Source organism: Chionomys nivalis, chromosome X, assembly GCF_950005125.1.
Source record: "Chionomys nivalis chromosome X, mChiNiv1.1, whole genome shotgun sequence".
NCBI lineage: Eukaryota > Metazoa > Chordata > Mammalia > Rodentia > Cricetidae > Chionomys > Chionomys nivalis.
In genome coordinates, this window is record NC_080112.1 from 70,206,313 (window position 1) to 70,320,296 (window position 113,984).

The 113,984-nt window shown below is 41.7% G+C and overlaps 1 protein-coding gene across 3 annotated transcripts; it reads left to right on the top strand.

The window, feature by feature from the left end:
• The first annotated feature begins 1,732 nt into the window (after nt 1-1,732).
• Nucleotides 1,733-70,528, top strand: Taf1 (TATA-box binding protein associated factor 1). Of its 3 annotated transcripts, XM_057759129.1 has the most exons (39): nt 1,733-1,937; nt 2,546-2,660; nt 2,803-2,919; nt 7,072-7,194; nt 8,945-9,186; nt 10,118-10,336; nt 11,038-11,256; nt 11,957-12,164; nt 15,437-15,613; nt 16,681-16,808; nt 16,902-17,009; nt 17,105-17,278; nt 18,100-18,273; nt 19,045-19,149; nt 25,647-25,847; nt 25,985-26,126; nt 26,478-26,608; nt 28,065-28,145; nt 29,620-29,769; nt 29,927-30,046; nt 30,291-30,466; nt 32,001-32,179; nt 33,932-34,145; nt 34,670-34,835; nt 37,606-37,817; nt 40,399-40,507; nt 41,406-41,504; nt 42,483-42,660; nt 46,226-46,293; nt 48,737-48,859; nt 50,809-50,901; nt 50,986-51,070; nt 58,141-58,208; nt 58,482-58,598; nt 62,776-62,901; nt 63,956-64,112; nt 65,290-65,467; nt 68,709-68,773; nt 69,922-70,528. In XM_057759129.1, the coding sequence occupies exons 1-39, from the start codon at nt 1,761-1,763 to the stop codon at nt 69,936-69,938; spliced, it is 5,541 nt and encodes a 1,846-aa protein (XP_057615112.1). In that variant the 5' UTR covers nt 1,733-1,760; the 3' UTR covers nt 69,939-70,528. The 3 variants fall into 3 exon arrangements, with proteins under 3 accessions (XP_057615112.1, XP_057615110.1, XP_057615111.1); XM_057759127.1 differs by having other exon boundaries at nt 68,709-70,528; XM_057759128.1 differs by having other exon boundaries at nt 7,075-7,194; nt 68,709-70,528.
• Nucleotides 70,529-113,984: the final 43,456 nt, after the last annotated feature.

The following is a 113,984-nucleotide window of genomic DNA, read 5'->3' on the forward strand; positions in this document are numbered from 1 at the left end:
AGAGGATCTCAATGCAGTTCCCAGTACTCCCATCAGGCAGCTCACAATGGCCTGTAACTCCAACTACAGGGGCGGTCAACACCTCTGGCCTCCATGGACAACTGCACTCCAGGACATGCACCCATACATAGACACATACACATCATTTAAAAGTAAAAATCTCCAAAGGTACACAAAGAAACCCTGAATACATACTAGGTTTGGAAAATGCAAGGTAGGGACCCTGAATGCATCCTAGGTTCAGAAACAGAGATGCTTCAAGTCCAACAACTCTAGAAGTTGAAATGTTAACTGGCTGTTAAATAACTTAATTTTTAAAGTCGGGAGAATGGTATAATTAACACAAACACACACAGAACAGAGTTATTTTTGGAGGCTAAGGTTACAGATATTTGTCGCCATGGTGAGTTGAAACAAAAAAATGTCTACTCTGTGTGTCCCGCAGGTGCTGTAGTAATGGTGGGTCCTGGGGACAGAGGACGGAACTAGGTTGGGTCAGTGCAGGTGTCTTTTACCACTGAGGCATCTCGCTGGGTAAAGATGTCTATTTTTGGAAATAAAGAACAAATATATAAAGTGCTTAATTTTTAAATTATTTTTATTTTATTTGCATTGGTGCTTTGCCTACATGTAGGCATGTATGTCTACATGTATGCTTGTGTTAAGGTGTCAGATCTTGGAGTTACAGACAGTTGTGAGCTGCCATGTGGATGCTGGGAATTGAACCTGGGTCCTCTGGAAGAGCAGTCAGTGCTCTTAACTGCTGAGCCATCTCTCCAGTCCTCCTCATTTATTTTTCTTAGACAGGGACTGGTAGCCTGAAACTTATTATGTATACCAGGCTGGTCTTGACTTCAGAGACACGCCTACTTGAGCTACCTACACCCTGAAAAATTGTTTGTTTTTTAAGTACTGGAAATTGAACCTAGGTCCTAGAACTCGGCCCACGCTGGCAAGTACTCGGCCTTGAGCTGTATCCCCAGTCCTGTATACTTACTTTCTCTCCCTCTTTGTTTCTCTTTTTTCTCGCAGCTTTTATCAAATACTTATTTTGGTGCTGGATATCAAACCTAGGGTTTTGCCCACAAGTGCTCTAAAAAAACATAATGGGGTCAGCGGTTAAGAACATTGACTGCTCTTCCAGAGGACCCAGGTTCAGTTCCCAGCACACAAATGGCAGCTTACACCTGTCTGTTTCGGTTGCTTGTTTTACTAAGGTTCACTTTTTTGTTTTTCTTTTTCCTTTTTTTTTTTAAATTTTGCTGCGCTCCGTAGACCAGGCTGGCCTTGAACTCACATAGTTCAGCCTCTGCCTCCCGAGCATTGGGATTAATGGCGAGCGCCAACACCTTATTTTGTTTTTCGGGACGGGATTTCCCCGTGTAACAACGTTCCTTTGAGGGAACTGCACAAACCGGAAGAAGCCCGTGACCCGCAGTTCCCTGGCGGCATAGGTCGCGCCGCCTCAGAACTTCTCTCTTATTGGAGGAAAATCTGCCTCTCTTACCCTAGCAACAAGAACGCGCGCTGACAATGGGCGGGACCGAACGTTCCCTTTGACCAATCGCTTTCCACTTTCCCAGCCTCTGTTCTTGGGTGGACCAATCAAAAACAGCTAGTGCAGTAGTCTTCCTGAACCTCGTTTCTCGAGCGACTGTCCGGCCCTTCCGGTTTTTTCTGCGCAACATCCGCTAGAATCTGGTAGGGTCAGAGAGCCGGCCTAGTCACTACCGTGCGACTGACGTACTTGTTTCCGGCCCATGGGGCCAGGCTGGGCTTCGCTGCTGCCCACAGCCGGTGCCGGCCAGCCTGCTGCCATGTCAGACACAGACAGCGATGAAGATTCCTCCGGAGGCGGCCCATTTTCTTTAACCGGGTTCCTTTTCGGCAACATCAATGGAGCCGGGCAGCTGGAGGGCGAAAGCGTCTTGGACGATGTGAGGCGTGGGCGTGAGGCGGAGGGGGGTGCGGCTGGGGAGAATCGGAGGCGTGGCGGGCGACTGTTTAGGAATCGGTGAGAGGGTGTTTTAGCCCGTTCTCGGGGCGCAGAGCATCCCCTTCTCTTGGGTTTGAGGAGTAGCGGAGAGAGAGGCGAGAGCGAAAGCGCTCCCGAGAGCGCGCGCTCAACTCCGAGGAGAGAGGAGGAGAAAAGGGGAAAACGGCTAAGTGCCTGTCACGGACGCCGAGGTGTTTGGTTTGAAGGTAGCGTTCTACTTGCCTGGTGGGGTATATAATAGTTGAACCTAGTACAGCTATCTGAACCGTTCCCGTGTGAGATATTGAAGAAATCTTGGAACTCTGTTCCTCCGTTGATCGGGAGTGGCTTCAGAGCCAAGGCTATGGATGGAACCTAGGGAGTTTGGATCGGATGTCCGTGCAGTTTAGGTTTTCTGGACAGTTCTTGCGTGTGATGTCCCTTTGAGCACATTGTGAAGTCATGTTTCAGATGGATTTGTGACTCTGTCATGAGCAAGGCAAATTCACCTTTGTGCCGGACCTTCAGGTTTAGTTGTGTCTTTCGACTCGCATGCTCTCCCTTTTTCAGGAGTGTAAGAAACACCTTGCCGGCCTGGGGGCTTTGGGTCTGGGCAGCCTCATCACTGAACTCACGGCAAATGAAGAACTGACAGCAGCTGAGGGTACCCTGGTAACCGATGAAGGTGAAGTGTGGGCCGTGGGGAGGGCCATGCGGGGCAGGGGAGGAGGCTAGCTTTTGTCCACGTACATCTATGTGGGAATTATTTTATCTACGGAAGTGAGAATTCCTTGCTTTTTCTTGAGCTGTCTCTTTTCTGTCCTTAGGCTGGATTCAGAGTAGAGAAGATGCTGTGGACTACTCGGACATCAATGAGGTGGCAGAAGATGAAAGCCGCAGATATCAGCAGACGATGGGGAGCTTGCAACCTCTTTGTCACTCGGGTTAGTCTCTTTTTTTTTAGTGACAGGGTCTCTCTGCATAGCCCTGCCTGCTTTGGAACTCGCTAGGTATACCAGGATGGTCTAGAACTCATAGAGATCCACCTGCTTCTGCTTCCTTTGTGCTGGAATTAAGGGTGTTCCCCCACTATGCCCAGCGTTCTTTAATGTTGTAGAATTAGTAGTGTAGTGAATTTTCTTCCTGGATAAATTTGTTTGGGCCTCTGATGTCTGTGCTTGATCTTTGTCATTGTTCTTTACTGTCCGTGCATTTGTTTTGTCTGCTATTCCCATTGTCAATTCAGTACAAGTAGTAGGTATTCTCTTTTACCAAACTCAGGCCTTTATTCTCATACTCTTCAGTCTCAAATTGTTGGCTGATGACAAGGGTAATATTTGATCTTTTTTTTGTTGCTGTTTTACTTTTTTTTTGAGACAGGGTTTCTTAGCTGTGGAGCCAGTCCTGGAACTTGCTCTATAGACCAGACTGGCCTCCAACTCATAGAGATCTGCCTGCCTCTGCCTCCTGAGTGCTGGGATTAAAGGCGTGTGTGGCATCATTTGATCTTTTTAAGTGCCAGTAGGTTTGAGATACTATTAGATGGTCTTCAAAGTTAGTGACCAAAACAAACCCAGTCTTTGCCCTTAAAGAGTTTATAGATTAAGAAGAATTAAGTTTACAGTCTCATGTCAATGAGCAACTTATTCCCCTAATACATTTCTTCTTCCTCATAATTTAAAGGTTTCCTCAGCTATATTTTAGAATTAAAATCCCAGAATTGGAACAGGTTTGTTTGTTTTGCCTCTCTAGTGTTGAGATTAAAGGTGTGTGTTATCATGCCCAGCAATGCTTTCTTTTCTAGAAGTTGCTTTGGTCATGGTATTTTCACAGCAATAGAACAGGGACGAAAATAGTCTCCGTAATACAGCCCTGACTGGCCAGAGACTAACTTTGTAGATCAGGATGTCCTCAATCTCAAATAGCTATGCCTTTCTTTGCCTCCTGAGTGCTGGGATTAAATATGTACACTACCATGCCCAGTGTTTTGTTTCTTTTAAAAATAGGATGTCATGTGTCCTAGGCTGGTTAAATTCTAGATCCAAGGATGATTTTAAACTGATTGTCCTTCATCTACTGGAAAAGGACTGGGATTAAGACAAGGTCTTACTGTGTAGCCCTGGCTGTCTTGGAGCTCTCTGTAGACCAGGTTGGCCTCTAACTCATAGAGATCCACCTGCCTCTTCCTCCCAGAGTGCTGGGGTCAAAGACGTGTACCACTACACCCTGATAGTTGAGCAAATTTTTGAAAGAACAGATTTAGTGGAGATCACACAGCAATATTTTTTAGTTTTGTTTTGAGATAGGGTTTCAGGTAGTACAAGCTGGCCTCAAGCTTCCTATATTGCTGTGGGTGACTTGTAAGTCCCAGGTCAGTCAGGGTAATATTTGAGACTTAGTCACTGTTCTGTTGCTGCGAAGAGACACCGTTTATTATCTGACACTTGAATTTGTCATTTGTAGTAATTCCCCAGTTTTCTTCTGTAGTCAATAAAATGGTTATTGCTTTTTGGGGATTTAAGTTTGTGTTCACATTATGGGAGATCATATACTAAACACACAAAAAAGAGTTGATAATTAGACTGGAAAGTTTCCTTTAGGCAGCCAAGATGTGGTAGAATTGTAGAAATAAAGTAAATCAGAGCAAAGCATGTATAGTTGGATTTAAATTAGTAGGGTGGGAGGCAGAGGAGGTAGGTGGCTTTCTGAATTTGAGACTAGCCTTGTCTACATAGAAAGTTTCAGCACAGCCAGAGATACATAGAGAGATCTGGTCTCAAAAAAAACTCACAAGAATTAATAAGGGTGATTATTATTTTGTGTGTGCACCACAGCACATGTGTAGAGGTCAGAGAACAACTTCATGTAATTGGTTATTTCCTTCCATTTCTTTTTTTTTTTAATTATTTTCCTTTTATTTGCCTTGGTGTTTTGTCTGCATGTATGTGTGAGGGTGTGAGATCTTGTTAGCTGCCATGTGGATGCTGGGAATTGAACCCAGGTCCTCTGGAAGAATAGTCAGTGTTCTTAACCGCTGAGCCATCTCTCCAGCCCCCTTCCTTCCATTTCTACATGGGTCCTAGTGATTGAATTCACTCAGGTGGCCAAGCTTGTGCAGAAAACTTCTTTATCTAATGGGTTGTCTTGTTGACTAGGAAGCTTTTTGTTTAGATTTATTTAATTTTATGTAATGTTTTGTCCATGTGTGTGTTTATGCATTGTCCACAGATGCCAACTGGATGTGCTGAAACTGAAGTTACAGATGGTGTGAGCCACCATGTTGGTGCTAGAAATCAAATTCAGGCTGTCTGGAAAGATTAACCAGTGCTCTTAGCCACTGAGTCATCTCTCTAATCCTCCCTGCTTTAAAAGAGTTCCCCCTTAAAAGAGTCATGTCTTTATTATATTTTTAAATGTGTTTTAATTTTTGTGGGTGTGGGTGTTATGCCTGCATGTGTATATGACACCACATGTGTGCCTGGTTCCCTTGGAGGTCAGAACATGTCAGATCCCCTGGAACTAGAGTTATGGAAGATTGTGAGCTGCCTTGGTCTTCTGCAAGAACAGTAATTGCAGGGCCTGGAGAGATGGCTCAGAGGTTAAGAGCTTGGGCTACCCTTCCAGAGGTTCTGAGTTCAATTCTGAGCAACCACACAGTGGCTCACAGTCATCTATAATGAGATCTGAATCCTTCTTCTGGCAGAACACTGTAGACATGATAAATAGATCTTTTAAAAATAGAACATTAATTCCTTTTTTTCTGTTGAGCCATTGGTCCAACCTCTACTTTTTGTTTATTTTTAAAATTACATTTATTTTATGTGTGGAAGCATATGTCCCAATACTCAGGTCAGAGGACAGCTTGAAGGAATCAGTTCTCCCTTACCATGTGGGCCCTGGGGAATCAAACTCAGGTTGTTAGGATTTGTGGTAGGTGCCTTTACCAGTGAGATATCTTGCCAGCTCCCTTGGGTTTTTGTTGTTGTTGCTATCTTGAGGCAGAATGTCATGTAAGCTGTGAACACCTAATCATAGAGCCTCTCATTCCCAAGTGTTGGCGTCAGAGTCATGTTCTACCATACTGGCTAGTAAGGATGACTGTTGAAAAGGAAAATATGTAGAACCAAAGAATATTTGGGCCATTGAGGTAGTATACACCTGTAATCCCAATACTTAGGTTGTATGAGACTTTGTATCAAAACATTGAAAGCAAAATATAGGGCTGGAGAGGTGACTCAGAGGTTAAGAGGACTAGCTCTTCCAGAGGTCCTGCGTTCAGTTTCCAGCAACCACATGGCAGTTTACAACCATCTATAATGGGATCCCATGATTTCTTCTGGTGTGCAGATGTACATGCAGACAAATCGCCCATATTCATAAAGTACATAACAAATTTTTAACCAGGTGTGGTGGCACACCTCTAATCTCAGCACTTGGGAAGCAGAGGCAGACAGATCTCTGAGATCAAGGCTACCATCCTCTGTGGAATAAATTCCAGGACTACACAGAGAAACCCTGTCTGGAAAAACCAAAACAAAATATGTTCAGGATCAACTATTGAGTACTACCAATAGTTTACAAGCACTGAAAAGAATGAACTACTGCCAAAATATAGACTGGAAAAGTGTATCAGAGGCTTGGGAACTGTAAGGGAAACCCATTTTTTTGTTTTGTTTTTTAATTTCAGAAACTGGGAAAGAATATTCAATTAGATTAAAGAAAGTGGAAACAAAACCCAGTATGATTAGGAAAAGGAGCAGTGGATCAAAAGGATTCACACAATTCTTGGACGTGCTCATACTCCATTTGACTATACCATATCTTTTTTAAGGCAGAAAGCTACATATTCTATGTATTATTTTTATATTTTGTTGACTATTTGAGATAGATTATATAACCTGACTGGCCTCAAACTCAGCTACCTATTTCTGCCTTTCAAGTGCTGAGATTAAAGGAATCTTACACACACACACAAGATTTTCTGTGTGTTCTTAAATGATGCATAGTATTTCTATGATGCTTTACATTTTTGAGATTTGAAGAGTGCTCAAAGGTATTGTATAGAGCTTTTCATATTGAGATTACTTTTATTTCAGCAGATTATGATGAAGATGACTATGATGCTGATTGTGAAGATATTGATTGTAAGTTGATGCCTCCCCCACCTCCACCGCCAGGACCACTGAAGAAAGAGAAGGACCAAGATGGTATTACTGGTGGTAAGTAAAAACTGTTTATTTTCTTTTTAGGACTGAGTTTCTATTCATCAAAGCAGGCTTTTTTGACATGCTTAAGGGTATTTTTAAAAAATATTTTAGAAAAGAAAAAAAATATTTTAGAAAAGGATGGCACTTCTAGAAAAACAGTCATATAGTGTCAAATACTGATATTGAGTAGAAATTTTCCTTTTTAAATGTTCAATAACACACAGTCAAGAAATAATAATTTAATGCAGTGCTTCTCAAATTAGGCTGCCCATCACATTTACCTACTTGATTATTCTGGAGTATTTGATTCAGAAGATCTGGGATAGAGCCCAGGAATTTTTTTTTTTGGATTTTTCAAGACTGGGTTTCTCCGTAGCTTTTGGTTCCTGTCCTGGAACTAGCTCTTGTAGACCACGCTGGCCTCGAACTCACAGAGATCCGCCTGCCTCTGCCTCCCAAGTGCTGGGATTAAAGGCGTGCACCACCACTGCCCGGCTGAGCCCAGGAATTTTTGTTAAGAGTTTCCAAAGATTTTTTTTTTTTTTTTTTGAGACAGGGTCTTACCTGGTCTCAAAAAGACCCTCCCTGGAACTCTGTATAATAGGCCAGGTGGCCTTCAAACCTGTAGAAATCCTTCTGTTTCTGCTTTCTTATTGCTGGGATGACATGTGTGAGCCATCACAGTTTTTGTTCCCCAAGACTTTTTTTGTTTGTTTTGTTTTTGTTTTTCAAAATGTTTTCTATATAACAGCCCTGGCTGTCCTGGAACTCACTCTGTAGACCAGGCTGGCCTCGAACTCACAGAGATCTGCCTACCTCTGCCACCTGAGTGCTAAGATTAAAGGCGTGTGCCACAACTGCCCAGCTTCCCAAGACTTTCTTTTCTTTTTTTTTTGGTTTTTCGAGACAGGATTTCTCTGTGGTTTTGGAGCCTGTCCTGGAACTAGCTCTGTAGACCAGGCTGGTCTCGAACTCACAGAGATCCGCCTGCCTCTGCCTCCCAAGTGCTGGGATTAAAGGCGTGCGCCACCACCGCCCGGCTCAGCTCACTATTCTTATCCCTTATAACAGTAATAATGCTGTCTTAGGTCAGACAACAAGAGAGAAACAGCACCTTGATTTTTGGAACAGGGACTTACTGTTTATCCCTGACTGGCCTATAACTCCATGTAAAACAGGTCGGCCTTGAATTCACAGAGATTTGCTCGCCTCTGCTTCCTGAGTGCTGGGATCTAAGGTGTATGCCACCATGCCTGGCCTTAATCTTCTATATTTTGAGATTATGTTAATATAAATTACTCCAGTTGGTGCTCTGACAGTTTCTTTTAGTTTGCAAGGTAAATGTTATCTAACTTTGTGTATCGAATTTATTTTTTGTTACTCTGTGAGCTTAACAATTCTCCATCTTATAGATCACTGAAATAAACATAACAGGGCCTGATTAATGTGAAGTATTAATATAATTTTGCTACTAATCACAATATTGGGCACAGTTTGGTCATTTATGGAAAGTAGTAAATGTAGTAATAGTGTTTGTTTTCTCTCATCATAACCCTAGGGTACCAGGTCCAAGGTGAGTTGGGGATGGTGGGAAATAATAAATTGGATGAGTTTTTTGGGGCTGCATACTAGTAATCTGGGTGCTTGGGACTATATCCCCTGCCACAGAGCCATGCATATTAGCTTAGAAGGGGTTGTTGGCTGAATTTGAGGCAATGTGTTCACAGTTACATGCCAAAGGGGTCTCTCTTCCTTGTTGCAGTGTCTGAAGATGGAGAAGGCATCATCTTGCCCTCCATCATTGCCCCTTCCTCTTTGGCCTCAGAGAAAGTGGACTTCAGTAGTTCCTCTGACTCAGAATCTGAGATGGGACCTCAGGAAGCAGCACAGGCAGAATCTAAGGATGGAAAGCTGACTCTTCCATTGGCTGGGATTATGCAGCATGATGCCACCAAGTTGTTGCCAAGTGTCACAGAACTTTTTCCAGAATTTAGGCCTGGAAAGGTACTTTGTATGGAGACTATCCATTAGGAAAACTGACTTCTTCCATATTCCAAGTTCTTTTGTTATAATACTGAATTTATAGTGCATGAGACTTAATGACATACTTATTCAATAATAGATAATTATTTGTATAGGAACTTTTTATACTGTATTAAACCATATTTTGAAGTTGTATGTATTCATAGGAAATGTGGCCTGGAATGTCTCAAAAAAACAGTAAATAATTCTATTAGTGGCTAGCGAGGTGGCTCATTGGATAGAGGCACTTGCATGCATGCCTGGGGATCTGGGTTTACTCTCTTGAATCCTATAAATTGACTGAAGAGAACCAACTCCTGAGACTTGTCCTTTGACTTCACACATATATTATGGCATGTTTACCTGCACATGTACACATGCACATACATAAATACATGACTAAGCTGGGTGATGGTGGCGTATGCCTTTAATCCCAGCACTTGGGAGGCAGAGGCAGGTGGATCTCTGTGAGTTTGAGGCCAGCCTGGTCTACAAGAGCTAGCTCCTGGACAGACTCCAAAGCCACAGAGAAACCCTGTCTCGAAAAAAAAAAAAGCTAAGTATTAGCCAGACATGGTGGTGCATGCCTTTAAACCTAGGCTGGGGCAAGTGGATCTCAAGTTCTGCATAGAGAGTTCCAGGTCAAGGCTACATAGTGAGACTGTGTCTCAGAAAACAAAAAGAAAAACAAAGCTAAGAACTAGGAATGTAGCTCATTGATAGTGCAAGTCCTTAAGCTCAAAGCCCAGTATTGCATAAAAAAGAAGGGGAAAAAAAAGAAATTGTCTTACTGAGGGACAATACTTTTATGGTCTGAACTTAGGACTCCTCGTTTTCTCCCCTGCAATTGAATAGATCACTTGAGTTTTTCAGACACCAAATCTCTGGCATAATAGTATATTCTGTGTTCTAGGTGTTACGCTTTTTACGTCTTTTTGGACCAGGGAAGAATGTCCCATCTGTTTGGAGAAGTGCTCGGAGAAAGAGGAAAAAGAAGCACCGTGAGCTTATACAAGAAGAGCAGATCCAGGAGGAGGAGTGCTCAGTAGAACTAGAAGTCAACCAGAAATCTCTGTGGAGCTATGACTATGCTCCACCTCCACCTCCAGAGCATTGTCTCTCTGATGATGAAGTAGGCAAAGTAGACATGGGGGCATGCAGAAAGCTCTCTAGCTTGTGTCAAAGTTGGAACTAACACTTTAGCATTAATTGATTAATAATTAATTAATTGATAAAGCATTACTAGTCAAGGTTGGTGGCATATGCCTTTAATACCAGCACTTGAGAGGCAGAGGCAGGTGGATCTCTGAGTTCAGGTCAACAAGGCAAGTTTCAGGCCAGCCAGGACTACATAGAGAAACCTTGTCTTGAAAAACCAAAAGAAGGGAGTTCTTCGCTAATTATCAATAATAATTATGAGTTGCACTTGGGAGGTAGAGGCAGGTGGATCTCTGAGTTTGAGGCCAGCCTGGTCTCTACAGAGTGAGTTCCAGGACAGCCAGGGCTACACTGAGAAACCCTGTCTTGAAAAATCAAAAAAAAAAAAAAATTATGAGTTAAATGTAGTGGTCTCACCTTTCCTATTGTAACAGAAAAATATTTGGTGGGGCAGGGCAGGGTAGATGATACTTTGCTAAATATAAAGCTATGACTCGTAGACAGAGTTTGCCATGAAATACCTCTATTTTTTTATATTCTCATTCCAGGTAAAAATTCCTATTCAGCAATCATCCTCGTGGTTCCTCTAAGTCACCTTATGATTGTTAATTTTCTGTAGTTGTGGGTCATCTGGAATAGGAAAGCCCCACCTCTACATCTTTGACTCTGTTGTAGATCACAATGATGGCTCCTGTAGAATCCAAGTTTTCCCAGTCAGTTGGAGACACAGATAAAGTGATGGATACCAAACCAAGAGTGGCAGAATGGCGTTATGGACCTGCTCGGCTGTGGTACGATATGCTAGGTGTCTCTGAAGATGGTAGTGGGTTTGACTATGGCTTCAAAATGAGAAAGACTGAACATGAACCCACAGCAAAATGCAAAATGATGACGGTAAGCAACTCTGGTATATAAGAGAAGAATCAGTGTGCTTAGAGTTTTATATATATATATTTTTTGTTTTTCGAGATAGTGTTTTGCTGTAGAGCCTGTCCTGGAATTAGCTCTTATAGACCAGGCTGGCCTTGAACTCACAGAGATCCGCCTGCCTTTGCCTCCAAAGAGTGCTGGCATTAAAGGCATGCCCCACCATCGCCCGGCAAGTTCTATAATTTTCATTAACTTCTCAACTTGGAAGTTCTTGGGTAAAATCTTTAGTAGGTGATTTGCATAATAGGGTATATCATCTTGCAACTAAACTTTATTCTAAGGATTCTGTTTTGAAATGGGTGCAGTTCCAAAGTAGAAGTTGGAGAAGAGACAGATGGTTTTTTTTTTTTCTTATCAGGTAATTTGCATAAGTAGAGCATCACTTTTTTCTGTGCTAGTGATTGATCCCAGGGTCTTGCACATGCCAGGCAGGTACTTCACCACTGAACTACATTCTCAATCCTTGGCTTTTTGAGACAGGGTCTCAGTATGTATCCCAGACTGACCTCAAACTTTGAATTCTCCTTTCTGTCTCCCAAGTGCTAGGATTGCAGGTATTTGACACTAACTCTGGCAAAGCACCTCTTGTGATATCTCATGAATCATTTAAGATTTGGATTGGGAACTTTGACCAGTGACTGATTTATTTTTTCTACTTGTACAGAAATTAAGGAAACTTGAGGAAAGCAATAGCATTGATCTTCTGGCAGATGAAAACTTCCTAATGGTGACACAACTGCATTGGGAAGATGATATCATCTGGGATGGGGAAGATGTCAAACACAAAGGAACAAAACCTCAGCGTGCAAGCTTGGCAGGCTGGCTTCCTTCCAGTATGACTAGAAATGCTATGGCCTACAATGTTCAGCAAGGTGCGCTTCTATGCCAGCAGTGTCTAGCACACAGTTCTTCATCTCAGTCATTTTAACTAATCCTAGTTATGATCTTATAGGCTGTTAAGGGATAGTGAAATGCTTTAAATCTAATCCCTGATTGTTTTTTTCTCATTTTTGTTTATAAAGACACTTTATCATTTTATAATTTTTCTCAACCATGAAAACTGTCAAAAAGAAATTCTGATATTATAGAGATTATCATTATTAACTTTTTGATGTGTTTTCTTTTGTTTGCTACATGTATCTGATTGAGTTTAATTAGTTCATGTTGAGACAAGGTCTTGCTCTGTACCAGAAGTTAATCTGGAATTCACTATTTTCCTAATTGAAACTTCCTAAGTACTACTATTGTGTTTGTTGCCATGCCTGATTTGAGTTCAATGTCATACGTACTGTTTTCTTTCCTCTTTTTGTTTTTTGTTTTGTTTTTCGAGAAAGGGTTTCTCTGTAGCTTTGGAGCCTGTCCTGGAATTCTCTCTATAGACCAGGCTGGCCTCGAACTCACAGAGATCTACCGGACTCTTGTCTTCTAAGTACTATGGTGGTGGCATTCTCATTGGAGAATATCTTATATTTCAGGCTGGCCTCAGGTTTTTTTTTTTTTTGTGTGTGTGTTTTTTTCGAGACAGGGTTTCTCTGTAGCTTTGGAGCCTGTCCTGGAACTAGCTCTTGTAGACCAGGCTGGCCTCAAACTCACAGAGGTCTGCCTGCTTCTGCCTCCCAAGTGCTGGGATTAAAGGTGTGCGCCACAACCACCCGGCTTAGCCTCAGATTTGCTTCAATCTTCCTGCCTCAGTCTCACAAGTGCTGGGATTACATGTGTAAACCACTACACCCATGCTATACTGTGGTTTTTCTCTTGCTTTTTTGTTTATTGAGACAGGTTCTCACTTTGTAGTCCTGGTTGGCCTGGAACTTTTTATGTGTAGAACAGACTGGCCTACATTTATAGAGATATACCTGCCATTGCCTCCCAAGTATTGGGATTAAAGGTGTGTGCCACCAAGGCCTTGTTGATTTCTTAGCATAATTTTATGTGTAAGTTTTCAAAGTTGTTCATATAAAGTTTAAACTCACAGAAACTATTCATTATTTATTGAATCTTTAAATAAAAAATGGTTTTAAACATTTTTATCTTATCTATTTATGTCAGAGCCATCAGTTAGACTTCAAAGAATCTTTAAACAAGTCCTTGGCGATCTCTAAAATTGTTCTTGGTGATCTTGATAACCCTTTAACCAACCATGAGGATGGGGACATATTAAAAATTCGCCTTGATTGACTCTTTGAGGCAGGGTTTCATTTTATTTATTTATTTATTTATTTATTTATTTATTTATTTATTTATTCATTCATTCATTCATTCATTCATTTGTTTATTTATTTATTGGTTTTTCGAGACAGGGTTTCTCTGGGTAACAGTCCTAGCTGTCCTGGAACTAGCTCTTGTAGACCAGGCTGGCCTCGAACTCACAGAGATCCACATGCCCCTGCCTCCCGAGTGCTGGGATTAAAGGCATGCGCCACCACCGCCCGGCAAGGCAGAATTTCGTGCTATGGCCCTGGCTGGCCTACTACTTGTCATGTGTACTTGCCTTGAACTTGAATTAATTCTTTTGCCTTAGCACCTTGAGTACTGTGATTAGAAGTAAATGCCAGGAAGCATTTAAAATGAAAAGAAAAAAGATGCAAAATAGCATATTTAGTATTCCATTTGTAAAAATGAAAAACAACTGTATAAACAAAAATCTTACTAAAAGAAAATATACTAAATATTTTATAGTGGTTATTTCTAGTTTTTTTATTTCTCTTTAAACCGTTCTGTATTGTCCACATTTTCTTAGTTACCTTGGATTCATTTCACAATTCAGACCATGCCACCATAGTCTTTTTTGGGTTTTTTTTTTTTTTTTTTTTTTTTTGGTTTTTCAAGACAGGGTTTCTCTGTGGCTTTGGAGCCTGTCCTGGAACTAGCTCTTGAAGTCTTACAGTGTATAGCTCATGCTGTCTTAGAGCTCAGTATTTTCAGACCCCACCTCTTGAGTGCTAGATTATACATGTGTACCACCACACCCAACTCAAAAATGTCTTAAATTTTTTGGCTTTTTCAAGACAGGGTTTCTCTGTGTAACATTTGCTATCTTGGAACTGGCAACTAGCTCTGTAGACCAGGCTGGACTTGAACTTAGAAATCCATCTGCCTCTGCCCCATAAATGCTGGAATTAAAGGCATGATCCACCACTACCTGGCAAAAAATGCCTTAATTTTAAAAATCTTATGAAAAGATTTTTCTCTTCAATTCTAGGTAAATATGTTATTAGTTGCATAGGTTTTTTTTTTGAAGTTTTGGTTTTTTGGGACAAAGTCTTACTGTGTAGCCCTGGCTGGCCTCCACTTATCCCTGCCTCCCAAGTGCTGAGATTAAAGGAGAGTACCACCATACCCAACTCAGTTACATAATATTTTTGATGCAAGATCTTGGTGTGTAGCCCCAATCAGGCCTCAAGCTCATGATCTTTCTCTCATCTTCCCAAGCTTATAATATTCTTATTTTATACATAATGTTCTTAGAAGTCCATTTTTCTTACTTACCTATAATTGCTTTGTTAACATAGTTAAATACCAATATTTATATATACCTATATGCCAATATGTATATATAGTTTATTGATAATGGGTATGTAGCTGTGACTTTCCTGGAATTTACTCTGTAGACCAGACTGACCCAGAACTCACAGAAATCTGCCTGCCTCTGCCTCTAGAGTGCTGGGATTAAAGATGTGTGCTGCTACCTCCAAGCTCATTATAATTTTTTATTTAATTTGTTTATTTTTATTTTATGTGCATTTACTGCAGTTATGTCTGTGTGGGGGTGTCAGATCTCCTGGAACTGGAGGTACAGTGGTAAGCTACCATGTGGGGCTGGGAATTGAATCTGGCTCCTCTGAAAGAGGAGCCACTGCTCTTGACCACAGAGCCATGTCCAGCCCTTCACCATAATTATTTAGTTAGTCCCTTAGTAAGTAGGCTGTTTAAGTCTTAACTATTATGAACAATATTGCAGTGAACATTTTGTCAGCAGTAGTTTCTGTCAAAGTGAGATGTACATGATTATCTAGTAGGTTCCTTTTGAATAGCTGTATGAGTACCTACACTAATATTTGTTCTTTTTCTGTTTGCTAGAATCGTGACTAAAAGGAATATTAATGTTTTGTTTGTTACTGTTTTCTCCTCTTGTTTTGGCCAGGTTTTGCAGCCACACTAGATGATGATAAACCTTGGTATTCCATTTTCCCTATTGATAATGAAGATCTGGTATATGGACGTTGGGAGGACAATATCATTTGGGATGCCCAAGCCATGCCCCGGATTTTGGAGCCTCCTGTTTTGACACTTGATCCCAATGATGAGAACTTGATTTTGGGTATGTTGATGACAGAAGCCAGTGTTGTTTATCTTTGACATCTTGCTATTAATGTCAAAGGGCAAAACGATACCAAAAAGGTTAGGCCAAAAACTAGAAACTTTTTTTATTAACTAAATGTATTCATATATTTTATCATAACTGCAGTTTCCCCTCCTTTTCCTCCTTTTCCCTCCCCCCCAAACTAAAATCTTTTAGGTAATGATTTTTTTAAAAAAGTTATAGGGGTCTGGAGATGGCTCAGAGGTTAAGAGTATTGACTGCTCTTCCAGAGGTCCCAAGTTCAATTCCCAGAAACCACATGTTGGCTCACAACCATCTATAATGATATCTGATGTCCTCTTTTGGTATGCAGGCAAGCATGCAGACAGAACATTGGGTACATAAATAATAAATTAATCCTTTTAAATTAAAAAAGTTGTAGCTACCAATTTCTAGTGTTTGAGTGTTTAGAAAAAATTTCATAGGAATGTTGAAAATTTTATCTTTAAGATCAGATATGTAAATTGGGCTTGTTGGTTAATCCCACCATGGGAGGCAGAGGCAGGCAGATCTATGAGTTTGAGGCCAACCTGGTCTACAAAGTGAGTTTCAAAGGAGCTAGGGCTACACAGAGAAACCCTGTCTCAAAGAAAAAAAAAATCATGCATATGGTTGAGTGAATTACAATAACCTGGAAATGGAGTGAGAGATCCACTTAGAAACTCAAAATATCCATGGGAAATAGGAATTTTTGTTGAACCTGGTGGCATGTGTTCCAACTACTTGGGAGGCCAAGGAAAGAAGGATTTTATAGGCAACAGAATATGTTCCAGAGCAGCTTTGTCAACTTAATGAGATCCTATTTAAAAATAATGCAAAAGGAGGTCTAGAGGGCTGGAGATGTATGTAGTTCAGTGGTAGTCTTTGCCTAACTTGTGTTAAACCTTAGTTTCAATCCTTAGTACTGCATAGAGCGGTGGGGAAGAGGTGGGAGGGTTGTAAAAAAGGAGAAAGGGAAGAGGAGGAAAGAAAGAAAATGAGCATTTAGGGATAGCAATTCCAAAGTTTTTTGGTTACATTCTCAGAGATCCCCGATGAGAAGGAAGAAGCTACTTCTAATTCTCCTTCCAAGGAGAATAAGAAAGAATCATCTCTGAAGAAGAGTCGAATTCTCTTAGGAAAAACAGGAGTCATCAAGGAAGAACCACAACAGGTTTGTGGAAAGAAAAGAACTTGTTATTTAGAAGAACAAAGAAAGATAATAGGAAAGGGTTGTCTGACCGGAGCTTATTTGATCTATCATTAGAACATGTCTCAGCCAGAAGTGAAAGATCCATGGAATCTCTCCAATGATGAATATTACTATCCCAAACAACAGGGTCTTCGAGGTACTTTCGGAGGGAATATTATCCAGGTACAAATAGCTGCTTTGTTTTGATGGAGGATGTGGGTAAATCTTGCCTAGGAAGGAGTTAGTGTTTATCTCTAACTCTTCTGTTTCCTGTTTAGCATTCAATTCCAGCAGTAGAATTACGGCAACCCTTCTTTCCCACCCATATGGGACCCATCAAACTCCGGCAGTTCCATCGACCACCTCTAAAAAAGTACTCCTTTGGGGCACTATCGCAGCCAGGTCCACACTCAGTCCAGCCCTTGCTGAAGCACATCAAAAAGAAGGCAAAGGTATAATTGAATCTTGATTAGAAAAAAATGTTCTGTAAGATAATTGGAGTACAAGCCGGGTGGTGGTGGCGTACGCCTTTAATCCCAGTACTTGGGAGGCAGAGGCAGGCGGATCTCTGTGAGTTCGAGACCAGCCTGGTCTACAAGAGCTAGTTCCAGGACAGGCTCCAAAACCATAGAGAAACCCTGTCTCGAAAAACCCAAGCCGGGCGGTGGTGGCGCACGCCTTTAATCCCAGCACTTGGGAGGCAGGGGCAGGTGGATCTCTGTGAGTTCAAGTCCAGCCTGGTCTACAAGAGCTAGTTCCAGGACAGACTCCAAAACCACAGAGAAACCCTGTCTCGAAAAACCAAAAAAAAAAAAAAAAAAAAAAAAAAGAAAAACCAAAAAAAAAAAAAAAAAGATAATTGGAGTACAGATTGGGAGACTATACTGGATATTAGATTATATTAGAGAATTGTTTATTTTCTCAGGTGTGATACAATTTTATTTTGGTTATTCAGGAAGATATCTTTATTCTTAGAAAATAAATAAATAAATATGAATATACTTAAGGCTAAAATATTGCAGCTTTCAAAATTGGTTTACTAAAATCTGTAGAAAATTTGCAGATAAATAGTGAAAATGTTTAAGTAGTGAGATTAAGAATGTTCAGAGTATTATTCTTTCAATTTTAGTGATATGTTTGAAAGTTTTCACAATAAAATAGAAAAAAATGGCATGGTAAAGAATGTTTTGGTATTTTCTCAGATTGAATGATATCAATGTGTATAGTTTATCTTCTTGTTGCAAATAGGCTATATTGTCTTTATTCTGGACAGATGAGAGAGCAGGAGAGGCAAGCCTCTGGTGGTGGAGAGATGTTTTTTATGCGCACCCCTCAGGACCTCACAGGCAAAGATGGAGACCTTATTCTTGCAGAATACAGTGAGGAAAATGGACCGTTAATGATGCAAGTTGGCATGGCAACCAAGATTAAAAACTACTATAAACGGGTGAGTCTGTGCTCAAAGAAGTGTGTGTGTTAAAAATTTTTTTTACATTTATTTTATGTGTATGAGTGTTTTACTGCATGTATGTATGTGCACCATATGTGTACCTAGTGGCTGAGGGTGCCAGAAAAGCATGTCGGATTCATTGGAATTGAAAATTTGGATGGTTACCACGAGTGCTAAGAACCAAACTTGGGTCCTCTGTAAGAGCAACAAGTGCTTTTTTTGGTTTTTCTTTTTTTTTTTTTTTTTTTTTTTTCGAGACAGGGTTTCTCTGTGGCTTTGGAGCCTGTCCTGGAACTAGCTCTGTAGACCAGGCTGGTCTCGAACTCACAGAGATCCACCTGCCTCTGCCTCCCAAGTGCTGGGATTAAAGGCGTGCGCCACCACCGCCCGGCTTTTTGGTTTTTCAAGACAAGGTTTCTCTGTGTAGCTTTGGAACCTGTCCTAGAACTCACAGTGTAGACCAGGCTGGCCTGGAACTCACAGAGATCTGCCTTCCTCTGCCTCCTGGTGCCACCACCGCCTGGGTTAAGCAGCAAGTGCTCTTAACCATGAAGCCATCTCTCCAGTCCCTGAAATGTTTGTTATCAATACACCTATAATTTGGTATGTAGTGGTAATCTGTGAAAATCTATTATGTCATATACATGTCTTGGGGAAAAAAGGGGTGGTATGTCTTGCTAATGGCAAATGCTATGCTTATGGAAGATTACATGTGCATTTATTGGTATTATTCTGTGAGTCTAACTTAGTTTGCTGTGTTTCTCCTAGAAACCTGGAAAAGATCCTGGCGCCCCAGATTGCAAATATGGAGAAACTGTTTATTGCCATACATCTCCTTTCCTGGGTTCTCTTCATCCTGGACAATTACTGCAGGTGAAGAATTATTTCCTGTCTTATATTCTCTCCTAAGGAAATTGACAGATGAGGAACAAGTTTGTTCAGAAAGAGACAATTTTGGTTGATTGAGGTACTGTCCGTGTATAGGTATAAGGTAGAATAATCCACTGGGTTTGGTGGGTGTGGTGGTACACACCCTTATTCTCAGCTCTTGGGAAGCAGAATTTGAAACCAGCCTGGTCTACATACTGAGTTCCAGGTCAGCCAGGACTATGTAGTAAGACCCTATCTCAAAAAAGGCAAAATCTGGAAAGATGATTCAGCATCTAAGAACACTGGTTGCTCTTCCACAGGACTTAGTTTGATTCTCTGACACCTACATGGCAGCTCAAAGATCTGTAACTCTACTTCCCGGGAATCTGAACCCTCTTTTGACCTCCTTGTGCACTTCATGCATCTGGTGCACAGACATAGATGAGGGCAAATCACGTACACTTTTATAAATAAAGATTAAATAATTAAACATAAAAGATTAGTATAATATACTGGACATGGAGGGCAGGAAGATCAGGAGTTCAAAGACATCCTTGACTATGTTGTAAGTTTGAGTCTGATAAACCAGCAAAACAAAAAGATTAGTATAATTTAAAATTTGAGACAAACTTTTTTAAAAATAATTCTCTTAGATTTTTTTTTTAGGCTGAACATGGAACAGTGAGCATTTTTTATTGTTTGATTTATGCTTTTGTTTTATGAGTTGTGTGTGTGTGTATTTTTTGAGCTAGGATCTTAATCTATAACAGAGACTGACCTGAAACTTACTGTATAGCCTAAACTGGCCTCAAAGTTTGGGGCAGGGAGGGGGAGGGAAATGGGAGGCAGTGGCGGGGAGGAGGCAGAAATTTATAATAATTAATTAATACATCTCTGAAGAGCTCAAAAAAGGCTCTAAAGAGGTAATATATTAAATATTTCTGTTTGATTTGCTTTATCATTGCAAAAAAAAACAACTTTGGGGCCTTATGAGTGCTGCGATTGCAAATATGAACTAATATAACACAGCTTTTTGAAAATATACACTGGCCATTAGTGGTGGTGGTGATGCACACATTTAATTCCAACAGAAGGGTGATGGATCTCTGTGAGTTTGTGGTCAGCCTGGTCTACATAGTGAGTTCTAGGACAGCCAGAGATACATAGTGATACCTGGTCTCAAAAAAAAAAATTGAAATAGGCCTGGAGAGAAGACTCAGCAGTTAAGAACACTGATGCTCTTCCATAGGACCCGGGTTCAATTCCTAACACCCACATGGCAGCTTACAACTGTCTGAAAATGCAGTTCCACGGGATCTGACACCTTTACACCAATGCACATAAAATAAAGTTAAATAAATCATTTTAAAATTTTTTAAATTTTGAAATAAAGAAAAAATATAAAAATACCCTCTGGTAGCTGGGTGTGGGTGGTGCCAGCTTGCAATTCCTGTACTAGGAAAGCACAAGCCAGAGGCTCACAAGTTTAAGGCTAGCCTGGACTATAAAGTAAACCCAAAACACTGGGAAGTATATCTAGAATTAATGTAGGTTATGAGTGTTTTAAAATTAGTATATTTAGCCGGGCGGTGGTGGCGCACACCTTTAATCCCAGCACTCGGGAGGCAGAGGCAGGCGGATCTTTGTGAGTTCGAGGCCAGCCTGGTCTACAAGAGCTAATTCCAGGACAGGCTCCAAAGCTACAGAGAAACCCTGTCTCAAAAAACTAAAAAAAAAAAAAAAAAAAAAAAATAGTATATTTGAGGGACTAGAAATATAAGCTCAGTGGTAGAGCACTTACCTAATATGTTCAAGGCCCTAACTTTGTGTCTAGTTTGCAAAATAGTGGTGCATTTTGATGATAATTAATTGTGGCCATTGTGAATACTGAACCGTACTTGAATGTTACAGTCTCGCCAGAAGGAAGTGCTGGGGTTTGTTTTTGTGTGTGTGTATGCTTTCTTCTGAAGGTTTTAGTGAGTTCCCTCTGGCAGTAGCTTTTAGATTCTTTTCTTTTTTTTTCAAGACAGGTTTTCTCTGTAGCTTTAGAGCCTGTCCTGGAACTGGCTCTTGTAGACCAGGCTGGCCTCAACTCTCAGAGATCTGCCTGCCTTAGCCTCCTGAGTGTTGGGATTAAAGGCGTGTGCTGCCACCACCACCCAGCTGGCAGTAGCTTTTCAAAAGAATTATGGAGGTCCACAAATGGTTTGGGACCCATCTCCAGAACTGCCTACCTTTTTTTTTTCTCTCATTTCATTTCTCGAGCTGATCTTTTCCTTTTTTCTCTCTTTCTTTTTTAGATAGGGACTTAATCTGTAGTCTAGAAGTGACTTGGAATTTGGTATATAGACAAGTTTCGCCTTGAATTGTAGCAACCCTCCTGGTTCTGTCTTCCAAGTGCTAGGATTGCAGGTGTGTGGCACAGTGTCCATAGCAATCTTAAGCATTCCTTTATTCTTATATCTTTATTTATTCCACTGTCACTCTTGCTAACTTCTCTACACCTGCAAAGTTTTTTAAAAGAATCATTTCCTTCTAGGTTTGTGGGGCAGGTAGTGCTAGAGGTAGTGCCAGGGCCTTGTGTATGCAAGTCTGTGTCCAGTCTGGTAAACTGAGCCACACCCTTAGCCCTCCTCACCAGATTCTGATTATTGTTGGCTTTCTTATTCTTGTGACTTTCTTTGAGGTTTCTTGGTGGTGGTTTTCAGCCATTCCATCTTCTTCCATCTTTTGTGACTACTTTTATAGTTTCTTTTTTACACTGTGTGTGTGTGTGTGTGTGTGTGTGTGTGTGTGTGTTAGGGAGGTTGAAGGGCAATTGCAGGAGTCAGGTTTAAGTTTGATGGCTAACATTCTTACCTGCCAAGACATCTCAATGGCTCTAGGTTTTGGGTTTTTTTTCTTTGATATAGGATTCATATGTAGTACAAACTGGTCTTGATCTCCTCTTCCACCACTTCCCAAGTGTTGGAATTGTAGTTGTGTACCACCATGCCCAATTTTTTGTAGTGCATGTTTGTGTGTCTCTGTGTGTGTGTGTGAGATAGAGAGACAGAGAGAGAGAGGGAGAGAGAGAGAGAGAGAGAGAGAGATCACATTCACATGAGTGTGTGGATAAATGTGCATGCAGAGGTCAGAGTAGGATATTTCACTTTTGTGGTTCTAGTAGTCTTTGAGGAACTCTCAAACTTCCATCTAAAACTTCATAAGCCATATTTCCATCAACTGCACTGTTCTCAGCATTATCTTAGAAGTTTTCATAGAACAGATGATTAAACTCTGAGCACTCAATGGCTTTTTCATTCCAACATTCCAGACTCCTTTTAAGATCCTCCAAAAACACAGTCAGATATATCACAGCAATATTCATGATCCTGGTACCAATTTTTCTGTCTGAGGATTTCTATTGCTGTGATAAAGCACCATGACACACCAGAATTTACATGCAAGTTGTCTTTTACTTCATATTTACTTCATAACACATATATGTCCACCTGTTTACACATACACTACATTAAAAATGTAACTAAATTTTTAAAAAATTGTTTACTATCTTCTGTAATTCTTACTATAGTGAACATTTAGAACTTAATTACTCAGCTAGGCAGTGGTGGCACAAGCCTTTAATTCCAGCACTCGGGAGGCAGAAGCAGGCAGATCTCTGTGAGTTCAAGGCCTGCTTGGTCTACAAAGCAAGTTCTAGGACAGCTAGGACTGTTGCACAGAGAAACTTTGTCTCAATTAAAAAAAAGATTTAATTTCTCAACTGGGTGGTGGTGGTGGCACACGTCTTTAATCCTAGCACACAGGACACAGAGGCAGGAGGATCTCTGAGTTCAAGACCAGCTTGGTCTACAGAGTGAGTTCCAGGACAACCAGGGCCGTTACACAGAGAAACCCTGTGTCTTTACTCCTCCCCCACAAAAGAATTTAATTTCTCCATCAATGTGATGAAAGTCTTCCTTTTTCATTAGTAGGATTTTTGTTTCTTTGATTTTTTTTTTCAAGATAGGGTTTTACTATATAGCCCTGGCTGTCTTGTAACTCACTCTAGACCAGGCTGGTCTGGAACTCAGAGATCCTCTTGAGTGCTAGGAATGAAAGCATGGTCCCACCACCATCTGTCAGGATTTAAAAAATAAAAAATTATTTTTATTTTTTCTGTGCAGTGTCGTTGTATCTGTGTAAGAGTGTCAGATCCTCTGGAACTAGAGTTCCAGACATTTGTGAGCTACCGTGTTGGTGCTGGGAATTGAACTCGGGTCCCCTGGAAGAGCAGCAAGTGCTGTTAACCACCGAGCCATCTCCAACCCCCATTATTATGATATTTAAACAATTTATTTTTATTATTTGTGTGTTCGCACATGTGAGTTCACCTGTGGAGGCAAAAGAGGGTGTGTCTGATGACATGTATATAAAGTTATATGTATATCTTAGTTGTCAGATGTGGGTGCTAAAATTAGAACTTCAGGCTGGACAGTGGTGGCATACGCCTTTAATCCCAGCACTCGGGAGGCAGAGACAGGCTGATGGATCTCTGTGAGTTCGAGGCCAGCCTGGTCTACAAGAGCTAGTTCTAGGACAGACTCCAAAGCTACAGAGAAACCATGTCTCGAAAAAAAGAAAAAAAATTAGAACTTCAGACTTCATAATAGAACAGCAAGTACCTTTAACTGCTTAGCCATCTCACCAGCTCTCTTTTTTTTTGGTGGTAGGGAATACTTTACTGATTCAAAGCTTATAATAGTTGATCTCTATCTGGCTTCTACTTCCACCTCAAATATTTCTGTCCAACTACTCTTGTGTTTTTGTTTATTCTGTCCTCTTCGAATACTTTGATCCATCATTTTTTTTTATTTCTAATTAATTAGCTAACATATTCAAAAATATTCTGAAGCCAGACCTGATGGTAGAATACCTGTAATCCTAGTACTCAACAATCTAAGTGATATAGGAGAATTGCCTTGTTTTTGAGACATCCCTGGTCTTCTGTAAGACCTTGCCCCCCTAAATTGTTTTGTCCTCACCTCTTGTGTATGAGACTGTAGGGTAGAAGTGTATACTATATTAATTTATAAAGCTCTTCATAACAGTCCTATGAAGTATAGGTATTTTAGGTATCCTACATTTTGTAGCTGAGGAAATTTAAGCTTAGAAACTTTGACTTGTGTGTCTTCATACAGTGACTGGAAAAGGCTGTTTCTTCTGTATCTAAACCATTTACTTTCATTTCTTTTTTTTTGAGTCAAGTCTCTCTCATAACCTGTGTTGCCTTCAAACTTGCTAAGTGGCCAAGGATAGCCTTGAACTCCTGATCCTCTTGCCTCTACTTTCCAAGTACTAGGATTGTAGGTATGTGTTATAACACTTTTTCCTCCAATGTGTGTGTGATTGTATGCAAGTGTAGAAGTCAGAGCCAGAGGTCAATATTGGTTCTTTCTCTATTATTCACTGCCTTATTTTTTGAGATAGCATCTCTCATAGATCCTGGAATTCATAGTTTTACCTAGACTGGTTGGCTAGCAGGCTCCTAGGATCTTGTCTCTACTATATTTACCCTGTCACCACAAGGATTATAGGCCTATAACTCTGTGCTCTGATTTTTATGTGAGTACTGGGGAGCCAAACTCAGGTTCTCATGCTTCTACAACAAGCACTTTGCCTGCTGAACCATCTTCCAGCCCCACTTTTTTTTTTCTTTTTGTGGGGAGGAGTTTCTCATGCAACCAAACTAGCTTCAAATTCACTATGTAATCAAGCTGACCTTAAATTCTTAATCTTCCTACTTTTTCTAATTAAGGCTGGCATTAAAGGAATATGGTACTATGCCTTGCTCTGACTCATTTCGTTTTGAATGTCAATCTCATGCCATTGCTCAGGCTGGCCTTGAACTTGTCCTGATCCTCCTGCTTCAATCTCCTGAATGCTGTAATTACAAGCATTCACTGCCATTCCTGGCTCTATTTTTTTTTAAGGATTTTTTTGAGACAGGGTTTCTCCGTAGCTTTTGGTTCCTGTTCTGGAACTAGCTCTTGTAGACCAGGCTGGCCTCGAACTCACAGAGATCCGCCTGCCTCTGCCTCCCGAGTGCTGGGATTAAAGGTGGGCACCATTACCACCCGGCTCCTGGCTCTATTTTTAAAGTTTTTCTTTCTTTTTTGTCTGTTAAGTTCTAAAGGACAGTGGGTAGAAAAAATAATCTCAGCCAGGTGGCAAAGGCTTTTAAATCTCAGCACTCAGGAGGCAGATACAGGCAGATCTTTGAGTTGAGGACCAGTCTGGTCTACAGAGAGAGTTCCAAGACAACTAAGGCTACACAGAGAAGCCCTGTCTCAGAAAACCAAAATAATAATAATCTTGTTTGATATTCCATATCATTTGCTTATTTTATTGTATAGACTTTAGATCTAATGAATATAAATAGTTTTAGTTTTTTTCAGTAGTTGGCTGAATTTTCTAGGGTTTCTTTGTAAATAACTTTTGTGGTTTATTTTCATTAGGCATTTGAGAACAATCTTTTTCGTGCTCCAATTTATCTTCATAAGATGCCAGAGAGTGATTTCTTGATCATTCGAACAAGGCAGGGTTACTTTATTCGAGAATTAGTGGACATTTTTGTGGTGGGCCAGCAGTGTCCCTTGTTTGAAGTGCCTGGTCCCAACTCCAAAAGGGCCAATACACACATCCGAGACTTTCTGCAGGTAAGGTGGGAATTGGGTTAAGATGCATGTGGTAATAGAAAGATGAAAACATATCTGGGCTTAGTTGGGGAAGGGAACCTGGTGAAGACTTTTATCCTTTCTTTATGTAATAAGAATGTATTTGACTTACTGGACAGGTTTTTATTTACCGGCTCTTTTGGAAGAGTAAAGATAGGCCACGGCGGATCAGGATGGAAGATATAAAGAAAGCCTTTCCTTCACATTCAGAAAGCAGCATCCGGAAGAGGCTAAAGCTCTGTGCCGACTTCAAACGTACAGGTCATCAGTTGTGACTACTTGTCTTCTCTGTGATACTCTTATAATCCCAAAGAAATATGACTTTCAGTTAAATCATAGGTAATAGAATAGAAATTAGTGGCTGTCAAAAGAAGGTACAAATCTTGTAACTAGAGGGAGGCTTTGATTGCTTTTTTGCTAATTTGATGGCAGTTGGTTACTAGGAGTGTTCATGTGAGTATGTCTTACATATGTACTTGTGTCTCATATGAGATGTAGGAAACTGGCAGCGGGGTTTTATTGACTAGTCATGTCTAGACATTACTTGGTAACGTGTCAGTTTGCTCTGCTGTTACTTTACAATTCAGAACAGTTTTTCTGTATCTTTTCCAGGAATGGATTCAAACTGGTGGGTGTTGAAGTCTGATTTTCGTTTACCAACGGAAGAGGAGATCAGAGCTATGGTATCACCAGAACAGTGCTGCGCTTATTATAGCATGATAGCTGCAGAGCAGAGACTAAAGGTGAGCCTCTTCTTGTTAGGCACTGCTTATGTCTACATTTCTTTTCAGAGAGATAGAAGTGAATACTCTAGAGATGATAGTTACTAGATTATTACCAGTTATTCAGCAATTTAAACTGCATGAGGTACTTTCTGTGTGTATGGATTCTAGGGAAAGCTAATGTCAATGTAAGTCTCAGTGAGGGAGTTAAGTCCTATTGTCCTTCTTTAAAAATGATAGATCACTAATTTGGGTGGTGACTCTTCTGTAAAACAAATAGGAAAGGGTCTTTTTGGATTCCCAGACAGACAGAGATGATAGCAGGAAGTATGGTTTAGAGATGTATAGTATATAAGACTGTCTTCTTTTAAAATTTTTTTTATATGCATTGGTGTTTTGACTGCATGTATATCTGTGTGAGGGTGTTAGATCCCTTGGAGCTGGAGTTACAGATAGCTGTGAACTGCCATGTGGGTGCTGGAAATTGAACCAGGATCCTCTGGAAGAGCAGAAAGGTCTTTTAACCATTGAGCCATCTTTACAGCCCTATTAGGGTTTCTATTGCTTTAAAGAGACAGCATGACAACAGCAACTCTCATAAAGGAAAACTTGTTTATAGTTCAGAGGTTTAATCCATTGTCATTCTGGCAGGAAGCATGGCAGGATGCAGGCAGACATGGTGCTGAAGAGGTAGCCAAAAGTTCTACATACAGGCTGTAGGAAGAAAGACACTGGGGCTGGCTTAACCATTTGAAACCTCAAAGCTCACCTCCAGTGACAAACTTCTTCCAACAAGGCCACATCTCTCAATAGTGCCACTCCCTGTGAAACCTTTATTGCCCATTTTCATTTAAAATACTACAAAGGCTAGAACAGAAAAAGTCCAGCTGAGAAGGTCTATAGTTAGAACCTCTCTTTAGTTTAGTTTGCTTTATAAATGGGCCCTAGCTATTCACACATCCACATGAGTTCCTTGAAAAGTTTTTGTATGAGGGCTAGAGAGATACCTGAATGCTTATGAGCACTGGCTCCTCTTCCAGAGGACCTGGGTTCAATTACCATTACCCACATGGCAGTTCACAACTGTTACTCCAGTTCCAGGGGATCTGACACCCTCACACAGACATACATACAGTCAAAACACCAATACACATAAAATAAAAATGAATTATTTTTTTAAAAAATTAATTCTAGAAAAAAGCATTTTGTGTGAACACAGGACCTTTGCACATGCTAGGCAAGCATTCTGCCAATGAACTATATCCCTAGGGCAGCAAATTCCTTGGAATTTGGCATATCTTCTAGTAGCTCAAGAATGCACAACAGTAATACATGCATTTAAAACTACAGAATCCATTTTCTATGCTGATATGGTTTGATATTTTGTATTTGATATTCAGTAAAACTATTTTCAGAAAAAATAAACCTGTGTTTTTTTCAGTTGACTTTATTTATACATAGAATTGTCCTCTTTCAGGATGCTGGCTATGGAGAGAAGTCCTTTTTTGCTCCTGAAGAAGAAAATGAAGAAGATTTCCAGATGAAGATTGATGATGAAGTAGGTTTTACAAACTTTTTTTGTGACAGAATCTTGCTCTGTAACCCAGTCTGGCCTGGAAACTCTAAATATTCCTACCTTTTTCTCAACTATTGAGAGTACGCACACATACCACCATGCCCAGCAACACTTATATTTTTTATCTTTAATTGTATGTATGTGTTGTATGTGTGTCTGTGTGTATGTGCATGTGCAAATAAGTAAGTGAGGGTAGGTGGATGCCTGTGGAGGACCAGAGGCATTGAATCTATCTGTAGGTGGAGTTACAGGGGCTTGTTTGTAAGCTACCTGACGTGGCCATTGGGACCTGAACCCAGGTCCTCTGAAAGAGCAGCAAGTCGTTTCTCTCTTTTTTTTCTCTCTGTGTTGTCCTGGCTATCCTGGAACTCACTATATAGACCAGGTTGGCCTTAAACTCACAGAAATCCAGCTGCCTCTGCCTCCTGAGTGCTGAGATTAAAGGTGTATGCCACCACTACCTGGCCAGCTTCTCTTTTTTTAATAATAATAAAACTCCTCCCAGCTCTGTAGTTTTACTTAAAGAAAAATTTTGAAGATTTATTTATTTGTGAATGTGTGTGTGCCTGTTTACAGAGTCTAGAAGAGGGGAATCACATCCCTTAGACCTGGGGTTATAAGCATTTGTGGCTAGGGCTTGTTATGTGAATGCTTGGATCCAACTTCCAGTCCTTAAGATTGTATGGCAAATGCTTTTAATTACTTAGCCTTCTTTATGGCCTATAACACTCATTTTTTTAAATCAGTGCTTCTCATTATCTCTTTTAAAAAGAAGGTTTTGGCTAGTGAGATGGCACGCATCACTTTGGTAACAGGAGGATCAGATGTTCAGGATTATGCTCTGATACATAGCGAGTTCCAAGCCAACCTGGACTAGAGACCCTACTGTAAAAAAATCAGAATAAAAAAGCCATTCAAAAAATTGGACAACAAAATGAGTTGATCATCATGAATGTGGGTACCACCCTACCTACTGAAATCCCAGGGATAATGGACTGAAGAACACTACTGATAAATATATTCCTTATCCTAATTGTACTCTGAATCTCTAAACATTGTGATTTAAGTATCATAGAAGAGAGCTGAACATTGAATTGCCATATTTAACTTAATATTTGGATAATTTAAGAAACCATGAGGGGCTGGAGAGATGGCTCAGAGGTTAAGAGCATTGCCTCTCTTCCTAGAGGTCCTGAGTTCAATTCCCAGCAACCACATGGTGGCTCACAACCATCTGTAATGGGGTCTGGTGCCCTCTTCTGGCCTGCAGGCATACACACAGACAGAATATTGTATACATGAGAGAGAGAGAGAGAGAGAGAGAGAGAGAGAGAGAGAGAGAGAGAGAGAGAGAGAGAGAGCATGAAAATGTTCAGAGAAATTATTCTACCCTTTTAGGTAGTGGTTAGATGTGGAACAATGTTTCTAACCCTGAGAATCCTTTTCTTTATCTTAGGTTCGTACTGCTCCTTGGAATACTACAAGAGCTTTCATTGCTGCCATGAAGGGTAAATGTCTCCTGGAGGTGACTGGAGTAGCAGATCCCACAGGCTGTGGTGAAGGATTCTCCTATGTGAAGATTCCAAACAAACCAACTCAGCAGAAGGTGAGAGTCTTTAGATTTCTAGAAATCAAAAGAGGAAGGAATGAGGTTTACAGTAGACATAAATAGAGGACATGGAAATGGTTCATTTGCCAGAATGGCATAGATGCTTACTGTTAGGAATTCAGCTCAGATTTTCACTTGTTTTTGTTTGAGACAGGATGATAAGGAGCCTCAGCCAGTGAAAAAGACAGTCACAGGAACAGATGCAGACCTTCGTCGCCTGTCTCTGAAAAATGCCAAACAACTTCTTCGTAAATTTGGTGTGCCTGAGGAAGAGGTGGGTGTAGAAGAAGAAAACTCTAAGTAAGAGGCATTGTATACAGATAGAAAGGTAGGAAGGTGTAAAGAACTAACTGGGTTTTTAATATGATATAGATCATGATAGGTCCTAAATACTTTACCTAAACTTTTCTAAACTTTTTTAGTTTTTTTTTCTTATCTGTGTTTCTAATAATGTTTGTCCTTTTACATTGCTAAATGAGTTATATATGCATATATATAGTTCTGCGTTTCTCTCATAGATTAAAAAGTTGTCCCGCTGGGAAGTTATTGATGTGGTCCGTACAATGTCAACAGAACAGGCTCGCTCTGGAGAGGGGCCTATGAGTAAATTTGCCCGTGGATCAAGGTTTTCTGTAGCTGAGCATCAAGAGCGTTACAAAGAGGAATGTCAGCGTATCTTTGACCTACAGAACAAGTATGTTCAGTACTGTGGAAAGTTTAAGCTGGAAAGGAGCAGTATCCTGGACATGTTTTGTTTTGAACTAATGGCCTTGTACATGCAAGACACATACTTTATCACTAAACTCTCCAGCTCCCAGATACTATTTTTCAATTTTGGGATGAGGTCTTATTATGTAGCCCTGCTATCTGGAACTTGCTATGTAGGATAGGCAGGCCTTGAACTTTTGATGATCCCCCTGTATCTGTTTTAGGAAACAGATTCTGGGCCACAGGTATCCTCTACCATGTTCTACAAGATATCATTGTATAATGAAGATGATATCACCTGAAAAAAAATCAACTAGGTGGTTGGGTATTTGAAATACCAGGCACTATCTATAATAATATTGCCAGAGTATCTGTTCCTGTTTTTTTAAGACAAGGTTTCACTATGTAATTCTAGCTGACCTGGAACTCACTATGGAGACCCAGTTGGCCTGAACCTACATTTTTGCCTCCTGAGTGCTGGGATTAAAGGGATGTACCACCACACACAACTTTTTTAAAGCTATTTTTTGAGACAGGATCTTGCCATGTAGCCCATGTTGGTTTCAAGCCTTTGGCAGTTCTCTAGTCTTTGCCTCCTAGGTGCTGGGATTATAAGCATGTGCCATCATGCCTATTGAACCTGCTGTTTTCAAAGTAATTTAGCAAAAGCTTTGGATGTCATTAAATGCTAAGCTTGATCTCGGTTCAGTGGCAGTTCTTGTAGCCTACTTTGCTTAGGCCTGGAAGTTTTAAGTGTGATAGTGGGTTTATTTTTTTCCCTCTAATGACTTAGTTATGAAGTAATAGCAATGTGATAGGAAAAGATCCATGAATCTAAATGTTGTAGTGTACTGGAGAGCTCTGAGCAGGACTTGGAAGGCTGAGGCAAGAAGGATAAACAATTCAATGCATATCTGGAGTGGGGGGTGGAGAGAGCAAACAGTCTCTTTTAAGAAAATTTTTAAAAACTGGCCTGTGTGGTGGCACATGTCTTTAATCCCACACTCGGGAAGCAGAGGTAGGTGGATCTGTGTGAGTTCAAGGCCAGCCTGGTCTACAAGAGCTAGTTCCAGGACAGCTAGGACTGTTACACAGAGATGCCCTATCTTGAAAAGCCGATAGATGATGGGTGGGTGGGTGGGTGGGTGGATGGTTGGATGGATGGATGTGGATGGATAGATAGATGGATGGATGGATGGATGGATGGATGGATGGATGGATGGATGGATGAAATCCTGCCCCAAAGCTGCAGAGAAATGCTGTTTTGAAAAACAAACAAAAAAATCCTGTGTGTGCTACCTTCTTAGCTTTTTTCCCCCAGTTATTCTGAAAGAATTACTGCAATTTTGCAAATCTGTGAATTGTCTAGGGAGATGTAGTTTTTCTGTTATGGGTTTCATGGCTTTATGGATTCTGAGTATATCTTTTTAAGGTTGATTTCTCAATTTTCTATTTCTCCAGTCCTACTTCTTTCTACACTTATATTCCCCCTGCTCTTTAACTTTTTCTTCTCTTGCTAGGGTTTTGTCATCAACTGAAGTCTTATCAACTGACACAGACAGCAGCTCAGCTGAAGACAGTGACTTTGAAGAAATGGGAAAGAACATTGAGAACATGCTGCAAAACAAGAAAACGAGCTCTCAGCTGTCTCGTGAACGGGAGGAGCAGGAGCGGAAGGAACTACAACGGATGCTACTGGGTGAGGAGGTTTCTCAGACAAGTAAAAAAAAGGGATCAAAAATGGAGCTTGAGTCCAAGCCAGAGACAAAGTAAAAAATGAGTGTAGAGAAACCTGTAGATGAGGTATAGAAAGATTTCTTCAAACTGGACTCCTATCTGTGAGGAAAAAATTTTGAAGAGGTGCTGCCAGCCGACTGCTTCCTCTTTCTGAGTCTAGGTACCTGGCCATGCCAGGGCTACCAGTGCTATCAGCTTTCTGGGAACTCATCCTCCAGAGTAACAGTTTTAAAAAATACAGGAAGTATCTGGCTTGGTGTGGTGGCGCATACCTGTAATCCCAACACTTGGAGAGTGAGGCAGAGGCTCTTGATTTGAAGGCCTACCTGGGCTACATAGTGAGACCCTGTCTTCAAAATAAACCATGCATACATACATATACAAGTAAGTAAATAAATAAATAAAATGGAGAGTTTCTAGATGAATTTGCCAGGTTGTCTTTGAAGTTTCTGAATTTATATTTAAAATCCTATGTAGATAGGCAATTTTCTGAGAAGATTCATGGCTTTCAGAAGATTCTTAAAGGAAGCTTAGATCCAAAAAGTGCTAAAAAATCATCAAATAATTGCAGACTGAAGATAATGGATAACAAGGTCCCTATGATTCCTCTGGTAACAGATATCAAGCAGGCAGTGGATGTTGTTACTGAGAGGATAAAGTCTGAGGATGAAGATTAACGTGACCATTTTCATTCATACTAGTCTTACCTTTGTTTGCCCATCTCTGTAAAGTTTTGTATAATTTTGTTTTTCTGGCTCTTTGTAAAGATATATGGCTTTTTGTGTTTGTTTTGTTTGTTTGCTTGTTTTTGAGACTATGTCTCTGTAGCTCTAGCTGTCCTGGAACTTGCTCTGTAGACCAGCTGGCCTTGAATTCACAGAGATCTGTCTACCTCTGCCTCCTGTGTACTGGGATTAAAGGCATGCGCCAAAGGTCAAATCATCTTGAATCATCTCTCCATACCTGCTGAGTTTAGTCTACTTTTTTTTTTTTTTTTTTTTTGGTTTTTCGAGACAGGGTTTCTCCGTAGCTTTGGTGCCCATCCCGGAACTAGCTCTTGTAGACTAGGCTGACCTCGAACTCCCAAAGATCCGCCTGCCTCTGCCTCCCGAGTGCTGGGATTAAAGGCGTGCGCCACCACCACCTGGCCTTTTTTTTTTGTTTGTTTTTCGAGACAGGGTTTCTCTGTACCTTTGGAGCCTGTCCTGGAACTAGCTCTTGTAGACCAGGCTGGCCTCGAACTCACAAAGATCTGCCTGCCTCTGCCTCCCGAGTGCTGGGATTAAAGGTGTGCACCACCTGTCTACATTTTTACAAGATCCCCAGATGTTTCCTATTTATATTAAAATTTAAAAAGCATGCGCTGGGCTTATTTATTCCTCCCGAGTCCTTGCTTAGATGTTTTCATCAACTGTTTGCTGCTAAGAATTTTCTGTCACTTTGCTATTCAAAGGAATAAAAGTATAACTATTGCTTCTCGGTCTCCAATAGCAAACATAATACTTTGAGGTATTTCTAGAATGTTTGTATTTATAAAAATGGAAATTGGCAGTGGTTAAAAGAAGTCAGGAAAGGGCAAATCAGGGTGGTCTTGTAGCTATTAACAACTTTTAATAGAACTAGGGTTTTGTGGTATGTTGAATGTCTCCAACTCCAAAAAAGTAGCAATTTGGATTTTAGAGGGAATGTTTGGAAATTGTTTTCTATCTTGCAGCAGCAGGCTCAGCAGCCACAGGAAATAATCACAGAGATGATGACACAGCTTCGGTGACTAGCCTTAACTCTTCTGCCACTGGCCGCTGTCTCAAGATTTATAGAACATTTCGAGATGAAGAGGGGAAGGAGTATGTTCGTTGTGAGACAGTCCGAAAACCAGCTGTTATTGATGCTTATGTGCGCATACGTACCACAAAAGATGAGGAATTCATGTGAGTTTGATGTGCCACTTTTGAGTGTGGCAGGAAAAATAATGGAAACAACGTATATGTATGAGTTGTAGTGATAGGAATATATATTGTTATCCCTGGAAATCTGCTGTTGTTTAGAACCTTCTTGCCTTTAGATCTTGGATTTAAACAGAGCTAAATCACTGAGAAAATAACTAGCTTGCTATGTTTGGAGTATGGTGATTTGCCTTTGCAAAAATCATTCCTGTAAAACCAGTACTTGGGAGGATTCAGCAGAAGGAACGTGGGTTCTAGACAGTCTGGGCTGTAAAACATTGTCTCAAAAGTTAAAAGCAAAATCTTAATGATCATTTAGGACTTAGACTGAGAGATGTTATTTTATACATGTGGAAGACTGACTATCAAGGAACATGAAGATAGCAGGCAGTTTATTTCATTTCCGCCTGGATGAATTACTTATATTTTTTATGATGGTGGCTTTCAGGGTAATCATCTTGATTTAGGTTGCTTATGGTCCTGTTGTATTTTTTTCTCTTGTTATTCAGTCGAAAATTTGCCCTTTTTGATGAGCAACATAGAGAAGAGATGCGAAAAGAACGGCGGAGGATTCAAGAGCAATTGAGAAGACTTAAACGAAACCAGGAAAAGGAGAAGCTAAAGGGCCCTCCTGAGAAAAAGCCCAAAAAAATGAAGGAGCGCCCTGACCTAAAAGTAAGTATACAGGGCTGGAGAGATGGCTTAGAGGTTAAGAGCACTGACTACTCCTCCAGAGGTCCTGAGTTCAATTCCCAGCAACCACATGGTGGCTCACAGCCATCTATAATGAGATCTGGTGCCCTCTTCTGGCCTGCAGACATACATGGAAGGAATGTTGTATACATAATAAATAAATAAATCTAAAAGAAAAATTTTTTTAAAAAAAGCAAGTATACAATAGCTAAGTGTTGTCAGACACAGTGTAATTCTAGTACTTGATAGGCTACCTCAGGATTGTGAGCTTGAAACACATAGAGACCCTGCCTTGAAAAGAAAAAGAAAAAAATGTTTAATGATATGATCACCACTAACAAAGCAAAGGAAGGTAGCATAACTTTTCCCTCAGTTTTTGTCATCTTTAGTTATTGGAAATGGAAGCATATTGTAGAACACTAGGTTATATTATTTCTAACAACACCTGCAATTCCAATACCAGGGAAGCTGAAGCAGGAGTATCAGAAACAAATCTACTTAGTGAATTCAGGCTCCCCTGGGCTACACGAGGCCCTCAGAAAGAAAACTCACTCACTCACATTTTCTCTCTCTCTCTCTCTCTCTCTCTCTCTCTCTCTCTCTCTCTCTCTCTTTATCTCTCTATATCTCACTTTCCTCTAGGACTTGGGTAGGTTTGGTACATTTTATTTATATTCATTTACCTTTGTTATTGGGCATCAAACCCAGGACCTGATAGGTTTACTGCTGAGCTACTTCCCTAACCTTATAATGCTTTTTTAAAATGGTAGCTTTTTAAAGGAGGAGCTGGACAGGTGGCTCAGTGGTTAAGAGTGCTTACTGTATCAGAGGCCTGGGGTTCAGATCTTAACACTTTATATTGGATGGTTCAAAAGCACTTGTAGCTCCAGCTTCAAGGGATCTAACACCTCCCTTCTGGTAGGTGCTTGTACACACAGTTGCACATATACCTGTGTACACACCGATACACGTATCCAAAAGGTCTTTTCTTTTTCATTAAAGCATTTATACATTTATCTATTTACTCCTTATCTTTTATTGTCTAGTAATTCACTTCATAAATATTTATTTGATATCTACTACATATTAGACAAGGTATATATGAAAGAAAAAACTTTTGAAAGGTTGGATTTTCTTTTCTGACCATTGCTGGAAGAATAGAAGTGCACAAGTGCTCCTAGGAGACAAACATCTGTGCTATAATCTCCAAGCAGCAGTCTGCCTCTCTGGAAAGAAGCTGTGATAGCTGTGCTCTTATAGACAGGGGTTTGAAGGCAGGAATTTCTCCTGAGAGAGCAGCTTTCTAGTGGAACAGCTTCAATGGAAAGCTGCTCAAACTGGCATCCAGCACATTCTACCAACAGATCACATGATCTTATATCCAGACCTTTTGCTTTTAGTCATGTATTCACTTATTACTTAATCTGGTAGAATTTGGTGTTCTGTAATACCTTCCCCTCGAAGATACAGAGATGATGATTTGGGCTGCACGAAGTGTTCTTGAAAGATACACACAAGTTATAGTCCAAAGTTACCATTCCATCCAAGTCTAGCTGGGGCAGTCAGTGGATTTACTGGGCTTACTTACGGGAGCATGGATGAAGGGTTAGTAACAAGACTGTGTGTAAAACAGCCACATCACTAAATCATCCCCCAGCATAGATGGTGACTTCCTCCTAGCTGCATAGCGGGAGTCATAGCGGGATCCTACTTCAGTTAATGTTCCACTCCTTGCATCCATCAGCACCCCTTGAGGCCACATGCAAGGGAGCATGTTTTAGTTACTTTTCTGTTGCCGTGCCAAGACACCGTAATCAAGACAGTTTATAAGAGAAAGTGCCTAACTGACCTTACAGTTGCAGAGGATTAGAGTCCATGGTAGCGAGCAAGGGTGTGGTGTGAGGAACAGCTGAGAGCTCACATCTTGATCCGCAAGCAGAGGCAGTGGGACTGGCACAGGTCTTTTGAGAACTCAAGACCCACTACTAGTGCACACCTCCTCCAACACGGCTGCACTTCCTAATCCTCCCCAAAGAGTTCTACCAAGTGGAGACCAAGTATTCAAGCACATGAGCGTATGGGGAACGTTCTCATACAACCACCGCATTCCAGCCCCTGCCACTCATAGGCTAGGAGCTGCATCATAGTGCAAAATACATGTACTTCAACTTTGAAAGTCCCCATAGCTTTTCAGCCTCAACACGCTTTAAAAGTCCAGAGTCTCTTCTGAGACACGAAACAATCTCTTCATTGTAATTGCTCGCAGTTGCACAGATACCTATACACACCGATACACATAACCCAAAAAGTCTTTAAAAGAAATTAGAAAAAGACTAGCCAGGCAGTGGTGACACACGCTTTTAATCCCAGCACTCAGGAGGCAGAGGCAGGTGGATCTCTGTGAGTTTGAGACCAACCTGGTCTACAAGTTCCAGGACAAGCTCCAGAGCTACAGAGAACCCTGTCCAGGTTGTTTTGCATCACTTAGGTTAAAGATTCCATGTATTACTATGTAATGTACACCATAAGATAAGGTAACTGCTTCAATGGAAGCAACTGTGAACTTGGATACAGCATATCTGGGTTTGGTTTTGCTACTTAATAGCTCTTTCCAAACCAGTTTTCTATAAAATGATGTCTACCATTGTTTCTTTCCAGTTTCATATACATTCCTTTCTACTTTTGACATGGTTCAACCTGTTTACCTCTAACGTGTTGTGGGTTTTTTTGTTTTTATTTTTTTCTGTTGCAGCTGAAATGTGGAGCATGTGGTGCCATCGGGCACATGAGGACAAACAAATTCTGCCCCCTTTATTATCAAACAAATGCTCCACCTTCTAATCCTGTTGCCATGACAGAGGAACAGGAGGAAGAGCTAGAAAAGACAGTCATTCATAATGATAATGAAGAACTTATCAAGGTTGAAGGGACCAAGATCGTTTTGGGGAAACAGCTAATTGAGAGGTAAGGGATAGCAGGCAGGGAGTGCTATAGCAGAGATCGGTTGAAGGTTGATGATGATGGTCGGCAGAGGTAAATGTGATGTGATTGTTCTCTGAAGTGGAACTAAGTGTTGCAGAAATTTTGGATTATAATTAGTAATTTTTGACAGTAATCAAAACTGCAGTGATCATTAGGGCTTACTGCTTTCCTTTTTATACATGCTGTGCTTTGAGTCTTAAGTATTTGTGGAGGGCCAAGGGAGTTAATTTTTATACAGAGTCTCTACATAGCCCTAGCCGTTCTGGAACTAACTCTATAGACCAGGCTGGCCTCAATTTCTGAGATTCGCCTGTCTCTGCCTCCTAAGTGCTGGAATTAAAGGCGTGCACTGCCAAGCCTGGCTAAGTCTTAGTATTTACATAAATACCCTTACCACAGTAGTGTCTTTCTTCTGTTTTGTTTTGCTTGTTTTGTTGGTTTGTGTGTGTGTGTGTGTGGTACTGGTAGGCACAGTGAGCAAGTGTTGTGTCTCTGAGCCATATGTCCTCAAACCTTTGCACAAATTTTTGAAAGTTTTGTTAAATTACCCAGGTTGGCCTCAAGTTTACAATTTTTCTTTCTCAGCCTCCCATGTAGCTAGGATTACAGGTTTGGAGTGCCACACCTGGCATGTGGGTAGTTAATATAAAATGAGAGACTATAAAGAGCAGACTCTGCTTATGCCCAATCTTGCCGTTAGAGAATTTAATAGATAAAAATGGAGATGTTAAAAATTTTTTCCATTTTAAGCCGGACGGTGGTGGTGCATGCCTTTAATCCCAGCATTTGGGAGGCAGAGGCAGGTGGAGCTTAGTGAGTTTGAGGCCAGACTAGTCTATAGAGTGACTGCAGAGTTCCAGGACAGCCAGGACTGTTACACAGAGTAACCCTGTCTCGGAAAAAAAAAAAAATCCCATTTTAAAAATTATAAATTGATCCAGGTGGTGGTGGTGCACGCCTTTAATCCCAGCATTTGGGAGGCAGAGGCAGGTGGAGCTTAGTGAGTTTGAGGCCAGCCTGGTCTATAGAGTGACTGCAGAGTTCCAGGACAGCCAGGACTGTTACACAGAGTAACCCTGTCTCGGAAAAAAAAATTCTCATTTTAAAAATTATAAACTCATCCAGGTGGCGGTGGTGCACAACTTTAATCCCAGCACTTTGACGCAGAGAAATAGGTGAATCTCTAAGTTCCAGGCCAGACTGGCTCTACAAAGCGAGTTCCAGGATAGCCAGGGCTACACAGAAAAACCCTGTCTCAAAAAAACAAAAACAGCTAAACAAGTTAGAAACCTATTGAATAGTTGAAAGTTCACAATTAAAGTATTCTAAATGCACCTGTTCACCTTTTGCCACATTTGCCTAATCTTTCTTTGTATACCTCAAATGTTTGTAATCTGAACCATTGAGAAGTAAATTGCAGATATCATGACAGTTCACTGCAAACACACATCTTCTAAGAATTGGGTTGTAAGACATGGTACTATTATCATAACTAAGAAATAGCACTAATTTATTAATTTGCAATGCTCAGGCATTTTTATTCAAATTACCCAAGTCATCTCATTGTCCTTTGGCTCATTTTCTAATTATGGATACAATCCCAGTTTAGACATAAGTGTATTTTGAGTCTGTCAAAATCTAAAACTGTCCTACTTATTTTTGTACTTTTATGACATTAATTTTTTAGCAGCATAAAGAATAATTGTCTCACAAAATACCCCACTTTTAGATTTTATTTTAAGTAGAACAAAGATTTATTTTAAAAAATGAAAATGCTCAAGATTATGAGAGACTCCAAGGGAGGAATAACCCATTTTGTTTTCTACTGATTAGACTCACATTAAATATTTTTGACTAGACGTTTAATATACTATCTAGTTGGTATTATGTATTTACCACATCAACAAGCACAACAGTTTCACTCCTTTTAGAGCTATTAATGATCATTGCCAAATTATTTAATTGGTTCTTATAAAGTGGTGGTTTTTCTAATTCTAGAATTTCTCTATTTTAACTGGTATTTTTGATAAGGAAAACTTCATCATATCTATTTTAATATATTACTGTGAATTCTGAAATTCTTCCCATATAAATTTAATGCATTTTCCCCCAATTTGACTTATTTAAGCCAGATCTTATGGTGGTTTTTAAAATATTTTCATTTTATGAATATTTTGCCTGCATGTATGTGTGAGCATACATGCAGACAAATGCCTGGTGTTCACAGAGACCAGAAGAGAGAGTTAGATCCCCTGTAATTAAAATTAACAGATCGTTATGAGTGCTGCCAAATAGGTTTTAGGAATTAAACTCAGGTTCTTTGAAAGAGCCGTTAACACTCTTAACTGCTGGAGCCATCTCTCAGGCCCTTCAGGTCTGTGGTTTTGAAATGATCCTGTAAATCTTTGAGAAATCATTTGCATTCTGGTACAAGATGTTGAAAGCTTTCCTTGTCTCAGACTTAGAATTGACCATTTCTCTGAGGTGTCCAGGCTCCTTTTATTAAACCATCTCTTTATCCCATTTCGGGAAACTATAAATAATACAATGTTACTGATTGCAGTGCCGATGAGGTTCGCAGAAAATCTCTGGTCCTGAAGTTTCCTAAACAACAACTTCCTCCCAAGAAAAAACGTCGGGTTGGAACCACTGTTCACTGTGACTATTTGAATGTGAGTATCTGCATTGTCTTCATATCAGATGGATTCCCCCAGCTTTCTGGGACATGACTCTGTGTCAGATATTCCTTATGTCTGTTCCTTGAGAATTATGTACATTGTTCATTAAATGACTTATTAAAATTTATTTATTATTTTGGGTTTTTGAGACAGGGTTTCTCTGTGTAACCCCGGGTTTTTTTTGGAACTCATTCTGTAGATCAGGCTGGTCTTGAACTCAAAGATCTGCCTGCCTCTGCCTTCCAACTATCCAGATTTAAAATTTATTTATTTTTGTTTGTTTATTATGTATGTATTCATCTGTGTATGCACTATGATGCAAACATGGAATTCAGAAAACTTGTGAAATTAGTTCTCTCTTACATGGAGCCTGGGGATCAAGTTATGGTCACTATCTTGTATGGCAAGTGCCATTACCCACTGAGCCACCTCATTGCCCTGCCCCTCTTTGATGTGCAAGTTTTTTTCCTACATGTATATAAGTGCACTATGTATATGCCTGGTGCCAGCAGAGCCCAGAAGAGAATGCACTGTGGTTTTAGTTGTAAGTCACTATGTGGGTGCTAGGATCTGAACCTAGGTCCTCTGCAAAAGCAGCAAAGGTCCTTAACCACTGAGCCATCTCTTCAGCTTGTCCCTGCTCCAAACTTTGCTTTTAAGATTGAATTTCTCTCTAGTCCAGGTTGGTCTAGAACTTACTATATACTCTAGGCTGGCTTTGAATTTTTAGCACTCCTCCTACCTTAGCTTCCTAATTGTTGGGATTAAGGCTGAAGCCCTCCAAGTCTCGCTTTATTGAAGTTTTCTAAAATGTATCAGTATATTTGAAAAATATTTGGGTTTTTTTGGTTTATCTAAAGCATTCTGGTTTCTTGTTTTTGTTTTGTTTTAGAGACCTCATAAATCCATCCATCGGCGCCGGACAGACCCTATGGTAACACTGTCATCTATCTTGGAGTCTATTATCAATGATATGAGAGATCTTCCAAATGTGAGTTCTTTACATTAGATCTGTATAGAATAGGAAAACCAAGACCCTTTGTTTTTTCTGTTACTTCAGGTAGATGGCCCTAGTGCATATACCTGTATATCTGAAACCCCTAATTCTTTGGGTGTTTGTCTATTTTTAAATCGTTTAATGCAATATTAGGTAATGAAGGACAGAATGTAGGCAAAAGGACACATGAGTTATTAGAGGATATAAAGCTAATTTTTTTCTGGTTTCAATGCAACGTTTCTTTTTGTGATGGGTATGTGAATTCAACTTTCTGAGTATTAAAATAGCAAGAATAATTTTTTAAAATTATGTGTATACATGTATGTCTATGTATGCATATGCAAGTTCCCTTAGAGGTCTGAGGCATTGAATAACCTGGAACCAAAATTATAGAGGTTGTGAGTCCCCAGACATAGGAATTGAGAACCAAACTCAGGTCCTCTGGAAGAGCATAATATACTATTATAACCACTGAACCATCTCTCCAGCTTCAAAATTGTATGTCTTGTTTTGTTTTGTTTTGTTTTTTTCCAGACAGGGTCTCTCTGTAGGAGACTGTCCTGGAACTAGCTCTTGTAGACCAGGCTGGCCTCGAACTCACAGAGATCCGCCTGCCTCTGCCTCCCGAGTGCTGGAATTAAAGGTGTGTGCCACCACTTATATGTCTTATTATAAGAATTTTGCATTCCATAAGTGTCTAGCATATATGGCGCTAGAAAGACAGCTCAGTGGTTAAAAATACATACTGCTCTTGTAGAGGACTATGTGCGAGTTTGAGGCCTGCCTGGTCAACAGAGTTAGGATAGCCAAGGCTACACAAAGAAACTCTGTCTCAAAAAAAAAAAATAACTTAATGCAAAAACAGATTTACTACATCTGAAAAATTCATTTGAGAGTTAATAAACCAGTAAGTTGTAATTGGCTCTGTCAGTGTTCTTTGCTCACAAATGGTGCTGGCTCTTGTTTCCACAGACATACCCTTTCCATACGCCAGTTAATGCAAAGGTTGTAAAGGACTACTATAAAATCATCACTCGGCCGATGGATCTACAGACACTCCGTGAAAACGTGCGCAAACGCCTCTATCCATCTCGGGAAGAATTCAGAGAGCATTTGGAACTAATTGTGAAAAATAGTGCAACCTATAATGGTAATAGTCCCTTGTTCTTTGACTGCAAAGGTCACCTTTCAGATTCTTATCTCTTGCTGATTCTAAATTCATTAGATTAGAATGAATGAAAAGACTAATGTGCATTTTTGGGTATGAACATCAGGCAGTGTACATTTCAGTCATATAGTAAGTATTACCTCTTTTTAGTTGCATTATATAATCCTTTTTTATTTTAGACATGGTCTCACTATGTAGACCAGACTGGCCTCAATCACAGAAATACTTTGGCCTCTGCCTCCCAAGTGAGTGCCAGTATTTAAAGCCATGTTCTACCATACCCAGCTTCCTACTATTAATTTTTAATATATTCTCTGGTGAATTTGAAGTCTGTGTTGAAGCAGTTAGGGTGAATAGTGAGGCAGAAAAGTAAACCTAGGTAAGTTGGAGAGGTAGTGGTGTGAGTGCACTCTACAAAGAATAGTCTTATAGCCATATTTGTTTTGTGTGTTTTAACTCAGTCTGCATTTTTGTTACAGGGTCTAGATACCCATTTTGTCATTTTAAAAAAAAGCAAAAATTAGGAGGAAGAAATCAGTTTGCATTAATTCATTTTTTTTCATTTCAGTCTAATTTTCTTTTTGTGATGGGTATGTAAATTCAACTTTTTGCATATTGAAGGAACAAGAATATTTTTTCAGTTTTTTGAGATAAGATTTCTCTGTGTAGCCCTGGCTGTCCTGGAACTTGCCCTGTAGACCAGGCTGGCCTTGAACTCACAGAGATCCACTGCCTGCGTCTGCCTCCGGAGTGCTGGAATTAAAGGTGTGCACTGCTGCTGCTCAGCAAGAACTGACTCTTGAAAATTGTCAATACAACTCACTTGCCATGACTTATTTATACACAGACACACACAGGCAGACAGACAGACACACATACACACACAAAATGGAAAAACAGGAGGAAATACAAAGAGAATTAAAACAAAGCCCCACTGGGGGATACAACTCAGCAGTAAAGCATGCATGCAGTCCTTGGTTCAGTCTCCAGTAGTGGCAAGAAAAGAAAGTTTCTTGCAGCCCTATAATCCTTCCTTTCTATGCTTCACACTTTAAAATTAATTTATTATGTCCATTGGTGTTTTGCCTGCACGTGATTCTGTGTGAGGCTGTAAGATCCCCTGCAACAGGAGTTAAAGACAATTGTGAGCTGCCATGTGGATGGTAGAGAATTGAACCCGGGTTCTCTAGAAGAGCAACCAGTGTTCTTAACTGCTAAACCATCTCTCCAGTCACCTCTGACTCATTCTTCTGACTTCCTCACGTGTCAGTGCTGATGCTAGTGTGGTAGTAACATTGGCATTAAATTCTTTATTTGGATTAAGTAATCCAAATAAGAAGACCTTCCTTCTTTTCCTCCCATGCCCTCAATACTTTAGCTATAGTTTATTCCTTGATACCACCATTCCTCCCTTTTTGAGACAGACTCTCTAAATACCCAGGCTAATCTTGAACTTGCTATATAGCTCAGACTAGCCTCAAACTTGGTGTCCAAGTGCTTCAATCTCCCAATTTCTGGGATTACAGATATATACTGCCATACCTGGCTTATTTACTTTTTTTTTTTTTTTTTTTTTTTGGTTTTTCGAGACAGGGTTTCTCTGTGGCTTTGGAGCCTGTCCTGGAACTAGCTCCGTAGACCAGGCTGGTCTCGAACTCACAGAGATCCGCCTGCCTCTGCCTCCCGAGTGCTGGGATTAAAGGCGTGCGCCACCATCGCCCAGCTGGCTTATTTTCTTATTGTAACCTAATATATGGATAATAGCAAATTTTGGTTTTTAATAAGTTAATAAAATTTTCAACTTACCCACTTTTAAACTAATAAACAGTACGTCTGCGAACATTTATGTTAAGAGCACTGACTGCTCTTTTATAGATCTTGAGTTCAATTCCTAGCAACCACATGGTGGCCCACAACCATCTATAATGAGATTTGATATTCTCTGGCGTCCAGGAAAAAGAAAAAAAAATACTAGTTAAGGGGGGTGGTGATGGTACATGCCTTTAATCCCAGGACTTGGAAGGCAGAGACAGGAGGATCTCTGAGTTTGAGGCCAGCCTGGTTGATTGTGAGTTCCAGGACAGCCAGAGCTACACAGAGAAATCCTGTCCTGGAAAACAAACATAAAAGAAATATTAGTTATATGGAAATATTTTGGGATTTTGACGGGGGGTTCTTTTCGGGTTTGAGATGATCTCTTTATATAGTCTAGGCTACCCCAGGATCTACTTGTTCTCTGATTGAAGCATGTCAAATTCTGTGATTACAGGTGTGTGTCCATGATTCCCATCTTAAAAATGTTTTAATTATTCCAAAAGTGAGCTTAAATGGAACAGCTTTAAGCAGTGAATATACAAGAAAGGTCAGATAGTTCAAGAATTTTCAGCTGGGTGGTGGCGCACACCTTTAATTCCAGCACTCAGGAGGCAGAAGCAGGCGGATCTCTGTGAGTTCGAGGCCAGCCTGGTTTACAGAGTGAGTTCCAGGAAAGGTGCCAAAGTTATAGAGAAACCTTGTCTCTGAAAAAAATGAATTTTCTGAAGTTCTTGGTAATGATTTCTGTGAAACTGAAATAACAATCTGTGTGCTGAAAAATCTGTTTCCTAAATAGAAAAATTTTAAATGTTCCAATGAACATTACCATTCTCAAACACATTCTCCATCCATAGAGTAATTTTCAAGGTTTTAAAAGACCCAACAGCCTGGGCGGTGGTGGCGCACGCCTTTAATCCAAGCAGGCGGATCTCTGTGAGTTCGAGGCCAGCCTGGTCTACAACAGCTAGTTCCAGGACCGGAACCAAAAAAAAAAAAAAAAAAAAAAACTACAGAGAAACCCTGTCTCGAAAATTCAAAAAAATAAAATAAAATAAAATAAAAGACCCAACAAAGCTGGCTCATGCCTTTACTCCCAGCACTAGAGAGACAGAGGCAGGTGAATCTCTGAGTTTCAGACTACCCTTATCTACATATAGAGTTCCTTTCTGAGCCAGCCAGAGCTACATAATGAGACCCTATCTCAAAAAACAAACAAAAAACAGTTATAATACAAGCATGTGAGGACACAAAAAAAGCAATTAAAATTTGGGCCTGGAGAGATGGCTCAGTGGCTAAGAGCACTGGCTGTTCTTTCAGAGGACCTGGGTTGAATTCTCAACACCCACATGGCAGTTCAGGTAAAATACCAATGCACATAAAATAAAAATAAATTTTAAAAAACAGTTAAAATTTATTCATAGTTTATCCATTATGTATTTAGGCACTGAAAAATGAAGTAAGGACTGGTGGTGTCTGTACCTGGTGTGGTAGCACACACCTGTAATCCCAAGGAGGTGAAAACAAGAGAATCTGAAGTGAGTTCTAGACCAACCTGGGATACAAGGGACTCTGTCTTTAAAAAATAAAAAGGAAATAACTGGTATATCTACCTAACTCAGTTACTAGGCTGGCACCTGGGACCTTTTAGATTCTCTAGTAAATGTGTTAAAGTGTTGGAAATGTAACAACTTTGGACTTCCCACTTATAATGGCTATTTCTTGTTCTCTATAGGGCCAAAACACTCACTGACTCAGATTTCTCAATCCATGCTGGATCTCTGTGATGAAAAACTCAAAGAGGTAAGAACTAACTATAAGAGAAAGTGGTGCGCATAGTGACATACACCTGTAATCCTAGCACTTGAGAGTAGAGATGGGAAAATTAGGAGCTTAAACAAAGTCATCCACAGCTACATACTGAGTTCTAGTGCAACTTGAGCTACATGAGAATTTGACTCAAAAATCAAAGTAGATTAAAAAAAATGCTGTGGCGTATAAAGGTGGAGAGTAGTACAGTTTAGGAACTATATATTTAACAGAAAGAACCATATCTGAGGGAATGACAAATCTTTGATACATCTGACAGATAGGGATTTAGAAATTATATAGACGCTATCTCCTGTAGATGGGAAAGCCAAGTCCAAAGAGGAAAATTGCTTGCTCTGGAATCATACTGGGATTAAGATCCCGAACCTATGTAACTTCAGAAAGGATGGCAGAAAATGGCTTTCCAGGAGATAGATCTCCTATAGCTCACATTACAACTCATTGCTATACCAGGGAGGCATATTGAAAAATAATCTTTTTGAGATAGTGCCTTATCTAGCTCAGGCTGGCTTGGAACTCACTGTGTCTAATAGGTTGGCCTTAAATTCATGGTGCTCCTTCAACCTCAGCCTCCTGAGTTCTAGGATTATAGGTCTGTCTGAGCCACTAGGCCTAGAGACAGTTAAATTTTTTCAATAATTAATTTATTTTTATTTTATGTGCATTGGTGTTTTGCCTGCATGTTTGTCAGGTCTTGGAGTTACAGACAGCTGTTAGCTGCCATGTGGATGCTGGGAATTGAACCCAGGTCCTTTGAAAGAATTGTCAGTGCTCTTAACTGCTGAGCCATCTCTCCATCCCTGGAACAGTTTAATTTTTAAAAAGTAATTTTCAATATTTTGGGCATTTTTCCCCCTTTCCTTTGTGTGCTAGAAACTGAACTCAGGGTCTTGCCTTTTTAAGTAAGCACTTAACCACTGAGTTACAGCCTCAGTCCTTCTGTAAACCCCTACTCTTTCCTTTTTTAAATATTCATTGGTGTATTACCTACTTGTATATCTGTGTGAGGATATCGGGTCCCTTAGAACCAGAGTTACAGACATTTGTGAGCTTCAATGTAGTTGCTAGGAATTGAACCTGGGTCCTCTGGAAGATCAGTCAGTGTTCTTAACCAGTGAACCATCTCTCCAGCCCCATATACCGCTATTTTTACCAAAGAAGATTATGGTACCTTATAAGTTTATAAAAGCACAGATAAGCTGGGCGATGGTGGCGCACGCCTTTAATCCCAGCACTCGGGAGGCAGAGGCAGGCGGATCTCTGTGAGTTCGAGACCAGCCTGGTCTACAGAGCTAGTTCCAGGACAGGCTTCAAAGCCACAGAGAAACCCTGTCTCGAAAAACCAAAAAAAAAAAAACCAAAAAAAAAAAAAAAGCACAGATAATAATGAAGTTGATACTCAACATAGATATTTCACAAGAGAACATGACTAATAAACATGGAGAATTTTCTCAGCTTAATTGACATAAATTACATGTTTAAGCCACAATTAACTGAGCCTAGTAGTACATACCTGTAATGGCAGCACTTGGGTGTCAGAGGCAAGATGACCAAAAGTTACAGGTCAGCCTAGGATATGTGTTGAGACTGTTTCAAAATTAAAACAAAAATACCTACCAATTACATTCCTCTTTGTATCTATTAGAAGGCTAAAGTTCTGTAACCAATGTAGAGATTCAATATTGGTACACAAGGGAGGTAGAGGTAAGAGAATCAGAAATTTGAGATAATTTGTGGCAACATATCAAGTTCAAGGTTAGCCTGTGACTTAGACCCTGTCTCAAAAAATGGGGCTAACAAAACTAAGGATTGAGGATACAGGCGGTGAGAACACAGAAATTTTCATAGTGCATAGACTGAAATGAATTTGTTGGATTAAGTTTTCTTTGTACAGCCAGGTGGTGGTGGCATGTGCCTTTAATCCCAGCACTTGGGAGGCAGAGGCAGGTGGATCTCTCTGAGTTCGAGGCCTGCCTTGGATACAGAGTTAGTTCCAGGACAGCTAGGGCTGTTATACAGAGAAACCCTGTTATAAACAAACAAAAAGAACACTTAAGGGATTTTTCTGACACGTCCCTTTGTATTTTTCCTTTAGCTAAAGTGTCATTTATCTAGATTGTCCTAAAACTGAATAGTAGATAATTCAGAGGTAAATTTTGGAGAACTAAAGTCATAAGCAGCCTTTAATCCCAGCACTTGGGAGGCAGAGGCAGGCGGATCTCTGAGTTCGAGACCAGCCTGGTCTACAAGAGCTAGTTCCAGGACAGGCTCCAAAACCACAGAGAAACCCTGTCTCGAACCCCCCCCCCCAAAAAAAAAGTCATAAGCAGCTAACTGAACTTTAAATTATCTTTAGCTTTTCTGTGGTAATCACACTTCAGGAAAACTGCCTTCATTTTGCTTTGCTTTATTTCAGAAAGAAGATAAGTTGGCACGTTTAGAGAAAGCTATCAACCCCTTACTTGACGATGATGACCAAGTAGCGTTTTCTTTTATTCTGGATAACATTGTCACTCAGAAAATGATGGCAGTTCCAGATGTAAGTACTTTTTATGCCAAATATTGTGAGGATAGTACTAGGGGATGGAAAGAAGTGTATAGAGGTAAGCATGTGTGTATTAAGAAATTGTAGCTAGGCAGTGGTGGTACACGCCTTTAATCCCAGCACAGACGAGGCAGAAGCCTGGTCTACAAAGTGTGTTCCAGGACAGGCTCCAAAGCTATAGAGAATCCCTGTCTTGAAAAACAAAACAAAACAAAAGAAATTCTGTGTGGAACTGGGATGTAATTTTAAATACTAACCTTTTTCTATATGAATTCATTGTTGAAAGCAAAGATGCCAAGTATCTTTGAATATTAAGAGGTTCTTACTTTCTATTGTTAGCATTTAGTGTTTGTTAGCACTTAGTATTTGCTCTCGAATAGCCTGAGAGAGAAGAGCTGTCAACTAATAGTTGATTTAGAAATGCTCCTATACAAATAACATTTTGAATTAAATTTATTTATTTGTGCATGTGGGGGAAGAAGGTATAAGCCATGGTTTGTGTGTGCCCAAAACAACTTGGCTAGGTGTGGTGGCACAGCTTTTCATCCTAGCATTGGGAGGCAGAAAACAAGAATTAAAGGCCAGCCAAGTCTACACAGTAGGATCCTATCTTTAAAAAAACAAAGCAAAGCACTTAGGAGTCAGAGGCAGGCATATTTCTGTTAGTTTGAGGCCAGCCTGGTCTACAAATGAGTTCCACCAGCCAGAGAAACCCTATCATGGAAAAAAAAAGGAAATAAAAAACTCAGATATTTGGAACTTCTTTCTATCCTGTGGATCCTGGAATTAAACTCAGATCATTGGGCTTATTGGTAAACACCTCTATCCACCGAGCCATTTTGCTGTACATAAAAAACACTTCAATAGGGCTGGAGAGATGGCTCAGCGGTTAAGAGCACTGCTTACCCCTCCTAAAGGTCCTGAGTTCAATTCCCAGCAACCACATGGTGGCTCATAACCATCTGTAATGAGGTATGGTGCCCTCTTCTGGCCTTCAGGCATACACGCAGACAGAATATTGTTTACATAATAAATAAAAAAATATTTTAAAAAAATACACCAATAATTACTCAGTGTTTGCTTTCTTTTTCCCTTTTTGTTCAAACTTTTTATGCCAAAGCTATCATCTATCATATTAGTTCTACAGACCATTTTATTATGTTGGTGCCCCCAAAATTCTGAATTAAATTTTCTGTTGCATATAATCATAATGTTCTATGTGTGCAGTGTTATAAAATTTTGAGATGGGGGCTGGAGAGATGGCTCAGTGGTTAAGAGCATTGCCTGCTCTTCCAAAGGTCCTGAGTTCAATTCCCAGCAACCACATGGTGGCTCACAACCATCTGTAATGAGGTCTGGTGCCCTCTTCTGGCCTTCAGGCATACACGCAGACAAAATATTGTATACATAATAAATAAATATTTAAAAAAAATAAAATAAAATTTTGAGATGGAACTGTGGAATAAGGAATTTTATTTTATTTTTGCAGAACTTAGTCTTTAATGTAAAAATAATTTAGTTGTAGGTTTACAAGAGGGAGTCTTTAAAAATCAGGGTAGCTGGGTGGTGGTGGTGCACGCCTTTAATCCCAGCACTTGGGAGGCAGAGGCAGGCAGATCTGAGTTCGAGGTCAGCTTGGTCTACAAGAGCTAGTTTCAGGATAGGCTCCAAAGCTACAGAGAAACCCTGCCTTAAAAAGATAAAGATAGATAGATAGATAGATAGATAGATAGATAGATAGATAGATAGATAGATAGATAGAAAGAAATCAGGGTGTAAGAATCCTTAATAAGACCCTTAAATTAGAGATTTCCGTGAGCTTGTGTATTTTTGTGGAAAGAGTCTATAGTTTTCATCAGAAATATTTGTAACTCAGTGGAAATTGGAGCTCTCTGATATAAATAATGATTTTCATTTAACTGCCCATGCCTTCTTTTTACTAGTCTTGGCCATTTCATCACCCAGTTAATAAGAAGTTTGTTCCAGATTATTATAAAGTCATTGTCAGTCCGATGGATTTGGAGACTATACGTAAGGTGAATGATTTTTTTATAATCAGTGGCTTTTTATAGTCAATGTTTTTGTATATACAGCTGAATGCCTGATTGTTTTTGTCATAGAATATCTCCAAGCACAAATACCAGAGTCGAGAGAGCTTTCTAGATGATGTAAACCTTATTCTGGCCAACAGTGTTAAGTACAATGGTGAGTATTTTTTTCCTCATTCAACAGTCTTTTCTATCTAACATTAATTTGTGTTATTAAGATTTTGAGGGCTCTGGGAGGTGGTGGCGCATGCCTTTAATCCCAGCACTTGGGAGGCAGAGGGAGGTGGATCTCTGTGAGTTTGAGGCCAGCCTGGAGTACAGAACAAGTTCCAGGACAGCCAAGGCTGTTATACAGAGGAAAAAAAAAGCTGCTTAAGCAGTTTTGAACAGTGATAGCTAAATCAAGTAACTGAGTTTACTTTTTAAAATTTTGTTTTTACAGTTATATGTATGTTGTAAGAGGGGGAGGGGTGGTGTTCTATTATGCTTTTGGAGGTTAGAGGACAACTTGGAAATTTAGTTCTCTGCTTCTGCCATATGGGTTCCAGGGATTGAACCTAGGTTGTCAGGCTTGACACTGAACCATTTACTCTGCTCAATTGTTGGTTTGTTTGTTTATTTGGTTGGTTGGTTGGTTTGGCGGTTTGGGGAATGGTTCAAGTCAGTGTTTCTCTGTGTATCCTTAGCTGTCTTAGAACTTGCTCTGTAGACCAGGCTGGCCTTGAACTCAGAGATCTCCCTGCCTCTGCCTCCCAAGTGCTGGCATGAGCCACCACTGCCCAGTTCGTTTTTTTTTTTTTTTTTTTTTGAGTAAGTATATATTTTAGTGTGTGTTTTGTAAGAATCACTATTAAACTTTTAATCACCGAAAGTCTTTTGTCCTTACTTTAGAAATTGTGTAAAGCATAGAAAAAATGAGGTATGAATAAAAATCAAATGGATATTCCTTGTCCTTTGAGTCATCACTATGTTTCTATAAGATTTGAAAAGTTACATTCCAACCCATAGAGCTGAAGCTGAAATGTATAGCTGGCTATAGGCCACAGCAAACTTTGTTGTGTGGAATTTAGCACCTGAATTGATGGAATCATGTGTGATAGAGTCTTTGCTAGCTGCTTCATCTGGATAGGAAGGATCGTCTCTGCTCTAGCACTTCGTTCGTTCTCCAATTGATATAAACAAACAAATTGCAGCTTGACAAAGCTATAATGAAAGGATATACAAAGAACATTAAAGAGAAAAAATACTTTAATCTATGGGTTAGGAAAGGCTTCATGAACTAGTAAAAAGAGTTTTTGTTGTGTGTGGTTTTTTTTTTAAGATAGATTTATTTATATTTTTATATACAGTATTCTACCTACATACCAGAAGAGGGCACCAGATCTCATTACAGATGGTTGTGAGCTACCATGTGGTTGCTGGGAATTGAACTCAGGACCTCTGGAAGAGCAGCCAGTGCTCTTAATCTCTGAGCCATCTCTCAGGCCCATTTTTTGTTGTTTTTATGGTCTCATATATCCTAGGCTGGTCTTGAACTTGATATATACCTGAAGATGACCTTGGATTCATCTTTCTGCTCCCACCCCCCAAGTTTGTGTAGAACCACGTATGGTTCAGTAATTTTCTTTTGAGACAGAGTCTCAACTACGTAGCCCTGGCTAGCCTGGATCTCACTATGTAGAGCTCACAGAGACTGTTCTGCCTCTGCTAGTATTAAAGACACATGCCACTATACTCAGTCAAAAAAATTTAAATAAACCATTTTTAAGACATATTTTTAATTATATGTATGTGTGGGTTTACTCATGTGAGTGCAGATGCCTGTGAAGGCCAAGGGAGAGTATGAGATCTTGTGGAACTGGAGTTATAATTGGTTGTGAATTGCCCAGCATGGTTGCTGGGAACTGAACTCAAGTCTGCAAGAGCAGCAAATGCTCTGAACCACTTGAGTTATCATTCCAGCATTGGGAACTTATTTTTGAACTGAGGCTTTTTTTTGGGGGGGTGTGATTTTTCGAGACAGGGTTTCATTGTTTAGCTCTGGCTATCTGGGAACACACAAGTGCTAGGTGGGATTAAAGGTGTGCATCACTACCTCCTAACTTGAACTGAGTTGAGAAATGTTGATGAGTTCCAGGACAGGCTCCAAAGCTACAGGGAAACCCTGTCTCAAAAAAACAAAAAGAAAAAAGAAAAAGAAAAAGACATGTTGACTATTGTAGTTAATTACTAAACACTACTATGCTGAACAGATAATCAAGAAGAGAAGGATGAGATAGAGGCCCAAATGCAAAAATACATGGAAGTACTTTGGATGGGGAAGTACAAACAAGTTTGTTTTGAATATAGGGTAGTAGCCAGGTGGTGGTGGTGCATGCCTTTAATCCCAGCACTCGGGAGGCAGAGGCAGGCGGATCTCTTTGAGTTCGAGGCCAGCCTGGTCTACAAGAGCTAGTTCCAAGACAAGGAACCAAAAGCTACGGAGAAACCCTGTCTCGAAAATCAAAAAAAAAAAAAAAAAAACAGCAAGAAGGCCTGACATGGTTGCACATACCTTTAATCCTAGCAAACGGGGCAGTGGCAGGCAGTTCTTTGTGAGTTGAAGGATAGCCAGGGCTCTAAATAAAGACCTTGTCTCCAAAAAGCAAAACAGAACAAAAAGAAGCAATAAGAATGAAAAAGTTGGGCAGATTATATACAAAGTAAGAAAGTAGAATTGATACCTTCATACTTATGAACCAGATATGTGTATGTGTCTGTCTGTCTGTCTGACTGTCTGTCTGTCTTTTAAATGAGACATTAGAGTTGAACTGCCTCATTAAGGAAACTTGTGGACCAATTGTGACTCACACCTTTATTTCTAACACTCAGGGAGCAGAGGCAATCAGATCACAGGTCTCTTTGAGTTCTACATAGAGAGTTCCAGGCCAGCCAAGATTTATAGTGACTCTCCTCCAAAAGCAAAAAGACAATATTATGAATTATAAATGGGATGTGTTTGGCTATCTGTCATGAAGTTTGCAGTGATTTTTATTTTAGGACTTATATATTAAAACTATTTTTTTAGATGAGAGGAGGCTCTTACTACTGTGTTGCCTAGACTAGCCTACAACTCTTGAGTGGTCCTTCTGCTTGTGTTTCCCAGTAACTGAGTCCACAGGTTCACTCTTATTTTAATTTTTCATTTAATTTTAAGCCCTTCATGGGGCTGGAGAGGTGGCTCAGTGGTTAAGAGCACTGACTGCTTTCCAGAGGTCCTGAGTTCAATTCCCAGCACCCACATGGTGGCTCACAACCATCGATAGTGGAATCTGATACCCTCTTCTGGCTTAGCACTCATATATAAAATATAAATAAATAAAATTAAAAAAAAAAAAGAAAAGCCGGGCGGTGGTGGCGCACACCTTTAATCCCAGCACTTGGGAGGCAGAGGCAGGAGGATCTCTGTGAGTTCGAGACCAGCCTGGTCTACAAGAGCTAGTTCCAGGACAGGCTCCAAAACCACAGAGAAACCCTGTCTCGAAAAAACCAAAAAAAAAAAAAAAAGTCAGGCTGTGGTAGTATACTCCTTTAATCCTAGTATTCAGGAGACAGCGGCAGGTGGATCTCTGTGAGTGCAAGGCCAACCTAATCTTCAAGAGCTAGTTCCAAGACAGGCTCCAAAACTACAGAGAAGTCCTGTCTCAAAAAAAGAAAAAGAGAGAGAGAGATCCTTCATATACAATACCACATTATATGTATAAGACTATTTCCATAGAATTTTAATTTTTCATTCTTTTTAATGATAACCAGATTTCTTTAAATATATAATATCTCTTCCATCTTTCCCATTAATATTTCACTTAGAGCTTTTTGTTTTGTTTTTGAGATGGTTTTGCTCAGGTTAGCCTCAAACTTGGCTCTCTTCCTTAACTTTCCCAGTGCTGGGATTATACAGTTGTATGCCACTTCACCCACCTTTTTATCCCATTATGGCCTCTTTTTTTTTAGATTTATTTATTAAGTACACAGTTTTATGTCTGTATGTGTGCCTATTCACCAGAAGAGAGCAGATCTCATTATAGGTGGTGTGAGTTCCTAGTGATTGAACTCAATACCTCTGTAAGAGCAGCCAGCAGTCAGTGCTTTTAACCTCTGAGCCATCTCTCCAGCTCACCAATATGGCTTTTTTAAAGATTTATTTATTAATCTTTAAATAAATAATTTATTTTAAAGATTTATTTATTAATCTTTAAATAAATAATTTATTTTAAAGATTTATTTTGTGTCTGAGTGCTCCATCTGCATATATGCATTTATGCCAGAAGAGGGCATCGGATCTCTTTATAGATGGTTGTGAGCCACCATGTGGATACTGGAAATTGAACTTGGGACCTCTAAGAAAGCAGCCAGTGCTCTTTTTTGTTTGTTTGTTTATTGTGTATACAGTTTTCTGCCTACATGCATCCCTACAGGCCAGAAGAAAGCATCAGATCTTATTACAAATGGTTATAAGCCACTGTGTAAGCTGGGAATTGAACTCAGGACCTTTAGACAAGCAGGCAGTACTCTTAACCACTGAGCTATCTGTCTAAGAGTTAGAGTCACTTCTTGAAACCGTATTGTGATGACAACTGTCTGCCTCCTTTTCAGTCTTCATTGCTGAATATTCTTACTCATAAACTTTAACTACCATCTTTTTTTTTATTTTTTTTTATTGAAAAAATATTTCCGCCTCCTCCCAGCCTCCCATTTCCCTCCCCCTTCCCCCACTCCTCTCCCCCTCACCAGTCTTTTTAAGAAAAATCTTTTCTTAAGATTTATTTATTATGTATGTACAGTATCCTGTCCGCCTGTGTGCTTACAGGCCAGAAGAGGGCACCAGATCTTATGACAGGTGATTGTGAGCCATCATGTGGTTGCTGGGAATTGAACTCAGGACCTCTGGAAGAGCAGTCAGTGCTCTTAACTGCTGAACCATCTCTCCAGCCCCTACCATCTCTTTCTTGATGACTCTGTTTTAGAGCAAGATCTGTGTCTTCCTTAGCTAAAAATGTTTTTTGGGGGAGTGGGGTGTTTTGTTTTTCGAGACAGGGTCTCTCTGTAGTTTTGGAGCCTGTCCTGGAACTAGCTCTTGTAGGCCAGGCTGGCGTCAAACTCATATTCACCTGCCTCTGCCTCCCGAATGCTGGGATTAAAGGCGTGCGCCTCCACCACCCCACAAAATGTTCTTTTTAAAATAAAAAATTTATGCCTGCTTGTCTATTCACCATGCATGTAGTATCTACAAAGGCCAGAAGATGACATCAGATTCTTTGGAACTGGAAAGAAAGTTATGAGCTGCCATGTGGTTGCTGGTCCTCTGCAAGAACAGCCAGTGTTCTTGACTGCTGAGCCATCTCTCTGGCATCATAAAATAAATATTAGAGCCGGGCGTTGGTGGCGCACGCCTTTAATCTCAGCACTCGGGAGGCAGAGGCAGGCGAATCTCTGTGAGTTCGAGGCCAGCCTGGTCTACAAGAGCTAGTTCCAGGACAGGCTCCAAAGCCACAGAGAAACCCTGTCTCGAAAAACCAAAAAAAAAAAAAAATATATATATATATATATATATATATATATATATATATATATATATAACTCCAAAGCCACAGAGAAACCCTGTCTCGAAAAACCAAAAAAAAAAAAAATATATATATATATATAAATAAATAAATATTAGAAAGACCAAAGGGCCAAAGATGGAGGCACAGTGCCTAGAAAGTGAGGTGGAGTGTAGAGTGACAGAACTATCAAGTGTAAGAGGGCTTCTAAGATAAAGACTCGGGAGTTGGGTTTGGTAGTTAGTGTTTCATCACTGATTGAGCCTTGAGTTCATGATCTGCTGCCTTAGCCTCTCTAGCACTGGGATACAGGCATGCACGCACTGTCATGCCTGGCTCCATTTCACATATTTAAAGAGTAGGTAGTATATACTTGAGATGTATTTTATTTGAAAAGAACTTATTTTTTTAGGTTTATTTTATGTGTCTGAATCTTTTGTTGTGGATTTTTGCTTGGCTGGTTTGGTTTTTCAAGACAGGTTTTCTCTGTTGCTTTGGAGCCTGTCTTGGAACTAGCTTTTGTAGACCAGGCTGGCCTCAAACTCACAGAGATCCACCTGCCTCTGCCCCCCTCAAGTGCTAGGATTAACTGTTATTTTGTTTTTGTTTGGTTTTTTGTTTGTTTGTTTTGGTTTTTTCGAGACAGGGTTTCTCTATATTACAGTTATGGCTGTCCTGAAACTTGCTCTGTAGACCAGGCTGGCTTCAAACTCCCAGAGATCCTCCTACCTCTGCCTCCTGAGTGCTGGGATTAAAGGTGTGTCCCACCATTGCCCAGCATATATGAATGTTTTGATCAAATGTATTTCTCTGCACCATATACATGCCTGGTACCCAAGGAGGTTAAAAGAGGGTGTTGGATCTTCTGGAATTGGAGTTACAGATGGTTGTGAATCCATGTGAGTGTTGGAAAATGTACAGGGATCCTCTATAAGACAAATGCTCACTGGGCAGTGGTGGCGCATGACTTTAATCCCAGCACTTGGGAGGCAAAGTCTACAAAGTGAATTCCAGCCTAAACTGTTACAAAGAGAAACCATATCTCTAAAAGCCAAAAGAAAAAAAAATGAAAAAAGAAAGTAGAAGAAAGGTCCAAGTTAAAGATTAAACATAGGTTTTTCTGGATCTTAAATAATTATATACTATTGGATAGCAAAGTGTAAAATTCTTGTTTTTAAATTTCAATGTATGAGGCTGGAGAGATTGTTCAGTGATTAACGGCACTGGCTGCTCTTCCAGACACCCTGGTTTAACTTCCCAACACATACATAGCAGCCCCAAACCATATGTGACTCCAGTCTGACAACCTCTTTGGGTACCAGGCATGCATATAATGTACAGAAATACACATAAACAAAACTCCCACATACATAAAATAACAACATAAATTTTAGCTGGGTGGTGGTAGTGCACACCTTCAATCCCAGCACTCAGAAAGCAGAGACAGGCAGATCTCAGTGAGTTAAAGGCCAGCTTGGTATACAGAGCTCCTTCCTGGACAGCCAAGGTCACACAAAGAAACCCTGCCTTGAAAAACATAAACAAATTTTAGTGGTGTTTTAAATAAATGAATAAACAGCAGTATGTATTAAATCAGTGTGTTGAAGAAATATAAAATTTTTAAAGTTACATTTTACTTCTTTCATAGGGTCTGAGAGTCAGTATACTAAGACTGCTCAGGAGATTGTGAATGTTTGTTACCAGACATTAACAGAGGTAGGTGGTTAAGAAGATCTAGCTCCCTGAAACCTTTCTATTGTGTCCTTGAGTTTGAAGCTTTCCTAACTACCCTGTTTTCTTTCAAATGTCATATTCTGTCTTCTATTCTCATTCCATCATTTCTTTCTCTGCTTTGTTTAGGTTATCAGCTGTGTTCTGTTGTTAGAATAGAAACACTGTGAAGACAGGGATTGTGTATGTGTTTTGTTTATTTTTGCCTGCCCAGTACCTAAATGTTGGATAAATTCATTAATTTTATTTGTTTCTCAGTATGATGAACATTTGACTCAACTTGAGAAAGATATTTGTACAGCTAAAGAAGCAGCTCTGGAGGAAGCAGAATTAGAAAGCCTGGACCCAATGACTCCAGGACCTTACACACCTCAGGTGAGCCAAAGGATTAGGAATTTATTAGAGTTTTCTTATGGTTTGGGAAATTGGGAGCATATTAATAGATGTGTTTACTGAGATACCGTTCTTCTCTGTCCTTCCTCTTCATATGCCTTTCGTGTGCTTTCTTGTCTTCTCAAAGGCTAAGGTGAGTGAGGGCCATGTATCTTAGTGGCCTTGTTAAATCCAGAAGAGGCAACTATGGGATGAATGAGTGGGGTAGTTGTTTATAGACAGTGTATGAGAATGCCAGATTCCTGACTACTATAGCCAGAGGCATCTACTAGGTCTCCAGTTCTCTTGTCAGTAAATTTTGGGGTTCTAAAACATCCCTAGAATATAGATTGCTCAGTTACAGATGAGGGCCACATTGTTCTTACACCTTCTAGATATCTGAATACCTGTTACCTTAGAGGTGAAGTGTATCAGTGTAACTCACATCTCTCAATTTCTGGGGTTAATTCCTTTTCCTACTAAATGAAGACTTTTATATTTATATTTTAAGTTTATATATTAGAGCCGGGTGGTGGTGGCGCACGCCTTTAATCCCAGCACTTGGGAGGCAGAGGCAGGTGAATCTCTGTGAGTTCGAGACCAGCCTGGTCTACAAGAGCTAGTTCCAAGACAGGCTCCAAAGCCACAGAGAAACCCTGTCTCGAAAAACAAAAAAAACAAAAAAAACAAAAAAAAAAAGTTTATATATTAGAAGACTAGAAAGCAGGGTAATAAGAAATTTTTTTTTTTTGGTCCGAATAAACCTTTTGAGTATTTCCTCTATATTACAGTCTGAGAAAGTTGGCATATTTGAAGAACAGACTTTAAATGCAGTCTTAACAGATTCTTGGTTTCTTTATTGGAGACACTGTTAGAGTGGAAAAGGACATAAGATTTGATGTAAAACAGGCCTGGGTATGAGTCTTAACTCTGCTACTGTCTAGTTTTGTGGTATTGGGAAATTAACATTTCTATTCCCATTTCTCTAAGATGTGCTTTCCAACATTAAATGATTAGTTTGCATGGCGCATGATAGGAATTCAGTAAATATTTGTTTCCTTCTTTGTATGAAAGGGTTTTTATTTATTGTTATTGTGGTTTTGTAAAGTTCCCAGAGGCTCTTTCAAATTTGACCAAATACTCTAATGCAGAATTTTTTCCAATTCCCATAGGATTATTTTTCACTCTACCAGGTTTCACTCTAAATTTAAATGCAGCATAGATGATCTCTGTTGGATTTTGCTGTCTCTGTGTCTCATTCGTACACTTTCTCTATCTTCTTTTACTCTCTCTTTCATTCCAAAACCTAGGTTACTGAGGGGCCAGGTATAAAGAACCCTCAGATACTTCTTCAAGGTCCAGAACAAGGAAAGGCTCTTGGAGTTGTATGGGCAGATTGGGTCAAGGGGGCTTGGGTGAGTGATGTTGCCCAGGAAGGCCTTGTTTGCTAATAGACTCACAGTTTCCACAAGGTACTTTCTGGTAAGTTAAAGCTTGGGTATTAGCCATCATTTTCCAAAAGAAAAACCACTAAGTAGCATGTGCTTTTCTCAGGTCTCGGAGAGTCATAAGCTTAGACCATTGGTGAATCAAAGCCTTGTCCTTCCTGAGCAATAGCTGTTTTGGTATACTTAGTGAGTTTGCGATGGAGGGAGAGTATGAGATGGATAGTACTACTCCGTTCTTTTCAGTTCATACTCTCATCATTCCCTTCATTTATGTGTGTACGTTTTAAGATAGCCCAGTCATTGACTATTAACTTAAAGAAAAGCCTCATGTGTGAGCACCCTTACTCATTACTATATAAAATCAAAAGATTATTAGAAAGTGTCTGGCCATGCCGGGTGATGGTGGCGCACGCCTTTAATCCCAGCACTTGGGAGGCAGAGGCAGGCGGATCTCTGAGTTCGAGACCAGCCTGGTCTACAAGAGCTAGTTCCAGGACAGGCTCCAAAGCCACAGAGAAACTCTGTCTCGAAAAACCAAAAAAAAAAAAAAAAGTGTCTGGCCAGGCTGTGGTAACATACGCCTTTAATCCCAGCACTTGGGGAGGAAGAGGCAGGCAGATCTCTTGTGAGTTCGAGGCCAGCTCTGTGAGAGCGAGTTCCAGGACAGGTTTCAAAGCTACATAGACAAACCTTGTGTCGAAAAGCCAAAGGAAAAAATAAAAATGTCTGTGTAAGATTAATCTGTCATAATACAGTTGTGATAGTATAGAAGCATAGAAGTGATCATGTTATTTTTAACTTCCAGACGGTGGCAGTCAATAATGTATTTGCATCTGGATAGTTCTACTGAGCTTGCATTGAGCTCAGTACTTTAGAATTATTCATTTGCAGTTTCTCAAAATCCTCTTTATATTTTTAAAATTTATTTAATTTATTTATTTATTTTTATCTTGAGGCAGTGTAGCTTTGGAGCCTGTCCAGGAACTCTGTAGACCAGGCTGGCCTTGAACTCACAGAGATCCCCCCGCCTCTGCCTCCCAAGGGATTAAAGGCGTGTGCCACCAATGCCTGGCAGTCCTCTTTATTTACATATTACACTTTAAAATTTTGCAAAAATTTCCTGATTTTCCCTTCTGTTGCATACTGGTTTATCTGTGCACTAATGTTTTGAAATCTATTTTGCCTCTATTTTGGAAACTCAAATCTTCTCAGTCAAATGTTGTTTGTTTGCTTGCTTCCAGAACAGCACATGTGGGCGTACATTTGTTTCTTTGAGACAGGGTCTAGCTGTATGATCCAGACTGGCCTTAAGTTTGTGATCTTCCTGACCTAACTTTCCTAGTGCTCTATAGGCTTATACCCCTATTCCTTGCCTATAAGCAGGTTTTGTATTGACCAGAGTAACATGATGATTGGGGAAAATTAGAAGATGAGGCTGGAGAGATGGCTTGGCAGTTAAGAGTGCTTACTGCTCTTTCAGAGGACCTGACTTTGGTTCCTAGCACCCACGTTATATGGCCTGCTGTTTTAATTCCACCTCCAGACGTTGTGGCACCTCCTTCTGGCCTCCATAGGCACTACACTCACATGCAAAAACCTACACTCAAACATATATTTATACACATAATTTTTAAAAATGAATAAAGTCAGCCGGGCGGTGGTGGCACACGCCTTTAATCCCAGCACTTGGGAGGCAGAGGCAGGTGAATCTCTGTGAGTTCGAGACCAGCCTGGTCTACAAGAGCTAGTTCCAGGACAGGCTCCAAAACCACAGAGAAACCCTGTCTCGAAAAACAAAAAAAAAAACAAAAAAAAAAACAAAACAAAACAAAAATTAATAAAGTCTTTTTTTTTAAAAGAAAACTGGAATATGCAAAGAGGTTTCATTTATCAATTCCATCTGTTACAACTTCAATATTTTGAGTTTCTTCATATCTGTGTATGTGTGTTTATGTCTATAAATATACTTTACAAGTGAAATTGATGATTATTACTTTTCTTATTCTATTCACTTCATGAGTATTTTATCTAGTCCCTCCTATCGTTGTCTAGAATCTATTTGCTAAATTCCTGTTCTTTTTGGGGACAATAAAAGGGAGGAATATATCATTTATTGAATACCAGGTATTGGTACATAGCTCTTAATTCTCATGACATCCCTGTAAGGTAGATATTATTATCCATATTTTACATGATTAACTGTGGTAGAACCAAGACTCAATCCCAGGGCTGTTTACTCCAAAGCCCATGTTTTGTTTTGTTTTTAACATACCATTTAGTTTTGAAGCAAGGTCTAAAAGCTCATGAACTATCAAACCATCCCATGCTCTTGTTGAAATTTAAATTCCTTCATCCAGCTTATTATATGCCTCTAAGTCAGTAAAGCTGTCACTGATATGAATTCCTGAACTTAAAAACAGCAAGGCAAGGCTTAGAAAAAGAAAGTAGGTTACTGACCAGAGAGGCTGTTAATATATACACTTGTCCCTAGGCTTTATGCATTTCTGCTTTAGTTTCTGAACACATAAACTAGATACCGTAAGTCTGCTAGAGTTGATGTTATTCCTAGGGTTCTAAAACTTTGTCTACAAAGCTGTACCAGGCTGTGTTTCCTCTTTAACTGGGTTGTCTTGCATGTCCTTTTTCTTCAGTGAATGTTATGAAGGAGAATTCTTTGTATTTCTTCTAGTTGTTCCCTTGGTAGAAGCTAAGTTGTATGTTTTATGCCACAGCCTCCTGATTTGTATGATAACAGCACATCACTCAGTGTTTCTCGAGATACCTCTGTATATCAAGATGAGAGCAATATGTCTGTCTTGGATATTCCCAGTGCTACTTCAGAAAAGCAGCTAACACAGGTAGGATATTCTTTCTCTTTGTGAGATTGGTGTTCTGCCTGCTGGGTAGATGTGGAGGGATGGACTGCTAGCATGCACACATGAAGTTATGACTAGACCCTTTGGCCCGGAAAACAAGGCTTTGAAATTTGATTTCTGGGGCATGGTTGGCAGAATTAAGCATAGTAGAACTTCAGGGAAAGTAGGTGAGGCATCAGAGCAGCCTAATAGGTAACTGACTAAAAAGACCAGCTGCATTCAGAGACAGCATTCACAGCAATTGGCTTCCTGTTTTGTGCTTTTTTTAAGTTATAAATTAAATTAAAATTATGTATAATTTTTAATTGGCTTTTGCCTGAGATATAAAATCATACTTTCAGTCTGAAGCTGGTTCTCAAGGTTCCATGAAAGAGTGCAAAACCCAGAAGGATTTTCTATCTGAAAAGCTTGAGTTAGAAAGGAAACATTGCCTCTATTGACAATTAAGAGTGAACCAAAAACTTTCCTATTCTTTGGTTTTCTTGCCCTGTCCATTATTTTCAAAAAATGATTGGGGAAAATGCACATGCCTTGAACTATATAAACAGCCTCCACTAGCAGTAGGGTTGGCTCTGATATCAGGACAGAGCATTTGTCCTAGGTAAAGAACCCTTGGTTAACTCCTATAAGCACATCCCTCAATGATGTGTTATTTGTGTTACTTACTCAGATTCGCCAGGGCCGAGGTAGGCTGGGCAAGGAAGAATCTGGTGTAGCTATTGAAGGGTATGAGGAGGAGGAGGATGGGAAACTTAAGACTCCAGCCCCAGTGAGTATGCTTACAGAAAGCTTATGGTTACATTATACATTTATATGACAGGAGCCCCAGTCGTACAGGGCAGGCCAAATCCTAAGGTGATATCATAGAGTTTCTCCATAGTGAGTCTCAGTCTGACTTTAAACTGTAGAATGAGCTAGACAAATACATCTACTATAATTATTTAACTTCTTTTGAGGCAGCAAATGGGATGCAGGGGAAAGAAGGCATTCTGGTCTCTTACTTAGTCGATAATGGCTGCCACTTGGACTTGTTTAGGAAGGTGAAGAAGGAGATGGTGATCTTGCAGATGAAGAGGAAGGAACTGTACAACAGCCTCAGGCCAGTGTTCTGTATGAGGATTTGCTTATGTCTGAAGGAGAAGATGATGAGGAAGATGCTGGGAGTGATGAAGAAGGAGACAACCCTTTTTCTGGTGAGTTTTTGCTCCTTTGCTTCTGTTTCTATATAGCTCACTGTTTTGCCCTCAGGACTGAACAGGAACCTACTTGCTACTTATTGTGTGCTAGTTTAAAAAATCTGTCTCTTGCCGGGCGGTGGTGGCGCACGCCTTTAATCCCAGCACTTGGGAGGCAGAGACAGGCGGATCTCTGTGAGTTCGAGACCAGCCTGGTCTACAAGAGCTAGTTCCAGGACAGACCCCAAAACCACAGAGAAACCCTGTCTCAAAAAACCAAAAAAAAAAAAAAAAATCTGTCTCTTTTATTGGAGTTACATTAGTAGACATGAGAGTACTGAACATACACTCAGGATGATCATGTCCATTAGCCTAAGGAGAAATGAAGATGAACAGACACAGGTACATAAAGGTAACAGTAGAAAAGGCAGTGCCCAAGTAGCAGCTTTGAAGGGTTGTGTTTGGGAAAAGGAAAGGAAAATTAAGAAAAATAATTTTGCCAGGCAATAATGGTACATGCCTTTTATCCCAGTACTCGAGAGGCAGAGGCAGGCAGATCTATGTGAGTTTGAGGGCAGCCCGCTCTGCAGAGCGAGTTCAAGGACAGGTTCCAAAGCTACACAGAGAAATCCTGTCTTGAAAACCACCCCCCAAAAATAATAATAATTGGAATTGCAATGGTAAGGTAAAGGTATTGAAGAGAATAGAAAACAGGTAGATTAGACTGAGATAGAAGACATAAATCGCTTGGACTCAGTTTCTAAACTATATATCTTGCTACTATTGACATTTGGTAGTTAATGAAAGGCCTGAGAAGCTAGTGAGTAGTGACACATGCTTTTAATCCCAGCACTCAGGAGGCAGAGACAGGTGGATCCCTGTGAGTTCAAGGCCAACCTGGTCTACAGAGCGAGTTCCAGGACAGGTTCCAAAGCTACAAAGAAACCCTGTCTCAAAAAAAAGAAAGGCCTGAGAGGTGAGGACTATAGGCACAAAGTCTGTATAGACTAGTTTTGGAATACTAGTCTAAAGATGCTAATTCTGACAAGAATTTTTCTTGCTCTTGTTTTGTTATTCTGGTGCTGTGGCTCAATGCATACTATCTAATACATTTGAGGCAAACACTCTGGCACTGAGCCATACCTCTAGTTCATCAAGCTTGTCTCTTAATGAACCGCAATCTGTCTTTTTACAGCTATTCAGTTAAGTGAAAGTGGAAGTGACTCTGATGTGGAATCTGGCACTTTAAGACCCAAACAGCCCCGTGTGCTTCAAGAGACTACAAGGATGGGCATGGAAAATGAAGAAAGCATGATGTCCTATGAGGGAGATGGTGGAGAAGCTTCCCGTGGTTTGGAGGATAGCAACATCAGGTAATGGACAGCAATATGCTACTGGGCTCTGGCATCATTTCCCAGCTATGGCGACAAAGGGCCTAACATCAGATAGTTGTCTTCTGTCAAACATTCCCTGAGCACCTCTACTTAGGCCTTGGGAATACATAGATGAATTAGATATAGTCTGCCCTTGAAGAGCTCTTCTAATGGAATCATCATCTGTAATGATTTTTACAGATTCAATGTCATAAATTCCTAAGAACAAGCTGGGTGGTAGTGGCACATGCCTTTAATCCCAGCACTCGGGAGGCAGAGGCAGGCAGATCTCTGTGAGTTCGAGGTAGCCTGGTCTACAAGAGCTAGTTCTAGGACAGGCTCCAAGGCTACACGGAGAAACCCTGTCTCAGGGGGGAAAAGTTCATAAGAACAGAATGCTGAGGTATCTCTAAAAAACTTTTAAGTAATCAGGGTCAATTTCACATAGAAGAATTTGAACTATGCATTAAAGGATGGATAGGAGTCTGCTATATAGTGACGGCAAGGGAGATAGAACTCTGACAGATGAAATAATATGTCAGAGGCATAGAAATATAACTTGAAATGTGTTCAAGAGTAAATGGTGGGGGCTAGAGAGATGGCTCAGTGGTTAAGAGCATTGCCTGCTCTTCCAGAGGTCCTGAGTTCAATTCCCAGCAACTACATGGTGGCTCACAACCATCTATGATGATGTCTGGTTCCCTCTTCTGGCCTGCAGGCATACAAGCAGATAGAATACTGTATACTAAATAAATAGATATTTTTTTAAAAAAAAAAAGAGTAAATGGTGTTGGTTGGGAAATTAAGACTTTTGAAATAGCAAGAGCCTATATTGTAGAGGACCATAAATGGAATGCCAAGACATTTGGATTTTGTTCTGTTAGGGGTCCATACTTTCAGTAAAAGGAAGTTGTAGACTATGCTGGCACACTTCTGTAATCTCAGTAGTTAGAGCATGAGATAAGGAAGATCCTAAATTCAAGGTTAGCCAGCTGTGGTGGTGCAGGTCTAAAAAGGGGCAGGTGGATCTCTGAATTTAAGATCAGGCTAGTATGTAAAGGGAGGTCCAGACCAGTAAAACCCTGTGTCAAAAACAACAAAAAACCCACAAACCTGGGCTATGTATTAAGGCTCTATCCACAAACAAACAAAACTGCTGGGTGTGGTGATGCTGACCTGTGCACATTTTCAAGGTGGAGGTAGGAAGGTCAGGGATTAAAGGTAATCCGCTGCTACAGGGTGAGTTCAAAGCTAGGCCAGGGTTACATGAGACACTGTTTCAAAAAAAGAAGAGAAAGTAACATGAAATTTGTATGTTAATTGACTTAAGGGCAGTATGGGACAGAAAATTGCAGTATTCAGTTGAATTTGGGAGTTGTTTGATAAATAATGAAAATTTCATTGAGGAAAGAAAAACAGAAAGGATGGGAAAATGATTTTGGCTTCAAACATGTTGAATTTACTGCACATGTGATCCATCTTGCTAGCAAATAGATAAAATTTTATCTATTTATCATAAGTAAAAACACAAATAAGCTTTGGGATTCCCTCCTGTAAGGAGTTCTGTCTATCAAGAATTTTGAAACAGGTTAATAGGCAGTAGCAGTGTAGCATAAAAGTTAATCACAGGGTTTTTCTGGGACATGTAGAGGAATGGGGAGGGCAGCTGATTAGAGAAGTAAACTAAGCCAAATATGAGTAGTAGTTTTATAGGGTAAGAAGTATAAGATCTTCCAGAGACTTGGAATGGCAATGTGAAAACCCAATCGTGAGGCGCTTTTTAAAGAATACTAGTAGGCCAGAGCTTTGATTAATCCATGTAATAGAAATGATTCAAAGAGGTACTTAAAAATAAATAAAAATTATTATTTTTTAAAAGAGGTAGATAAGAACCAAATTGTGAAGGGCCCAAATGTGGGCAGGCATTGAGTGAAAACAGTGTCTGATCTGCTTTGTGTTTTAGAACGATTGCTCTATGCCCTAAACAAAGGATAAAAAAAGTGAGCTAAAAAATTCACAAATTCAAATGGCCAATAGCTATATTTTATAACTTTTCTAATAATCAAATAAGTATAATAAACAATGTGATGTAGCTTCTTACTTGTTAGATTGGTGGGGATTATTTTGGGAAAGGGTCTGAGGAAAAAGATACTCTCAAGTAGCTGGTAATATGTAAATAGCTAGGGTGGGCAGGAGAGAACTATCACAATTTTATCACTGTAAGTAAAAAGAAATTTGCACCCTCTTTGGTTCTAAAATTTCACATCTAGGAAATTTTACTATGAGAATACTTCCCCCTTCCTTCCTTCCTTCCTTCCTTCCTTCCTTCCTTCCTTCCTTCCTTCCTTCCTTCCTTCCTTTCTTTCTTTCTTTCTTTCTTTCTTTCTTTCTTTCTTTCTTTCTTACTTTCTCTGAGACAGGGCTTCTCTGTAGCTTTCAAGCCTTGAACTTTTTCTGTAGACCAGGCTGGCCTTGAACTCTCTGAGATCCTCCCAAGTACTGGGATTAAAGGCATGTGCCACCTGGTCTCCAGCATTTTATTTTTAAAATACTTAAGTATCCTAAATACATAGAAAAATAGGACGTATATAAAAATATCTCTGCCAAAAAAATTCTCTACATGATGAGATATTGCTGATTCCCCTTCCTTTTCTCCCTATTGTATATTCTAATTTCTTTAACAATGACTATGCTTTTGTAATTTTTTTCAGAAATAAAATTAGAATAAACAAACAGAAAATAGAACATTCTAACAGAAGCGTGAAGAATTATTTGAAGGAGTTCAATACTAGGGCCATGAAGACTTACTTCAGTAGTGCAGGCCAGGGAAGTTAACACAAGACTAAGTGGCAGCAGACAGAGCAGGAGTAGAAAGGAGGTAACAGAGGCAAGATATGTTAGGTTATTCAAGACTGCTACCCAAATTTGGATGCATAGATGAGTGAAACTAAGTACCAGATGAAACAGTAGGACTTGACAGCATTTGTGGTCTTGTAATTGGTAGTGTGTGTTAGTTGGTCAGTGTCAGGCAGTTTATTTCAGGTTCTTGTGTATAAAGTCAAGAAGTTGATGTTTTTCAACCGGATCATTTTTTTCTTAGGAGCATGTGAAACAGTCAAGAAACCATTATTTTAGTGTCTTGAGAAGGGTGAGATGAGCTAATCCCTTGGCAGTACAAAGCATGGGAATGGTCAGCTAGTGGGTAGTATCCAAGCTTGAGAGATGTCGTTTCTCTTCTCAGTTATGGGAGCTATGAAGAACCTGATCCCAAGTCGAACACCCAGGATACAAGCTTCAGCAGCATCGGTGGGTATGAGGTATCAGAGGAGGAAGAAGATGAGGAAGAGCAGCGCTCTGGGCCCAGCGTGCTAAGCCAGGTCCACCTGTCTGAGGACGAGGAGGACAGTGAGGATTTCCACTCCATTGCTGGAGACAGTGACTTGGACTCTGATGAATGAGGCTTCCCTTAAACCTCTTAAATCAGCCTAGGTCGATTGCCTTTCCCCTAGCTTATTTATATGTGTATATTGACAAATGATGTGATCAGATTACTACCTTAGCTTTAGTAATAGGTAAATAGTAATCATCTCTCCAGATTCTGAAGTAGCAGGTTCTTTCCCCGTGCCACTACCAAGAAGAGAGAGCAGACTCACTCTTCCCCATTACACTCTTTTATGCCATTTATTGTTCTTGGTGTATAAACATGGCACCATTTCACTTTCTAATTTGCAGGCTGGAATAGGTTTAAAAAAAAAAACCTCTGCTGAAATAGAGAATTAGTTACTGATGATCTGGCTCTGTGCCACACTTAAAATACAAATATATTGGACAAGCTGTTTGTTCATGTATTACTTACTTGAATATACAAAGCCTTGTTCCTAAATAGATTACAGAGACATAGCTTTAAATCTTTGAAACAGCCTGTGTATCCAAAATGATAGGGATCGTATGAGTGTGCTCCTCCCTGCCCCAGGAAAAAATATAGAAAAATGGTAAGTGTCATAGGGCAAAGACTATCTTTTGTTTCTTTTATGCTTAGGATATGGTTCTATGCAAAAGTAGCTAATCAGTAAATGTTCTTAAAACCATGGAATCCCAACAGATATGTTACTGGGTATCTGTTCCATGCTAAGTACTTTACTAAATCATTGCAGTGCAAAGATAAAATAAGAACTCATCATCAAGTTGGGGGAGGGAGAGTGGAATTCAAAACATATTTATAAATCATTAGAACTGTAAGACAAATACAATTAGATGCTTAGCTATAAAATATAAAGAAAATAGAAAAGATCATGTATGGAAAAGCAGAGAAGTCTTCCAGAGACTACCTGAAAGCTGGTTGTTGAAGAAGTCATTGGTAGGAGTGTACCAGCTCAGAAAGTCCAGGCAGGTGTTAACATGAAAGGAAAAGTTCAAAGTCTAGATATGACTTGTTTGTACCTGCCTTGTTTCAGATAGGATGCTGGAATGACTAGACATGACACTGAGAGAAAGACGGACAGGAATCATATCTTCAAGAGCTTTGCATTTGAGCCGGGCAGTGGTGGCGCTTGCCTTTAATCCTAGCACTTGGGAGGCAGAGGCAGGTGGATCTCTGAGTTCAAGGCCAGCCTGTTCTACAGAGTGAGTTCCAGGACAGCCATGGCTACACAGAGAAACCCTGTCTTGAAAAACCAAAAGAGGGAGAGAGAGAGATTTTCATTTGATACCAGTGAGTGAATTTTTTTACTTAAGGAAATGAAGTCTAGAGAAGTACATTAGATTTGTTTCAGAAAATATCTGAATATTGAACGAAGACAGAAATTGAGTCAAACTACAGACTTTTTTGATCCCACTTGTGTAAGAGTCAAAAACTAAATGTGTATGATATGTTTGTATATACTTGTATGTGCAAAGGAGATGTGAAAGAGTATATGTTAAATTGTTAACAATGAACCTCTGCAGATGGGAATGGAGAAGAGGTGGTTTATTTGGTTTATGTATACTGAGTGAATATTCTGCTTTTATTTCTGTAGCATTTGAATTTTTTAGTGTGTATAATTTTTGTAATAAAATTTTTAAAATTTACTGACAGTAGTGTGAAGAATGGTTTGGAGGGAGAGAAAATGTAGTTCAGGCTAAGGGGAGTGGCCCATAGTAGGGTGGAGGTGGCATTGGAATGGAGAAAAGAGGGTTGGCATTGAGACATCTTCAGAAAAGTGTGATCAACAGGTCTTCATAACATATTGGCACTTGGGATAGAAAAGGAAGACTGGAAAGGGTTTCTAGAGTTTCGATTTGGGAGATTAGATAGGTACATGGTATTCATTTTATATCACCCATTTTTAAATTTGTTTGTATGTTTATTGGAAGGATGTTCCAGACAGAACTTCCCCATGAACAGCCCTGGTTGTCCTTGAACTCACTTTTTATACCAGGGTGGCCTCAAACTCACAGAGATCCTCCTATTTCTGCTCTTTTAGTGCTGGGATTAAAGGAGTGTGCCACCACCAGTAGGCTTAAATTTATTTTTATCTTTATTAATCTGTAGTTACATAATTTCTTCTCTCCAATTCCTCCCACGAACCTGTAACATAACACCCACTCTTTCAAATTAATGGCCTCTTTTTATATTTATTATACATTTCTTTCTTCCTTTTTCTTCTCTTTTTGTTTTTTTTAATGATTTATTTATTTTTATTTTGTGTGCATTGGTGTTTTGCCTGCCTTCATGTCTGTCTGTGTGGGGGTGTCAGATCCCCTGGAACTAGAGCTATAGTCAGCTATGAACTGTCGTGTGGGTGCTGGGAATTGAACCCAAGTCCTCTGGAAGAGCAGTCAGGGCTCTTAACCCACTGAGCCATCTCTCCAGCCCCGTCTCTTTTTTTTTTTTTTTTTTTTTTTTTTTAAAGACAGTTTTTCTGTGTAGTTTTGGAGCCTGTCCTGGAACTCACTCTGTAGACCAGACTAGTCTCAAACTCACAATCCATTTGCCTCTGCCTCCTGAGTGCTGGGATTAAAGGCGTGCACCACCACTACCTATTTATTTCTATTAAGCAGTGTGAGACATAGTTGGGTGTGGTGGTGCATGCCTTTGATCCCAGACAAATTCTGAATTCAAGGCCAGCCTGGTCTATAGAACAAAATCCAGGGCTACACAGAGAAACCCTGATCTGAAAAAGAAAAATAAAATTAAAAACTAATAGAGAACAGGTAGTTTCCAATTGCAAGGATCATAAGATCCAGAATAAGAAACTTCTAAATACCAGTATATTAAAAAGTGATATTCAGGCTAGAGAGATGACTCAGAGGAGATCTGGTGCCCTCTTCTATTGTGAAGACATACATGCAGACAGAACACTGTATACATAATAAATAAATAAGTAAATCTTTTTTTTTTAAAGAAATGATCCAAGGGCTAGTGAGATGGCTCAGTGTTTGAGAGCACTACCTGCTCTTCCAGAGGACCCGGGTTCAATTTTCAGCACCCACATGGCAGCTCACAGTTGTCTGTAACTCCAGTTCCAAGGGATTTGACACCAATGCACATAATATAAAGTTAAATTTTTTTAAAAAGTGATCCTTCAGGCAGATGGACCTTTGTGAGTTCAGGGCCAGCCTGGTCTACAAAGCGAGTTCCAGGATAGCCAGAAATGTTACACAAAGAAACCCTATCTTGAAAAACCAAAAAAGAGAGTATATTTACAATGAGAAGACTGAACTCTGCTTGCCAAGAAAGTATAGGAATGCTCCACAGGGAAAACTGAAAAGCTAGATCATGAAGGCAGGCGTGATGGTTATACCTATAATCCCAGTGCTTTGGAGGCTGAGGCAAAGGATGCTTTGGAGTTGGGTCAGCCTGGGCTATAAGACTCTAACTTAGGAGAAAACAACAGTTGATAAGTAGGTAGGAATTTAGCCATTAACTATAGGGACCATGAGTGGGAAAACACTATAAGCAGAGGGAATGCTTGGACATTAAACAACATATTCCAACTATAGGTAGTTCCATTTGAGTTGGGATACAGAGAAAGAACATAGCTGTAGATAAGATTTTCAATTTCAGGATCAGATGGTTATTTTAGAACAATTATTTTGGTAGCAGTATGATTTTGGATAGAGAGGAAGGGTGCCAGATGGTAGATGATTGCAACATAAGCCATAACTGAGTCACTGTTAGCAGGGATGAAGTGAGACTTAATGACTGGATAATAGGAAGAAAAGAGAATGGAACCTGTGTTTCTGACTTCAGTTTTTAGTTACTAGCCAGGCAGTGGTGGAGGCAGGTGGATCCCTGTGAGTTTAAGGCTAACCTGGTCTACAGAGTGAGTTCCAGGACAGGCCCCAAAGCTACACAGAGAAACACTGTCTTGGAAAATAATTTTAAGAAATACTAAACTGGCCAGGCGGTGGTGGCGCACGCCTTTAATCCCAGCACTCAGGAGGCAGAGGCAGGCGAATCTCTGTGAGTTTGAGGCCAGCATGGTCTACAAGAGCTAGTTCCAGGACAGGCTCCAAAGCCACGGAGAAACCCTGTCTCGAAAAAAACCAAAAAAAAAAAAAAAAAAAAAAAAAACCTGAAAACTATCATGTGTACACAGAGGACCTGGTGCTGACCCATTGTAGGCCCTGTAATTTCTGCTTTAGTCTCCATGAGTTAATATGAACTTTGCTCAGTTGTTTTAGAAAACCTTGTTCTCCTGGGGTCCTCCATCCCATCTGGCTCTTAGACTCTTTCCAACTCCTCTTCCTCAGGGTTCTCTGAGCTCTAAGGGGAGGAATTTGATGGAGGCATCCCATCCCATTTAGGGCTGTGAGTTCCAATCTCTCTCTCTCTCTCTCTCTCTCTCTCTCTCTTCTCCCCAACGTGTGTGTGTGTATGTTGTCTGGCTGTAGGTATCTATATGTTTCCCATCTACTGTAGGAGGAAGTTTCTGTGATGATGGCTCAAAAAGGCACTGATTTGGTTACCTAGCAGTAGTCTAACAAATTTTGGGGGGGGGTTTCGAGACAGGGTTTCTCTGTAGCTTAACAAATTTTTTTTTAAATAGAATTTCCATCAGTAGCAAAGGGAATTGAATGATAATATGTCTATTCAATGAAAAAAATGCACTTCTGTTAATAAGGAAAATCTATTATGTGCTAGTATGGAAAGATACCCTTGAGAAAATAATTCATACAGTAGTATGCAGGTTTGATTTCATTTGAGGAGCAAAAGTGGTTATTAGTCTATGCTCATGTACTTACAGAGTAGGAAAATTACTGAACAATCTGAACAATATGCCCTTTGAACTGCTGATAGCTTGAACTGGGATGGAATGGGCAAGGTTTACTCTTGACTCTAAACCTTTCTGCTCAAGTATTTTTTTTTTTTTTGATTTAGTGTATGGTATGTTATACGTACTTGTAGGTACAAATTCGTATGGAGGCCAGAGGTTGATGTCAGATGTCTTTACCTAATCACACTCAACCATTATTCTTCTTTGAGACAAGGTGTCTCAGTGAATTAGAGGCTCATTGATTTCTCTAGACTAGCTGTCCAGAAGACTTCCGTGATCTTCTTGTGTTTACCCTATTCCCTACCTTCACCACAGTTAAAGGTGTGCACCCCTGTGCCTGGCTTTTTACATGGGTTCTGGGGTATGCCAGATGGTCAGAGGGTAAAAGTGATTGCTGCCAAGCCTGAAGACTAAATCCAATCCCTGATACCCACAAGGTTGGAGAAAACTACTCCCCTCAGTTGCTCTCTGACCTCCACATGCATGCTCACACATGATCAAGAAAGAGAACACCAGTGAGATAAGCATGGGTTATGGGGATCCAAACTCAGGTCCTCATGATTGGGAGGTAGATACATTACTGCTAGTGCCATCTCTCCAGCCCTGTTCTTTTTTGTTTGATTGATTTTTGTTTTTAGAGACAGAGTTTCTCCGCATAACAGCCCTAGACCTGGCTGACCTTGAACTCACAGAGATCCTCCTGCCTCTGCCTCCTGAGTGCTGGGATTAAAGGCCTGCACCACCTATTTCTTTTTATTTTAGTGTCTTTTGGTTTTGGAAGAGATAGGGACTTTGTTGCTACTCCTAGGCTGCTCTAAACTCACTAGCCAAAACTGGTCTCTAACTTTGATTGGCCCTCCTGCCACAACTTCTTGAGTGCTGGGATTTTAGATCTTTGCCACCAGTGTCAGCTCAGTGTTCATTTTAAATGGTACCAATTTGTTTGTGCATTTTTTTCTCCAGAGGTTCTTAGCCACACAGTTGTTAAAGGTGTAGAAATGGAAAACACATTGTGTGTTAGGCTAAATGGTGCACATCTTTGATCCTAGCACCCAGGAGTTAGAGGCAGGTGGTTCTGAGTTCAAGGCCTGCCAGGGCTACAGAGTGAGACTTTGTCAAAAATAAATAAATAAAACAGGGCTGGAGAGATGGCTCAGAGATTAAAGGAGGCTGCAGTTCAAGAGGTTCTAAGTTCAGTTCCCACCACATAATGGCTCACAACCATCCATAATGAAATCTGGTGTCCTCTTCTGGTATGCAGACATACATGCAGGCAGAACACATAAATAAATATTTAAAAAACACACACACACAAAACAAGCCCATAGTGTGAGGAACTGGTTATAAGAAATAGTTTGGTGAAAAACCTTCATGCTGGTGCTTACCGTAATCCAGCACTTAGAAATCTGTCTTGAGGCAGGAGGATTACAGTATGATCTTTGGTTCTGCCTTTTTTGAGATGAGGTCTCACTGTATAGCTGTGGCAGACCTGAACTCACTATGTAATCCAGGCTGGCCTTGAACTCACAGAGAGCCTCTCCTGAGTGCTGGGATTAAAGGAGTACACCACTTTTATTTTATGTGAGTATTTTATCTCCATGCATGTAAGTGTACCTGATTGATGCCTGCAGAGTCCAGAAGAGGGCATCAGATCACCTATGGAGGTATGGATAAGGTTGTGAGCCACCATGTGAGTGATGGAAACCAAACCAAGGTTCTCTGCAAGAGCAATAAATTCTTTTAATTTATTGAACTATCTCTCCAGCCCTATGATACCAGTTTTGAGGCCAGTCTGTGTTATATTAGCAATATAACTCAAAAAATGTTTAAATAATTTTGTATTTTTATGTGTGTATACACACACTTTGGTGTATGTGAGAGAAAATAAGTTGTGTGTGTGCGCGCACACATGTGTATGTGTGTGTTCTGAAAGGACAACTTGTAGGAGTCCCTCCTTCTATCACATGGATCCCAGGGGTCCAGTTCAAGTTGTCAGGCTTGACTTCAAGCACCTTTACCTGCTGACCCCACCCCCCAAAATATGTTTTCAAAAGTGTTGTGAAAGCCGGGCAGTGGTGGTGCACTCCTTTAATCCCAGCACTCTGGAGGCAGAGGAAGGTGATCTCTATGAGTTTGAGTTCAGCATGCATTGAGTTCCAGGACAGCCGGGGCTGTTACACAGAGAAACCCTGTCTTGCAAAACCAAAAACAAGTAAAAGCTTTTAAAATTAATATTCTTTTTAGAAGATTTATTTACTTATTATGCATATAATGTTCCTCCTGCCTATATATCTCCATGCCAGAAAAGGGCCCCAGATCTCATTATGGATGGTTGTGAGCCACCATGTGCAGTTACTGGGAAGTGAACTCAGGACCTCTGGAAGAGCAGCCAGTGCTCTTAACTGCTGAGCCATCTTTCTAGCCCCACTTTTTAGTTTATTTTTTAAATTATATGTATGTGTCTATGTGTGGACAGGGGGGTGTCAGATGTATGTGTCTATGTGTGGACAGGGGGCTGTCAGATGTATGTGTCTGTGTGGACGGGGGGTGTCAGATGTACCTGGAACGGAAGTTAGCAGGTATAAACTGTAAGCTGCCTGATGTGGAGGGAAGAAATTGAACTGAGACTTCAGAACAGCAATCTGTACAGTTGACCACTGAGTCACCTCTCTAGTGCTGTAAAATCATAATTTGAGGGCTTGGAGAGATGGCTCAGCAGTTGAGAACACTGGCTGCTGTTCCAGAGGACCTGAGTTCACAACTCCCAGCACCCACATGGCAGCTCACCATTGTTTGTAACTCCAGTTCCAGGGGATCTGAAATCCTCATGCCAATGTACATAAAATTAAATAGATCATTAAAAATCTTAATTTGAAATTGTGAGATGCATTTTATTACAGATTGAGCCTTTTGTTTCATGTTCATAATGTCAAAGTTTTGTTATTGTTTGTTTTTTTCTGAGACAGGGATTCTTTGTGTAGCACTGGCTGACCTGAAATTAGACTAGGCTGGCCTTGAACTCAACGAGATCTGCCTGTCTCAGAAAACAAAAACAAACCAAAAGAACAAATGTTCTAGGTGACCATAAAAAACAAGTATTAGGTGGTCATGGTAACAGAAACACACACATCTGCAGTTAAATAGGCCTATAGTTTGAGATTAAGAATCATAAGCCATTTTCAGGCTGAGCTTGCCGATTTATAACAGATGATTTAGGCCAACCCATTTTCCTTGCTTGAAGAAAACTTTCTATTCTTTCCACCTCCTCCAGCCTTCTAAGTGAAATGCCAGCTGGGACTCCAGATTGCGGCTGAAGAGCTTTCTGGACCAGAAGGAAGAAAACATTTTAGCAAAAATCCACATTTCAGATCCAAGGGCCTTAGAATTATAATGTGGGGTTTGGGATGTTGCATTCTTGTACTGAATAGCTTTCACTGGTGCGGACCTTGAGCAGTTCCCTCGGGTTCCCTTTCTTCAGTTTTCTGGCCGAGTTAGAGTTTCATAGGTGATTTTGTCAGTAAAGTATATGGCCGTTTCCAGGCAATGGTGCCGCATGCCTTTGATCCCAGCACTCGGGAAGCAGAGGCAGGCAGATCTCTGTGAGTTCAAGGCCAGCCTGGTATACAAGAACTAGTTCCGGGGGGCTGGAGAGATGGCTCAGAGGTTAAGAGCATTGCCTGCTCTTCCAAAGGTCCTGAGTTCAATTCCCAGCAACCACATGGTGGCTCACAACCATCTGTAATGGTGTCTGGTGCCCTCTTCTGGCCTGCAGGCATACACACAGACAGAATATTGTATACATAATAAATAAATAAATATTAAAAAAAAAAAAAAGAACTAGTTCCGGGACAGTCATGGACAGGCTCCAAAGCTACAAAAAAAAAAAAAAAAGTATATGGCTGCTGGGATTGGATGTGAGTTGAATGTGCTCCCAAAGAGCTCATTTGTAAGCTTGAATCTCAGTATGGCATGGGTATTGTGACAAGACTTACTAGTTCATTAGGGGCCCTGCCCTGAAACTCCACGCAGTTTTGGGTTTTGTTTTGTTTTGTTTTGTTTTGAGACAGAGTTTCTTCTGTGTAACACTCCTATCCTGGAACTAACTCTGTAGACCAGGCTGGCCTTAAACTCACAGAGTTCTGCCAGCCTCTGATCCCAAGAACTAGGATTAAAGGTATGCGCACCGCCACCACCCGGCTCTTTTATATTTTTTTTAATGATTTAGTTATTTATTATATATAGTGTTCTGACTGCATGTCTGCCTGCACACCAGAAGAGGGCACCAGATCTTATTACAGATGGTTGTAAGCCACCATGTGGTTCATGGGAATTGAACTCAGGACCTCTGGAAGAGCACCCAGTGCTCTTTTTTTTAAAGATTATTTATTTATTACGTATACAATATTCTGCATGCATGTGTACCTGCACCCCAGAAGAGGGCACCAGATTTTATTATAGATGGCTGTGAGCCACCATGTGGTTGCTGGGAATTGAACTCAGGACCTCTAGAAGAAGAGTCAGTGCTCTTTTTTTTCCCCTTTTTTTATTGATATTTATTAAGCTCTACATTTTTCTCTGCTACCCTCCCTGCCTCTCCCCTCCCCCCTTCAATCCTCCTCCCAAGGTCCCCATGGTCCCAATTTACTCAGGAGATGTTGTCTTTTTCTACTTTCTACTTCCCATGTAGATTAGATCTATGTAAGCCTCTCTTAGTGTCCTCATTGTTGTCTAAGTTCTCTGGGATTGTGATTTGTAGGCTGGCTTTCTTTGCTTTATGTTTAAAAACCACCTATGAGTGAGTACATGTGATAGTTGTTTTTCTGTGTCTGGGTTACCTCACTCAAAACGATGTTTTCTAGCTCCATCCATGTTTCTGCAAAATTCAAGGTGTCATTATTTTTTTCTGCAGTGTAGTACTCCATTGTGTAAATGTACCACATTTTCCTTATCCATTCTTCGATCGAGGGGCATTTGGGTTGTTTCCAGGTTCTGGCTATGACAAACAAAGCTGCTATGAACATAATTGAGCACATGTCCTTATGGCATGATTGAGCATCCTTTGGATGTATACCCAAAAGTGGTATTACTGGGTCTTGAGGAAGGTTGTTTCCTAATTTTCTGAGAAATCGCCACACTGACATCCAAAGGGGCTGTACCAGCTTGCATTCCCACCATCAATGCAGAAGTGTTCCCTTTACCCCACAACCTCTCCAGCATAAGTTGTCATCAATGTTTTTTATCTTTGCCATTCTTACAGGTATAAGATGGAATCTCAGAGTTGATTTGATTTGCATTTCTCTGATGACTAAGGATGTTGAACATTTCCTTAAGTGTCTTTCAGCCATTTTAGATTCCTCTGTTGAGAGTTTTCTGTTTAGGTCTGTACTCCATTTTTTTTTATTGGATTATGTGATCTTTTGGTGTCCCATTTCTTGAGTTCTTTGTATGTTTTGGAGATGAGACCTCTGTCTGATGTGGGATTGATGAAGATCTTTTCCCATTCTGTAGGCTGTTGTTTTGTCTTGTTGACTGTGTCCTTTTCTTTACAGAAGCTTTTCAGTTTCAGGAGGTCCCATTTTTTAATTGTCTCAGTGTCTGTGCTACTGGGGTTAAATTTAGGAAGTGGTTCCCTGTGCCAATGCATTCAAGTGTACTTCCCACTTTCTCTTCTGAGAGGTTCAGCGGGCTGGCTTTATTTTGAGGTCTTTGATCCATTTGGACTTTAGTTTTGTGCATGGTGATAGATATGGGTCTATTTTCATTCTTCTACATGTTGATATCCAGTTATGCCAGCACCACTTGTTAAATATGCTTTCTTTTTTCTATTTGATATTTTTTGCTTCTTTATCAAAGATCAGGTGTTCAAAGATGTGTGGATTGATATCCGGGTCTTCTATTCGGTTCCATTGGTCCTCCTGTCTGTTCTTATGCCAAGAGTCAGTGCTCTTAACTGCTGGGCCACCTCTCCAGCCCCCGCAGCCAGTGCTCTTAACCTCTAAGCCATCTCTCCAGCCACCAGACAGTTCTTGAGAAGGTGAATTATTATAAAAGAGTGAGACTAGGCCGGGCGGTGGTGGCGCACGCCTTTAATCCCAGCACTTGGGAGGCAGAGGCAGGCGGATCTCTGTGAGTTCAAGACCATCCTGGTCTACAGAGCTAGTTCCAGGACAGGCTCCAAAACCACAGAGAAACCCTGTCTCGAAAAACAAAAACAAAAACAAACAAACCAAAAAAAAAGAGTGAGACTAACTCCTCCCCACTCTTAGATTTCTTACCTTACGACGTGATCTCTACCTCTCACATGAGCTGTCACCATGATGCCATCTTCTCTAATGTAACACAGCCAAGAAAATCCTTACTAGAGGCTGAGTTCACATAGTTACCCAAGCTTGAGCTTTCTTCCAAAATTAGGAACTAAATAAACTTGTTTTCTTTGAAAACTATGTATCTTTGTATATTTTGTTAGCATGATAGCAAGTAAATGTCAGCTATTACAGCTCTTCAGGATAAGCAGAAGTTCATACACTTTTGTGCTTGAAGTTACTCTGCTCTTGTTTTTCCATATTTTGTTTTCTTTGAGACAGGAGGTCATGTAGCTCAAGCCTTGAATTCCTTCCTCCTGCTTTCACCTTCCAAGTGTTTTGATGACAGGTGAATACCATAATGTCTGACTTGGAGTTATTCTGTTCTCAACATGAAATCTTTTTTTTTTTTCCGAGAGAGGATTTCTCTGTAGCTTTAGAACCCATCCTGGAACTAGATCTTTTAGACCAGGTTGGCCTCAAACTCATATAGAACTGCCTGCCTCTGCCTCCTGAGTGCTGGGATTAAAGGCATGTGCCACCACCGCCCAGCTTACATGAAATCTTTTTTAAGGTTTATTTTAAGTCAAGGGTGGTGGCCTTGACTTAAAATATTTTAAGTCAAAGGCAGTGGCCAGAGGACTCTTGAGTTCAAGGCCAGTCTGGTCTCCATAGTGAGTTTCAGGTCAGCCAGGACTATGTAGAGACCTGTGTCAAAAAGCAAAATACAAAAAAGGAAGGAAGAGCTAGAGAGGTGGCTCAGTGCTTAAGAGCACTGACTGTTCTTCCTCCAGAGGTCATCAGTTCAATTCCCAGCACCCATATGGTGGCTTACAACCATCTAAAATGGTATCTGATGCCTTCTTCTGGCATACAAATGAGTACATGCAAATATAGCACTCATATACATAAAATACATAAATAAGTCTTTAAAAAATTACGAGTTATGCCAGGCAGTGTGTAATAGTCTGTCTCGCTTCAAAAGAGGTAGCTGCTGCCGTGACTCTTCTCCTCCCTCCCCCATCTCTTTTTGTCTCTCCGCTCTTTCCCCTTCTCCCATTTCCCTTCCATAACCCACTAAATAAATATCCAACCTCACTCTGCATGGCATACCTATCTGTCTATCTCTTATCCTCTGCAGTTGCGGTTCCAGCTCCTCGTGAGACTGGCTGCTCTGTCTCGGTCTCTCATCCGCCACACGGCTGACTCCCTGCCTAGGACCCGCTGGCCCTCATGGTCCATGCACCACTCAGGGCCTCCCTGCCTGGGACGCTTGCCTTCATGGCCCGCTGTGGTCTCATGCCCACTGCCCATTGCCGCCACTCAAAAGGACCTGCAACATTTTATTTTTACCATTACATTGGTACTTGTGACTCAGTCAGGCTCTCCATGTTCCCTCCTGCCCATGGGCAGGCTGGCTGAGGACAAATGAAACCCTGGACTTTGGAACTAGGTTTCTTTACAACAGTTCTGCTTCCTATCTGCCTCAATGCTGACCTCTATGCACACCAGCAGCTTCAGTGGTGAGTTTTCCCTTTGCAGTTCCCAACCACAGCCTTCACAGCTATGGTTGAGCCCTTCATTGACATTTATCTCTGGTTGCTTTCCATAGCTAAAAACATGACCAGACAACCCAGGGTTGGTCCTATCACACTAGCACTGCACAAAAATGCAGTGCATTCGATTTGGGGGCTTAGGGTTCCTTGGATTTTTCTTTCTTTTTTTTCTTTTTGCTTTTTCAAGACAGGGTTTCTCTGTAGCCTTTTGATTCCTGTCCTGGAACTAGCTCTTGTAGACCAGGCTGGCCTCGAACTCACAGAGATCCGCCTGCCTCTGCCTCCCAAGTGCTGGGATTAAAGGCGTGCACCACCACTGCCCGGCTTTTCTTTTATTTTCTTTTGGACCACTCGCAAGTGGTCCCTGCCATGAGAAACCACTCTGAGCGGCCTCTAGCCTCTCTGGCTTCTGAGTTGCCCTGACCAGAGCTGGTCCGGCTTTAACACCCTGCCTGTAGAGAGAGGACACTCTCCTACAGGCTCTGTGGTGTTCGCCATTATTTCACACCCTGCCTATAGAGAGAGGACACTCTTATATAGACCCTGTGGTGTTTTCTGTGGGTTTTCACATTTTCAGCTATGCTATAAACCCTCAAACTATGCTCCACTGGTGTCTCGTCAGCTCCACTTTTCCTCAAACTGCCCCTGCCACCCCTGCCAACCAGATTGGTTGGATCCACGAGGCAGCTGTTTTCAATTCCATTCTTTGCTCCCCACAGCAGCTCGTGGCACAGCAGCTCAGCAACAGGGCAAATCATGCCTCTAGGTCTCTCTTGTTATTGTGTTTAAATCTCCCACAGCTCAAAAAAAACGTGGCTTCTCCATACAACATGTGACCGCTGCTATTTTGACTGAGGTCAGGTGGCCTTACTACATCTTCACTGAGGTCAGATGACTTCACTGCCATCTTAACTGAGAGCCAGGTCAGGTGACCAAGTCCCACCATCTTTGCTGAGGTATTCCCTACCTGTTCTCCAGCTCTCCAGGCAGATTCTGTACTGTAGTTATAACTCATCTATACCCGGTAAACAGCCTTCAACTGCTATGGCATTTAAATGCTTAATTATTAAAAACTTTTCATAACAAAAAGAGACAGGTTGGCTCCAGGCAGCAGCACTCTATTTCCTCCAAAGAATACAGAAGACAGATGGGCACAAAACAACATTCATCCACAATTTGCTTCAACTGCCAAGCACTGATCGCTGGGACGAACTGCCTTTCGTCTAAACTGAAGATCACCAGGCAGTGGACAGAATCACTGGAATCATAACCTAGCTGCTCGGGTCAAGGTAGGCTTGTCTTCCTACAGATTTCTAACCCACAGGATCTTCTGGAGCCTAGCAGGCCCTGTGCTAAATAGCAAAAGGCAAATATGACCCTGAGGAGTAGCTCTAGGTGCCAAGTAAGTGCTCTATTGGTTTTTTTTTGTTGTTTTTTGTTTTTTGTTTTTTTGGTTTTTCGAGACAGGGTTTCTCTGTGGTTTTGGAGCCTGTCCTGGAACTAGCTCTTGTAGACCAGGCTGGCCTCGAACTCACAGAGATCCGCCTGCCTCTGCCTCCCAAGTGCTGGGTTTTTTAATCAATTACTCAAAAGCCTGGCGGTGGTGGTGCACGCCTTTAATCCCAGCACTTGGGAGGCAGAGGCAGGCAGATCTCTGAGTTCGAGACCAGCCTGGTCTACAAAGGGAGTTCCAGGACAGGCTCCAAAGCAACAGAGAAACCCTGTCTCGAAAAACCAAAAAAAAAAAAATCAATAACTCAAGTAAAATTTTATCCTTCTCAAAGATCTCTGATGCATTTTCACAGCTGAGAGGTTTTGTCAGTTTAAAAGGACAACCTCACCAAACAAATTTCAACAAGTACAAGTTATCAAATCTCTTTCATGCTGCCTTCCATAGTCTTAAAAATACTTTTCAGCCGGGCAGTGGGTGGCGCATCCCTTTAATCCCAGCACTTGGGAGGCAGAGGCAGGCAGATCTCTGTGAGTTCGAGACCAGCCTGGTCTACAAGAGCTAGTTCCAGGACAGGCTCCAAAGCCACAGAGAAACCCTGTCTTGAAAAAGCAAAAAAAAAAAAATACTTTTCATTGTGCAAAAACATCTGTCACAATCACTGTGCTGCTGTTTAAAACTTATGTTTTCACAAACCCAAAAAATTCTTGTGAGTTCCAGGGAGCTGAATTGAAGGATCCACCTTAAACAGGTCAGATATACCCCTCTCAATTCCCTGAATTTTTTTCCTAAACTTTGTTCTGTCAATGCCATAAACAGGTGTAGGAGACACCAGACAATTCCATACCACAAACACTGAACAGGAGCAAAGAGACCAGCTACCCCAGGATGTAACCAGCACCCAGCTTTCTCAGGTCCAAGATGACACCCACAAATAAGCTGGAAGCAATCTTGAGAATCCGCTGTCCCAATTCCTTTAACCTGTTGAGCCTAATCTCCTGCCTTTTATTATAAAAAAAGAGATGGGAATGTAATGGTCTATCCTGTTCCTTTAAGAGGCAAGCCCTGCCCACTCCTCCATCCACTGAGGCAAGCAGGCTTCCTTCTGCTTCCAGCCTGTGAGTCTCTTCCTTTCCGTATCTCTCCCAAAGACGTAGCTGCTGCCGTGGCTCCCCCCCCATTCTCTCTCTCTGCCTCTCTCCGCTCTTTCCCCTTCTCCTCTTTCCCTTCCATACCCACTAAATAAATATCCAACCTCACTCTGCATGGCATGCCTATCTGTCTCTCACCTACCACAGCTGCAGCTCCAGCTCCTCATGGGACTGGCTCCTCTATCTTGGTCTATCACCTGCCACATGGCTCCCTGTCTAGGGCCCACTGGCCCTCATGGCCCACGCACCACTCGGGGACTCCCTGCCTGGGATGGTTGCCTTCGTGGCCCACTGTGGTCTTGCGCCCACTGCTCATTGCTGCCACTCAGGGACCTGTGGCATTTTATTTTTACCATTACACGGTGGTGGCACATGCCTTTAATCCCAGCACTCAGGAGGCAGAGGCAGGTGGATCTCTGAGTTCGAGGCCAGCCTGGTCTACAAGAACTAGTTCTAGTACATGTTCCAAAGCTACAGAGAAACCCTGTCGTGAAAAAAAAATTACTGGTTAAGTGTAGCACACACCTTTAATCCCATCACTCAGAAGGCAAAGGCAGGTGGATCTCTGAGTTCAAGGCCAGCCTGGTCTACAGAGCTAGTTCCAGGACTGGCTCCAAAGCTACAGAGAAACCCTGTCTCAAAAAACCAAAAACAAATAATAATAATAATAATAATAATAATAATAGAAAAAGGAAGGGAAGGAAGGAAGCACTTGCTGTTCCTGTTTCCTGTTAGAGGAATTAAGTTTGGTTCCCAGCACCCATAGGGCAGCTCCCAGCTGTCTAATTCTAGTTCCAGTGACACCCTCTTGCCTCCACGGGCACCATATATGAACAGTGTTGTAATTCTACTGACCTTCCCTGTCACTTGGGTACCCTGTCCCTTTAAGAGACAAGCTTCACCCACTCCCAATCCCCCCATTCCCCCTGAGGCAAGCTGATCTCCTGCCTTCTCTTCTTTCCTCTTTCTTCTGAAGAGACAGTCTCTGCCTCTCCCTTTCCCCTTTCTCTTTCTTTCTTTCCCTCTCCCCTCTTCCTCCCCCATAACCCCTTACTCTTATGCCCTTCCTGATACCCACTAAATATACCCAAGCTCTCTCTGCATGGCATACTGTCTGTCCCCCCTCCCCCAGGTTGCCGTAAATCTTTCAAATACAGTGCACACATATACATGCAAGCAAAACACTGAAACATAGAGAATACATTCTGGTGTAATGGTGTGCACCTTTTCTCTTAGTACTCCTTGCATCCTTTATTTTAGTAGGAGTTTTGGGGGAGGCAGAGGCTAGCAGATCTCTGTGAGTTACAGGACAGCCTAATCTAAAATGGAGTTCCAGGACAGGCAGGAATAAGCCTGTCTTAAAAAAAAAAAAGTGAACAAGTTTTAAAAGCCCTGGAGCTTTCTGTGCTGGAGGCCATGTCCCTGGAGGGAAGCTCCTCTGTTCACACTCCACCCTTCTGGCAAATCCCCTGGGCTTTAGTTTATCATCTGTAAGTGTAAGATGATAAGGTCATTGTAAACATGAACACCCAAGGCACTTTGACTAGTATCTGTAGTTCTAGCTTCTTGGAAGGCTGAGTCATAAGTGATTGAGTCTAGGCATTGAAGTCAGCTCAGGCAGCAAGGGAGACCCTGTCTCAAAAGAAAAAAAAGGAGGGAGGGGGTTGAAAGGGAGAGGGAGGAAGGAAAGAAAAAGAAGAGAGAAAAAGAAGGAAAGAAAAGGAAGAAAGAAAAAATAAAAATGCATTGTTCAGTGCTTAGGATAATGTTTGGTTCACAGTAAAGATTTATGGCTGTGGTGGTGCATGCCAGCAGAATTTGCTGAAGGAGGTGGAGGCAGGAGGACAGCCTGGACTACACACATTTTGGTGAAACTTTGTCTGGGGTTGGGTGGGGGAAACATTTTTTTGAGACAGGGTTTTTCTGTGTAGTCTTGGTGCCTGTCTTAGAACTAGCTCTTGTAGACCAGGCTGGCCTTGAATTCAGAGAAATCCACCTGCCTCTGCCTTCTGAGTGTAATAGATTAGGTAAAAATGCTGCAGATCCCCGAAGTGGCTTCAGGCAGTGGGTAGCAGATCCCGAGAGCAGCCAATTCCAGGCAGGGATAGCACAGTTTCCCCAGTTCCTGGAGTGGCTGCAGTGGTTCATGAGTCCCAGGCAGGGAGCCACATGGTGGGTGAGAGACCTTAATGGGGCAGCCAGTCCCACAAGGAGAGACAGACAGATGAGCACGCCATGAGACCACACCGCAGGTCTCCAAAGGCAGCTGGTCCCAGGCAGGGAGCCACATGACTGGAGAGAGACAGAGACATGGATAGGCGTGCCATGCAGAGTGGGGTTGGATATTTATTTAGTGGGTTATGGAGGGGAAATGGAAGAAGGGGAGAAGAGCAGAGAGAGGGACAGAGAGAGAGGGAAACTGAAGGGGGGAAGGAGAGAAGTGGGGAGAAGGGAAAGACAGAAGCTGCCTCTGAGAAGGAGACTGAAAAGGAAGCACTCAGTCTGGAAACTGAAGATCAGTTTGCCTTGGCTGATGGGGGAGGGAGTGAGCATGGCTTGTCTCTTAAAGGGACAGAGCAGACCATTACACTGAGTGCTGGGATTAAAGGTATGCACCACTACTGCTCAGCCTAATATTTTTTTTTTTTTTTTTTTTGGTTTTTTCGAGACAGGGTTTCTCTGTGGCTTTGGAGCCTATGCTCAGCCTAATATTGTGTCTTTCATTACTAGTTTATTTTAGAAGAGTACATATCAAGTATTTTGTAGATTTGTCTGATGCTGTCCATATTATTGCACTAGAGTTATACATTTTAGTGACTATCAAAGCTGAAGTATGTTTCTCATTTCTACACACACACACACACACACACACACACAATCACACACACAGAGTACTTACTAAGAATTGAACCTAGGACCTTGCATGTGCTAGCTCTGTCACTGACTAAGCTACAGCCCCAGCCTAGAATACTCAGTTCTTTAGAAGCATGTGACTAAGTACAGGTCACATTTAGGAAGCAAAATTAATATCAGCCTCCTAAAAGAAGGTGTTAGACATACGTTAAACCAAACATAGTAGGACTGGAGAAATGGCTCAATAGTTAAGACCAGTGGCTGAGAGGGTGCAGGTTTGGTTCCAAGCACCCACATGGCAGCTCAAAACCATCTATAACTCAAGTTCCACGAGATCTAATGTCCTCTTATGCTCTCTGCTGGCACTGTGTGCATATTGTACACAGACGTACATGCAGGTAAAACACCAGTACACATAAAGGTAAATCTTAAAAAAAAAAAAAAAGCGCCATGGTTATTTAGTGTGTCTGGCATGTGATCTAGGAAACTTTTCAGTTACTGATCTTGTATGTGGGTGTACATGCATTCAGTGGCACACTTGTGGAGGTCAAAGGAAGGAATTTGAGAGTTGGTTCCCTCCCTCCACAAAGTAAGTCGTGGGGATTAGACTCAGGTCATCAGGCTTTGACAGCAAGCACCTTTACCTGGGTGAGACATCTCATCTGCCCAGAAACTAGTACTAAAAGCTTCCCAAGTGACCCAGATGTTGTTATAGTGCACATGTGTAATCCCAACATACTTTTTTTTTGAGATAGGGGTCTCTGTAGCTTTGGAGCCTGTCCTGGGACTTACTTTGTAGACCAGACTGACCTTGAACTCACAGAGATCCACCTGCCTCTGCCTCCAGAATGCTGGGATTTTAAAGGTGAGCACTGTCACCACCACCTTTCTAATTCCAACACTCTTAAGGCTAAGGCAGGAGGACTACTTTGAGTTTAAAGATAGCCTGTGCCACATACCTGTTCTAAAAAAAAAAAAAAAAAAAACCTCCACCAGGTACTTACTTGTGGGGCAGAGAGGCAGGTAGATCTCTGTGATCTGTGAGTTCAAGTTCAGCCTCATCTTTATTGCAAGCTTCAGGCTAACCAAGGCTATACAGTCATTCCCCCCTTCAAAAGTTACACATGACTGTTGTTCCTGAATATACCGCATGAGTGCAGTGCCCATGGAGGTCAGAAGAGGGCTTCTGATCTCTGGAACTGGAATTACTGATGCTTTGTGAGCCGCCATGTTGGTGTTGGGAGGTGAACACTGATCCTCTGCACAAGAAGCCAGTGCTCTTAACTGCTGAGCCATCTCTCCTGTCTCCCAATGGTTACTTTTACTAGTTACTTAAAGGCTAGTGAGGTGGCTCAGTGGGTAAGGGCACTTGCCTTGCAAGCCTGATGACCTTAATTCAGTCCCTGTAACTAACTCCATAAACTTGTCCGCTAACCTCCACATGTTCACGTCATGCACACATGATAATAAATATAAGAAACTCCCCAGCACTTGGGAGGCAGAGGCAGGCGGATCTCTGTGAGTTTGAGGCCAACCTGGTCTACAAGAGCTAGTTCCAGGATAGGCACCAAAGCTACAGAGAAACCTTGTCTCAAAAAAAACAAAACAAAACAAAAAAAACATACATATATGAAACTCACTGTAACTCCAGCTAGCCTCAAAATCATGGGAGCCCTGCCTCATCCTCCTTTGAAAGTGCTTAGCATTACAGGTATGAGCCATCATGCTGAGCTTCCAATTTTAGATAATACAGTAATGACTTTCAAGAATATAGCTTTTTTTTCCCCATAGTTTTTGCTTCTGTCAAGTTGACTTTACAGGGATGGGCATATAGTTTTACTGGTTAAGCTTGTTTAGCAAGTCAGAAGCAATTGATTTAACCCCAGCACACATAAAGCCAGACAGATAATACACGTACAAAACTCAGAGCCAGGACCCAGTATGGAATGTATGCATAGTGCAAGTGGCCCATTGTAGCTAAAGTGTTGAATGTTTGAATGAGCAAGGGAAAAGGGGAGTGGGAAGGAATTCAGAGCAAGCACAGCACGCCACAAGTCCCCAGAGGCCATGGTGAGGAGTCTGGAATTTGTCTTGATCTTGCTGGATTATCCAGAATTGTAAACAGATGTAGGCTGCCATTAGGCTCAGAGAGATTAACTCTGGCTTTAGAGTATATATTGAATTGGTGATGCAGCAAAGAAATCAGGCTTGAGGAAAGAAAACGTTTCCCTAGGGTGAGTCCAGATGAAAACTGACAAGGACATCACTGAAGTGATGGCAGTGGGGTTGGAGAGGATGGGATGCATCTGGGAGATTTGAGGAGGTAGATTTGTACACATTTAATCACTAATGTTATTGAGAGGCAAGAAATAATGAGATGGTGCTAGAGAGATTGCTTGGTGGTTAAGAACACTTGTTGCTTTTGCAAATGACTCATGTTCAATTCCCAGCACCCACATGGTGTTTCACAAACATTTATAATTTCAGTTCCAGAGGATCCAGTACCCTCTTCTGACCACCGAGGACACCAAGCATCCACACAGTGCATACACATATGTACACAAAAAACAGCCATGCAACGTGAAAATGAAGCAAATTGAAAATTTTTAAATAAACAACTTTTATTTTTTTGGTTTTTCAAGAGAGGCTTTTTTTTTAGTGTAATCTGACTTGTCCTGGAACTCAATCTGTAGACCAGGCTGTCCTCAAACTTAGAGATGCACCTGCCTCTGCCTCCTGAGTGCTGGGATTAAAGGTGTATGCCACCATCTTTTGACTAATATTTTACTCTTATAAACCAAGTTCAAGACCAGCACACACACAATAAATATATTAAGATTCTTCAAATTTTTTTATTCTTTTTTTTTATTCTTTTTTAATTAAAATTTCCACCTGCTCCCCGTTTCCCATTTCCCTCCCCTCCTCCCAAATATTGCCCCCTCCCCCCACTCCCCTCCCCCTATCCCCACTCCTTTTCTCCTCCCCCCACACCATTCCCCCTCCCTCTCAATACTGAAGAGCAGTCCAAATTCTCTGCCCTGCGGGAAGACGAAGGTCTTCTATCTATGTCCAGGAAGGTCCAAAAAGGTGAGCGTCTAAACAGGCTAAGCTCCCACAAAGCCAGTTCATGTATTAGGCGGACAATAAAGGCTGATGAGAAGCCAAGATTCTTCAAATTTTATTTTTGAGATTATAATACAGTCACAGTATATCTCCCTTCCCTGTCCTCCCTTCAAACTCTCCAATAGAGAAAAGAAAAATGTTGCAAATCTGGGGCTTAGGGGCTGGAATGATGTCTCAGCAGTTAAGAGCACTTGTATACCGCCCCACAGAGGATGTGACTTACACATCCTCAACGCCCACATCAGGTAGCTTACAATTGCTTCTGGCTCCATCTCAGGAGATCTGATACCCTCTCTGTCATCCAAGAGCACCTACATGCATATGGTGCACGTAAACTCAGGAGGACACACATAAACATGTAAATCTTTTTTTTTTCTTTTCTTTTTTTTTTTTTTTTTTTTTGGTTTTTCGAGACAGGGTTTCTCTGTGGTTTTGGAGCCTGTCCTGGAACTAGCTCTTGTAGACCAGGCTGGTCTCGAACTCACAGAGATCCGCCTGCCTCTGCCTCCCGAGTGCTGGGATTAAAGGCGTGCGCCACCATCACCCGGCGGGTAAATCATTTTTTAAAATTCCAGGCTTACCATGACTGTGGAGGTCATATGCCCTAGGGGAACCTACTGTGGTTACGATAGAGGTCATGCTAACAAACCACCTTCTTTCTTTTTGAATTTTATTTTTCACTTTTTATTTGGAGACAGGGTTTGTCTGTGTAGCCTTGACTGTCCTGAAAGTTGCTCTGTAGACCAGGCTGGCCTCAAACTCACAGAGATACTCCTGCCTCTGCCTCCTGAGTGCTGGGATTAAAGACATGCACCACCACCCCAGGCTAAAATCCATTTAATGTAGAATTTAGCACCATTACTTTACTTTTAACTACGTCCATTTGGGGGGCTGTATGCGCACATATGAGTACAGATGCCTGCGGAATCCAGAAGAGGGTGTTGGATCCTCTGGAGCCAGAGTTACAGCTAGTGAAAAATTGCTTAATATGGATGCTGGACTCCAAACTTGGGTCCTTTGCAAGAGCAAAAAAAAAAAAGTAAAAGTAAAAGAAGTTCCTGCAGACCCATTTTCCCAGCACTGAGATGAATTCACTTTTCATTGCCCATTGGACTCCTCTCAATTTTATTTTCCTTTGGTTTTCCGAGACAGGGTTTTTCTGTGTAGCTTTGGAGCCTGTCCTGGAACTCGCTTCAAGTGCTGGGATTAAAGGCATGCGCCACCACTGCCCAGGGTCCTTAAAAGTTTTAAATTTTAATTTTGTATGGATGAGTAGTTTTGCCTGCTTGTATGTATGTCTATGTATCATGCATTTTGGAGCTGGGTGCTGGCAGGGGTCAAAAGAAGGCATCAGATCTTCTGGAACTGCAGCTATGGATAGATGTGAGCAAATACGTGGGTGCTAGAAACCGGGCCCTGTTTCCTCTACAAAAGCAGCAAGTGCTCTCAACGGATGAGCCATCTCTTCAGCTCTTCAGCCCCTCCAGTAACCTCTTAGGCATTGTCACAAGCCATCCACTTTTAACTTGCTCTTCCCGGCAGCAGAAGGCAAGTGTCTCCACTTGGAGAACACGCCCTCTCTCTCTCTCTCTCTCTGCAGTGTGATCAGCATCTTGTCTAGAGGGGCTATCCAAATCCTTGAACAGAATGCTTTGTGTGTGCTGTGCAATGTTCAGGCTCAGCTATTCTTTTTTTTTTTTTTTTGGTTTTTTGAGACAGGGTTTCTCTGTGGTTTTGGAGCCTGTCCTGGAACTAGCTCTTGTAGACCAGGCTGGTCTCGAACTCACAGAGATCCGCCTGCCTCTGCCTCCCGAGTGCTGGGATTAAAGGCGTGCGCCACCATCGCCCGGTACTTACTAGTCCTCACCCTGCTGCTCGCCCAGCCTCCTACTAGGTCCCTTCGTCTTCCCTTTCTTCCTCCTTCCTTTCTTCCTTTTTTCTTTTTCTCTTCTGCCTACACACTTTCTTTACATCCCCCACTCCCTTCTCCTTTCATTATACTTTTTGGTTTCAGCTTGTTGAGTCTGGTCACTCAATTGAATCTAGGCATTGCTATGAAGTTCCTTTGCTTGTTTAGGTTTTTTAATACAAGGTCTCACTATCCATGACTAAAGTTGCTGGTTGTTAACATTGCAGTACTGCCCTCTGTCACTGAGCTACATCTCCAAACATGAAGGTAGCTTCCAGGTGTTTGTGAAGTCCTAACCTAGTTCGTTTTAAGTAAAGAAGATTATCTGGGGTCATGGGTGTGTCTGATTCAATCTGAAAAGTAGAGGCCTTTCTCCCTCCTTCCCTTCCTTTCTTGAGACAGGGTATCAACATTGTAGCTCAGGTTAGCCTCAAACTAATAGCAAGCCTCCTGCCTTAGCCTCCTAAATACTAGGATTACAAATTTGAGCCACTATCCCCAGCTGAGGTTTCCCTTATAAGAGATATTCTCCCAGACTATGATCTGGAAATGTAAGCCAAATAAACCCTTTCCTCCTACTAACAAAAAGAGAGCGAGAGAGACAGACAGACAGACAGACAGACAGAGACAGAGAGACAGAGACAAGAGATTTTCCCTGTAAATGGCCTCATTACCCTGCTCCTGTGAACTCTAGCTTGCCCTTCTCACGCCCTGCCCTGTGTGAACTTGCCCCGCTAGCCCCTACAGCTGTGTGAACTCATTTCTTGGAATAGATCATGTGTGTTATGTGTCTTCTGCTATTTCTGTTTCTCTGAATGACCCCTGACACATCTTTCAAAGTCTTTGCTCCATCCAAGCCAGGACTTCATTCTCCTGATAAGCACCAGAGGCAGTGTGTGTCACCTGCTCAGTTTATCTGCTCTCAGTTCCAGTGAGTACTTATGGATACTTGAGCTGTCAGGGCCTCGACAAGGAGGAAAGCTCAATGGAGGTCCGAAGGATTTCCCAGGGTCAGGGATTACTGGTTGCTTGATGAGAGTAAACAATGGATAAAAATATACACCTGAGTCCTAACTAATAGAAATAGATAAACAAATGAGAGGGCTGGAGAGATGGCTCAGAGGTTAACAGCACTGCCTGCTCTTCCAAAGGTCCTGAGTTCAATTCCCAGCAACCACATCGGGGCACAAACCATCTGCAATGGGGTCTGGTGCCCTCTTCTGGCCTGCAGGCGTACATACAGACAAAATATTGTATACATAATAAATAAATAAATAAATAAATAAATAAATAAATAAATATTTTTTAAAAAATGAGAGAAGCGGTCTCCGGCTCTGAGACATTCCAAGTAACTGTGGAGACTGGACACTGACCTCAGAGAGCTGGACATTACTCTCTAATCCTTGGGTATGGGCTGCGCACCATGACTCCCCTTATTACAGTGTTCTGCAAGGGGACATTTAACGGGGGCGGGGGAAAACATTCCTCCATTCAAAATAAGACATTTGTAGCCAGGCGCTGGTGACACGCGCCTTTAATCCCAGCACTCGGGAGGCAGAGGCAGGTGGATGTCTGTGAGTTTGAGGCCAGTCTGGTCTATAAGAGTGAATTTCAGGACAGGCTCCAAAGCTACACAGAGAAACCCTGTCTCAAAAAACCAAAACCAAAACAAAACAAGAAACATACCACATTTATTGAGGCTGGAGAGATGACTCAGCATTTAAGAGCACCACAATAGGCTCTTTTTCTTTGTTTTGAGCCAGGTTCTCACTTTGTAGGCCTGTCTGGCCTGGAACCGTCTATATACTCTACGCTGGCCTCAGACTCACAGAGATTCACCTGTCTATGCTTCCTAAGTGTTAGGATTAAAAGAGCGCAGCAATATGCCTGTCCCCAGGGGCAGTGGTCTTGTTTCTTTTGTTTTGTTTTTGATCTAGGGTCTTATTCCATAGCCAAGGTTGGCCTGGAACTCAGTATTTAGCGCAGATAGATCTTTTTTTTTTTTTTTTTTTTTTGGTTTTTCGAGACAGGGTTTCTCTGTGGCTTTGGAGCCTGTCCTGGAACTAGCTCTGTAGACCAGGCTGGTCTCGAACTCACAGAGATCCGCCTGCCTCTGCCTCCCGAGTGCTGGGATTCAAGGCGTGCGCCACCATCGCCCGGCGCAGATAGATCTTGAATTTGAAACAATTCTCTTGTCTAAGTCTCTTAAGTGCTGGGGTTATGACTGTGAGCCACAATAGCTGACATGCTTCTGTGTGTGTGTGTGTAACTTAAAAAAGGATTTATTTTTATGTGTATGGTTGTTCTGTCTACATGTCTATGTACTATGTGCATGCAGTGCTCACAGATACCAGAAGAGGGTGTCAGATCCCCTGGAACTGGAGTTACAGATGGTTGTGAGCCAACATGTGGGTTCCAAGTCATAGCTCCAGCTTCAATAAATAAATATTTGCTTTTTTAATGAAGGAAAGTTTCTCTTCTATAAAGTCTCCCTTTGCCCCATACTGTACTATTTGGGTATACTGAAGTCTATATAACATCTGCTTTTGTTATTTTTGTAAATCTAAAGCTGTACTAAAAAATATATGTATTAAAATATGTAAAGGACTAATTAGACATTTCTCCAAAGAAGACAGACAATCAACAAGCACATGAAAAGACACTTAACATCACTGAGCTGGGCGTGTGGCACATGCCTGAAGTCCAGCTGTTCAAGAGACTAAGGCAGCCGGGCGGTGGTGGCGCACGCCTCTAATCCCAGCACTTGGGAGGCAGAGACAGGCAGATCTCTGTGAGTTCGAGACCAGCCTGGTCTACAAGAGCTAGTTCCAGGACAGGCTCCGTAGCTACAGAGAAACCCTGTCTCGAAAACAAACAAAAAAAAAAAAAAAAAAAAAAAGAGAGAGACTAAGGCAGAGCCAGACAGTGGTGGTGCACGCCTTTAATCCCAGCACTCCGGAGGCAGAGGCAGTTGGATCTCCGTGAGTTCGAGACCAGCTTGGTCTACAAGAGCTAGTTCCAGGACAGCTAGGGCTGTTACACAGAGAAACCCTGTCTGGAAAAACAAGAGAGAGAGAGAGCACAACTACAGCAGGATCATCACTTGAGCCTAAGCATTTGAGGCCAGATTGAGCGCCACAGTTAAGATGCCGATCTCAAAATAAACAACAAAAAAATCAGAAACAAGGGTTGGGGTGTAGCTCAGTAGTAGAGCAGATTTCTAGCAAGCACAAGGATCAAGATTTAGGCCCCAAAACTGTAAAACAAACAAAAACTCACAAAAATCCAGAGGGGCTGGAGATAGATGGTTTAGGAGTTAAGAGCCCTTGTTATTCTTGCAGGGGACCCAGAAGGAGAGAACAGACCCTGTCCTCTGACCTACATATGTGTGTGTGTGTGTGTGTGTGTGTGAGACAGACAGACACAGAGACAGACAGACAGATAGAATTTGCTTTTTTGGAGACAGGGTTTCTCTGTGTAGCCTTGTCTGCTCTGGAACTCGTTCTTGTAGACCAGGCTGACCTCAAACTCACAGAGATCTGTCTGCCTCTGCCTCCCCAGTACCAGAATTAAAGACGTATGCCGGGCCACAAAGTAAATTTTAAAACGTAATTTAAAGAGCCGGGCGGTGGTGGCGCACGCCTTTAATCCCAGCACTCGGGAGGCAGAGGCAGGCGGATCTCTGTGAGTTCGAGACCAGCCTGGTCTACAAGAGCTAGTTCCAGGACAGGCTCCAAAGCTACAGAGAAACCCTGTCTCGAAAAACTAAAAAAAAAAAAAAAAAAAAAAAAAAAAAGTAATTTAAAAAAGAAACATTCAGGGGCTGGAGAGATGGCTCAGAGGTTAAGGGCACTGGCTGCTCTTCCAGAGGTCCTGAGTTCAATTCCCAGCAACCACATGGTGGCTCACAACAATCTATAAAGAGATTTAATGTCCTCTCTGGCCTGCAGGGACACATGCAGACAGAACCCTGTATTAACAAGTAAATCTCAAAAAAGAAAAGAAGGAAGGAAGAAAGAGGAGGCTGAGACATTAGAATTGCCACGAGTTCAAATCAGGCCAGGGTTACATAGCAAACAAAGCAAAAAGCAAACAGGAGGAGAGAAAACTGAAGAGGGTGTGGAGCAATGGATGCCCTTATACTTCACTGCAGATTGGTCAGAAGACCTGGCCTCTGGAGAAAGCAGTACGGAAGTCTGGGGATGTGGGGGGAGGGTCTGTAAGAAAGACTGTAAGTCCCTGGGCTGGGGAGATGAGTCAGTGAGTAAATGGCACATGAGTCTGATAACCTGAACTAGGATCCAAAGAATGCAAGTAAAAGCCAGACACAGACCTTAGCAAAGGAATCTGTGATCCTAGAGGCCAGGTGAGATGGCTCAGAGATTAAGAGCACAGGCTGTTTTTCCAGAGGAACTGGTTTTGATTCCTAGCACCCACATGATGGCTCACAACCATCTCTAATTCCAGTTGTGGGAGTAGGGGGCTTTGAAGTTTCAAAAGAAATGAGTTATTTCCAGTGTGCTCTCTGCTTCCTGTTTGTGAATGAGGAGGTGAGCTCTCAGCTGCCGCTTCAGGGCCATGCCTGCCTCCCTGCTGTGTGCTCCCTGCCAGGGTAGTCACAGGCTCCTAGCCTTCTGAAATCGTAAACCCCAAATAAAGCCTTCCTTCTGTAAATTGCCTTGGTCATGCTGCTTTGTCACAGCAATAGAAGTGTTACTGATCTACCTGATGATTTGAGTTCATCCCCTGGGATGCTCACACGGAGGATGAAGAGAACCAACTCTTTTGTTTTCATTTTTTTTATTTTTTTTTTTTTATTTTTTTTTGGTTTTTCGAGACAGGGTTTCTCTGTGGCTTTGGAGCCTGTCCTGGAACTAGCTCTGTAGACCAGGCTGGTCTCGAACTCACAGAGATCCATTGTTTTCATTTTTTGAGACAAGGTTTCTCTGTAGCTTTGGAGCCTGTCTTGGAATTCGCTCTGTAGACCAGGCTGGCTTTCAACTCACAGAGATCTGCCTGCCTCTGCCTCTGGTTTTGATTTTTTTGTTTTTTTTTTTTTGTTTTTTTTTTTGGTTTTGCAATAAAGGGTTTCTCAGCCTGGAGTTAGTGATGGCATGTCTTTATTCCTAGCACTCAGGAGGCAGAGGCGGGTGGATCTCTGTGAGTTCGAGACCATCCTGGTCTACAAGAGCTAGTTCCAGGAACAGGCTCCAAAACCACAGAGAAACCCTGTCTCGAAAAACCAAAAAAAAAAAAAAAAAAAAAAAAAAGCAAACAAAAAAAGAAACTCTGGCTGTCTTGGAACTTGCTCTGTAGACCAAGCTGGCCTTGAACTAAGATCCACCTGCCTCTACCTCTGCCTCTGAAGTGCTGGGATTCAAGGGGTGTGCCACCACTGCCTGATGAGAAGTTGTCCTTTTGCTTACACATGTGCACCATAGCAGGTGCACTCTCACACACATGCACATTCAAGCACACAGCACAAATAAAATAATGAAAGATCTCTATATGTAGCTTAGTGTTACAGATCTTTCTTAGCATGTCCAAAGACCTATATTGAATTCCTAGTACTGAAAAAAAAAATGTCAGGGAAATGGTAACTGGCATAAAGAGGGAGGATAAGAATCAAATGCCTGGAAGACAAAAGTAACAGGGCCCTGGGACTGACTGGTCCCTTGTGTCTCTGGACAGGCGACAATGAGTCCACATTCCTGGTTCGTAATGAGATCTACATTCGCCACAGCTGCTTGCAGACAGCAGCAAAAATAAGGCTGACTAAGTAGAAAAGACATTTTAAAAAAAGTGTTCAGTGGGCTCCCAGAATGCAGAATGTGGAGAACCATATTGTAGGCTCAGCTTCCAGGAAGATTGCTCCCCCAGCATCACAGAAGTGGCAGAATGAACGGTACACATTCACCCACACAGAGGATAGCAGGAAAGACACTGCTTCTGTTGCTTCAAGAAGGCAGCCTTGAAAACATTGGAAATTCCCTGTCTGAAAGAAGAAGAGAGGGGAAAACCGAGCGATGGTGGCACACACCTTTAATCCATCCCAACACTCAGGAGGCAGAGGCAGGCCGATCTCTGTGAGTTCGAGGCCAGCCTGGTCTGTAAGAGCTAGTTCTACAGCTAGGGCTACAGAGAAACCCTGTCTCGAAAAACCAAAAAGAGAGAAAGAGAGAGAGAGAGAGAGAGAGAGAGAGAGAGAGAGAGAGAGAAAGGAGGATGAGGAGGATGGAAAAAAGTTCCACACAGAATAGGTGTTTGTGTGTGTGTGTGTGTGTGTAGAGTTCCATTTGAGGCATGTACCCTGAATGCAGATGTCTAGTAGGTGGCAGGATATCTGAATGTTAGCATTTCAGAGAGCGAGAAAGCGGTTAAGACAAGAATATAGGGTGGGGCAAGGCTAACACAACACATGAGATGGGAAGACAGAAAAAAAGAGTCCTGTGTTTGGGAAGAAAACTTGCCTGGAATTCTCTGTGCCCCTGGAATAAGACCTAGTTGCCTACATGCATAAACTAGAGAATGTTATCTTTCACTTTCCATAGGTATATTTAATTTTTTCAATGACTTTCATCTTTTTTTTTTTTTTTTTTTTTGCTTTTTTCTGTTTGCTTTTTTTTTCAAGACTGGGTTTCTGTGTAGCTTTGGAACCTGTCCTGGAACTAGCTCCTGTAGACCAGGCTGGCCTCGAACTCACAGAAATCCGCCTGCCTCTGCCTCTCAAGTGCTGGGATTAAAGGTGTGCGCCACCACCGCCTGGCTCACTGTTTCATTTTCATAGACCATAGGAACAGCATCTCTAGTCCTGTTTCAAATGATTTTTCCAGATCTAAAGGGACAGCTGTAAAGGACCTTTATTGTCAATGACTGTTTTTAGACCCCTCAAGGAGTGGGTGGAGAGGTAGCTTAGCAGCTAAGAGCACATACTGCTCTTGCAGAGGATCCAATTTGGGTTCCCAGTACCCATATCAGGCACCTTACAACCTCCTGTTACTCCAGCTCCAGGAGAGCCAAGATTCTCTGCTGGACTCCTGGGCAACTGCATTCACACATGCACATACCCACAGACACACACATCCGTGTGCGCGCAGACATGCGCAATTATAGAAAAAAATCTTTTAAAAATAGAATCACCTAGGAGGCACATCTCTTGACCTGCCTTGAATTTGTCTCCAGAGAGATTTAACTGAGAAAAAGGAAGCCTTGTGAATGCGGGTAGCACCCATCTGATGGGCTCAGGTCCCAGACTGAATAGTGGAAAGGACAAAAGGAGCCGGGTGGTGGTGCACACCTTTAATACAAGCACTAGGGTGGCAATCAGGTGGATCTCTGGTTCTGAGTTCAAGGCCAGCTTGGTCTTACAGAACGAGTTCCAGGACAGCCAGGGCTACACAGAGAAACCCTATCTTGAAAAAACAAAACAGAAAAGAAGAAAAGGATAAAAAGAGCTGGTGGCCGGACAGTGGTGGTGCACACCTTTAATCCCAGCACTCAGGAGGCAGAGGCAGGTGAATCTCTGTGAGTTTGAGGCAGCCTGGTCTACAGAGCTAGTTCCAGGACAGCTAGGGCTGTTACATGGAGAAACCCTGTCTCAAAAAAAAAAAAAAAAAAAACCAAAAAAACAAAAGAAAAGAGCTGGTGATGAAACTCAGTTGACCTAACATACACATATGGCCTAGGCTCGATCCCCAATAGCACATAAATGGGGTGTGGGATGCACACCTGTAATCCCCGCACTGGGGAAATGAAGGTAGGGGGATAGGAATTCAAGGCCAGTCTACTGTACCGTGAGACCTTGTCTCAAAAACAGGGTGGGAGGTACGGAGAGATGACCCAGTGGGTAAAGTGCTTGCTCTGCAAGTGTGAACACTGGATGCAGATCTCCAGAACCCATGTAAAAGCCAGCTGAGCTTGGTGGCCACCTGTCATCCCAGTGTGTGGTGCAAGGTGCCTAACTTGATGAGCTAAATTAGGGCACCCTGGATTCAAGTGAGAGACCCTGCCTCAAAGCGTGAGGTGGAGAGTAGTGGAGGAAGAAGATACCTGCTGTCCATCTCAGGCCTCCATACACATATGCACATATCAGCACATGCACCCCCCCACACACGTGCACATATATGCATACGTATATGAAGAGGGATATGCTAAATACATTCTTACATATCTGGTTCATTTCCTTGTCAATTTGACACAAAATCGAGATACATGGGAAGAGATACATTCAGTTGAGGAATTGCCCCCATCAGATTGTCCTGTGGGCGTGTCTGTGGGGCATTTTCTTGCCTAATGATTGGTATGGCAGGGCCCAACCTACTGTGGATGGTACCACCCTGAGGCAAGTGGTCCTCAGGTATGTAAGAAAGCAGGCTGAACACGGAGAGCAAGCCAGTTGCCAGCACTCCTCCATGGTGTCTGCTTCGGTTCCTGCCCCCAGCTTCCTGCTTTGAGTTCTTGCCCTGTTTTTCCTTGATGATGGACTGTAATCATAGGCTAAAATAAAGTCTTTCCTCACCAACTCAGGGTTAGCACAGCAATAGAAAGCAAACTAGAACAACCCATAAATATAAAAGAGTGCTGGGAAGCTGTCAACAAAATGCTTACTAGGCATGAGGGCATGACTCAGCTCCATCTTGAGCTCCTATAATCTCAGGCCTGGGGTGAGGGAAACAGGAGGATTCCCAGGGCTTGCTGTCCATTCAGTCTATCTGAATTAGTAGGCCCCAGGTTCAGTAAGAGTCCCTGTCACAAAATAAATAAATGGATAAATAAATAAGGGGAGAGCAATTGAAAAGGGCGTCTGACATGGGCCTCCAGCCCGCCACATTCACCCCCCTCCACATGCAAGCCCCACACAAATGTTTGGGTTAAAGCTCCACCCCAGCCCCTGGTATCCCTATATCCAGAGTCTAAAATGTTTGGGTGGAAAGTTACATCCCAGGCCCCTCCCCTGGGAGTTGCCTCAGTCAGACTCCACCTCTGAGGAAGCCTGCGAAATGATGACCCCTCCCCAGAGATGCTGAAGACCACTCCCACAGGCTATTTAAATGACTCCCCAGAGACAGAGCATGAGATTTTCCAGTCTTCCCTCCCCATCTCTTCTCCGTGAGCCTGGAAGGCCACCTGGGAGCACTGGCATTCATTAAATCTGTTTTTTTTTTTCTAATTTGGTTTTATTTGGTTCGATTTGGATTATTGCATCAGCGGATAGGTTTATTGGGCCACAAAAACTTTTTGACAGGGTTTCTCTGTAGCTTTGGAGCCTGTCCTGGAACTAGCTCTTGTAGACCAGGCTGGTCTTGAACTCACAGAGATCCACCTGCCTCTGCCTCCCGAGTGCTGGGATTAAAGGCATGCGCCACCACTGCCCGGCTACAAAAACTTTTCAACAAACATGCAGAAGAATGCACATAATAAAAGAAAGGAGAGGAAACCAGAAGCCAGAGCACCGGCACTAGTCTGTCTCGGCTTCCTGACTATGAAGTGTGACAGCTGCTCCTGCTGCTGCTGCAGCCCTAACCTGTTCTCACCAGCGCATCCTGCCTAGCACTATGGACCATTTCTTCAAAACCGCGAGCCAACTAGACTCTTCCTTAAGTTCAAACTGTTGCTTTTGTCAGCATTTTTTTTCCCCAAGCAACAAGAAAAATGACTAACATAACCATAAAAACTGGCCATATGTGGTGGCGCTCATCATTAGTCCCAGCACCTAGGAGGCAGAAGCAGGTGGATCTCTAAATTCCAGGCCAGCCTGGTCGACATAGCTAGTTCTAGGCTACCCAGGGATACACATTGAGATCCTGTCTCAAAACAAAACAGATAAAAAAATAAAACACTATAAAACAGGTAATAAACCGGGCTGTGGTGGCGCACGCCTTTAATCCCAGCACTCGGGAGGCAGAGGCTGGCGGATCTCTGTGAGTTCGAGACCAGCCTGGTCTACAGAGCTACTTCCAGGACAGGCTCCAAAGCCACAGAGAAACCCTGTCTCAAAAAACAAAACAAAAACCAAATAAATAAGTGAAGCAGGTAATTAAGAAAAAAAAGAGTAAAACTCTCTGAATGACTGTAGTGAGTACTAGATTCTTAGATGCCAGACAGGCTCAGCACTGTTTCCTTAGGTGTTCACTCTAGAAGGACTGCAGCCACATCATGGGGACATCTCCAGGCTTTAAAAGTGTGCGTGAAACTCAAAAGTCTTTGGAAAGGTTTTGTTTTGTTTTGTTTTTTAAATCAATAAAGAACAAGGATTCTTTCAGTCCCATCTCCAGGTAGGAAAAGATTTTCTCTCTTTTTTCCTAAGGGAACAGGATGACTGTCTTTTTCATAGGATGGAGAAAATTGCCGTCTATCTCTCATATGGGCTTAGCCACTCAGAAAGTTTGCATCTTAGCCAGGCAGTGGTGGCTTGCACCTTTAATCCCAGCACTCAGGAGGCAGAAACAAGTGAATCTCTGAGTCCAAGCCTAGCCTGATCTACAGAGTGAGTTCCAGAATGGCCAGGGCTGCACAGAGAAACTCTGTCTTGAAAAAAACACAATACAAAACCCAACCAAACAAAAAAGAACACTTATTCTCTTGCAAAGGACCCAGGTTCAGTTCCTACCACCCACGTGGTGCCTCACAACTGTCTGCAACTCTGGCTCCTTGGGATCTGATGCCCTTTTTCTTGCATTCCGGGGCATCACATGCACATGGATACATGCAAGCAAAGAGAGAGATGGCTTGGTAGTTAAGAGCACTGACTGCTATTTGGATCCAGGGTTCAATTCCCAGCACCCACATGGCAGCTCACAACTCTCTATAACTCCCAGATTTGACACCCTCACACAGACATACATGCAGACAAAACATCAATACACATAAAATAAAAATAAATTGCCGGACAGTGGTGGCACATGCCTTTAATCCCAGCACTTGGGAGGCAGAGGCAGGCAGATCTCTATGAGTTTGAGGCCAGCCTGGTTACAGAGTGAGTTCCAGGACAATCAGGGCTACAAAAAGAAATCCTGTCTTGAAAAACCTAAATCAATCAATCAATCAATCAATCAATCAATCAATCAATCAATCACCCATACACACAAAATAATAAAATTTAAAAGAAAACCAAGAGAGAGAGAGAGAACGTATAGTGGCTCACACCTGTGAGTTAAAGGCCAGTCTAGCCTATAGAGCAAGTTCCAGGGCAGCCTTCGAAGCTCCAGAAAACCCCCATCTTGAAAGACCAAAAAAAAAAAAAAATGCTGCCGGGCAGTGGTGGCGCACGCCTTTAATCCCAGCACTCGGGAGGCAGAGGCAAGCGGATCTCTGTGATTTCGAGACCAGCCTGGTCTACAAGAGCTAGTTCCAGGACAGGCTCCAAAGCTACAGAGAAACCCTGTCTCGAAAAACCAAAAAAAAAAAAAAAAAAAAAAAAAAAGTTAAGCAGTCTAGGATGGAGGGGATGGGCATTCTGACTTGAGGAGAAGCTAGGGAAAAGGCACAGCTGGATATGTGAAGTAGCAAGATCTTTTTGGGGAAGTGCAATCTGCATGAGCGATGCCAAGTGTGAGCACAAGGAGATGTGGCGGCAGATGAGGCTGGGTTAGTAGGCGGCGCTGGCATATGGAGGGCCCTGTGCGGGGAAACTGGATGATATATGACCACCAACGGCTTTTATGCAGGGTATTGACTTCATCCTGGCTTGCCTTTTAGGTAGCCTAAAGTCAAGTGTGGAAGAGCAGTCAGGTAGTGCCCAGAGAAAGAGAGCGAGCAGTTGTAGTTGGTTAAGACTACAGGGAGCAAGGCTGGTGGAGGCGCAGGCTGGATTCCAGAGCTATTTTGATACCCTGCATGTGTTCTTCTGGCTCCACACCCTTTCACCTATTTTCAGCATGCAATATGAGGCCTGGCCTGTTTTTTCCCCATAGATGCTATTTTATGGTCCAGCTCTTCACCCCGAAGTAGCTGTTAGGATCTTTGAGAATGGGGTCTCTATCACTAATATCGCCCGTCTACAAATAATCAAAGGCCTTCAGGTGTCAGGTAATTGCGTTTTCTGAACTTGCTTTCTGTTTCTCTCTTTTAAATTCTTGAGTGAAGACCTCAATGCCCTGAGTATTGTCGAGTCAAGCTATTTTTATCTTTTTCAGTGCGATATCACCTAAAGTTCCATATGTGGGAGCTGGAGAGATGGCTCAGTGGTTAAAAGTACATGCTGCTTTTCCAGAAGGCCCAAGTTCAATTCCCAGTACCCACATGGTTGCTCACAACCACCTGTAACTTGAATTTCAAGGTATCTGATATGGGGTATCTTGCCTGCACGTGTGTTTGTGCACTGCTTTCATGCCTGGTACCTGATGAAGTCAGAAGAAGGTATCAGATTCCCTGGAACTGGAATTATAGATGGTTGTGTGCTGCATTTGTGGGTGCTGGGGATCAAACCCCAGGTCCTCTGGAAGAGCAATCAGAAGTCTTAACTGTTAGCCATCTTCCCAGCCCCAACTTAGGTAATTCATAGGATGAGGCTGTAAAGATATAAATATATAAATACTGGGGCTGGGGCCTGGAGAGATGGCTCAGAGGGTAAGAGCACTGACTGCTCTTCCAGAGGTCTCCAGTTCAATTCCCAGTAACCACATGGTGGCTCACAACCATCTGTAATGAGACCTGGTGCCTTCCTTGCCAGCAGTACATTGTGTGCTTCATAAATAAATAAATCTTTGAAAATAAATAAATAAATACTGGGGCTGAGGATAGCTCAGTTGTTAAGAGAGTATATTTAGGCCGGGTGATGGTGGCGCACGCCTTTAATCCCAGCACTCTGGAGGTAGAAGCAGGCGGATCTCTGTGAGTTCGAGGCCAGCCTGGTCTACAAGAGCTAATTCCAGGACAGGCTCCAAAGGCTACAGAGAAACCCTGTCTTGAAAAATAAGAGTGTATGTCCAATATGCATGGAGTCCTCTTCAATCCCAGCACCACATAAAACCAGAAAGTCTAACATAGTGACGTGCCTATTAACTCAGGAGGCAGAAGGACTAGAAGCTCTCTCTTTTTCTGTCTCTCTCTCTCACCCACACATACAAACACGTGTGCACACACATGGTATCTAATAAATCAAAATAATAATAAGAACCCAGAAAGTAGAAGGATCATTACAAAGGACTATGAAGAGAGATGCAGTTACTATTTGACAGAGTGTCACTAGAATGGAGATCTTCTTGTTTCCACCTCTTGACTACTGAGATTATTGGTTGGCGGCCCACCTGTCTTGGAGAGGATTTGTTGCTGTCTTTTTAAATTCTAGTTACTATTTATTAATAAAATGTAGGTATTTATACTTAAACTCTGTGTGTTCATACCACCTTTGGTTTATCACAGCAGTTACTTCCCAAAAACGTTACTCATAACTGGACTGAAAGAGTATTTGGGAAATGTGGCAATGCAGTTTAACCAAGATGGGGAAGGACAGAGACGGAGAGCAAGGAAAGAGATTTCTTGATTGACGGAGCCATTTTGAGGCTGGCAAGAAACCTGTCATAGAGAAATTCCCAGGAATCCACAAGGATGACCCCAGCTAAGAACCTAAGCAATAGTGGAGAGGGTGCCGGAACCTGGTGGCCCTCTAGAATCTACACTATAGGTTTGCTCTGAATGAAGCTATTTTGTTTTTTCTGTAAGTCTGGGTGAGCCCTTATTTTCAGTTCTTTGGATAAAGAGACCAACAACCTGGAAAGGGGCCCAGACCAGACCTCCAGTGTGTGTTGTGTGTGTGTGTGTATGTGTGTGTGTGTTTGGGGGTAGGGATGGAGAGACGGGACAGGAGCCTGTACCACAGTGCTTGCAAATGTCAGGGGTAATTTGTGAGTCGATGTATTAAAAACGGTTAAACCAGGAGTGGTGGTACACCCCTTTAATCCCAGCACTTGGGAGGCAGAAGCTGGCTGGGTGTTTCTGAGTTCAAGAACAGCCTGGTCTACAAAGTGAGTTCCAGGAATCTGTCTTAAAAAAAAAAGTTTTGTTTTGGGTGCAAAGAAAGATGCCTCAGCAGTCAAAAGAGTACAAACTGCTCTTGAGAGGACTGGAGTCGGGAGGACCTGGGTGTAGGGCCCATGGGTCTACCCCTGCTCCCAGGGTTCATTTTGAGGACAGTTTCTGGCCAGCCAGCGTTTCCTGTTTGTTCCTGTGCTCCCTCTGCCCTGCCTGGTGATTAGCTATAGGGCATTGTTGACTCCACCTTGGGCTGGTAATTTTCCACCTGCCTGGGGGGGATTCCATTGTGCAGCAGCTAGGTATTTAAGGTTTTTTGTAACTTTGAATTAACGGCTTTCCGCTGATCTCCTTTCAAATGACCCAGGTCTCTTGTGTGTTCTTTCAATCTCCAGGCCCTTGCCCAGCTCGTGTTACAGTGGCGGTTACAGTACAGTGGTTTGCGAACTGTATTGAGAGTATTGCAGGCGCAGGCATTACAGTTGGAGTCCCCGCTGGGATATCAGGAGTTACACTTGGGTTTGATTCTTAGCACCCACATAGAGTATCAGCTCTAAGAGGAGCTGACACAGTCACATGCACACAGATACACACAATGAAAAATAAAACTAAAGCCAGGCGGTGGTGGCGCATGCCTTTAATTCCAGCACTCAGGAGGCAGAGGCAGGCAGATCTCTATGAGTTCGAGACCAGCCTGCTCTACAAGAGCTAGTTCCAGGACAGGCTCCAAAACCACAGAGAAACCCTGTCTCGAAAAACAAAACACACACACACACACACACACACAAATAAAACTAAAGCTGGTGGTGGCAGCACACACCTTTAATCCCTGCACTTGGATCTCTGTGAGTTCGAGGCCAGCCTGGTCTACAGATATAGTTCCAGGACAACCAGATCTGTTACACAGAGAAACCCTGTCTCGAAAAAATCAAAAATAAAATAAAACTAAACCTTAAAAAATGGTTAGGATAATATTTTTTCTGTTTTTTTTTATTATTTACCTTTTTTTTTTTTTTTTTTTTTTGGAAAGATGGCAAGGTCCTTTCCCAAGAGACCCTAACAGCTTGTGGGCTATTTTTTATGCAAACAAACCAAAAGAAAAAGCATCGGAATTCCCGAGCCGTTCTAAAAATTAGAAGTTACAAATACACCAAAGATTGACCCGGACCTTTCTGTTTAAATAACCAGAAACTAACTGCGAGTGACATACAATACAAACCTTTTTCTCCTAGCTAAGGTGCGGAAATCATAAATATCTGAAAACTAAACCCACAGTCGCTTTTAAAGCTAGAATTCACATTTGGCTATTCAATCTTAATTTTGTAAGTGGGCTAATTTCCAAGCATAACATAAAAGAGGCCGTATTGTCAGATATACAATTAAAGTATTATAACAGACAACAATAAAAGGAGAAGTAGGCTTCTGGTAGAAAATTCCTTTTGTTGCCAATAAATAGGACCACCTGAGTGTGGTTCAGACTCTTCACTTAAGGGCTATCCAAATTAATTGCTAGGAATACTAAACAGCTTTTGGGGAAATCAGTAATGGCTCTGCAGCTGCAGCAGCTGCTTGTTCCCGTCCTGAGGCTTGCTGGAGAATAAGGCAGAACTCAGTGTGCTGGGCTGCTTTTTTTTTTTTCTTTGTAATTATTTTTTTTTTATCCCATTTCATGGAAGCCAGCCTCTTCACAGTCTTTTTTTTGTTGGGATTTGGGAGTGAGGGGGTGGGAGCGATTGGACAGGGAGGAGGGAGAAGTTGTCAGAGTTACTTATTCATCTGAAAAGGAAACATTTGCTTTTAAAGCTGGGGGAACTAGAACAATTTCTGAGCGAGGCCTCCCAAAGCGCTAAATTGCAAGGCTGCGCTTTTGAAAATAACTGCGGGGGTGCGGGGTGGGGGGTTGGGGTGGGGGAGACTGTCCTCCTGATGATTGAGTCACAGGCAGAAAAGATCCCAAATTACTAGTTTAAAAAGAATTGAGAACAAGTTTTTCACTTTTTAATCTATGTAAATTCATGTGTGTGTGTGTGTGAGCCTCTGTGTGTGTGTGTGTATGTGTGAGCCTGCATCTGCATGTGTGTGCAGTTATCCATGAAGGCCAGAGGAGTTGACTGCCCTGGAGCAGGCGCTACACAGAGCCACTTGGTATGGGTGCTGGCAATTGAATTCTGGGCCTCTGGAAAAGCAGCACATGCTCTTAATTACTGAGCCATCTCTTCAGTCCAGTCCCTCCCCGCCCCCACCTTTTTTTTGAACCGTTCTCCTTGTGCAACCCAGGCCCACCTGCTCTTGTAAACCAGGCTGGCCTCGAACTCACAGAGATCCGTCTACCTCTGCCTCCTGAGTGCTGGGATTAAAGGTGTGCGCCACTACTGCTCAACTGTTTTGTGTATTTTTTTTTTGGTTTTTTGAGACAGGGTTTCTCTGTGGTTTTGGAGCCTGTCCTGGAACTAGCTCTTGTAGACCAGGGTGGTCTCGAACTCACAGAGATCCGCCTGCCTCTGCCTCCCGAGTGCTGGGATTAAAGGCATGCGCCACCACCGCCCGGCTGTTTTGTGTATTTTTAAAAGTAGCTTTACATTTTAAAATCTGGCCAGTATAAGAAGAAGGCTCAACTGGGCAGTGGTGGCGTACGCCTTTATTCCCAGCACTCAGGAGATAGAGGTAGTCAAATCTCTATGAGTTTGAGGCCAGCCTAGTCTACATACAGAGTGAGTTCCAAGACAGCCAGGACTGTTACACAGAGAAACCCCACCTCAACAAAACAAAACAAAACAAAACAAAACAAACAAACAAAAAAAAAAACAGAAAAAAAACAGGCTGTGGCCTGGGTGTGGTGGCAGATACCTTTAATCTCAGTACTGTGGAAGATCTCTGTGAGTTCAAGACAAGTTCCAGGATTGGTTTTTTGAGACAGGGTTTCTCTGTGAAGCCTTGTGGAACTCACAGAGATCCACCTGCCTCTGCTGGATTAAAGGCATGTGCCACTGCCACCCGGCTCTCTCTCTCTCTCTTTTTTTTTTTTTTGGTTTTTCGAGACAGGGTTTCTCTGTAGCTTTGGAGCCTGTCCTGGAACTCCCTTTGTAGACCAGGCTGGTCTCGAACTCACAGAGATCCGCCTGCCTCTGCCTCCCAAGTGCTGGGATTAAAGGCATGCGCCACCACCGCCCGGCTCTCTTTTTTTTTTTTAAAGATTTATTTATTACATAGATAGTGTTCTGCCTAAATTTATCCATGCAGGCCAGAAAAGGAGACCATATTTCACTATATGATGGTTGTGAGCCACCATGTGCCTGCTAGGAATTAAACCCAGGACCTCTGGAAGAGCAGCCAGTGCTCTTAACCTCTGAGCCATCTCTCCAGCCCTCTTTTTTGGTTTTTCAAGATAGAGGTTCTCTGTGTAGCCCTGAACCTCTGTAAACCAGGCTGGACTCAGATCTGCCTGCCTCTGCCTCGCAAGGGATGTGATTAAAGATGTGCACCACCGCCGCCCAGCTAGTAAAAGATTTCTATAGCACTGAAAGTCTGTTAACTTGCTGGGCGGTGGTGGCGCACGCCTTTAATCCCAGCACTCGGGAGGCAGAGGCAGGCAGATCTCCGTGAGTTCAAGGCCAGCTTGGTCTACAAGAGCTAGCTCCAGGACAGGCTCCAAAGCTACAGAGAAACCCTGTCTCAAAAAACCAAAAAAGAAAAAAAAAAAAAGAAAAAAAAAGTAGTCTGTTAACTTGTGCTTTAACCTCTTTTTCTTGATTACAAAGGGCAAGGTGCACTTTTCATAATCTCTCAGCAATGCCAAAACATTCTCCACTTTGTTTGGTAAGACAGCCTTGAAAATATGTCCATTAGGATGTGCTGACAGAATGTGAATGGCGCAGGACCGATGATACTGGACTGGTCAATCTAACAGAGGAAATTGCATCTTCAGACAAAGGACACCTTGAATAACAAAAAGCTCTATTTCCAGAGCCCCTTGTTGAATGTTCAATTAGACCAACCATTGTCCTTCTACATCTGGTTATTCATAAAAGCCAAATCCGCCATTTGAGTGTTCAATTCTACTGTGAAGTGCTTAGCATGGACACAAAAGCTCACGCTTAAAACATAGTGGTCATCAGAGTCACCCAGAAAGAACAGCAACAAAAGCACCATCTAGCACCTGTGCTATTGTCTCCTCTGTCTTCTAGATTGATTTGTCCCCACTACCACCCTTGTTCTCTACAAGTGTCATTCGGTCCCTCTGGAGGGCTTCTCAGTGCCACATGACTGCTCGGCACCGAAGCCACAGGAAGAGGACAGCTCGTCCTCTCAGACACAGACTGGGCTGGAGAGCCCTCAGAGCTCCTTGGGAGGTTTTTTTTATTATTATTATTATTATTCTGCGTTGGAAGTAGCAATGGGCAAACTAGTGGGACAGGGCTCTGCAGTGAGTCTTGTTGGTGCCAATAAGTAAAGCACGATTCTCTTCTCTGGGGAAGAGTTTTCTCCCACTTGAGAAGAATAGAAAGAGAACTGAGCAGACAATAGCCTCTTATCTACAAGCACAGAAAATAGTGCTACAGGCACATAGTCACAAGACAAGAAGCAATTCTATTCTGAAATCCCGAGCGCTTCCGTGGATTGATTTATTTAGTCTCTCGCTCCCACCCTTTGCAAATGGTTTCAGGCTGTAGACTATGAACCTCTTTTCAGACCACACTACATAGTAGACTTGGGTTGGAAGGATAAACCAAGGTTTTGGCCTCCCACTTTATTTTTGTTTTGTTCTTTTTGTTGTTGCTTTTCATTGAGAAGGCGTTCCACACTGTAGTTCTGCCTAACTTGGAACACATTCATATAGCCCTGCACGGAGCCCTTCTCAAGTGCTGGGATTCCAGGCCTGAAGGACCAAGATCAGGCTCAGCTTTGCCTTCATTTTGATGTGCATTTCCATAGAATTTTTAGATTAAGAAGGAAACCAAGTAATCCTTAAAGAAGTATGTGAACCTAACTGGCCTTCTGAGCCCTGGTGTTCTTATTTCTCTCAAGTCTCTCTTTTTTTTTTCTCAAGTCTCTAAAGACTCCTGGCCCCAAGGAAAACTCCTTCCCTGGTGGGGCTCAGGAGGGTGCCTTCCCTGGTGGGGCTCAGGAGGGTGCCTTCCCAGGTCTTTCAGCTTTTGTTTTGCAGATTGTTGCCTTTCAAAATGTATCTCTTAGGCATTCATTGTTAACAGTTGTGCTGTTTTCTCTCCATTCCTGTTGTTATTCCAGCTGGTCACAGTTTTCAACACAGCAGGCACCAAATCAGAAATCCTCACTTCCCAAGTTCACTCACTAATGATTGCCACACTACCATAAAACCAGTTTGTTTTTCTTTAATTTTATTCCAGTTTTAAAAAACTAGGGCAGACCAGGGAAACGGTTCAGCCTGTGAAGATGGTGACGATGCAAGCCCGATGGCCTGAGTTCAATACCGTTGCACGCACACTGTGGCACACATGCCCTCACACACCATACATGCAACAACAATAATACATTAAAAAAGATTTTTGGCTGGGCATGGTGGCACACGCCTTTAATCCCAGAACTCTGGGAGGCAGAGGCAGGTAGATCTCTGTGAGTTCGAGGCCAGCCTGGTCTACAAGAACTAGTTCCAGGACAGGCTCCATAAGCTACAGAGAAACCCTGTCTCAAAAAACAAACAGAACAAAACAACAACAAAAATGATTTTGGGAGCCGGGCGGTGGTGACGCACGCCTTTAATCCCAGCACTTGCGAGGCAGAGGCAGGCGGATCTCTGTGAGTTCGAGACCAGCCTGGTCTACAAGAGCTAGTTCCAGGACAGGCTCCAAAAAACCACAGAGAAACCCTGTCTCAAAAAAAAAAAAAAAAAAAAAAAAAAAAAAAAAAAAAAAAAAAAAAAACCACGATTTTGGAAGTTTTTTTTTTTCTTTCTGGAAGGTTTCAAAGACCAGTTTTCTTCACTGTGACTGGTTGCAGAATCCAAGGGGTTCTAGAATAGTATCCCCAGACATCCGGAGAGCCTGGGGTGTTTCATCAATGTATTTTATTTAGCTTCATTAACCTTTGGAACACTCTTCCAGTGATTGCAAATGGTAGCACTTCTCTCGGCTTCCTCCTCCTGCAAAAAGTGGATTTTAAGCCAGTAGATTTCTGGGGCTGTTACAAGGGATAGGAAAGTAATTCACCATCATTGGTGTTGGCGTGGCGGTGTCTGGAATTAGAATTGAAGCAGCTGATATATTTACAAATGACTCCAAATTTAGAATTTCTGCATATAAAAGGAAGAAAAGAAAAAAAAGTGAAAGTCAGAGTACAAAAACACCACCTTCAACGCAATGCCCAACACCAGCCTCCATCCTTGGACCCCTCTAGTCTGAGGTGTAGGTTCCCTTTTTCCGTCAGCAGAGTCAAATGTACGTCATTAAAACAATCCTCAGTATCACTGTTAAGTGACTTTTGGGGTTTAGCTAACCAGACTTGAAGTTCCTTGAGGGCATAGATTTTTGTCTTTTCCATTTTGTTTCAAACAGTGCCTCGAATATAGAGATTTTAGTAAATGTTACTTTATTGGCTGGAGAAGGTATGCTTGACTGCTAAATTTTCGGACCCAAGCCACCCAGGCGCTATTCTGGGCCGGCTCCTGGGCAGAGTCTTTGAAAGGGTTTTCCTTGCTGAGCCCCATGAGCTGCACAAAACATTTTTTTCCCCATAGCAGCAAAGTGTCTAATAACAGCCTGAGACCTCTCTCTCAGATGAGGGAAACACGGACCAGCTTTCTATGAGTCAAATAGCTGTCCAACTGGGACATTTAGCAAGCTTTACTTACTGAACTAACTTGCACTAATCAGGAAGGCCTAAACATCTGCTGCTAGAAGGGCTCTGAGCCGCCTGTTCTTAAAGCGAAAAAGCTGAGCGCTTTCACCGAAGGCGGCGCACTTGGCGGGGGAGAGGCTTGCTAGGTAAATCAAATGAAAAGATAAGGCCGGTGCCCAGGAGAGTTTGTGTGGTGAACTTTAGCATTACATGCTATGATTCTTTGGGACGAAAGAAATTAATAATATTATCAACTTTCTGTGCACTCATATCCAAAGTTCACAGTTTGGTCAGTGATTTCAAGAAATTGAAGCAGCATTTGAGTCGCCAAGGGACTAGCCAGCAAACATTTTTACACAAGCTCACTGCTTTTTTTTTTTAGATCAAAGAGTTTTTTTTTTAATACTAAAAGATCTATCTATAGCCGCTAATGGCTTGTAATAATTGCTTGCTGATGTGACAAGTTATCTTAAAATTTTCTAGGAACAAGGCACGAAATATAAATTAATAACAATATGACAAAATGTCCGAACGCAGCACTTGGAACCGCGGAGGCTCCTAAGAGCTCTTTTGTCAAAGGAAGGCAATTCGGGAGTCAATGTAGATGTGTAGTTTAGGCAGGTGGCAAATGAACGCATTTAGTATTGTTGAATTGCCTTAAGCTCAAAGGTATTCGCGGACCGTAAAGACTGGCAGAGCTGTTTGGCTAAACGAAGTCACAACTCAGAATCAGGAATTTTGTCGAAAACGAATCATTTTTAACATCTCTATGGTTGCTTTTGGCATGAAAACTCGCAGCAGGTCCCTGAGTAATTGAGTATTTACCCTGTTACTGTAGACTATTACTCTCCCGAATACCACAACGATTTTGAATTTTCGGGCTATATGGTTCATATCGGACACGTTTGGGTTCACTCAGTCCAGGGAAAATATTATTCCTTCTCATCAAAGTACTTAAATTCATGGGTGGAGTCCGAATCAAGAAGCATTCAAATCGGAATCGGCTCCCCCATCGTTTTCAACAGTTCCGACTCGGAAATACAATTTTTCACATTTATTTGTTTATTTGTCTAGAACTGACAAACTGGCCATGTAAACTACCCATTTTCTTACGAATGGAGTTGATTAAAC

Coding starts and splice junctions, on each gene's coding strand:
- Taf1 (XM_057759127.1), top strand. CDS start 1,761: ATGGGGCCAGGCTGGGCTTCGCTGCTGCCCACAGCCGGTGCCGGCCAG. Junction 2,661..2,802: donor TACCCTGGTAACCGATGAAG/GTGAAGTGTGGG, acceptor TTCTGTCCTTAG/GCTGGATTCAGAGTAGAGAA. Junction 11,257..11,956: donor CAAAATGCAAAATGATGACG/GTAAGCAACTCT, acceptor CTACTTGTACAG/AAATTAAGGAAACTTGAGGA.